Source organism: Catharus ustulatus, chromosome 25, assembly GCF_009819885.2.
Source record: "Catharus ustulatus isolate bCatUst1 chromosome 25, bCatUst1.pri.v2, whole genome shotgun sequence".
Classification (NCBI taxonomy): domain Eukaryota; kingdom Metazoa; phylum Chordata; class Aves; order Passeriformes; family Turdidae; genus Catharus; species Catharus ustulatus.
In genome coordinates this window covers 3,432,770-3,570,268 of record NC_046245.1, presented here as the reverse complement: position 1 = coordinate 3,570,268, position 137,499 = coordinate 3,432,770, and the positions used below count along the sequence as shown (strand labels likewise).

The 137,499-nt window shown below is 54.9% G+C and overlaps 6 protein-coding genes across 6 annotated transcripts; 4 read left to right on the top strand and 2 right to left on the bottom strand.

Annotated features, from left to right (window-relative positions):
- Positions 1-24,065: 24,065 nt before the first annotated feature.
- LOC117007356 (green-sensitive opsin) lies at positions 24,066-27,589 on the bottom strand. The gene is made up of 5 exons (XM_033080434.1): positions 26,989-27,589; positions 25,217-25,385; positions 24,816-24,981; positions 24,485-24,724; positions 24,066-24,335 (listed from the first exon to the last, which is right to left on the bottom strand). Exons 1-5 carry the CDS (start codon positions 27,347-27,349, stop codon positions 24,204-24,206), a joined length of 1,068 nt encoding a protein of 355 aa, XP_032936325.1. The 5' UTR covers positions 27,350-27,589; the 3' UTR covers positions 24,066-24,203.
- A 15,491-nt stretch (positions 27,590-43,080) lies between these two features.
- MLN (motilin) lies at positions 43,081-47,359 on the top strand. Its single transcript, XM_033079953.1, has 4 exons — positions 43,081-43,545; positions 45,169-45,285; positions 46,423-46,525; positions 47,283-47,359. The coding sequence occupies exons 1-4, from the start codon at positions 43,429-43,431 to the stop codon at positions 47,357-47,359; spliced, it is 414 nt and encodes a 137-aa protein (XP_032935844.1). The 5' UTR covers positions 43,081-43,428.
- A 4,753-nt stretch (positions 47,360-52,112) lies between these two features.
- On the top strand, positions 52,113-65,204 carry LEMD2 (LEM domain nuclear envelope protein 2). Its single transcript, XM_033080271.2, has 9 exons — positions 52,113-53,550; positions 54,730-54,770; positions 55,837-55,912; positions 57,113-57,189; positions 57,834-57,913; positions 60,763-60,908; positions 61,750-61,851; positions 61,934-62,036; positions 63,397-65,204. The coding sequence occupies exons 1-9, from the start codon at positions 52,152-52,154 to the stop codon at positions 63,545-63,547; spliced, it is 2,175 nt and encodes a 724-aa protein (XP_032936162.1). The 5' UTR covers positions 52,113-52,151; the 3' UTR covers positions 63,548-65,204.
- A 7,547-nt stretch (positions 65,205-72,751) lies between these two features.
- On the top strand, positions 72,752-83,281 carry IP6K3 (inositol hexakisphosphate kinase 3). The gene is made up of 5 exons (XM_033080226.1): positions 72,752-72,956; positions 76,537-76,699; positions 78,471-78,643; positions 79,256-79,431; positions 82,047-83,281. The coding sequence occupies exons 1-5, from the start codon at positions 72,770-72,772 to the stop codon at positions 82,464-82,466; spliced, it is 1,119 nt and encodes a 372-aa protein (XP_032936117.1). The 5' UTR covers positions 72,752-72,769; the 3' UTR covers positions 82,467-83,281.
- A 1,625-nt stretch (positions 83,282-84,906) lies between these two features.
- Positions 84,907-88,949, top strand: LOC117007204 (ubiquinol-cytochrome-c reductase complex assembly factor 2). Its single transcript, XM_033080186.2, has 4 exons — positions 84,907-85,075; positions 87,686-87,760; positions 88,015-88,084; positions 88,771-88,949. Exons 1-4 carry the CDS (start codon positions 84,938-84,940, stop codon positions 88,863-88,865), a joined length of 378 nt encoding a protein of 125 aa, XP_032936077.1. The 5' UTR covers positions 84,907-84,937; the 3' UTR covers positions 88,866-88,949.
- A 981-nt stretch (positions 88,950-89,930) lies between these two features.
- ITPR3 (inositol 1,4,5-trisphosphate receptor type 3) lies at positions 89,931-129,961 on the bottom strand. Its single transcript, XM_033080187.1, is given in 64 exon segments — positions 89,931-90,736; positions 90,986-91,147; positions 91,595-91,755; positions 92,590-92,755; positions 92,944-93,068; positions 93,407-93,502; positions 94,312-94,504; positions 94,984-95,148; positions 95,241-95,413; positions 95,841-95,966; positions 97,307-97,499; positions 97,849-97,959; positions 98,513-98,599; positions 98,791-98,892; positions 100,445-100,540; positions 101,277-101,387; positions 101,701-101,901; positions 102,163-102,347; positions 102,435-102,609; positions 103,029-103,198; positions 103,397-103,487; positions 103,630-103,738; positions 103,866-104,014; positions 104,120-104,304; positions 104,901-105,021; positions 105,117-105,242; positions 105,815-105,940; positions 106,026-106,277; positions 106,659-106,859; positions 107,010-107,132; positions 107,259-107,384; positions 107,729-107,797; positions 107,962-108,126; positions 108,263-108,428; positions 108,575-108,632; positions 108,905-109,034; positions 109,164-109,360; positions 109,737-109,884; positions 110,019-110,163; positions 110,394-110,645; positions 110,730-110,912; positions 111,301-111,420; positions 111,509-111,564; positions 111,567-111,602; positions 111,604-111,621; positions 111,623-111,685; positions 111,768-111,785; positions 111,787-111,930; positions 112,127-112,141; positions 112,143-112,241; positions 112,244-112,271; positions 112,944-113,104; positions 113,710-113,809; positions 113,903-114,064; positions 114,480-114,517; positions 115,470-115,565; positions 115,663-115,809; positions 116,845-116,928; positions 117,012-117,110; positions 117,228-117,386; positions 117,491-117,577; positions 121,155-121,276; positions 124,097-124,167; positions 129,514-129,961. Coding segments are annotated over 64 exon segments (8,001 nt in total). The 5' UTR covers positions 129,603-129,961; the 3' UTR covers positions 89,931-90,667.
- Positions 129,962-137,499: the final 7,538 nt, after the last annotated feature.

Below are 137,499 nucleotides of genomic sequence, written 5' to 3'. Positions count from 1 at the left end.
TTTATTTCATGCCAAGGGTGGTCAAGCAGGATTCTCTCAGAACAAAGAGCACACACCCATATTTATAGGTTCAGGGAGGATTCAAACTACAACCAATAAAAGTTTATACAAAGAACAGCATCCAATCTAAGTGAGAAGTTCTAAAGGTGAACGGACCAATTACACAGACTAATTTCTAACCAATTATCTTCCAAAGTGTTAGAGAGTGACCAAATTCTTCAGGAATTTGGCTCAACCTTGGTATTTAGGATACCTTATCTATTATAGCAAGTTCCAGGGGAAGATGGCTTTGGAGGAATTGTATCATCCACAGCTGGGCACAAACCTCCGGGGCAGGGTGTCCTCGGGCTGCTGAGACCATCCCGAGCTGGCAAACAACGGGATCGCTTCCCTTTGGAACCCAGACTCACCAGAGCAGCACATTCGGGGGGCTGGGGGGAAGAGAAGTGATTTACACTGATTTTATTTGCATTTTAAATCACACTCTCTGGCAAACGAACGGACCCCCTATTTATAGCTGACTCCAGCCTAAAGTGACTGCTAATTACTACAATTAATACAGCAGCGAGGCTTTGCAGCCGACTCCACTGCCAAGCAGTCGCCTACTCATTTTCAATTAAGGCGCATTGACAGCGAGAATACGCAGTCATTAACGGCACAGGCCCGGGGTGTAATTACTTTTTGCCAAGGTCATTAATCTCCTGCAACCACCTGGGTGTGCCCCCGGGGGCCGGAGCGGGACATTTCGGAGGGTCAATAAAGGTGTGGGGTTTTCCTGTTGTCCCCTGCCTTGCTGCACCCCTGGTTTAGGGTCAGCCACAGCAATCCGGGGTCTATGGAGCTCTTGGGGAGTTTTTCTGCCTTAATCAGATTTCCACGGCTCGTCCCCACGTGTGTGATTATTTCATGAGCTCTGTGCAGATTGAAAAGGGTTTTCCTCCTCTCTGAGCAGGGAGCAGGTCAGGTTTTACCCTGAGTATTTTGAGAGGTCAGAGGGAGAGCAGAGGAGCCGGGAGGATGAATCCCAGGCTGGGCCAGAGATTATGAGGAATGCTACAAGGTTGGATCATCCCAGAAGTGCTGAATGCCTCCCTGCCCTCCTCCCAGCCTGCCTCGTTTGATGCTTTTTGGCAGAAGGTCCGCGAGGGCACCACCAGCCACAGAGGGGAAACCACTCGGAGAAGCAGGAGAATAATTTCACCATTATAATCTGCACCATTTTGACTGAAATTTTGGTCCAAACCCGAAGTGCGGCTTATAATCAGGTGTGGCTTAAATATGGATAAAGAATGAAAAGTTGCTGTTTTAGTTTGGAGGACAGGTGTCTGCTGAGAAAGGCAGGAACTTCTCTTTGAAATGGAGAATGTAAACCCCCTCCCTCCAAATTATTATCATTTTGAAATCAAGGGGCTTTCAGCAAAGATATGGGAATTAGGAATAACAGTTCTTTATTAGGGAAATTAAAATAGAAATACAGCACTACAAAGAACAAACCCCAAACCCTGACACAGTCAGAGTACAGCCTGACACCCGTCAGGCAGGGTGTTGGCAGCAGTCCCATCCCATGGTGGCTGCATCCTCCTGCAGTGACAGATGTGGCTCAGCTGGAGCAGTGCTCCTGTACAAGGTGCAGTTTCCCTCCGGAGCTCCAGTGGTGATGTGGAGAAATCCGGTTTTCCTCTGGAGTCCAGTGGAGAAAGGGGCTCCCTTAGTGTCCCAAAACCTCTGTTTTTATCTTGGTAAGAAATGTTGGGCTCTTCCCCCTGGCTGGAGCAACTCCCAATGGGATGCAGTAATTTTATCAGTGCCACAGTGGGACTCAATGGCCATGAGCAGAAAATAACTCTCTGGAGGAAGGATGGGGTGTGAAAAGATAAAGAACACTGCCCCAGCTGGTTTCAATGGATGGCCCATTGGCAGAATATCTGCTGTTGAGATCAGGATCACTGCCCCACCCTCAACAGATGGTGATAGAACAGATACCTTTGATCACATCCTGTATTGTAACATGCGGCTTATAATTGTGAAATTACTGTAAATAAAGAAAAAATCAGTGTAAAAAGAGACTTTACCCCAAACAAGAGAGCGAACCCCTGGAGCAGCGGCTGCCGACACCTCCAGCAGGGGTTGGGGAAATCATCCGCGAAATGCTGGGAACCGGGTGGTGACAGGGGACAGTGCTGAGCTGGCAGGGGACAGTGCTGGGTTGGTGACAAGGGACAGTGCTGGGCTGGCAGGGGCGCACACACACGGCCCTTGAACGCTGCCAGGCTGATCCGGGATTGCGGCTGCAGCCGCGGGGCACCGGTGTTGGATGAGGGGAGAGGGGAAAGAGATGCTGGGGAGCAAGGAATGAGGGCTGGGAAACAGGTGTTATGGATAATAAACGAATTAAACCGAATTAAAGAGTAAAACAACAATTTTTATTTTTGCAACTGGAAATATGGTCCTGGGAAGCCACAAATGAGAAGGACAACACTGAGCCCCGATTTGGAGTTAGGTGAACACACCACGATGACCTGGCCTCTGTCACACCAGATCCCACTGTGTTCTCAAATGCCATCCTGGGCACTCCGTTTTTATACAGTTTTTCTGGCCTGGGGCAAAAGTCCTTTTGTTTCTGCCGTGGATTCTCATATTCATGCAGTTTTCTTTCCCCACAGTGGACTGGACAAAAACAGTTTTGGCACAGCGATGAATTTTGATGTGTGCAGATTTTGGTTTACTGGAACTGGGTATTGAAATGTAATTTTTTGTCCAGGGATGAGATTCTGGTTTATGGGGAACCTGTATTGAAATGTAGTTTTTCTCGAGGACTCTGGCTGTCCTGATGGTCGATGCTTATCGTGCACTTATCGCTGGGTGTTTCCTGGACTGTCTTCCCAAGGAGTCACCTCTGCTGGAACCAGGTCTATTAGCACGATTATCAGGGCTTTGTCTAGTGTTGTGGCACTGGAATTCTGTGAAGCAATCCTCCTTTCCTGGCTGTGGCTAACCAGTTCCTTTATTTCTTTATTTATGTGACCATTTTATATCACACAAATCCTAAGTTACTACATAACATATATCACATAGGGAAGAAGGACTGGGGAGCAGGGAATGAGGGCTGGGGATGGGGAATGAGGGCTGAGGAAGGGGAGGAGGGACTGAGGAGAGGGAATGAGGACTGAAGAAGGGGCCAGGAATCACATTGTGCTCCCCCCCACTCCTTCCCACCTCTGGGGGACACCTGGCTGCACCCTGTGAGCCTCAGGCTGTGACCCAGCTCCCACCCATCCCACGGCTGTCCCAGATCTCAGCCCCTGCCACCGAGCCCTGGCTTTGCAGGGGTTGCTGTTTCAGGGCTGTTTTTCTGGGAGCTGCTTCTCCAAGCTCTGTCTCCCCACTTTGCTCTGTGCTTTGGGCTCGGCTCTGGACACTCCGGGGTTCTGGATCTCCCTGGAGCCAGAACTCTGCTCAGTGTTCCTGCATTCCCCCATCCCCACAGTGCCAGGTTTGAACATGCACTGAGCAGGGAAAATCTCCGGGTCCGGGTTTGTCCCTGGCTTTAGGGAGCAGCCAGGGCTGGGAATGTCAGAGGAGCTGGTGCGGAGGGACAGGAGCAGCACCCGCCGCGTGTGACACTTGGGGACAGCGTCCTGCTGTCCTGGGAGGGGGTGGCTCTCTCAGAGCTGCAGGAATCCCATCCGGGCAGGGTCAGGGTGCTCCATCCACCCCGTCCCTCCTGCTCCTGTCCCCTCTCTGGCTTCACTCGGATTTTTGGCACTTCTCGAAGGCAGCGCTGCCTTTTTCCTGCTGAGTTCCCAACATCTCTCTGCTCTCCCCAGGGCTCAGCTCCATGGCTTGACTGACACCAAAGCGTTCCAGCATCACACACTGAGAGAGACAAACGAGCAATTTGCCGGGAAATTATCCTTTGGGATCCCTCCTCTCTCCAGTCATTTAATTGGGTGAGCTCAGGGTGGCTTTAATTGCTGCGCTCCCAGCACAGGCTCACCCCCTCCTCGCTTTTGTGTCTCCCATCTCCTTTCTGGGACCATTTATCTTCCTCCTCCTCCTCGTTTTTTCCCCCCCAATATCTCCTGGAAATGGTGACAAGCTGAAATGTTCGAGTCCCTCACGGCTGACAGGTTCTTGAAGACTTTGGTGCTTCTCGGAGGGTGATGAAGGGCTGGGGGATCCCTTGGGTTCCCGGGGGATTTGGGATGGCTGTGGCAGGGAGCACAGCTGGCTGCCTTCCAGAGGGATCTCCCATGGGATGAGGGCTCTGTGTTCACCTCCTTGCCCTCGTGTTTGTGCCCAGCTCGTCCCAACGTGTCCCAGGGCAGGCTGAGGGGGCAGCTGGCACAGCCCAGGGTGCCTGGAGGATGCTCCTGCTTCCCAAATTGCTCATCTGAGCTTCCTTGGCACCTCTGGGACACAAATTGCACCCTCTTGATGTGTCCTTTTTTTGTGTGGTCTCATCCCAGAGTTACATTCAGGGCACTTTATGGGCTCCATTTCCATGAAACTGGGAGTGTTGGGAGTGTCCAGGGTGCTCCCAGATGAGAGGAATGTTGGATTTGTGTTTATAACCAAACTGTGGATCTGCTGGTAGATAAAACCAGCACTGAGAGATAAAAGAAACAATGGGAAGGATTCTACTGATGAACGGAATAAGATATTTGCCTTTACAAACTGTAGGGTTTGCTGATAAATGAAATTGGATATTGAAAGATGAAAGAAGCAATGGGGAAAAACCATGAATTCTATAAGAATTAACAATTAAAAGGGAGGGTTGGACATTAGAGGGGAATCTCAGGTATCAGGTGTTTGGGAAGTCTGTGCCTCTCAAGTACCTCAGCAATGGGGAAAGAGAGAGGGAAATGCAGATGGGAAATTGGGATAAAAAGGAGGCTGAGTCCTCCAAAAATCTGATAGACCCCAGGGGATGCCCCATGGCCTCTCCCTTTATTGGAATAAATCAAAAGGATTCCTCTGTCTCCTTTTTGGACATGAACCTCTGGTGTTTGTGGATTCATTTTCCTGACACAGAGAAGCAAAGGATTTGCCTGAAGGGCTGGAGGGAGCAGGGAAGATGGAGAGAGACAACCAGAGTCCATCTCCACTCCTTGCCAAGAGGCCTGGACCCCTGTCCCAAACATCCCCTCCTCCCTCCCACCTTTCCCAGGAGATTCCCCCCTCTCCCAGCCCAGCCTGGCTGCTGCCCATGGAGGCAAAACTCATTTTTGGGGAGTTCACAGCGTGTTCCAGCTCAGTGCCTGGAATTTATGCAGTGCATGGAAAAGAGAGAATAAACAAGGCCAGTCCCTGGCCAGGAAACAGCAGATTTGTGGCTCTCTCATGGTCCCCCAGGACCCAGCACAGGTATCCAAGCAGCACAGTGATGAATGAGGGATAATTCCAAACGGCAGCTGAAGTCCAAATTCTGGCGGTAATGAACACATAAACTAGTTAAAAATAAATTGATTAGCCAAGGATATCCTCTTAGCACTCTTTAAACTCGAACATCTGCTTGTAATAAATAATTCAGCTGTGGATATGAATGAGGGGAGGCTGGGCTGGGTGGGGAGGCTGCTCAGAGCTCTGTGGGGACACGAGGTGTCCATGTGCTCCCCTGGGGACATTTTGGGATTTCAGGTGTGTCCATGTGCTTTTTTTGGGGATTTCAGGTGTGTCCATGTGCTTTTTTGGGGACTTTTTGAGATTTCAGGTGTGTCCATGTGCTTCCCTGGGGACTTTTTGGGATTTCAGGTGTATCCATGTGCTCCCTTGGGGATTTCAGGTGTGTCCATGTGCTTCCCTGGGGACTTTTTGGGATTTCAGGTGTGTCCATGTGCTTTTTGTGGGATCTGGTGGAAGTGACACTCGTGTCCTGGTGTGTCCCAGCTGACAGAGACACGAGTGCAGGTGGGGAGGGGCTGAGAGCCAGGCACACACAGGGTGACACTCAGCGTGTCCCTGCTCCTGCCCTGTGGCACAGCCAGATCCTCCCACACAGAGCCCCCGTGGTGCTGGATCCCTGTGGGGCTGGACATCCCCAAACCTGGATCCCTGTGGGGTTAAACATCCTCATCCCTGGATCCCTGTGGGGTCAGGCATCCCCATCCCTGAATCCCTGTGGATTTGGGCATCCTTGGATCCTTGAGGGGTTGGACATCCCCAAACCTGAATCCCTGTGGGGTTAAACATCCTCATTCCTGGATCCCTGTGGGGCTGGACGTCCCTAAATCCCTGTGGAGTTGGACATCCCCAAACCTGGATCCCTGAGGGGTTAAGCATCCTCATCCCTGGATCCCTGAGGGGTTGAACATCCCCATCCCTAAATCCCTGTGGAGTTGGACATCCTCAAACCTGGATCCTTGTGGAGTGGGACATCCCTAAATCCCTCTGGGGTTGGACATCTCCAAATCTGGATCCCTGTGGGGTTGGACATCCCTAAATCCCTGTGGGGTTGGACATCCCCATCCCTGGATCCCTGTGGGGTTGGACATCCCTAAATCCCTGTGGGGTTGGACATCCCCATCCCTAAATCCCTGTGGGGTTGGACATCCCTAAATCCCTGTGGGGTTGGACATCCCCATCCCTAAATCCCTGTGGGGTTGGACATCCCTAAATCCCTGTGGGGTTGGACATCCCCATCCCTGGATCGCTGTGGGGTTGGACATCCCTAAATCCCTGTGGGGTTGGACATCTCCAAATCTGGATCCCTGTGGGGTTGGACATCCCTGGATCCCTGTGGGGCTGGGCATCCCCAAACCTGGATCCCTGTGGGGTTAAACATCCTCATCCCTGGATCCCTGTGGGTTAGGCATCCCCATCCCTGAATCCCTGTGGATTTGGGCATCCTTGGATCCTTGAGGGGTTGGACATCCCCATCTCTGGATCCCTGTGGGGTTAAACATCCTCATTCCTGGATCCCTGTGGGGTTGAACATCCCCATCCCTAAATCCCTGTGGAGTTGGACATCCTCAAACCTGGATCCTTGTGGAGTGGGACATCCCTAAATCCCTCTGGGGTTGGACATCTCCAAATCTGGATCCCTGTGGGGTTGGACATCCCTAAATCCCTGTGGGGTTGGACATCCCCATCCCTGTGGGGTTGGACATCCCTAAATCCCTTTGGGGTTGGACATCCCCCTCCCATTCCCTTTGGGATGTGCCCCCTATGGTCACCATTGCTGTGGGATGTGCACATTTGCATTTTCTGCATCGTCCCTGAGGGATCCAAGGAGGAATTGTGGATCCAGCCCTGCCCCTGCCCTGTCCCCAGCAGCAGCAGGGGCTGTCACAGCCTGGTCATTGTTGGGTTTCTCTGCTTTTAATCAGCACCAGCAGCTGCTGTGCCCAATGCTCCAGGGGCTGCTCCTGGCACAGGCCTGGCAGCCCAGGAGCCAGCTGGAGCCAGAGCAGGGCTGGCACCCAGAAACACTCGGGGGGAGGGCAGGGAGCACCAGCAGCTCCAGACAGGGCAGAGGAGAGGGCTGGAGCCAAGGTCCCAGGCAGGCTGAGGTGCTCCTTGTGCTCTCTGCCTCTGGGAATGCAGATCCTTCCCAGAGGAGTCCAGCTCCAGTTTAACCAGTTCCACGCTGATCCTGCAGGGAGGGAAGGGCCAGTGCTGGCACATCAGCTCGGGGAAGGAGCCCTGTGATGCATCCCTGGAGCACCAGGCGTGCCAGGCTCTGTGTTTGATGGGATAAGAGGGAGAGAAGAGGACAGGAGAAATGATGGAAGGATTTTAATCCTGCCCGTGAACCTCTGGGAAGGACCCAGAGCTGGGAGATGGTCAGAGGGACGGTGTGGGCAGGAGGGAGAGGGACTTGGTGAGTGTTTGTCACCTCTTGTCTGCTCTCAGTTCCCAGCCTGCCCCCTCCACCCTCCCGTCCCTGCTGCTCCACCCTCTGCCAAAATATCTCCATGAGCTCCTGAGGCCACCAAGAGGTGCTGGGCTCATTAATCACCCCCTCCCATCGGTGTCTGCCCAGGAATTAAACTCATTTGTCACTGCTGCCCTGTTCCCAGCCGCCCCTCGCCTGCTCTGGTGGCTGCCCCGGGGCCGATGTGTCCCCACGTCCTCGGGCACCGCTGCCCTTGCTCTGCCTCCAGCTGCTCAGAAACGTCCTGGGCCATGCACAGAGCTGTTTTCTGTCCCTGCAGTGTGGGACTCCAGACCTGGCTGTGCTCAGAGGCAGCCCCAGGCATTGGTGTGCCAGGGCTGTACAAAGGGTCACTCCTTTGCTCCACCAAACCTTGCTGGCAGTCACCACCAAACCACTTCCAGCGTCCTTTTCAAGCCTCTTCCACCCTTCTTTTCCCAGGTTTTGGGTGGCCAAAACCCCAAACAGTCCCCAGTCCAGCCCATCCTCGTGTCCCCTTCCCTGTCCCAGGTCCTGGCAGAGCTGAGTGTCCATTCCCAGCCCCTCCATCCCCCCCTGTGCTGTGCTGCTGCCTCCGTGCTCTCCCTGAGCCCTGCTCTGCTCCAGCTTCCAGCATGGCCTAGGAATGTCTGGGAATGTCTGGGAATGCTCTGGGAATGTCTGGGAGTGTCTGGGAATATTCTGGGAATGTTCTGGGAATGCTGCTGGAATGTCTGGGAATGCTCTGGGAGTGTTTGGGAATGTGGGAATGCTGCTGGAGTGTCTGGGAATTCTCTGGGAATGTCTGGAAACGTCTGGGAATGCTGCTGGAATGCTCTGGGAATGCTCTGGGAATGTCTGGGACTGTCTGGGAATATCTGGAAATGCTCTGGGAATGCTGCTGGAATGCTCTGGGAATGTCTGGAAACGTCTGGGAATATTCTGGGAATGTTCTGGGAATGCTGCTGGAATGTCTGGGAATGCTCTGGGAATGTCTGGAAACGTCTGGGAATTCTCTGGGAATGTCTGGGAATGTCTTGGATGCTGCTGGGAATGCTGCTGGGAATGTCTGGGAGTGTCTGGGAATGTCTGAGAATGCTGCTGGGAATGCTGCTGGGAATGCTCTGGGAATCTCTGGAAACGTCTGGGAATGTCTGGGAGTGTCTGGGAATTCTCTGGGAATGTCTGGAAACGACTGGGAATGCTCTGGGAATGTCTGGGAGTGTCTGGGAATTCTCTGGGAATGTCTGGAAACGTCTGGGAATGCTCTGGGAATGTCTGGGAATGCTGCTGGAATGTCTGAGAATGTCTGAGAATGCTCTGGGAATGTCTGGAAACATCTGGGAATGTCTGGGAATGCTGCTGGAATGTTTTGGGAATGTCTGGAAATGTCTGGGAATGCTGTGGAATGTTCTGGGAATGTCTGGGAATGTCTGGGAATGTTCTGGGAATGCTGCTGGAATGTCTGGGAGTGTCTGGGAACATCTGGGAATGTCTGGGAGTGTCTGGGAATGCTGCTGGAATATTTTGGGAGTGTCTGGGAGTGTCTGGCAGCTGCTGCTAATGAGCTCCGGTCCCTGCCGAGCACCCGGCACTAACACAGCCCTGCCTTTACCTGCGAGCGATGGCTGGGGCTGCAGTAGAACGGGACGGAACAGCCCCTGGCCGCGCTGTCAGCGATCATTGTCCTGGCTGTTAACCTCTCCCTGGTTTCCTGGCTGTTAACCTGCTCCCTGTTGTCCTGGCTGTTAACCTCTCCCTGCTCTCATCCCCCCAGTGCGGTGGGGAGGGACCAGCCCAGCGCAGCTCCACATCCAGCGGCTCCTGGGGGCACAGGAGGTTTATTTAAAGGTTTATTTATTTATCCACGTGGGGCTGTGCAAGAGACCCATCCCACACCGAGGAGCTGAGCGCAGATTGGTGTGAAATCGCTGGGAAATGGGAATTGCTGCAATCGGGGTTTTCTGTTCGCCCTAAAAATCCCATCTGGGCCTGGGGAACGCAGCCCCTGCCTGAATGACTGCACAGCTCGGGGAATCACGGTGCTGTCTGCTGGCTCTTCCCAGGAGATTCCTGTTTTCCTGTACATCCCAACACGCCGAAAAATCCTCTCGCTGACGGGAGCCTGAGCCCCGCGCAAAGCCCCGAGGCTCTGCGGCTTAGCGTGGCGAATGTAATGTTCTTAGTCAGCCTCATCGCGGCAAATCTCCATATTCACAGGGATAAACACTCACCTCTCCTCCCCAGCTCCTGCTTTAGGGCTCAATTCCCCTCTGCAGGGGGGTGAAGAGGTCCTGGCCACCGTCCCCCCTCTCTCATGGGGGTTCCACACCCCAGTGAGCTTTGTAAAGTGATTTTTCCTTGAAAGGAGGAGGTTTTGCAAATAAAAGGAGCTGTGGAAACCCTGAGCACCTCCTGGGAATGGAGGATCCATCCATGGACAGGGGAATGCTGAGCTGTGGGAGCTCTCTGTGGGGATAAAACCCGTGTGGGGTGGTTTGGAGGGCTGCCCTGGGCACTGGGGTCTCCTCAGGTCAGCCCCGGGGTTTGGGATATCCAGAGCTGCCTCAGGCAGGGCTGCACCCTTTGGTGTCACCTCACCTGCACTGAGCTGCTCCTTTTGGATTTCAGGTGTCAATGGGGCTGAAATCCCCACCCTGCCCCACATCTGAGCTGTGCTGGTGGAAAAACCAACCAGGACCCCAAACCATCCCCAGCCAGGGCTGCACCAGGGCAGCACCAGCACCTCTGGGGTGAGCTCAGCACCTTTAGGGTGAGCTCAGCACCTTTGGGGTGAGCTCAGCACCTTTGGGGTGAGTTCAACACTTTGGGGTGAGCCCAGAGCTCTGCCCATCTCAGGGACTCCTGGAGCTGTGCCCATGTGTGAGGAGCTGGGATGTTCAGGGCTGTCCCAGCCACCAGGGAGGTCTGAGGGAGCTGCTGGGCTGGTTCAGCACTGCCAGGAGCTGGAGGTGACCCCACTGCTGCCAGGGCTGTGGGGCAGAGCTGTGGCACTCACCAGGATGGGCAGTGTCACCTCTGAGCTGCACCCAAACCTGTGGGTGGACAAGGGGAAGGAGAGATGCAGGTGGAAGGAGAGAGACTGGGGAGCTGAAGGGAGGAGGAGAGAGACAGGCAGGGATTGTTCCTAAAGCACTGGGGGGGATGAGGATGTAGATCACCAGAATTGGCGGGGGACAGGCCATAAAGCAAAAATAAAAAGGTATTATAATTTATGATGCACAGTAAAAATATCCTGGGAACTGGCTTATGAAGAAGAATTCATTCTCTCTCGCCAACTCTGCGTATCTTTAAAGATGATAAACGACGTTATGATTCTTCCTTGTATCTGAGAGCTGGAAAATTCTCTCTGCCTTGGAGCTCCTGTCACATCCCCTCAGTGCTGCTCCTGCTCCCCAAACACGAGGGGGGCTCTGGCCAGGTGCTCCTGGGGACACAGGAGGGTCCCCTGTCCCTGCACTGAGCTGTGTGGGGGGCAGGCCTGCAGCCAGCAGCTCTGCCAGCACTTTTGGGGTGATTTTTGTCCCCCCATCCCCAGGCACAGCCCCTCCTGCCCATTGTGAGTGGCTGCTGCTGTCCCTTCGCTCTGAGTGTCCCCAGATGTCACAGCAGAGCTGCTGGGTCACATCTCGTGCACAGGGTGGTGTTTGGGGTGAGTGGGGAGGGAAATTCCCTTTATCCGTGGATCCATGGGATCTCTGAGCAGGATCCTGAGCCAGGGCAGAGCTGAGGGTGAGGGAATGGAGCTGCTGGCTCGGGAGGGCTCCCTGCCCAGCTGAGCCCTGCAGACACACGGCTGAACGTGGATTAGATCTTCACAGGCTGGATTCAAAGAGCTGAGAGAGGAGGGTGAAGCCCAAACTTCCTCGCAGGCAGCTCTGGCATCTCTCCCTCCCCTCTGCACAGAGCCGGCCCCGCTGGGTTCGTGCTTTGATAGGAGCCCTTGATGCTTTCGCGCCTCCAGGCACCGAATAAAAGGTTTAATTACCCACTGCCAGCTCCGCAGAGCTGCTGACAGCCGGGAGGGGCCTCCTGCCCACACCTAGGGGGGGGAAAAAACTTCCCCCAGCAAGAGCCATTCCCAAATTCCCGTTGCATGGGCAGAGCCCTGCTGGTCCCTGTGCTCCTGCAGAGCCAGGGAGGTGAGCTCACATCACTCAATTCCACCTCCCGAGGGCTTTCTGGCCCTTCCCAAAGGACGTGGCTGTGGCCCAGAGGCTCTGCAGGGATCTCAGTGTGGGTGGCTCCTCATGGGGGATCCCTGTAAAGCCGTGGGGATCCCACCAGCCCCAATGTCCTGGGCACGGTGACAGCCACAGGAGCTCTCCAGCAGCTCTCTGTGGCACTGCAGCCAAGCCTCTGGCTCCTGTGGCATTCCCAGAAAAGGGATTTTGGCAGGAGGAGGGGGTGAGATGGAGCCTGAACCCCGTGGCTGCATCACCCCAAACTCCCCAGCTCAGGGCTCTCCTGTGCCCCACCAAAATCCCTTGATAGGGATGAGGAGAGTTTCTCATTCTGTGCATCCAGCTGAGCTGCCGGGGTCAGCCCTGCCCCTGGGGCTCCCTCACACCTGGAATTTCCAGCTTCCCAAGCTCCAGCTGTGTGAGGAGGTCTCTGTCCCACGGGGCTGGGTGAGGGCTGCACCTCGGGGAATCCTCCGAGCTCTGCTGCCTCCATCCCCCTGGGCTCTCCTGGCTCCTGCAAAGCCAATTAATCACGGAGGCAGCTCCAGCAATCCCCAGTGGAGCTGTTAACCGGGGCCTGCTGTCAGGTGCTGCTTTACAAGGCCTTGGGAAGCCTTTGGGAACAAGAGGAGCGGGATTGTTCCGCTCCAGCCGTGCTCAGGTTGATTTGCACAGTGGGATGGCCAAGTGCCACCTGCCATAAACCCCCCAATCCCACAGGAGCTGGGACCGTGTGCCCAGCCCGCTCTGCCAGCCCTGCCTGTCATTTCTTAATCGAGTTCTGGAATATTTTATCATTCCTGGCTCTAGCTGCTCCTTCCTCCCTCCTTCCCTCTCCTCTCTCAGTCAGTTCTGAGCTGCTCCACCCTCTGCTCTGCGGGCAGGGGAAGGGGCTGGGTGGGACCCTCCGGGGGATGCTCTGCCCTCAGGCACTGAAATCCAGGAGGGTCCTGGTGCTGTCCTGCAAGTTTGGCATTTTTAGGGTGAGTTCAGCACCCCCGCGGTTAGCTCAGCACCTTTGGGGTGAGTTCAGAACCTTTAGGGTGAGTTCAGCATTCCAGGAGTGAGTTCAGTGCCTTTGGGTGGGTTAAGCACCTTTAGGGTGAGTTCAGCAACTTTTGGGTGAGTTGAGCATTTTGGGGTGGGTTCAGCACCTTTGGGGTATGTTCAGCACCTTTGGGGTAAGTTCAGCATCCCCAGGGTTAGTTCAGCACCCTTAGGGTGAGCTCAGCACATTGGGGTGAGCTCAGCAGCCCCAGGGTTAGTTCAGCACCTTTGGGGTGAGTTCAGCATTCCAGGAGTGAATTCAACACCTTTGGGTTGAGTTCAGCATCCCCAGGGTTAGTTCAGCACCCTTAGGGTGAGCTCAGCATCCCCAGGGTTAGTTCAGCATCCTTAGGGTGAGCTCAGCACCCTTAGGGTGTATTCAGCACTTTGGGGTGAGCTCAGCAGCCCCGGGATGGGTTCACCCCCCCAGGAGGAGCAGCCCGGACCATCTGCCGGCAGAATCGCTGTTTCCCGAGCTGTATCAGAGAATCTGCTCCTTTCCCCGAAGCTCTCCTCTTTAAAAAGTCTTTATTTCCAAGCAAGTGATGGATGTGACAGCCGGAATGTCCCCCCCTGCCTTCCCTGCCTCGAGCTTTTCCTGTGCCTTTGTCCATCTGCCACAACGAGGGGGCTGCGGCCGCTTTTCTGCCGAGAAAAGTTGATAATTCAGGGGGGTTCTGTGCCTTTTTACGAACGGGAATTGTGGCTGAAGACGCGGGGGGAGGGAAGGCAGGAGGAGCGAGCTCACACCCCCTTCCCACCTCCCAACAGCTTCTCAGCCACAGAGGTTTGAGGATGTGATTTAATTTGATTTTCACCAGTAAAACACACGTGGAGGGGGGATGGAGGGTGGGGGACAGCCCCATCCGTAACTAAAGAGGGAGTGAGCAATAAACTGGGGTGGGGATGTTTGCCAAGATAAATGGCCCTCAGAAAAATCTGCTCCTCGCAAACTTCGTGCGGATAAAAGTGATTTAGGGAGACGCTGTCAAGATAAAAATCATATCTATTCAAGAACAACTCCTTACAAGTGTTATTAATAGCGCTGGGGATGGTTAGGCTGGGAAGGACTTTAAAATATTGTGTTTGCTTTGGGCTGCCGGCGCTGCCTGGTGTAATTCCCGCAGGGTGTAATTCCGGCTGGACAGCGCTGGGAGTGAGAAAAAACGAGAGACAGCGGGGCCAGGAGAGCCCTGGGCTCCCTGAATCTGCCTCCTCAGTTCCTCAGGGGTGTGGGTTTGGGGTGCTGAATCTGCCTCCTCGGTATCCTCAGGGATGTGGGTTTGGGGTGCTGAATCTGGCTCCTCAGCATCCTCAGGGATGTGAGTTTGGGGTGTGGGTTTGGGGTGAGGGAATCTGCCTCCCTGAATCTGCCTCCTCGGCTCCTTGGGGATATGGGTTTGGGGTGCTGAATGTGGGTCCTCAACATCCTCAGGGATGTGAGTTTGGGGTGCTGAATCTGGCTCCTCAGCATCCTCAGGGATTTGGGTCTGGGGTGCTGAATCTGCTTCCTCAGCATCCTCAGGGATCTGGGTTTGGGGTGCTGAATGTGGGTCCTTGGCATCCTCAGGGGTGTGGGTTTGGGGTGCTGAATCTGCCTCCTGAGCTCCTGGGGATGTGGGTTTGGGATGCTGAATCTGCCTCCTCATCTCCTCAGGGATGTGGGTTTGGGGTGCTGAATCTGCCTCCCTGAATCTGCCTCCTCAGCATCCTCAGGGATGTGGGTTTGGAGTGCTGAATCTGGCTCCTCAGCCCCTCAGGGATGTGGGTTTGGGGTGCAGGGCATTTCCCTGCCCCGTGTTCCCAAACACCAAACTGGGGATGTTGGGGCTGTGTTGATCCCGATGCTGATGCTGCCAAATCCTCTCCCCTCTGCAGCCCAAAAGCAGCGCCAGGCTGGGGTGAGACGTCTCCAAATCCACCAGGTTCTGGAGCCTTCCCTGGGCTGTGGCAGAGGGATGAAAAGCTCCTCAGGCATCAGAGGTGTTTAATTCCCGAGCCACTCAGGAGGCTTTGCTCACCGGGCTCGGGGATCCCGCACGCCGGGGCCTCCCTGCGGGGCAGGAATTGGGGAGAGGAGAGAATTGGGGAGTAGAGAGGGGGATTGGGGAGTGGAGCAGGGAATTGGGGAGTGGAGGGAATTGGGGAGCAAAGGGAATTGGGAGGAAGGAGCAGGGAATTGGGGATCAGGGCAGGGAACTGGGGAGCAGAACAGGGAATTGAGGGGCAGAGAAGGGAGTTGGGGAGTGAAGGAAATTGGGGAGCAGGGCAGGGAATTGGAGAGTGCAGAAGGGAATTGGGGAGTGGAGAGAATTGGGGAGTGAAGGAAATTGGGGAGCAGAGTGGGGGAATTGGGGAGTGGAGAAGGAAATTGGGGGAAGTAGCTGAAAATTCGGGGGTGGAGAAGAAAATTGGGGAGCGGGGCAGGGAACTGGGGGGAAGAGCTGCCCCAGCCCCGCTTGGACACGTTGTGCTCTGCCCTGGGGCCAGCTCAGGGACAGACAGACGGACGGACGGACGGACAGACGGACCACAGGAGAGGAGGGATCTCCCTGCTGCCCCTCCGAAGAGCAGATTTTTGTGGAAGCTCGGGAACGGGGAGCAGCGGGCAGTCCCCAGCCCCTCCTGCTCCCGGCTGCTGGGAAGGGTTGATGAGCTCAGCGCTCGGACAGGGGGACACGAGTCGGGACAGCAGCTCGGACAGGGACACGAAGCCTTTCCCAGCAGTTGTGGGGTCCGGAGGGGTGAGGGATGCCATGAGGCTGAGCTTTCCCTGCTCCTGAACCTTCACTGAGCTTCCCTTCCCAAGCCAGCCCAAATCTCCATCCCTGACCCCAAGGGACAAATTCCTCTCCTCTTTCCCTCCAATCTCCCCCGACCCCCTCTCTTTGCAGCCCCCCATCATTCCTGCCGCTCTCCCCGGGCTCATTCCCGGCACTTGACACCTCTCAGCTGGATGAAAATTCATTTTCCCCGCTGGGATGTCTGGAAAGGGAAGGGAGGTCACTGCTGTGAAGCTGGGAGAGCAGAGAGGATTTAATGGCACCTTAAATATACGGCTGATTGTTGGGTCCAATTCTGATTTGAAAGCAAATGCAGGCCAGGGAATTAAGGAGGAAGATGAGTTTCACTAGAAGGTAAATAAAAATTAACTGGTGGTGATATAAACATACCTGGGTACAAATGCAGGCATGTGGGTTTTGAAATACACTCAATTAGAGAAATGAGAGTTTGGGGTTATTTTTAATAAAAGCTTCATGGCAAAATCTCAAGGACTTACAAACAATAAAAACACCCCCAGCTCCAACATCCAGCTCGGGATGTTTATGGCTGTTTAGTGCTCTGAGCATAAAATAAAAGCACCACCACAAATTAGCCGGTTGTTTGTGCCTCCTCCTGTCCCTGATCTCTGCAGGTGCCTCCAGACCCTGGCTGGGGGTGAGGAGGGGACCAGGACACCCCGGGATGTCCCTGGAGATGTCCCCAAGCTGGGAAATGGAGGGAAATGGGGTAATTAGAGGAATTAATTGTGCACGGGGCCCTTTGGGTGGCATTCTTGGGGTATGGAGTAATTAAACATCACCCTGATGATGCTCTCACAGGGTCTGTTCATTCCCGAGGGTGTTGGGGCTGCTGGAGCACAAATGTGGGGCGTGATAAAACCGGGCTGGAGCAGCTTTTGAGCAGCTAAACTCGCATTTTGTGTGGGCAGCACTGCTGGGAACCTGCTCTGGTTTGGGAACCGAGCTGGGCTCGATGAATCCCAGGGCTGGGGGGGCTCATCCTGCAGCTCCCTCCAAAAAAAATGAGGCAGGAGGAGAGAGAAAAGAGAAACAGAGAAGGAAAAAGCTCCTGCTGGACGCCTGTGGTTGTTCCCAAACTTCTCGCAAACAGGGAACAACAAAGAAGTGAAACGCGGAGATAATTAAGGACGTAATTGTACACACACAACTGCTTAATTAAGCTTTTCCTCTTTAAACCTGGCAGAATCTGCTTACAAGGTGCGAGCACGAGGGGAGGCTGCCCATATGCTGGGCCATCTGCACCGCAGCCCGGAGAGGGAGGAGGAGGAGAACGAGGGAAAAAAAAGAAAAAAGAGGAAAAGGAGGCGGTGGCTGCTGCCCTCAAATAAATAAATTAAAAAAAAAAAAGAGCATTCAGGCCATGTGCTGTAGTAGTCCTTTGGTCCCTCCCTGTGCCCATGGATTTCATGGATTTATCCAGCCCCCACTGCCCAGTGCTGGGAGCTGCCCCTGCTTGGGCTTGAGGAACCCCAGGACTCCCCAGAGCTCAGGGCAGGGGCAGGATGAGACCCCTCCCTCACTTCTCTGCAAGTTCTTGGGATGGGAAATAGGAAAAAACATCTTTTTTTTTGTTCCTTTAGACAAGCAGGACTTAGTAAGGCTCAGGATTTTTGTCCCAGCTCGGCCCTTAAGGGTTTCTCTCCTCTCTGACCCTTGGGTATAAATCCAAATAAACCCTGGGGAGTGTAACAGGCTCTAATCAGGTCCTAAATCCCTAAATCCAGGTGCCAGCCCCTCCTCACCACAGCCCTCAGCGAGGGCTCAGTCCCTGGGTCTGGGGTCCCTCCTGGCTGCAATCCCAGCTCCTCTTCCCACGTTTCAGGACACATTATTAATGTTATTAATTAATCTTATTAATGCTCCTCCCTGCCTCCTTTTGGAGGCTGGACAGCAGGGCCCCCTCTGGCAGGGGTTTGGGGGGAAAACTGTTCCCTAAAGCATTTCTAAATTTGTTAATCACGTGCTGAGCCTCACCAGGCACATGGAAAACACCAGAAGGGGCTGAGATCGGGTTTGGAATTGTGAGGGAGGGGTGGATGAGCAGGACAAGTTGTGACAAAATCAGTGTGTTCCTTGAAAGGACCAGCAGAGAAAACCGAATTAAACCCCAAAAACTGAGCTTAGAGTGATGGCTGGGCTGGTGTGGGGGTGTCCATGGATGCAGAACCGAGTTAAACCTCCAAAGCTGAGCTTGGCTGCTGTGGGAGTGTCCAGGATGCAGCACAGAACTGAGTTAAACCCTCAAAGCTGAGCTCAGGGTGACAGCTGGACTGCTGTGGGGATGTCCAGGATGCAGAACCAAAGGAATTAAACCCCCAAAGCTGAACTGGGCTGGTGTGGGGATGTCCAGGATGCAGCACAGAGCTGAATTAAATCCCCAAAGCTGAGCTCAGGGTGACAGCTGGGCTGCTGTGGGGGTGTCCAGGGATGCAGAACCGAGTTAAACCCCAAAAACTGAGCTTAGAGTGATGGCTGGGCTGCTGTGGGGGTGTCCAGGATGCAGCACAGAACTGAATTAAACCCCCAAAGCTGAGCTGGCTGCTGTGGGAGTGTCCAGGGATGCAGAACCGAATTAAACCCCCAAAGCCGAGCTTGGCTGCTGTGGGGGTGTCCAGGGATGCAGCCCAGAGCCCAACACGGGGCATGGAGGAGTTTGAGCCACCCCTGACACATCCCAGCCATGCAGAAATGCAGCTCAGCGCTGAGCTCCGGGCTGCACATCAGGAGAGGAGCCCGGGGAAAAGGAGCAGGGGGTGAAGCTGCTGGAGCAAACCCTGCTGGGGTGGAGCAGGATCGGGGGCTGTGTCACATCCCGGCTGCCGCAAGGAGCAGGCTCTGCTGCCATCTACCTCTGCCACATCCGCGGGGCTTGGGGCTGCCCCCAAAACATCCCGAGCCGAGCTGAGAGGTGCTGGGAGCTCTCAGCAGGAGCACCTGCACTCTCCTGTCCCACCTCTGCTCCTGCTCTCCCTCCAGCATCAGCCCAGGGGCTCCTCGCTGGGAATGCTGCCCTGATCCCAGAGGAGGAGGAAAGGAGGTGGAAACATCCCCTGGGCACCGAATTTAATCAAGGTTCTGCTGCCCTCGAGGGCAGCAGGCAGTGCCAGCCTGGGGCATCAGCATCCTCTGACACCAGCTCTGCAAGGCCAGGCAACCTCCCTGCTGGACCTTCCTCCCTTCCCTCCCTGCTCCCGGCTTCATCCTTTCCTTTGGAGGGGCAAAACAGCATGGCACAGCTGGCAGGGCACATCTGGATGGGATATTCCCCCAAAAGCTGAGGCTGTGTTGATCCTGGTCCCTCTTTCCCTGGCATGTCCTGGTCCCTCCTTTCCCTGGCATGTCCCGATCCTTCCTTCCCTGGCATGTCCCGATCCTTCCCGTCCCTGCTCCAGGCCATCCCCTCCCCCTTTTCGTGCTCAATTTGTCGTTTTTGTGTCACTCCCCCTCCGAAATCCCCGCTCCCGCTGATGTTCTCTAGACCTTAAAGAATATTTAACCATCTGGTAAATTATTTATCCCTCGGAGGTTCGGTGCGCTCGGGGCAGCTCGGGGCCCTCCTGGAGAATTAACGAGAGCCATAAATCAAAGAGACATTGGAGAAATTTCCCATTCCCGGGCTGAGCCCCCAAATGCCACTCGCAGGGTGGGAGCCGGGCGCTGCCACTTGCTGCTGCTACTTGTTTAGGAGCTTGTTAAATGTAGGAGTTAAATAGACTCCAGGAAGGGGATGAGACACAGCAATCGCTGGCTGAGGGGGGAATTGGGTGGCTGTCACCTCCTAATGCTCCTTTTGAAGGTGGTTTTTATTTTTTTCCCCCGGTTTTGCGAAGCTCTGGGGGAGGAGGAGCCGAGGCTGCGGCGCTGTGCCCGGGGGATGGGGACAGTGGCTGTGGCAGAGGGGACAGCGGTGGCCCGGGGGCTCCTGGCAGCGCTGGGGGTGTAAAAGCTCGGTGGATTTTTTCCTGTTGTCCTTCTGCATCCCGCTGGGATGTTCCTGCACTGCTCAGGTGCCTCCTGGCCAAGGGACAGTGACACATCCTGGGTGTGCTCAGAGCCCCCGGGAAGGATTTGGATCAGAGGAGAAATCCAGCTGGATCTCAGCTGTGACAGCTTTTCCTCCATCACCAAACCCTCCTGCTCCCCCTGCATCCTCTGAGTGAGGCTTTAGCAGGGTTTGTCCTCATTCCCACCCTTCAGGACACCCCAGGCTCACCCCGAGGGGCTCTGGGAACAGTGGGACCCCTCCTCCCCCTGGCACCAGCACAGGGCTCCAGACAAACTCCAGCCCCGCTTCAGCAATAAATAAATTAATTTATACCCCCGTGGGATGATGTGAAGCCACAGCCAGACCCCCGAGGTGGGAGCTTCACCCCTCCCATGCTGCTGCCAGGCTGCCTGAGCCCTGCTGCTGATTCCCCACAGAAATGCGAATTTTGGTTCAGCACGTCTGCCTGGCGGGCAGCAGGAGCTGCACAGTGAGCTGGGGGAAAGCACTAGGTAATAGAGGTATTTATTAAAGCAGGGAGGAAATTTATATGCTATTCCTGCTTTTTCAGCTCTCACTCATTGCCGAGGGGAGAGGAGGAGTGGGCAGCCTGCGCAGGAAATCGCCAGGAGTCTGTTTTCTGCCCATTTGTCAGTCTGATGAACAAGAAAAATACGGGCAGGCTGGGTGAAGGAGAAATGGGGAGGCTGGAGGAGGCTGGAGAATGTTTCTCCATGTCCAGGAGCGGCCCCAGGGGCACGGGGAAACCTCCCCAGTCCCTCTGGAGATGGGGACATTGTGCCACCAAGGGGTTGGGGACCCTGAGGCTCCCGGGGTGGTGGCAGCGAGCTGAGAATGGGAGGTGGGGAGGGGGAGATGGGAGAGGGAGTGTGGGGAGGGGAAAAGGGCTGGGATGGGATGGAGGAGAAAAGGGATTTGGGATGGGATGGGATGGGATGGGATGGGATGGGATGGGATGGGATGGGATGGGATGGGACAGGATGGGATTGGATGGGATGGGATGAAGGAGAAAAGGGGTTCTGGAAGGGAAAGTCTGGAAGACAATAAGGGGTTCTGGAGAGGATGAGATGGAGGAAAAAGGGGGTTCTGGAAAGGATAAGAAAGAGAAGGAAAGAGAAAAGGGGCTCAGGATGGGATGGGATCCATGGGATGGGATGGAGGAGAAAAGGGCTCTGGGAGGGAAAGTCTGGAGGATGAAAGGGGTTCTGGAGAGGATGGATCAGAGGAGAAAGGACAGTCTGGAGGAGAAAAGGGGGTTTTGAGGGGATAGGCTGAAGGTAAAAGGGCTCTGGAAAGGACAGGCTGGAGCAGACACGGGGTTTTAGCAGGGTGGGCTGGGCAGGGCCCTGCAGGGGGATGAGATCAATCCCAGTGTCCAAATCCATCACCCCAATCCCTGCAGCCCCCCTTGGCAGGGCCCTCCCAGCTGCTGGAGCACTGGAGCGTTTGGCACCTCCCAGAGAGGAGCACTGGGGAGTGCAAACCCCGAGTATTAAGTGCTAATAATTCCTCCCTTTCATTTGCAGTTATCCACCTCCGTGTGAGCGGCCAGGATTTTGCTGACACTTTCTGGCTGGGAATTGAATGCTGCCTGAATCATCCAGCCAGGGCTATTTGTTCATAAAAGTAAGGAATTGCTGTTTGAATCCTTTTATTGCTGCTAACGTGCCACAGGCAGCCGTGATGGATTTGGGTTGGGGATGTGACACAAAGGTGGCTGTGCTGGGAAGTGACACAAACGTGGGGGCTCCTGGGTGGGAGGCAAACACTGCCTGAGTCTCCCTGGGCTGCTGGGGCAGTGCAAGATCCCCCTGGCACTGTCAGGGGCAATCCTGGCTTCTCCCAAGCTGTGATCTCAGCAGTTTTTGCCTTAAGGAGCAGCTTTTCCCTGTGGTATCAGAGTCTGGGCACCCCAGGGAGGGATTTGGCCCCCCCAGCTCTGATGGCACAGAGGGAAGGGGGGAGTGTTGGGGGGGTTTAATCTTCTTGTTCCCAGAGCTGCTGGAGTGGCTGGACAAGGAGATGTTTTTCCTTTGGCAGAGACAAATGGGCAGAGCCAGACCCTCTGGCACGGAGCTGCTCCTTCTGCACTGATGGGATAAAAAAGAAATCCAGGCAGTGCCACTGCAGCCTGGAGAGATCAGCCCTGGGCAGGATGAGGATCGTGGGGACAGGCCAGGATTCTGGTTTGGCCCTTTTTTGGGGGTTCTATCTGTGCCCAGGGCTGTGGGGCAGAGACCAAGAGCACCTCAGTGAGATTTGCCCCTCATCCCTGCGGATGCTCCAAATCAGGATGTGATTAACTCCGAGCTGCTTTTCCCTGAGTGCTGCTTGCACAAACGAGAACTGATTTAAAATGAATTGAGCCAATTACTGCAGTTTTCCCAAACCAGCTGACAGCATGGGATGAGGAGGAACAGTCCCAGCTGCAGAAGGATGGGAGTCAGGCACTGAAATGCCCTTTGGGCCCGAGATTCCAGCTGTCTCTGTTCCCTGGATCAGTCTGGCTGCTTTCCTCAGTTTGCATCTGAATTTAGGTGGCAGCAGTGCCAGGCCAGTGGTGCTGGAGCAGCTGGTGGTGCCTGCTCTCAGTGGGTGATGCCAGTGTCTGGATATATCCATGTGTTATGCAAAAGTGGAAAGATAAAACTCCTGGGTGGTTTTTCAAGAGGAACCTTTGGATGAGATGATTTCTGCCATGGAAAGGTTGGGTGTGTTGGGCTGGGTGAGGTTTGGGGTTTTGGTTGTCTGGTGGCTGCTCCTCCCCTGTCCACCATGGTTTGAAGAAATCAGTTCTGAGCTTGGATATTTTGTGGTTTTTTTAGGGATTTGGTCAAGGAGAAGGAGTTCCATCATCATCCTCAGTGGCTGCTGAGGGGAGCTGAAGGCGGAGGAGAGAGGTCTCCCTTTTAGAACAGGTTTGTCTTTCTGTTCCCATCCACAACTTCCAGCCAAAGCACCGTGGATGGTGGCTTTGGACCCAAAAAGGAGGAAAACCACTGGAGAGGGCAGGTGTGAGCTGAGCAGGGAGGGGAGGAGGGCGAGGTTCTGGCAGTGATGGCACCGGGGTCGCTCTCCAGAATGAATTCTCTGCCACAGGGAACAGTTTTTCCCTGACTCTGCCAATTCTGTCATGATCCCTCCTGGAAGGGGAACTTGAACTCTGAGAGAAGCTCTCAGCTGGAGCTTTATTTAAGGATACATGGGGAATCTTAAATATTAAAAAAAACAGTGACTGGGCAGTGAGGGCTGTGCCCTGTCTGTCTCTTTTTTTTCTCTGAACACCTTTGATGCCCAGCTAATGGGACTGTCACCTTGTGGGGATGGTGTCACCCACAGATCCCCCTTCCCATGGCTTTTGTGTCTCCAGGAGCAGCACCGTGTTCCCCCAGCTGGCCACCAGCATCTCATCCCCACAGCCCAAGAGAAAGGACAAGGACTGAGCATCTGTGTTTTTCTCTGTGCTGCTTCTGTTTATTGCTTAGTTTTTTTAAATCCCTACTCCTTGACTGCAGACATGAGATTATTTATTTATAAAATATGTACAGGAAAGCGCTCGGGTCCCAGCCCCACCTCCAAGGTTGGCCGTGCCTGTCCAGCCAGAGCAGAGGTGGAAGGGGAATTTCTCTGCTTTGGAGTTGGGAAGAGGAGAAGAAAGGAAAGGGCTGAGAGGGATGGAGACTTCAAAGGACGTGAGCAAATATTTACAGGTTCCAAGACAAAAAATATATCTACAGTGTTGTCTTGGGGCTGGGAGCAGAGCCCGCTTGTGGCTCTGTTTGTTCCATTGATTTATAGAGACTGAGGGAATCGATTCCTGCTGGGAATCCTGGTGGGAGCGCGGCTCCGGAGAGCCCCGGGCTCAGGCCCTGGTGAGGGGCAGGTGAGGCCACCCCAGCCACAGGTCCTGCTCCTGGGGCTTTGCCAGAATATTTAGATTTTTGCAAATGAAGCCTGGGTGCTCCTGTGACCCTCCCTGGAGCCCAAGGCAGGGCGATGCTGGCAGGGAGGGGGATTCAGGAAAAGGTTTGGGGTCCCCACTGTTTGAACTCAAAGGGGACAGGTAGGGACAGTCCCCCAGAGGTGAGGGCTCCCTGGGCTCGGAGTGGCAGAGCTCAGAGTGCCACACGTGGGAGTGTGGGGTGGGGTCTGTGCAGGGGACGCTATGGCAGGACAGGCACAGCTAAATTCTGCAGGGGAGGGGCTGGGGTGCGAGGGAGTGGCTGTGGGGCGTCTGTCTGGGTCCCCGAGCTCGGCAGGTCACCCCAGGTCCAACTGTCCATGCTCTATGCGGGTGATACTTGGCTGGAGGAGACGGAGGAGACCTCGGTCTTGCTCTGGGATACGGTGGAGGAGGTGTCTTCATCCCCAAAGGGGTTCTTGCCGCAGCAGATTGTGGTGATCATGCAGTTACGGAACTGGGGAGGGGAGACAAATGAGGATGGTGGCACTGGGGGGCCAGCAGGGACATGGAATCCCTGCAGGGACAGAGATCCAGCCCCTTCTGGGAAGGAGCAAAGTGCCCATGGAGCCCCCAGAGGTGCTGCCCAGCCCCAGGGTGCCTCACCTGTTTGTTCATGAGCACGTAGATGATGGGGTTGTAGAGGGAGGAGCTCTTGGAGAAGAAGGCAGGCACTGCCATCAGCGTGGCCGTGAAGTCGGCGCCCTTGTTGGTGAAGATCCAGAACGCCACCACGGCGTAGGGCGTCCAGGCCAGCATGAAGCCCAGCACCATGAGGATCACCATCCGCGTCACCTCCTTCTCCGCCTTCTGCGTCGTGGCCGATTCCTGCTGCTGGGCGGCTGCCTGTGGGCACGGAGGGTGGTGAGGGGCAGCTCTCCACCCCCAACCCATGTCCCTGTTCTCCCTGTCCCCATGAGTCCCCTCCGGCCGTTACCTCCCGGACTTTGCAGACGAGGCGCCCGTAGGAGAAGAAGATGATGACGACGGGGATGATGAAGTGGATGACGAACATGTAGAGCACGTAGGACTCGTTGTGGAAGTCGGGGTTGTGGGTGTAATAGTCGGGCCCGCAGGAGCACTGCATCCCCTCTGGGATGTACCTGGCAGGGAGAAAGGTCGGGATCTGCTCCTTGGGGGCAACAGGGACGGAATTCCCTGAGTTAGGGGGTGCTGCAAGGGTGGCACTCGTGGTTTGGGTGCACTCAGTGTCAGCTTGCTGTGACACCCCCTCCCTCCCACAGGAATGGGACATTCATTTCCCTCTGCCAGAGCCACCTGCTCTCCCTGCAAGGATGGAGGGATCAGGGAGCTGCTGCTGGGGATCCTCAGACTCACCTGGACCAGCCGAAGAGCGGCGGGGCGGCGCAGGAGATGGCCATGACCCAGGTGAAGGCGATGCCCATCATGGCGTGGCTGGCGGAGAAGCGGAAGTTGCCCATGGGCTTGCAGATGACGATGTAGCGCTCGATGGCCAGGACAACCAGGGACCACAGGGCGACCTGGCCTGAGGGGAGGAGAGGGAGAGCCCGTGGAGAGGTCAGAGCTCCTCTGGGCTCCACCTTGGTGCTTCCAGAGGGAGGGGATTAGTGTGGGATAAGCAGCTAAAAAACTGAGAATCCTCCACCCGTGACGTGCAGAAGCTCTGGGAGCTGAGGGGATGCTGGGGATGGAGAAGGAATCACCGTGGGAGTGAGTTTTAATAAATTAAAAATCAAGGGGGTGAATCCCACCCGGGTGTGGGGAAGCACAATTCCAGGCAATGCTGCCAGATGCTTCCAAACCTGTTGATTCCTTTAAATGTGCATTTCCTGAGCCTTCCACTGGTGCTGGAACGGGGGAGGTGTGGGGAGGGCTGCGTGGGTGGGCAAACGTGCTCCTGTATTTATGAGGGATAATTAAACTTCAGGGGATTTGGGAGCGTTGAGTCGGTGCTGTAAGCCTGCTAATGCCCCCAGCTGTGATAAGCTGCTGATAACGACACCCTGTGCTGGGATTCGCTGGGGACCTGCTGCTTCCCAGCCAACTTCCTTCCCTGGGAACAGGAGCCTCCTCCTCCTCCTCCTCCTTCTCTGAGAGGTACAAATATTGGAAAGGCAAAACAGCGCTGCCCAAGGCTCACTGAGCGGGGATGGGACAGATTTTGGGATCTTCTGACCCCACATCAAGCCTTTGCTTGCTCCTTGGCTTGGATGAGGACATTCAGCTGTGCCTTTGGCAGAATATCCATGTTTTTAAAATGGGTATTTTCAGTACAGCATCGTTGTGGGGAATGGCCTTGTTTAAAGGGCCTTGTTTAGAGGAACGAAAGCACAGTCCCTGTGGTGGCTCTGGGTCTCTCCATCAAGGACTGTTGGCTGTCAGATCCATCATGAGGTGTGGTGTGGGCAGGGCTGGCTGTGTGGGCTCTGGCTGCCGTGTGAATTCTCCCTGTTTTTCCACAGGGCAAAGTGTTGTTGTCCCTGAGAAATGCCTCAAGGAAAATCCCAAGGGCACCCAAATCTGGTGCAGCTGGGACAGAGCTGAGCCATCCTGGATCCTGGATCCTCCTCCCCTTCCTTTTGCCCCTGGATAAGCTCTGAGCCCTCTCATCTCTCCACACCTGTAGCTCTTTGGGGTTCCCTTCCTAGGGGATTTCTCTTCCTGTTCTAAACCCTGCATTTCCCCAAAAAGGGAAGCCTTTGGGCAAAGGAATAATAATGGAATCGTGAAGGTTGGGAGGAGACCTCTGAGGTGATCGAGTGCTTGGTCTGAGCCGCTTGGCGTTGATTCGGGAGCACGCTGTGGTCACCCCTGGCAGGTCTCTGTAACCACCTTGGTGTGACACCCCCAGTGACCAGCAGGGCCAGGTGACCCCAGGCCAGATCCTAAAAACGAGGATCTCTTCCCAGGCATCCTTTCCCTGCCACAATGCCATGGAGGTTTCTTTCTATCAACATCAAACACACAGAAATCCCTTTTCCTCCCCTTTCCTCCCCAGTTTTAAGCGCAGGGCGAGCCCCACACGAGGGAGAACGATGCTGCACACCCCAAGAGCGCCACGAAGGGATGGAACCCGACTCCCAAATCCCTGCAGAAGGAATCCCCAAGCCCCCACTCCCAGCCCTTACCTCCCAGCGTGGCGAAGAACCCCTCCACGGCGCAGCCGACGGGGCCGAACACGAAGTAGCCGTTCCAGGCGGTGTAGAAGGTGACGGTGAAGCCAAAGCAGGCCATGCACAGATCAGCCACCGCCAGGTTGACCAGGATGTAGTTGAGGGGCTGCCGCAGCTTCTTGTGCTTGAAGGTGACCAGGAGGGTGAGGAAGTTGATGGGGAAGCCGGTGGAGATGAGGAAGAAGATGTAGCAGCACACGATGCGGTATTTCCAGGGCTCGGCCAGGTAGTACTGCGGGTACTCGAAGGGGCTCCGCACCACCCCCGTCTTGTTGGACATTGGCACGTAAAAATTGATCCCCTCCGTCCCGTTCATGCTGCCCTGGCTACGGGAGCTGCTCTGCCAGAGGGGCTTTCTGCAATGAACCGCGTTCCCACCCCGATTAATCAAAAAAGGGAATCCCCACCCCTTCCCAAGGCAGAAAACGCGCAGTGAGAGGATCCCCCTCCGATCTAAAAAATGGAATTACGAGGAGCAGCAGAAGTTGAGGGGATGGAGGTGGTGCCCTGCCCGGCACCGTGCCGCCCCTGGGTGGTTTTATACCCTCCAGCCTCCTCCAGGGAGGGGGCAGGCTGACGAGGGGCTCGGCTAACTTTGTGTGACAAGGGCAACGGGATTGAGAGGGGCTGATGGTTTAAGCACCCTCTAAGCAGCCAGTTGGCCCCAAAACCTGCATTAAAGCGTATTAATTGCCATTAAGTGTTTAATGTTGTTTAAGGTGTTGGGGGCAGGAAGGGATGGGGTGGGGAGCGCTTGGGAAAAGGGGCAAAGGTGGGAGGAGCAGTGGGGAGTTTGGGAGTGGCTGATGTGGTTATGGGGCTGTGCTGGGGTCTACAGGTTTGGGGTGTCCCTGGGTGGCTGGAGGACCCTGTGAGACCTCTTGTGGACTGGGGAGTGGCCAGCTCTGCCCCACTGACCTTGGGGAGGTCATTGGGGGAAGACTGGACCGAGCTTTGTGGGTCTGAGCTGTTGGCTGGACTCTGTTTCGGGTGCCTGGTTCAGGCTGCTGGGGTCCCCATCCCAGAGATCCATCCCCCAGCTCCAGGCTCTGCTGCTACAGCCAAGGGCCTGGAGCTGGGCAAAGGTAGGAGGGGAAGCCACTTCCCATCCCAAAGGTAATGCAGTTGGTAATTTTTTGGTAAATGTAGGGTTTTGGGGTAGGACTCTTGGTTGTGTGACCCTGACCACAGCCCTGGCTGTGCCACGGGGCAAAGGACAGCAAAGGTGTCCTGAACTCCTGCAGAGAGTGCAGAGAGCCCAGCCCAGCCTGGGAGAGCCAGAGGGATGGAAGGGAGCTTTCCCCAGGCTCTGGCAGGAGTGTGGGATCCCCACCCCAGCACACACCAGCCTGGCAAACCCTTCCCAGCAGGGCCAGTGCCAAGGCTCCATCCCATCCAAGTCCTTCTTCCCCATTTCTTCCTTCTGGGTCATGGGTGCTCCTTCTCCAGGGGACCTGCCTAAGGCGCCTTAGGGAAGCTCTTCCATTAATCCTGGGGATGTGGGGCGTTAAGGGAGCTGATCGGATAACGAGGTAAGCTGGGTCTCCTCCTCCTCACCCTCCCCAAGGCACAGCCCATGGAAAAAGTCCCCATGGTCCCGTGGGATGAATGAGCTCTCCTGCACGGCTCCGAGCTGGAGGCCGTGAGCGGAAGGCTAAGGGGTGTTGGGATGGATGCTGTCCTAATCCCTGATCCTCCTGCAGCCAGCAGGAGCACAAGTAGGACGTGGTGCAGGGAAATGGGTCAGGCCAGCCTCAGGTGCCCCCCATGAGGGCTCCCCATGGGATGGATGCACCCTTTGGAATCACCAGGAAACCACCAGGCACCAAATTCCTGGTGCAGGTCTTCCTTGAGGGGATGGCTGGGAAGTGGAGAGTCCCACAGCCTTGCTTCTCACAGAGCTTTCCCTGGAGGAATTTCCTGCCTCTCCTGGCTCCAGATGTACAAAAATTGAGCACAGTGTTGCATCAAAGGAGAGATCCCTCAATCTGCGGCAAGGGAAAATCAGGTTGGATATTAGGAAAAAAGTCTTTTACAGAAAGAGTGATAAAATACTGGAATGTTCTGCCCAGGGAGGTGGTGGAGTCACCATCCCTGGATGTGTTTAATAAAAGATTGGATGTGGCACTGGGTGCCATGGTCTAGTTGAGGTGTTGGGCTGAGTTGGACTCGATGATTTTGAAGGTTTCTTCCAACCCAAAATTCTGTGAATTCTGTGTGAATTCTGAGATCCCAGAAATTCTAACCCACAAAACCAGCAGTGCATCCATCTCAATTCCAGTGTGCACCTCCCAGCTCCCATGGGAGACAGCACCTCTCCAGCTCCAGTATTTCACTGTGACCCACCTTCAAAAGAGAAAGCAAGTCCTCAGCTCCAATATTTCACTTCAAAAACACTTGGACCTCGCTGCCAGCACCAGCAGCATCCCAAAGCTCTAATGCTTCTCCAAGGTTTTGCATGTGGACACAGGTATTCCATGGGAAAGTTAATTGCCCTGCCCTCCCCTAAAATCAAGAGTGGTGCAGAGGAAGCTGTGGGGATGAGTCTGGATGCTGGGATGCATTTTTTGGGAGAGGGACCTTTCCTGGCTCAGCAGATCCTCTCCACTCACCCTTTGGAGGAGATTTGGTCCCCAGACACCTTTCAAAGGGACAACTGACCATGAACAACGACCAGGCCCTTCCCCATTTTGGGGAAGTGTGGATGATACAATTCCTCCAAAGCCATCTTCCCCTGGCCCCTGGAACTTGCTATAACAGATAAGGTACCCTAGATATCAAGGTTGAACCAAATTCCTTAAGAATTTGGTCACTCTCTGACACTTTGGAAGATAATTGGTTAGAAATCAGTTTGTGTAATTGGTCAGTTCACCTTTAGAACTTCTCACTTAGATTGGATGCTGTTCTTTGTATAAACTTTTACTGGTTGTAGTTTCAATCCCCCCTGAACCTATAAATATTGCTATCTGCTCTTTGCTCTGAGAGAATCCTACCTGACCTCCTTCACATGAAATAAAGATTCTTGTGGAACTCATCAAGTAAGGCCTCTGGTCTTTCTCTGCTGGCTAAATGTGAGCTTTCTGAGAGACAGCTAAATGATTTTAGCACTCTCTGCTCCTGGTAAATACCACCAGGGACCAAAAAGAAAAGCCACAGGGAAGCAGGTAAGGCTGAGCCACCTGAGCTGTCCCCTCCCTGCTGCCCTCAGGGCCGTGTCCTCCTGGGTCACCGCCGGTGGATTTAGAGCTCCCTGCAGCCGGAGCAATGGCCAAGGCCTCGGGTAAACCCAGAGCAGGGAAATGACACCAGGAGGGTGGCTGGTCCCTCCAGGACATGTCCTGAATGCACCCTTGAAAAGATAAGGCTTTCATTTGGTGTCTGTTAGCGGGGAAAGTTTGAGCTGCTCTCTGTCCTGGAGAGCTCCCGCTTGCTTTCTGTGCTCTGTGACAGCAGCAAATTCCTAATGAGGAGGAGAGCTTTGCTCTCTGTCTTTGTCCTCAAGAAAAGGCTTTTCCTGCTCCTTGCAGGTTTTCCTGCCCCTTGCAGGTTTTCCTGCCTTGCCAAGCGCTCTGAGCTGGGATTGTCTCGCGCTCGTTGTTTGTTCGCGCCATGACGGGCCCTGAGCTGCTCTGGGCTTTCATGTCCTGTGTAAAGCAAGGGGTGATAATTAAAATCAAATATCCAGCTTGCACAGAGCCTGGTTCACAGGGATCAGCCACAGGCAGAGCTCCCACGGGCACGGGGGTTCCCGGAGCCCTTTGTGGTGCCTGTCCTGGGCACAGGAGCCGCTGGAGCTGCTTGCCCAGGGGCACCCAGGGAACACCTGGCAGAGCAAGGTGGAGGGAAATGCAAAACCACAACAAATCAGTCATGAAGGGAACATCTGTGCTGAGCTGCTGGTGCTGGGCTGAGGCACAGCCCCGCGAACCCGGCCGTGAGCTGCACGGCAGGGCTCACTCCTGTGCTTGTGGCTGCTTTTATAACCAGTGCTGCCCCAAAACTCCCTCCTGTGGGGGCTCATTCCCTCCCAGGGGGCAGGAAAAGAGGCAGGAAGGTGCCTGTGGGTGCCCTGGGCAGACCCCATTTCCCGTATCACATAGCAGCCACCCATGGCCGCGCGGCTGAGCCGCTTAGGCCGGGCTTGGGAGCTCCCTCGCCAGGAAAGGGGTTAAGGCAAGATAAAACCAGAGCGTTCTAGAGACCATATGGAGGGGAAGCAAACCCTTTATCCTGTAATTGGATTCTCTCTGCGCTGGAGGTGAGGCTGAGTGGAGCTGACAGGCCGTGATGGGCGAGGCGCTGCCAGCCGCCCGTCCAAAGCAGGATGTGTGTGCACAAACTTGTAGATCAATCCATTAGAGTGGATCAAACAGATTTAAACGTGTGGCAGGGAGAAGGAGGACACTGATGTATTTACAATTGGGTTCACTGGGCTGCCCTCCCCCCCCAAGCAGGGATTACCTGGCCAAGGCTGCCCCACCCGGGGCAGAGGGTGCACGGGGAGCTGCTTCTGTCCCACAAAATAAAAGAGCACAGCACGCTGTCTTCTGGCTTGTGCACAAAATTTGAGCAGGAGGGACACCAGCTCCCATTTTCCATGCTGGTTTTCCATCTCCATCCTGCTCTAGGCTCTCCCCCCAAGCCATAAAGCAGCTGGTGTTGGGAAGGATGAGGATTTGACAGCAAGGTCTCACAGATATGTGTGTATAACAGAAAGATCTTTGAATGTAGAAGCTGAAGAAGGAATAGAAATAATAGCAAGTTTTAATATAGAAGAAAAGAATTGCTCAGCCAGTTTTACTGGGTAACTAAGAAGGCAAAGGGCAAGTGAGTTAGAAAGGGCTTTTATGACTCTGAACAAAGGATAAATCCACCTAAAAAAAAATATTTTTACCAAGCAAAAAAATTTTCATAAGCAAACAAGAAAACCAATGTTGCAAGTAGAGGACAGATCTCAGAATTTTCCACTGCAAGAAAACTAAAAAAAACAACTTCTAGCTTAATCTGTAGCATACTGACCTTTTGTGATTGGAAAATAGTAACATGAATATGGTAATGTCAGTAGTTAGGATAGGCTATAGATAATAGTAAAGTATTGATTGGTTGTTATGTAATAAGATGCACAGCAAAGAAAGAAACACAATGCTTATAATTATATTTATACAGTGCTTTGTAACTTGAATGGAACAGAGCTGCAGGACACATGGGAACTCAGGACATCTCTCTGGGTGCCCTGGGTGGTTTGAGACCCAGGCAGGAGGCTCAGGCATCTTTGCACAGTGCCCAGGACCCCTGTGCCTTTGATTTCTCTCCCTGGGAAAAATTACCACCCTTACATGAAGAATTGCAAGTCACAAAAAATAAGCAGAGTGTAGGTTAGATGATTACAAAGTGAAAAAGTAGGTTTTAAGATTATTTATAATAAGGGTCTGGGGTCAATATGGAGGAATCTGGGCATGTTCTGTCCTTCTTTCTCCTTCTTCCTGCATCCATCTTTTGGGTGATGTTGGCACTTTTAGATTGGTTTAGAGTAGAACCAGACTGTACAATATAAGTGATAGGTATTGGAAGATAATTGTAAATAATGTTTATGTAGTTTATAGTATAAAAAGATAATCCCACCCCAGGGGCAGAGAGTGTGCCTGGGGCTGACTAGCTGGAAGGACCTGGGCTGGGCAGGGAAAGAACTTTTAGATGAGATAAAATAAACAACTCTGGAAACAACAGAAGAGCCTCCTGACTCTTTCTCCGGCGCTCGGGCTGCAACACAGAGACTCTAAAACAACACAAAGACTCTAAAACAACACAGAGACTCTAAAACACACACAGGTGGTGGGCTCAGGTTCCAGAGACACCACAGACACACTGCTTCCCTGCAGCCATCAGCTATGGGCTCAGCCACGACCCACAACTGCTGTAACCTCGTCTGTGCAATAAACAGCATCTTAAAAACTGCCTGAAGTCTCCGTCTCTCCATCTGACTCTTACAAGCTGGGATATGGAGACATGGATGTGGAGATGGAGATATGGAGATATGGATATGGAGATGGAGATATGGAGATATGGATATGGAGATGGAGATATAGATATGGAGATGGATATGGAGATATGGATATGGAGATATGGACGTGGATATGGATATGGAGATATGGAGATATGGATATGGAGATATGGATGTGGATATGGAGATATGGATATGGAGATATGGATGTGGATATGGATATGGATATGGATATGGATATGGATATGGATATGGATATGTGTGGTTTTCTCTTTTGGTCCCTGGTGGTATTTATCAGGACCAGAGAGTGCTAACATGTAGCTATCTCTCAGAAAACCAACATTTTTCATCAGCCGAGAAAGATCGGAGGCCACGCTTGACGATTTCCACAAGAGTTTATTTCATGCCAAGGGTGGTCAGGCAGGATTCTCTCAGAGCAAAGGGCAGACACCCATATTTATAGGTTCAGGGGGGATTCAAACTACAACCAATAAAAGTTTATACAAAGAACAGCATCCAATCTAAGTGAGAAGTTCTAAAGATGAACTGACCAATTACACAAACTAATTTCTAACCAATTATCTTCCAAAGTGTTAGGAGAGTGACCAAATTCTTAAGGAATTTGGCTCAACCTTGGTATCTAGGATACCTTATCTATTATAGCAAGTTCCAGGGGCCAGGGGAAGATGGCTTTGGAGAAATTGTATCATCCACAGATATGGATATGGATATGGATATGGATATGGAGAAATGGAGATATGGATATGGAGCTATGGAGCTATGGATATGGATATGGATATGGAGATATGGATATGGAGGTATGGATATGGATATGGATATGGAGATATGGTATGGAGAGAGCTCCCCCTTGTCCACCCTCCTCTGGTGGCATTTGCAGGCTCTGCCAGCTCCCAGCCTTTTCCCCCGCTGCTGCAGCAGGAAATGTCTCCAAGCACTGCAGGATCTCCTTGCACACAGGCACTCTCTGTGCCCTGGCATTTCCCTGCCAAGGAGCTGAGCAATCCCGGCTCAGCTGCGAGCCGGCTCCGCTCCGTGTGGCGCTGTCAACACTTCCCCTGGGTGACAACCCGGGGCTGTGCAGAGTGGGCAGGTGTGCAAGACATTCCCCCAGCGAGGAGCAGGCGGCAAATCCTGCTCTGAGCTCCCTGGAGCTGATGGCAAAAACACCCTGAGCTCCCTGGAGCCGATGGCAAAAACACCCTGAGCTCCCTGCCGTGCAGCCAGCCTGGGTTTGGGTTTGGTTTCTGGGCTCTCTGAGGTGGTGGGAAGGAGTTACCAGGGGGAGATGGGGGTCAGGGATCAGCTGTACCAGTGGTGGGAGTTTGGCAGCACTCAATGAATGGTTTGTCTCGGTCTCTTCTGCCTTCACTCAGAGCCAGGGTTAAAAAATACACGAAGGAAACGGATTTTCTCATGTTTGGGCTTGGTTGTTTATTAAATCTTATCAAAAAGCACAGAGTGTTCAGCAGCACTTCCAGCTACCTGCTAGAAGTGAGGAAATGGGGGAAGATCCAGCTGCTACAAGGTCTCTTAAAGCTAAACAGTCCAATAAGAATTAACACCTATATTATTTATCCTTTTAATCTAATAACCAAATTCCCATGACCCTCAGTGTGACACTGACTGACCAAACACAAACACTGCCTGAAACCATGGAGAAGGAAGATGAGCACCCAAAGAGACAACACCCAAAATCCCCCATCTAGTCCCATATTTATTACTATACTATATAAACCTCAAATTTAAAACCCTTCACTATGTGAAAGCACACACTTTTATTTAACTACACACTTGTGATTTTAACTTCATCACTCAAATTTAGAAGCCTTCTCCAAGACCTCAGGTGAAAAGCAGTGTTCTCTGGGGGGTCAGAAAGCTCAGAAAGCTCAAAAATCCCAGATTTGTGGGATCCAACATCCAGCTCTCCTGACCAGGGGCAGGTGCTGGACTGCAAAGTCAGAGAGGCAAAGGAAAGGCTTTTCCCAAATTCCTCACCCTGCAGCATCCACTTGAGCCTGGCTGAGCAGCCAGGAAAGGGATTCAGGCACACGGAAACAACGCAGCCCTTTCATTTTTAATTTGTAAATCTCATTTGAAGTGGAATCCTGTTACTCCCAAGGGCCTTGTGGCTGCTCATGGGCTTCCACAGCCATGCCCTGAACGTGCTGCTTTGTTTTGTCATAACTGGGTCAATTTATTTTTTTCCCCCCCTCTTTCTAATACAAGCCCTTAGTTTTCTCAGTGGAAGTCTGGAGCCTGCTGTGACATGGGCAGCTGGGTTATAATCTTATGGGAATCATAGGGGAGGAAATTTGGGGGTTGCCTGCTTGTTTTCTCTTTCCAGCAGGGAGCAGCCCTGCCTGGGCTGGCTCCTCACTCCAGCATCCCCAGGAACAGCCAGACTGGTGTCCCAGTCCCCAGCTGCCACATCCTGGCAGTGTTTATCCCTCAGAGCCTCATTCCTGCCTCCTGCCTCCCCATTCCTGCCTCCTGCCTCCCCATTCCTGCCTCCTGCCTCCCCATTCCTGCCTCCTGCCTCCCCATTCCTGCCTCCTGCCTCCCCATTCCTGCCTCCTGCCTCCCCATTCCTGCCTCCTGCCTCCCCATTCCTGCCTCCTGCCTCCCCATTCCTGCCTCCCCATTCCTGCCTCCTGCCTCCCCATTCCTGCCTCCTGCCTCCCCATTCCTGCCTCCTGCCTCCCCATTCCTGCCTCCTGCCTCCCCATTCCTTCCTCCTGCCCAGTTCCAAGCCCCAGCTCCTCTCGGTGGCTGTGTGTCCTGCACTGCCATTCCTCTTCTTGCTGTCCCTGCTTTAAAGCCTTTTAGGGATTTGCTGCAGGCCAAATGTGTCCATCCTCTCTCTCCCTGTGCCCTTCATCCTGTAATTGGATTCATTTCCTCCATCCAGCCCAGGCTGGGCTGCTCCCCATCCCTTTATGTAACAGCTCTGGCTCTGTCTGCCTGCTCTGGGTTTGACCCAGCCACTGACACCGGGGTTTGCTGCACACTGAATCCTTTATTTGCTGTTTTTTTGGGCAGTCCCTGCTCCCTTTCCCCTCTCCTGTGGGATGTGGGCTCTCTCCAGGTCTGTGTGGCTCTTTCCATCCCAGTTCCATCCCAGTTCTCTCATTTCCATCCCAGTTCCATCCCAGTTCCATCCCAGTTCTCTCATTTCCATCCCAGTTCCATCCCAGTTCCATCCCTCCAGTCACGAGCAGCTCCTGCCCCACAGAGTCACAAACACACCAGAACAGAGGAGCACAGGCAGGATTGCCTGGAGAAATGATGGATTTTCCCACCCCTTTCATTAATATTTATTCTCCTTAACTCCCAATCTTTACTGTTTAGCCCTCTAATGCCTTTGTGGTTGAGAGGCTTTCGCTGAGGTTGCTATTCCTCTCCTAAGCAAAACATCCACGGATTAAAGGAGCATTTTATCAAAAGTGAGCCCTGTGCTGGGATCAGGCCTGGCTGCACAGGCCCCAGGGCTCTGCAGATCTTTCTGCTGCTGCCACAATTTTCCATTCTGTTTTTCCCATTTCCCAGCTGGGATGGCTGTGCTGCTGTTCCTTCTCCCGGTCCCTCCTGGGATCATTGACCTGCCACATGTGAGTTTGTTTTTCACCCTGGAACCATCCAGCTGTGCCTCCTTGCTCCTCCAGGGATGAATTGGTGCCTTGAGAGCCTGAACCCTTCTCCTGTGTGGCAGATAAATGGTCCCTGACTGCTGAGGGGTGCTGGGATGAACTCTGTGAGAGCACCAATAAATCCTGGGAACCCGGCATCATCCAGCCTTGGGACATCTGGCAGCTGAGCACAACCATGCCAGGACCCCTTCTGCCCCCCTCTTCTTTCTTTCCATCCTTTTATTCTCCTCCTGCTTGCTTTTCCCTGCTCTTCTTTGCCTCTCTTATTTTTCCCTCCTCTTCTTCCCCCTGATTGTTTTCCTGTTCTTCTTTCTCTCCTCTTTTCTTTCATTTCCTCCTCTTCTTCTTTCTGTTTGTTTTCCTGTTCTTCTTCCCCCCTTCTTTGTTTCTTGCCCTCCTTTTATCCTCCCCTGCTTTCCCTTCTTTCCTTCTCTTTTTCTTTTCCCTCCTCTTCTTCCACTCTCAATTGTTTCCCTGCCCTTCTTTCCCCCCTTCCTTCAATTGTTTCCTTCCTTCCTGGAATCCTTCCTTCCTGGAATCCTTCCTTCCTTCCTGGAATTTTTCTTTTTCCTTTTTCTCTTTTTCTCCCCCCAGTTGTTTTCCCCTCGATGGTCCCAGCAGTGTTTGCTGTCCATGCTGAGCAGGGGCAGATCCTGGGGTTTGGATCCTGCTCCCACCTGAGCCCTGCACGAGGCTGGACTTCACAGGGGAGCAAAGAAATATCATCCATCCTCCTCCTGCTGATGGGATGGTGTGAGCAGCACCCAAAAAAACATTTGGGTTTTTTTTCTGGTGCCTTTCTGGTGCTGTCTTGCAGTGCTCAACCTGATCCACTGGTGTTTGATACGGGAACAGGGCAGGGAGGGAAGGAGGCAGTGAAAGGTCAGAGGGTGCCTGGAGTGAGGAAAAGCTGAATTCCTCCTCATCAAAGTGAATAAATACCCCCTGTGAGCAGGGGCTGAAATGTGAGTGATTGCCCTGCCTCTGAGGTGCCCAGGGACATCACCCAGCCCCATGGCACCAACCAGTGCCAGCCCCTCCCTGGCTGTGAGCTGCATTTTGTTCCATTCCTAAAAATACTCCTGATCCCTCAAGTGAAAACCGGGTGGCTCAGATTTGAAAACCAAAATGGGAACAGCTGAGCTGCATCCCATCGTGTTTTCTCACCTCCTCTCCTTTCTCTCTTCACTTCTTCCAGATCGGGGAGAGGGTGGCAAAGGAGTGACCAAAAATGTAGAGAAATGAGGCAAGGAAACATTTTCCTCCTGTTTATTTCTTTCCTTATTTCAGAGAAGAGAAAGTTTTTATAAGCACAGACATTTATTTTATTAGAAAAATGGATTTTTAAAAATGTTTTGGTTTTTTTTTTTTTTAAATCCCAGTGAAAGAGGATTGTTATGGGATAGGACAATTCTCAGGGGCTGTCCCTTCCAGGCCTTGTCCAGAAAACCATTTTCCCTCTCTTTCATTCTTTAATGGAGAAACTGAGGCAACAGGCAGAATTTCCCCAGTTTTGGGGTGCCCAGGTCACCTCAGGGCTGGTTTGGTGTGAATGTTGGGCTGGAAATCCCAGTTCTGGAGCTGCTGCAATGGAGCTCTGGGAGCTGCAGGTGCAGAGGGGCCACAAGAAGAGACAAAAGTGAGATCAAAGTGAGATAAAAGTGAGATAAAAGTGAGATCAAAGTGAAATCATTGCCCCTGACAGGCTCCTGAGCTTCTGCTGCTTCCCCAAACCTTCCCCTCCTTCCCCACCTGCCCTCCAGAGTGGGAGAGGCAGAAACCCCATGAGATAAATTCCCCATTAATCTGAGACCACCTTTTTCTGTCAGAACCAGGAGCTGAACTGGGCTGGGGAGTCAGCAGGAGGTGAATCCTTCCTATTGCTCCTCACCCAGCCAGGAATTGCCAGGAATTACCTGGAATTACACTGGAGGTGGGATGGGAGCAGGAAGGGGCAAATCCAGACCTTTAAAATATTCCCACTGCAAATGAACTTGTGCTTTAAGCCTGTGATTCTGTAAATGAGTATTTGGCATTAATAATTGGAAAACTGCATTAAAATCTGCCTCAGGAGCCTGGGAAATCCATGGCACATCCATGCAGGGGCAGCCTGGGCTGGGAGAAGATTTCAGCTCCTGCTTCCTTCCCACACTGACCTCGCTGTGTGACTGCCCTTCAATCCCTGCCAGGTTTTGGACCCCAAGCAAAAATAATTCCATGGGAGTGGGGTGAGAATGGATTCCTGTGGGCTCCAGGAAGGGAACTGAGGTAGGGCTGGGATTTTTCCAAGCCTGTTGGTGGGTCTGGCAGGGCTGTGGTGCTGCACAGTCCTGACCCCATTCCCAGCTCCATGCAAACATTGTTGGATATGGGGGAAGGAGGATGTGGCCCCTGGTGATGCTCAGCTCCAAACTGGAAGCTTTGCTGGGAGCCCCCAGTCCCTGCCTGGGAGGGATTTTAGTGCTCCCCACTGCCCCATGTGCTTTTCCCAGGCTCAAATCCCACATCAGGCTCTGCTGCCCTGCCCTCCTGCATCCCTTTGCCAAACACCCCGAGCTTGGAGCAGCTTGGAGGGGGGAGCACAGAGAGAAAAGCTCTGAGCTGCTGGCACGGGCAGCTCGTTCTGCCCCTTGTTCCTTGACACTGCAGCTGCTCCCAGGCCCAATGGGCTGCACTGCCAGTGCCAATTTCCTGGGAAAACAGCTCCCAGCTCTGCCAAACGTTCAACTTTCAGAACAAGCAGAGCTGCACCCAAACCCATCCTGCATCCCCATCATGTTTCTGTTGAGCCTCTAACCTCTGCTGCCATTTGGAGTCCAAAGGGGGGGTTGGGGGCTGCAGGTTGCAAGCTGTGCCAGGGATGCAGCAGGATGGAATTTTGGAATTACAGTGCTGGCAGTGAGACCTCCAGCTGGGATTTTTTATTTTCATTGATCCTTGTTTTGCAGCCAGGATGTGCCAAGAGCTGAGTTTATGGACTGGGCCGAGCCAGAACCAGGAGGTTCCTGTTGCTCCCACCTGCCCTGGCACCTCCAGACCTGGAGTCAGATCCTTTATTTTCAGCTCCCCCATTCCTTCCTGTTGGAGCACTCTTGCATAATGAAGAGGTGAGACTGGCAGGCTGCATGCAGCTAATACAGATATGATTAATTTTCATGCCTCTGTTTGGTTTGGAAGGTTGTCCTTCCCAAGGCAGAAGCTCCATCCCAGATGGATGGAGAGCTGCCAGCCGGACACGGCTTGGAGGGACAGAGGGACAAGACACGGCAAAGTTGAGTGCTTTGGAAAAGTGACCTTTCTTGGGAACTCATTTGTCACTTCCCAGCACCATCTGCTGACTCCTCAGCTGCATCCATCATAACCAGGCGGAGAAAAGAACTGGAAAAGTCAATCCAGATGGGAATCTGATGGGGTTCGTGCAAATTGTTTGGGGAAGGGAGGAGAAAACGCCACATTGTGTGGGTGACATCCTTTCCATCACCCCCAGCCACTTTCCCTGTGAGGTTTCCAGGGAGCAAAGCTGTGCTGGAGCCTCTGGGAGCTCTCCCAGGGGTGATAAGCTGGGGAGGATGCCCAGGGATCCGGGAAGCACCTGAGCGTTGGACACGAGGGTTTTCAGAGGCTCTGTCCCAAATCGAGCGTTATTGACAGCAGGGACAGCAGCAGGGCCCTGGTGACACTGCTGTGGTTATTGATGGCTGGGACAGCAGCAGGGCCCTGGTGACACCTGTGTGCCGTGTCCTATCGACTGGCTGCGATGGGTCCAGGTGACAAACGCCATTCCCAGGTCACAAATGGCATTCCCAGGTGACAAACGCCATTCCCAGGTGACACTGCCATTCTCAAATGACAATGCCATTCCCAGGTCACAAATGGCATTCCAAAATGACAATGCCATTCCCAAGTGAATCTGCCATTCCCAAGTGACAAATGCCATTCCCAAGTGACACTGCCATTCCCAAATGACAATGCCATTCCCAGATGACAAATGCCATTCCCAGGTGACAATGCCACTCCCAAATGACAATGCCATTCCCAAGTGAATCTGCCATTCCCAGATGACAATGCCATTCCCAGAGGACAATGCCATTCCAAAGTGACAAATGCCATTCCCAGGTGACACTGCCATTCCCAAATGACAATGCCATTCCCAAGTGAATCTGCCATTCCCAGATGACAATGCCATTCCCAGAGGACAATGCCATTCCAAAGTGACAAATGCCATTCCCAGGTGACACTGCCATTCCTGGATGACAATGCCATTCCCAAGTGACACTGCCATTCCCAGGTGACAATGCCATGCCCAGATTCACAGATCCCGGTGGGTACAGGAGGATTTTGTGGTTTCCCAGCTCGTTTCCCCTCCTGCCCCTCCAGGAGCAGCCCGGGATGTGCCTGGCCTGATCCCAAAGCCCTGGCATCAGCTCCCGGCCGATGAGCACAGCTCAGTTCTTGCACAATTCCCTCCCTCTCAGCACCTCGTTTGTCTGGAGAGCGATGGCAGTGCAGGGTTTGTGTTCCCGAGGGCGATCAGCGTGCCAGGATCAGTGAGGATGGGAGAAGGGGCCACTTGAAGACTCCAAGTGGCAATTTTGATATCACTGTGGTTTGCAATTACAGTAGAAATATAATTGACACAGGTGTCACTTTAGTGACATCCTAAAAACCTCGTCCTGCAGGCTTAGGATGTAAAAACACAAACCAGGAGAGAGGAATTTCTCTCAGAGATGGGGAAACTGAGGCAGCAGCAGATCTGTGGGAGCACAGGGAGCAGAGGGGATCTGCCTGGAAACGAGAAACTCCGAACACTCCAGTGCAGATAACATTCCCTGCCTGGGAAAGCCGTTTCCACGCAGGCCAGGCAGCTGGACAGGGCCCCAGTGAGTGCTGCAGTGCCTGCATGGCTTTATAAAGGGAGGGGACCCAGCAGGAGCATCCAGGTGTGACAGGAGGGAGAAGAGCTCCGAGCTCCAGTGTCCTGTGGCTGCACTCCCAGGTAGGATTTGGCACCTCTTACCCACAGCAGAGCCAGCTCAGAGGAGGAAAAGGGAACAAAATCGATGCTGAAACAAGGGGGAAGGTGATTTTGGCTCATCCCCATCTCGGGAGCTCTGATTCCAGCAGCTCCTGCCCCTGTGGGCACCCAACAGAGCTGTGGGAGCCCTGGTGCCCTCTGTGCTCGGGGAGCTGCTCTGAGCAGGCAGAAAACCACACCCAGGCAGGTGCTAGAGCCAGGAATGGCTGGGTTTTTTGGGAGACAGCTCGGTGGGTGAATGTCATGTCCTGTCCTGTCCTGTCAACCCCTCCTGCCCCACCCTGGCACCTGGCTGGGTTTTGGGGGATGAGCAGAGCTGTCCCAGTGTGCCCACGGTGCTGATGCTGAACTTGGTCCTCCTGCTTTTTTCTTTTCCCTTTGGAGCTGGGAAGCAAACCCTAGCACCAAGTGCTGTCTGCCTGGAGAGGTGCTGAGCTGGAATACAGGTCCTGCCCAAGCAGGGCAGGGCTTTCAGCAGGGATATTTCTGTGTGGAGAAGCCTGTGTGGGTGTTTTTTTCTGGGAGAAGAGGGAGAGAATCAATTCCCAAAGGGATTAGCCAAGAAGAGATGAAGGAGGTGACTGGGTTTATTTTCTTTGTATTCAGCAGTATTTTATTTATTTATATATTTGCTGCAGTGATAGAACAAATGAAAAAGCACCAAAGATTGATGCTGCTGAGGTTGCATTGCAAGGGGAGAGCCTGAGAATTCCTGCCTGGATCCCTGCAGGAAACAGGGCTGGGACACCCTGGGATGTCCCAGGGCAGGAGGTGGCTCTGGTGGCCCAGTGTGGGCAGGGGGAGGTGGCAGCAGTGCCCAGGGAAGGGAGAGGAGAGATGTGACTGACAGGTGCTATGGAAAGGGAATATTTATTAACTTCCACTGGCCCTCAGTTCAATACCAGCTGATACTTATGGGAAATCTAATTCAGGAGTCAAATCTGACCTAACAATGTCTTCTCAATAAAGTCCAAAGCAAGAGGTTGCTGAAACTAATTAAGGATCAGGCTCCAATCAGGTGGAGAAGTTAAGCTGTAGGGCCAGACTTCATTAAGCCTGTCCAGAGAGAATATTTTAATATTTAAAGAGAACATTCAATGTTTACATAAGTCCATTCCTGACGTGAAGTCACAGTTAGATCACTTCAGAGGTGGTTTTTAAAGCCCTTTATTCCAGGCTGAAGACAGAGCCAGGCTGGAAAATGCCTTTCCCATCTCCCTCGGACTCAATGAAGCTTCTTAAAAGATCCAGTCCAGGAATGTTTCCAGTGGTGAGGAAATCAAAACAAAAAATTAACAAAACCTGTGCAGGTTTTTCTCTTTGCAGCATCTCTGTCTCTGTGCTGGTGCTGGCATTGAGGGGTTTGCCCTGGATGAGTTCAGGTCTTAAACCAACACAGCTGCAGGGCTGGGAGAACTCAGGGAGGCTCCAGCAGTCCTGAAGGGCTGGGCTTGAAATCTCTGGAGGTGTTGCTCAAGAACAAATCTGTTTACACAAACAGCTTTGAGAAGAGAATTGTCAGTCAAGGCACTTCTATTCTCAGCTCAGGAGCAACTGGAAGAGTAAATATCCCTGTGGTGGGTTGGGGCTGAGCTGGATTGCAGCTGGTGCAGAGCCAAAGGCGTTTTTGTCAAACCTCCCTCCCCACTCTTGCCCTGGTGTCTCCTTTCAGTGTTGTCCAGACTCTCAGGATGGTTTCGAGGAAGGTGGTGGCCACTTTGCTGCTGGTGTCCCTGCTGTCCGTGCTGGCTGAGCAGACCCAAGGCTTCATGCCCTTTTTCACCCAGAGTGACTTCCAGAAAATGCAGGTAACCCCTCTGGAATGAACAAACCAGCAAAGGTTCCCTCATCCTCATTCCCCAAAGTGCCAGTGCACATCAACAGGAGATGCTGTGACATCCTTCTCCCCAAATCCACTTTGGGGGGAAGCAGAGGGAATTTTTAAGGTGTGAGATAGAAAGGAAGAGCCTGGACCCCTCCACCAAGGGTCTGCCACACCTGTGGGGTGTCACTGCAGTCCCTGCGGGTCCTTTCCCTTTCCTCGGTGCTGGAATTTTTCCAGAGCAGCTGCAGCCTCCCATCAGCTCAGTGATGGCTCTTTTGTTGTAACAAATAATTAACCATCCCCCGGCTGGTTGTCACCTCTGGGACGTGCTGAGAGAACGTTTTTCCTTTTGAAGTGAAACAAATACCGCTGAAAGGTGTCAGGCAGGCTCAGAGACGGCAGCTTCAGAAACACAGCCCCGGTGAGCATCCCCCGCACTGCCGAGCCCCTGACGCCGGGAGAAATCCCATTTCCAGCACCATCCCTGGCTTTTTGTGGGGAGCACGGGCATCCTTCAAAGCTCTTGAGGAGGATGGGGACCCACACGGGCTGTGTTTGTACCCCACAGCCCTTGTAGCGCCGTGTCTGCCAGGGATTGGGGTTTTTTGGATGGACAAAGGGGGAATCTGTCCCCCAAAGCTGTCCCTGCTCCTCCTGTTCTCACTTGCTGGACACCGAGCATGGCCTGTGCCCTGTTTGATGTGTCCTGCTGCATCTGTCGCATTCCAAAACACCTCTGGCTTTTTCCAGAGGGTCCTGAAGGCAAATTTAGCCCCGTAAATGGGAACGGGCTGACATCACAGAGCTGCACAAAGGCTGGGAAAACGTGACCTCTGCACAGGGCTTTGTGTACGTGCAGGGCTCGGTTTTATTTCCTTGCAGTGTTCCAGAAGAGACCCAGACCAAGTTCTGTGGGACAGCTGGGGGAGGTGGCAGTGCTGTCACCTGCCATGTCCTGCTGACAGGGTTCAGACCCACACGTGGCTCTTGTTTGCTGCAGACCTTCACACCCTACCCTGTAACCTGACCTTGCCCCCAGCACTGCTGCATTTCAGTCCCCAAAAACCACCCAGGGCACAGCTGATGGGCCCTTACCAGGAGGATTTCCCCATCCCTCAGCCCCAAAAACCACCCAGGGCACAGCTGATGAGTCTTTCCTGGAAGGATTTCCCCATCCCTCAGCCCGAAAAGCCACCCAGGGCACAGTTAATGGACCTCTCCCAGGAGGATTTCCCCATCCCTCAGCCCCCAAATCCACCCAGGGCACAGCTGATGGACCTTTCCCAGAAGAATTCCCCCAAACCTCAGCCCCAAAGGCCACCCAGGGCACAGCTGATGAGCCCTTCCCAGAAGGATTTCCCCATCTCTGAGCCCCAAAGGCCACCCAGGGCACAGCTGATGGGCCCTTACCAAGAGGATTCCCCCATACCTCAGTCCCAAAAGCCACTCAGGGCACAGATGATGAGTCTTTCCCAGGAGGATTCCCCCCTCCCTGGTTCTGTGCCCAGCTCTGGGGGTTCCTGGCTGTAGGGACAGCACAGAGTGGGTTTGCTGCTGATCCCAGCATCACCAACTGCCCCCTCTGCTCTCTGCCCTGAAACTGCAGGAAAAGGAGAGGAACAAGGCAGGGCAGAAGAAATCCCTGAGCTCGCTGCAGCAGCTGGAGGAGGAAGGTTTCTCTGAGCAATCTGGGGTGCATGTCAACACAGCCAAGGCCCTTCAGGTATGTGGAGCCATTTGAGTCTGAGAAGCCCACGAGGACATGCAGGGGACAAGGAGTCCAGGAGATGTCCTCTGCCTGCTTACATCAGAGAGAGATTTTAGCTCCACCCCACAAATCATCTTGGTTGTTCAGCAGCCAGGTCGCCCCTGAGACCCAACTGCTTCTCCCTGAGGAGGATGGGAACAGCTCCAGGTGTCCTTGCCAGGCACTGAAGCCCAGCCAGGTGCAAAGCAAGAACTCCCAGTTCTGCTTCAGCTCCTGCTCAGTGTCACCTCTGACCCCACACTTCTCTGCACTGGCCTTATTTAAAAACCTGGGCCCAAAGTCTGTGTGCAGAGCAGAAAATGGGCAATTTTAGGGATTGAAGTGCCAGGCTAAGCCCTCAAAGGCAGACTTACCTGGCAAGCCAAGTCTGAAAACTGTGCTTTTCCACTTGAGCAGAGGGAAGTTTTCCCTGTGTGGGCAGCCACTCCTGCAGGGAGCTTGGCTGTTGTCTGCCAGCAAAAGGAGGGTGCAGGTCCCCCCAAACAGGGAGAAACTGGGTGGAACAGGCAGCAGGACCAACCAAGCTGGAATCTGACCAAGGCACAGCTTAATGTGCAACTCCTCCTGCACTTCTGATGCACCAACACTCAGTTTAAACAGGATTTAAACAGCAAAAAAGCCCAGTTCCAAGTGTGAAATAGCCAGCACATCCCCACAGCTGACCAGCACCAGAACAGAGCTCTTTGCTTCAGGCACAGCTGGCTCCAAGCCCAGCAGGCTGGAGCAGGACCACAGCTCATCCTCAGCTGCTGCTGGGGCAGGAGCTCTGCAGGCTCAGGCTGGAAGGGTTGATGTGCCACACAGTGGAGGATTAGAAGGTTCAGAAATTATTTTCTTCGCAGTCCCTGCTGCCAGGAGGTGCCTTTATCTGGATTTCTGAGCCAGCCCACGCGTTATGCAACAGCACTCTGAACAACTCAAGAGTGTGCTGCTTTCAAAATGTTGCTTTTCCCTATATGAGGTTCATCCTCTTCCCTCCAAATCCACACTAAACCCTCCACCAGCTCGATCCAAGTGGGATCAGAGCACCCCAACCTCCCTCCCTCTGCTCCCCTCACCTTTTCATTCTGACTTCTCTGGCTTCCTCCACAGCAGGCCCTTCCTGTCAGAGCTTGGCTCACCCCAAGGCAGCTGGAAAAATACCAAGATGTCCTGGAGAAACTGCTGGCAGAGCTGTTACAGGACACCCCAGACGGTACTGTCAGAGGGTTGATTTCTGCCTTGGGAATTCTGCCTTTCCTTCTTCTCACCAGCTCATCAGCACAGAGATATTTATATTCCCCAGAAGGGTTTTTGTGTCATACTTGCTCACTTTGTGGAGCCCTCAGATCCCAGGCTCTCTGTGTGCACCCTTCTGGGGAGGTTTTTCCCTCCTAAGGTGCTGTGCCCCAGAGCTGATAGTGAGTGGCAGCAGCAGCACAACCCTTCCCAGCAGCTCTGTTTGCCACTTCCCTCCTCCTCCTCCCAAAAAGTCCTCAGTCTCCAGGGAACAATTTCCAGCAGAGCTTACAGCAGCAGCTGTACCTGTGAGGCAGCTCAGCACGTGCAGCCAGCTTGGAACCCCTCTCTGCCTGCACAGGGGCTTAACACTGACACTTAATTACACTCCAATTTGCTGCAAATCCTCCTTTTCCTTTGGGAAATCGTGCGTGGGAATTGCAGCAGCAAATATCCAGGGGCAGGATGTTGTGCAGCTCTTCCTGCCTGCAGGTTGAGGGATGGTGGGGTGGGGCTGTCCCTGCACCTTTGCCTTTTCTGGGGTGTTTAAGGCCAGGAAAGGGGGTCCCACTCTCCCTGTGGGATTGCTCTGCCAATCCCAGTTTGCCTCTGAGCTTTCAGCTGGGGAGCTGAGGAGGAGGAAGCAACACATAAAGCTCTGGAAAGACTGAATGCCACATTTAAGGACACTTGTGCTTTTTTCTCTTTTCTATTTAGCTGACTGATATCTGCAGGATCAGAAGAGAAAGCGCTGGAGCTGCTTGAGCTGAAAGACTCCACTTATGTAAACGAAATCTGTGAGAGAGATTAACAAAATTTGAGGTGAGATAATAAATGTGCAGTGTAATTAAAAGGAGGATTTGTGTCTTCTGTCCCGAGAGCCTCTCAAACAGATGGGGAGTGGCCAATGTGGGAAAGGAAAGAGAGGGAAAGCCCCAGGTTTGGGAGAACATCCCTGTTTTCCTGAGCACTGCTCTGGGGAGTCCTGTGAGGAGCTGAGGGAGCTGGGGAAGGGCTCAGGCTGCAGCAAAGGAGGCTCAGGGGGAATTTCTGCTCTGCACAACTCCCTGACAGGAGGGGGCAGCCGGGGGGGATTTGGGATCTCATCCCAGGGGACAGGGACAGGAGGAGAGGGAACGGCCTCAGGCTGGGCCAGGGGAGCTCAGGGTGGATTTTAGCAGGAATTTCCTCATGGAAAGGGTGGGCAGGGATTGGCAGGGGCTGCCCAGGGAGGTTTGGAGTGCCCATCCCTGGAGGTGTCACCTGGACATGGCACTCGGTGCTCTGGGCTGGGGACAAGGTGGGGATTTGGCACAGCTTGGAGTCAATGATCCTGAAGGGCTTTTCCAGCCTCAAGGATTCTGGGATTCTGTGAAAATGTGTGGCAAAGCTGAGGAATCAATTCTTGAGGAGTATTAAGTCTTAGCCCTCCCTTTTGGCAATAAGGGAAACTGAGACAAACCTTTACCAGATCTCCTGGTGACACGAGGGGGGACCTGGCTGTCCCTAACCCAGCTACCTGCTCCAGGAGGGTGCTCTGGCACATTCCCACACTGCTGGAGAGCACAGGGGCTCTGATGGGCAGCCCCTCTGTGTGTCCAAACCCTTCTGTCAGCCTGGTGCCATGAATCCACCAGCACAGTGAGGAACAGCTGTGCCAGGCACAGTGTGAGGGAACAGCACTCTGCCCTTTCTCCTGCCTCTCAAACACACCCCGAGGTGAAATCCTAATTCCACTTGAACATCCTGCTCTCCATTTCCATACCTTTGGCTTATCTGAGAGCTACTCCTCTCTGCTGGCAGCAGGAAATCCAACATATGTAAAGTACGGATGGATGAGATCAATGGCATGTACGTGAATATATCCAATTCCAATCCAATTTTATCCTCCCAAGCTAACAGGAGTTCTGTTCTCACTGAGCTCATTCCAAGAGCTCTGTTTGTGCTGGAACAACACCCCTCAGAGCACTCTGCCGTGAGCAGCCCTCGGGAGAGGAGAGAGCTCCCAATGGATAATGGAACAGGCAGCGTGCAGTGGATTACAGCTCTAATGTTTGATCCAAAGCCACACTCCTTGTCCAGGGACTGATCAGCTCCAGGAAGCTCTCCCAGCATTGCTGAGGCAGTGTGAGCTGTGGAAGCTCTGTAATGACTCTGAGTGGGAGGGAGATGGGAAATTGCACATTCCATTAGGCTGGGAGTGAGAGCAGGCTGGGCTGCAGGAGCTCCATCTGCAGAGGGTGATAGCCATGGAAGAGCTGTGCCACATTCACACCAGTGTGCAGCAAGGTCGGAGTCTCATTCCCTTCAGAGGGCACCTCTTGCCTTGTTACTTCAGAGACACCCAAGCCTTTACTCCAGATGTGATTTTGCCACATGAAAACAAAGAAATTCCCCTCAAGGGGCAAACTGCTCCCAAACCCCCTCCCTAAGCTCCACTGTGGGTCAGAGCTGTCCCTCCCTGTGCCCCTTTCCCAGCTCCTTCACTCCGGTTGTTTTCCAGGCAGGAAAGTGAACATGAGCCTCTTGGATTTGCTTCCTGGAGCATTTCCCACTGGGGTGATGGTGGGGCTGACACTGTGGAAAATTCCAGAGGGAGATCCACCAGCAGGACTCTGCTCTCACCCTTGGACCCAGACAAGCTGCATCAGCAAGGTCCAGCTTTGATCCCAGCCTTGGGTTCTGCCAGTGGCTCTTCCCAGTTGTCCCAGTTATAAATGAGATCATGATGTAATGCCTGATTGTGACAGAGACCACAGGAACCCTGTCCTGTCCTGCAGCACCAACCATGGTGTCCAAACAGGCACCAAAGTGCACCTTCAACTTTTGGGAGAAAATTCCTTCTACCCTCAGGGGTCTGAGCAGGAGAAGCAGAAACATTTCCACTGGAAAGAGATGGAGGCAGCCCAAGCAGCCCCCTCCAGGCTGTCAGGGCTCTGGGTAAGAGGGATGTGGTCTCCAGCTTTCAGGACAGATCCATTTTCCCCCTGCCCTGGAAGGTGCTTTGGCAGCCAGCAGCACCCAGGTCACACCTGCAGGCAAGAATCTGCTGCTCCAGAAACCAACCAAGAATTCCATGGTGGGATGAGCAGCCAATAGTTGGGGGAATGAGGCAGGGAAAGGGGAGGGAAGGGAATGGAGTCACCTCTGACTTCCCAAGGTACTGAGCAGGCTCAGGACGGGCAGGGTGAGGGCTCCTGGGTCACAGCTGTGCCATGGCCATGAGTGACAGGGTGACAAATGGGCACAGTTGGTTGACACTTCCCTGGGTGCCATGTGCAGGGCTGTCACCCAAAAGCCACGGATAAGGAGGTGGGTGGGGATGTGGGGTTTCATCAGCCCATCAGTCAGCACTGGAAAGGCTCAGCTGTGGGGTTGGGGTGCAGCCATTCCCTGCTCCAGCACAGATCCATTCCCAGGGCTCTGCTCCCAGCACAGATCCATTCCCAGGGCTCTGCTCCCAGCACAGATCCATTCCCAGGGCTCTGCTCACACCAGCCCTGTCCCCAGGCTGCCAGAACTGGAGCAGCCGGCGCGGCGCGTCTGCTCCTCTGGCATCGGAGCCGCTGCCAGCAGCTCTGAGGCAGCTTCTGGGCTCGCAGGGAAGGTGGAGGCTGTCCCTCCACGCTGTCCCAGCTTCCCACAGGCAGCTCCAGCTCTTTCCAGCCAAGAAACGCTTTTTGCCGGGCCCATCTGCAGCCTCGGCACCGCTCGGTGCTCCCGGAGCTACGAGGATGATGAAGGGGCTGCAAAAATAGAAAATCCCCTGTCAAATTCAGCACTGGCACTGTGGGCAGGGGATGGGAACAAAGATTGCCCGTGGGGATGCAGGGTCTGACACCTCTGTTCCTGCTGTGGGGTCCAGATGCCTTCCAGGGAAGGCAGGGATTCTCCCGTGGGGAGGAAGGGAAAGGGGTCGTGGATTTATCCCCACAAAGAACAGAATAACCTGATCCTGCCAAGCTTTGGTGCTGCCAACCTCCTCCTGAGGAGGAATCACAGCTTTCCCCCCATCCTCCAGTTGTGCAGCATCAATCCCATGTCCTCCCCTACAAAGATTGTGCAATGAGGCTGCTGGGCTTGGGATAATTCCCCTGATGGACAGAATCACAAGTTGAAAGGATGGGTTTGGACTTTTTTTGCTGTTTTCTCCAGAACAAGGTGAGCTCATATAATTCCCAGGCTTGCATCAGCTCAGCCAGCACGCATCTGCATGTCCAGGCAGAGCTTCTGCAAAGTGAGAGCTGTGAGCTCACAGGATCCGTGTGAGAGGAGCAAATTGGAATTTTTTATTTACATTAGACCCCTCTCCACATCATGAGCTGGCAGTGGAGCACAGAGGAGGCTCAGCTTAGCGCGTTCACACTTCCCAGCACAGCTGAGTTTGCTCTTTTAATGGGCTCCCTGGCCTCTGCTGAGGATGTATTTGCTGCTGCCAACCTGACAAACAAATCTCAGCATCTTGTTGCTGCTTCCTTGGATAAATTGGGAAAAGTGAGGTGAGCCTTGGGAGCTTGCTAAAGAAGAGGGTTCCTGAAAGAAGGATTAGAGACAGGACAAGAGGATATATCAGATTAGACATAAGGAGGAATTTCTCCATGGAAAAGGTTGTTAAACATTGGAAGGGGCTGCTCAGGGAGGTTTGGAGTCCCCATCCCTGAGGTGTCCAAGGAAGTCTGGACATGGCTCTCAGGTGGGGATCGGTCACAGGCTGGACTCGATGGTGTTGGAGGGATTTTCCATCCTCTTTGACTCTGGGATTTGGTGATTTATGTCAGGAAGGCACAGCTCAGCTCTTGCAGCCTCCCTCTCCCCACAGGTGCCATTCCCGAGGGACCACGGCGTGTCCCCAGTGTCACACATCCATCACCGACCCCGCCAGCCCTCAGCACCTTCAGCACCGCTGTTCCATTACCTTTAATTAAATTCCAACATTACACCACCGTATTTCAGCCGCTTTCATCGCTTTCTTTAGCGGCAGCGGCAGGGAAAAGCAATTACTGTTCATCACAGCTGTGCCAAAATAAATTTACAAGTCACTGCTTGGGTTTGCTCTTTTAGGTGTGGGTGTGGAGGGACCCCCCTTCTCGGGAAATATTTCATGGATCTGGATCCTGGTCCTGCCTGAGGTTCTGGCAGAGCTCAGCAACTGAGCAGCGATGACGGAAATGGTGTGGGGGTGGCAGGTGGCTGGAAAAGGGACTTTTTTTGGGAGAATGGCCTTAAAAATGTCAGAACATCGGGGTGAGTGAGGCAGGAGCTGTTTCAGGAGCATCCCCACACGATGGGGGCAACCCATCACCGCTATGGGCTCATCCTGCAGATGAGGCAGCTTTCACCGTTTGCTTTCCCCATTTCTGCCCCTTTTCCCCACCCTGAGGGAGCAGCGCGGAGCGGGAGCCACCGTTCCCTCAGGACACGGCGGGACCGGGAGCCCACACCGTCCTTGACCTTCTCAACATGGCGCCCACACCTCCGCGCCCTTTCCCCACACACCCCGTGCCCTCCCCAACATGGCGGCGCCAGGGGCGCGCGGGGCCCCTCCCAAGATGGCGGCGTCGCTTCCCGCCCGCGGGGCGCTTCCGGCGGGGCCTGGCGCGGCCATGGCGGAGCTGACGGACGCGGAGCTCCGCAAGGAGCTGCTGGCGCTGGGCTACCGCCCGGGGCCCATCACCGCCACCACCCGCAAGGTCTACATCAAGAAGCTAGGTTGCCTGCGGGCCGAGGTGGCGGCGGCCCGGCGCAGCGGCCGCACCGCGCCGCCCAGCCCGGGCCGCTCCTCCGCAGGGCCGCCGCAGGCCTCGCCCTCGCGGCAGCGCTCCGGCTTCACCGGCGGGGCCGCCCGTGAGAGTGAGGAGGAGGACGAGGAGGAGGAAGAGGAGGAGGAAGTGGGGCGGCCGCCCGCGTCCCGCTGGGGGACGTCGGGAGAGAGCGGCGGGCAGGCCTGGGGGGACCCCCGGGGGTCCCCGCCGGGCCGGGGCGGAGGCATCAGGGCTGAGGGCGGCCTGTCCCGGGACAGCCTCGGGAGGCTGAGCCCTTCGGAGCAGTGGGGGACGACTGTGGAGAGAGGTGGCGGTGGGCTGGGGACATCCGTGGCTGGGCACGGGGGGTTCGGTTCCCCCTCGCAGTGGGACACGTCCATAGAGAGGAGCGGGGGCCTGGGGGTGGACAGGGCCGGGGAGCTGAGCTCTGCGTCCCATTGGGACACATCCAGAGATGCCGCAGAGCACGGCCGGGGGCTCAGCCAGGGGCTGGGGGCCACCCTGGATGGCTTTCGGGGCTCCTCGCTGCAGTGGGGCGCCTCAGAGAGGAGCGGGGGGCTCAGCAGTGGCCTGAGACCCACCCTGGACAGGTTTCGGGGATCAAACTCCACATCCCAGTGGAGCCCCTCAGCAGAGAGGAGCGGGGGGCTCGGCAGCCGGCCTGGCTTGGATGGGCTGGGGGGGCTGAGCTCCACACCCTACTGGGGCTCCTCGGCAGGCTCCAAACCCCTTCCCAGCGAGGAGAAGCCCAAGAGCCATTGGGGGACATCGGGAGGGGAAATCGGGGCGCAGAGCTCCCGGGCTGCCTGGGACCCAGCGGGGGACAGGAAAGGGCTCTCCTCCAACACCTGGTGGAGACGGGAGAGCGAGGTGACCCCCAGCACCCAGTGGGGCTCCTCGGCGGCCCCCATGAGGTTGAGCAGCTTGTTCAGGAGAGGGAAGGACGACCTGGCTTCCAGCGTTGGGAAGGAAGCAGAGAGGGATGCTGGCAGCCGGGCTGGGGGGCTGATCCGGCGCTTCCCGTGGCGAGCAGCCAGCGATGGGGGGCACGGAGTGACCCCGCGCACGGCCCTGCTGCGCTCGGCGCCCCGGCAGCAGCCGGAGGGCAAGGGCAAAGGGCTGGAGTATTACCTGTCCCAGTTCCTGTGCCTCGCCAGCCTGGTGCTGCTCCTGATTTTTCTGGGAATCCTCGTGGTGAAGATGGTTGGGTCAGGCTGGCTGGACGGGACAGAGGAGAGATGTACGTGCACTGGTTTAATTCTCGTTTCAGCTTTATTCTTCACCTGTTTTCCTCTTTTCCCTTTATTGCTTCCATCCCCATCACATTTATCATCCTCATTGCCATTACCTGACATCTCTGTTTCTGTCCCTCTTCCCATCTCTCTCCCCTTTCCTATGGGAAACCTTGTTAATCATGGGAGGCAAATCAAAAGTTTGCTTTTTCCAAACGAGTTTGGCCTTCAGTCTCTCAGTACCGTGGGGTTTATGTGGAATGCCATTCCTGCTGGGCCAAGGATAGATTTTATGGATACCTGCTGGGCCAAGGATGGGTTTTATGAATACCTGCTGGGCCAAGGATGGATTTTATGGTGTGGCACAATGTCTGTGTAGCACCTGGGCTGTGTTTTTGATGTTCCCTCTGCCAGCACGGCCCTTCCCAGCTTTTATTCTGTCTGAGGGGGAAGTGCAGCACATCAGTTCAGCACTTCAGGTGTGGCAGTTTCTTTTTCAGTGAGAAATGAAAAAGGGTTTCCCCCAGCAGCTGGTTTTTAAAGCAGAGTTCCCCAGCTGAAACAGTTGGAAATGGGGATATTTCAGGCTTTGAGCTGAACAAAGAAAAGTTTGGGGGCTGTTTTGGGAAGGTGCTGCTCCTCAGCCTGGGCACACTTGGTGTGGAAAGCTGCTGCATTCCCAAAGCCAGGACAAAACTGCCCATTGTCCCTGGATTGTCCTGTTCCAGCTGTGACAGTTCTGGAGGCAGGAGTGTTGCCCAGGTTAGAATTGTGCCAGCCCTGGGGCAGCACAGGGCAGTGAGAGCTGTCCCAGCCCTGCAGAGCCCAGAGCTGCATTCCCACTCCAGGAGGGCTCATTTCCCTCCCTGGCTGTGCTGGGATAGTTCAGCTGACCCTGGTGGGCAGCAAGAGGCAGCACTGGGGTGTAAAGATCAGCCTGAAGCTTCTCCTCAAACAGGAGCTGCTAAAACAGTTTTCACTCCCCATCTGAAGAAGTTCTCAGCTCCATCATTGGTGTGTTTTTCCTCAGGGCTGCTCCCAAAGCAGCTCCCGGAGGGGCTGTTTTTATATTGTTTGAACAATAGCACAACCAGGCTTTAAGTTGAGCCTACTTTTCAAAAGATAATTATTTTCTTGATCAAAGCTCTTGTTTGCAGGCAGCTAACTCACCCTCTTCTCTTTCCTAGTTAATCTCTTGCCTGTGGATTGTGACAAGAGCACGGATGATGTAAGCATTTATTTATTTATCCTCAATCTTGTGAGCTCTCACAGAACAGTGATTATTCCAGGTATTCAATTCCACCCATAACAGTATCACTGTAAAATGATTAGTTCTGTCGTTTTACAGAAAAATTGGGACTTGATGAGTTGGAATTAATGGGCCAGATTAAGTTAGGAGTGTGTATGAGACTCTGAAAGATAAAAATTTAAATTCCCAATTATGTGAATCAATTTCTTTTTAACAGTTGTACCAGCAGTGGTATTGGTTTGCAATAAAGCTGTTTTCAGCTTTAACAGTGCAAGATGTAATCCAGCTAATTCCCTGAGCTCCACTGTGGAGTGCCTGCACAGCCCTGCTCCCTGTCAGGATGGATTTTTGGGAAAGTTGGGGCTTCCCCATCCCTGGAAGTTCCCAAAGCTGGGTTGGATGTGGATAAAATGCAGCCTGGGCTAGTGGGAGGTGTCCCTGCCCTTGGGATTGGATGATCCAACCCAAACCATTCCAGGATTCCCTGTGCTGGTTTGGATGGGATATTTGGAATAATTCCTTCCCTGGGACGGTGGGGAGGGGCTGGCATGGAATTCCCAGAGGAGCTGTGGCTGCTCCATCCCTGAAAGTGCCCAAGGCCAGGTTGGACAGGGCTTGGAGCAGCCTGGGATAGGGGGAGGAGCTGGGTGAGCTTTAAAGGTTCCTTCCAACCCAAACATTCCATGAGGAGGAGGGAGAAGGTTTCTTTTCCTGTTGGATTCTGAGTTCTGCTGGGCTGGGAAGTTCTGGAGCTGATGCATCAATATATGGTGGGTCCCAGGCTGGTGCTGCAGCCTGGGCTGTGAGTTGGTGGCACTTCATAGAATCCCAGAATCCCAGACTGGTTTGGGCTGGAACCTTAAAACTCACCCAGTCCCTCTGGGCAGGGACCTCCAGAAGATGCTCGGGGTCACTTGTGCCTGGGATGTTCCTCTGCTCAGGAGATTGGGTTGGAGCTGGTGGTGCTGTGGGTGTCTGGAGCTGCACTCCCACTGTCCCTGTGCCACCTTTGATGTGTGTCCTTGTCCCTGTCTGTGCCCTGCAGTTCTGCCAGGCCAAGCAAAAGGATGTGACCATGGCTGTGCTGCAGGAGCTCTACAATTACCTGTCTGTGCAGGCAGGTGAGTGCCAGCATCCCCCAGCCCTGCTGAGCCTGCAGGAGCTGCCTCCCCCAGCTCCTGCTCCCTCCTGTCCCACTCTGGAGGGGTTTGTGGAACAAGCAGTTCCCTTTGAGGAGTTCTGAGGCATCAGGGAATAGGAAAACAAGGAAAGGTGGGTTTATTTTTATTCTGAGTGGTGCTTGGCTAATGCAGTCCTGTCACCCTGCCTGGGTGAGTGGGCCTTGTTTGTGCTTGAAGTTGGGAGTTTCAGGTAGGATTGGTTGGGTTTGTTATTCTTTTCTACCAACAGCTTGAAATTGTCTTCAAGATAGAGCCAGGAGTGTAAACTGATGTGTTCTTACACATGAAGTGACCTAAGAAATTGTAATTTCTGCTGAAATGTGGTAGCAGATGTGTGAGTGCCTCTCCTTTTCCTCACCACAGAGTGGGACAGGCTCTCTGAGATGAGGAGCTGACCCAGCACAGTCCCTACTCCAGGAATAAATCCAGCCAGTACTGGTATTTTGGGTGCAGTATGCTGCTAGAAATCCACTGTCTGAGCAGGGACTTGTTCAGGAAGATTCACAGCAGTGGTGATCAGTAAAGGGGTTTCAGTTCCATTTTCTGCATTTCAGACCTCAAGGCTGAAGCCTTTGGATATTGAAGCTGCACAGAATTCGTAAATCTTTTCAAATCTGACTTCGGATTTCCACCAGATTTACTTAGCACATTTGTTTAGTCAACTTGGTGAGGCAAGATTTAGAGGATTTAGTGCCTTGCCAGCATTTCTCTGCCTGGGTTAGAGGCAGAGCTGGGATTTCAGCTCCTTGGAGGCATTTTGAACACTGATCATTAGCTGCACACCTGGTACCTGGTGGCAGCTGTGGTTCTGTGCTCTGCAAGGGGCAGGAGCAATACTTTTCCCCCTCATTGTGTGTTCAGCAGCTCTGAAGTGTCAGCTTTGATTGCCCTTATCCAGCAGCAGCTCTGAAGTGAGAGGTTTGATTGCCTTTATCCAACCTCCATGCAGTGGCTGAGCATTTTATTAATAGTCATAATCTGATCTGCCTGCAATATAAATCTCACCCTGGAATCATTTTGCTCAGGGCTGGGGCTGATTGGAAAGGAGAGCATTTCTTGGTGTACATTCAGAGCCTGGTTCTGAGCTGTTCAAGGGCTTTTTTTACAAATATAATTTTTCTATTTGACTTTTCTTACCAGGTAATTTTGAATGTGGAAACCCTGAGAACCTAAAAAGCAAATGCATTTGGGTTAGTGAGGCGCAGGATCATGTGCTGGTGAGTGGGCTCTGAGCAGCTTTGTTATAACCCAGTGCTTAGTCTCTTATAAAGCAATAAATAATAGACACTAAAACAATTCACCATCCATTTTGCTTCCTCATCCTGCTTTGATTCCCTCCCCTGTCTCTCACTTCCCCGTTGGCCAGTCCTGTTCTCAGCAGTTCTTCTGAAAATCATTTTCTCCTCCATCTCTGATTCACCCCCTGTAAATCTTAATGGTTTGTTGTTTCACTGGAGCCATCAGTCTTGTGCAACCAGAAATTTCTCTGCATTGAGGGCTGGGCAGAAGAAGGATTTTTCTCTGCTGCAGAGTGTCAGGAGACAGACTGCTCTGATCCAGCATTCCATTTCTTTCCTGGTAACCTGTCAGTAAGATTATGTTGTATTTAGTGGTTAGCCCTAACAGTCTGGGATGGTGTTATTTCACAGAGTTCTTCATGCATCATCTCCCCAGTCAGAAGACTTTAGGCCAGGCAGACCTTCAGGCTTAGTTCTCCTCCCTCCAGTTTGCAGAATCCTGATAAGAATTAACCTGAGGACAGCCCCTGTGGAGTGAATTCTCCCACTGCTGTAATGAAATCATGTTGGTCAGTATTTGAAATGAATGGAGGGCTAATCTTCTTATGGCTTCCTTTGCACAGAATGTAACTGGCACTTCCACAAGGAAGTTTAAAGCTGCCCTGGACTGGATACTGAACAGCAACAAGGATTTGGGAATTCGGTGAGCAGAAACTTCTGTGTCAAAATTGGGGATGTGCTGGTACTGCAGCAACAGGGATTTGGGAATTTGATGAGCAGAAACCCCCTATGTCAAAGTTAGGGATGTGCTGGTAGTCAGCACCACAAGGATTTGGGAATTGGGTGAGCAGAAACCTTCTGTGTCAAAGTTAGGGATGTGCTGGTACTGAGCAGCAACAGGGATTTGGGAATTTGGTGAGCCTCTGTCAAAGTTAGGGATGTGCTGATACTGCAGCAACAGGGATTTGGGAATTGGGTGAGCAGAAACCCCCTGTGTCAAAGTTAGGGATGTGCTGATACTGAGCAACAACAGGGATTTAGGAATTGGGTGAGCAGAAATGCCATGTGTCAAAGTCAGGGATGTGCTGGTACTCAGCACCACAAGGATTTGGGAATTGGGTGGGCAGGAGCCCACTGTGTCAAAGTTGGGGATCTGGGTGTGGGCTGGGGTGGAATTTCACAGGGTCAGTGGTGCCCTTTAGCTCCCAGAGCTCGTTAGGCTTCAGCAGATAGGCTGGGCTTGGCTGTGGCAGAGCTTGCTGGGCAAAGTTCCAAAGGAGAAGCTCAGCCCTGCAGCAGGGTGGGAGCTGAGCTCCCTCCAGGAGCCTCATGCCCAGCCCAGGCTGTGGCACTGTGTCCAGGGATGTGCTGCAGGTGAGATGAGTGGGAGCTCAGGGCTGCTTGTGGCCATCAGTGGTTGTGCTGTGGCTCTGGAGTGATCCTGGTGTCCTGTGCCTGCAGCTCTTCCTTAACTTGCCCACATGGTCACTTTTTCCAGGATAAACTCTCTCCAGAATATTTGTGCATGTGTGGGGCTGTATCTTTGGACCAGAGGGTTCACTGGCCAGCAGAGCCCTGTGTGCAGTGGGGGCTGTCACCCACACTTTGGGGTCTGGAACAAGTCCCAAGGAGCAGGAGAGGGAAGGGGATGTTGAGTGATACCTGCAGTGCCACTTGTGTTTGGCAGAGCTGTGAATCCCAGAATTACTGAGGCTGGAAAATCCTTCTGGGATCACCAACCTGTGACTGATCCCCACCTGGACAACCCCACCAGAGCACTGAGTGTCACATCCAAGGGATGGCAATTCCACTACTTCCCTGGGCAGCCCCTGGCAGTGCTGCCCACCCTTTCCATGGAGTAATTCCTCCTGAATGGATGGTCTGACTGCTGTGGGTGCTGCTGGGTCACTGAGGGGGCATTTCTCAGGCTCCACCCATGAGAAAGAACAGCAGTACTGAGTTTTCAGGTTAAAAGTACAATATCCAGTCCATAACCTATGGAAAGAGTGTTATCCAGAGTCAGCAGCCATCATCACCTTCCTCTGGGAAGCGTGGGCTGCCTCCAGTCTGCTCGAACTCCAAAGCCTTAACAGTTGTTTGCATTTTCACGTTGCTAAATGTGTCTCTGATTAAGTGAATTGCAGCACTCGTGGTGCTGGGGTTGGTGGGCAAGGCTTGTAGGAATTCCCACTGCTCCATTTGCTCTTAAATATTTCTGCAGCTGCTGCTGTGATCCACAGATCAGACAGCATCTGCTGCTTTGATTCCTGGGGTGTGCAAATTCCCAGGACAGGGCACAGCTTCCTTAGGGGCAGGGCTGGATTTGTAGGTGGGCTGGGATGCAGAGTTTTCAAATCTTGTATTTTTATACTCCAGCACATTTCCAGCCAGAAGCCGTGGGATACAATATCCTCCCACTTTTTATTTTGTTAATTAGCAGCTCTGCTGGCTGGTCCCCAAACAGCTCTGCTTCCCCAGAGCTGGTGTGGCAGCATCCCCAAAACCCTGCCCTTGGCATTTTTAGCTACATGAGATTTTTTTTTAGCTGCTAGTCTGAGAGGCAGGGCTGAAAATGAGCTTTGCACGGGGTGATTCTGCTGCATGGTTTAAATATTTCTGTGGAATTTGGGTTGTAAATAAGACAAGGGGGTGGGAAACTCCTGCAGAACCCAGGACCTGGCCCAGCTCTCTGAGAAAACCCCTTTGTTTAATGGGCTGTTCATAATTAGGAGCTTAAAAAATACAGTCCCCTTTGGTCCAGCTCCCCTGGATCTGCTGGATCCCCTGATGTCTGTGAGCTCTGGGAATGGCTCTGTGGAGTGAGCCTGGCTTTGGGAGCAGCAGGAGGGGCTGAGAGCTCTGCAGGGCTCTGTGCTGGTGCTCTGGCACTCTGAGCTGCTCCTGCTCCCAACCTGGATCCCCCATTTCCCACTGCTGGGGCTGAGCAGGGCTCTGACTGAAGGAACATTTCCATGGGGCTGAGCAGGGCTCTGACTTAGGGAACATTTCCATGGGGCTGAGCAGGGCTCTGATTTAGGGAACATTTCCATGGGGCTGAGCAGTGGCTCTCTCTAACTCAGGGAACATTTCCATGGGGCTGAGCAGGGCTCTGATTTAGGGAATATTTCCATGGGGTTGAGCAGTGACTCTGACTCAAGGAACATTTCCATGGGGCTGAGCAGGGCTCTGACTCAGGGAACATTTCCATGGGGCTGAGCTGTGGCTCTGACTCAGGGAACATTTCCATCTCCGTGCTGGGAGGTGGGAATCCAATTCTGAGTTTAATCTTGGGCACGCTGAGAGGGGCTGTCACAGAGGCAGGGCAGGGATGCTCAGTGTGCCAGTGGGAACTGCAGCCCTGCTCCTTCCTGAAGCCACAGCCATCCCTGGCTGAGCCAATCCCCAAAAGTTGTGACAGGAGGCTGTGCCTGGGTGTGGGGACATTTCCTGCGAGCTGCTGCATCCGCAGTCTGCTTGTTCTCCCGGCCTTGATTAAACACTGCAGTTGCAGCCTGCTCTCTTCAGTGAGATTTTTGTGCCTCTTCCCTTCAGGTTGAAAGGCAGGGACATGTCAGAGCCGGTTTCCAGCGTGGAGGAAGTGTTCTGCCTGGAATCTGTCCACCCCCAGATGGGGCTGGGCTGCCGCTTCCGCCGCGCCGTGGTCACGGCCATCATGAACCTGTTCCTGTTCTTCTGGAGTAAGTGGCTCTTGGGGCTCACTGCAGGGATGAAACCCTGTGATCACACATTCCTCAGCCATAGGAAATGCCTGAGTGAGGTGAAATAAATCTGCTGATGAGTTAATGTCTAATTAACCTTTGTTCTGGCAGCACAGGAGACCCAGAGCCCCCCTCTTGTGCTGTGAGTGCTTAAAAGTTGCTTTAAATCAGGCAGCTGATGAGCTCTCTGGGTATTCCTCAAGTGCCCATTATTATGGGCTGCAGAATAAGTGTGTTAACTTACCTTGAGGAGTCAGTTTTTCTTTTTTTCTTGCTCTAAGCTCCCAAGTCCTGCAGCCTCTTTAATGATGACTTGTAGCATTTCAGGGTTGGAGGTTTTATGGGAGTAGTCTGTCACGCCTCAGCTGAGACAGGGGCTTTACCCAGCAAGGTGATAACGAGAGCTGTGTGCCTGCAGGAGTTTCTAATCCAGCCTGACAGGGAGGGGGTGACAAGGGACACTTTTGTTTATTGCAGACACTGAAGTCCTACCGGGGGCACTGGAACTGCTACACCTTCCATACACATCTCCTGCATTTTGGGCTGCCACTGGAGCTTTATTTCCCTGTCCAGCAGCTCTCCATGAAGCAGTGAAACCTGACAGTTTTTGAGTGATCCTTGTGGGGGAGGCCTCTGGGATTTGCAGAACTGGGGCCCTGTGGTTGTGCTGAGGCTTTCCCACCTCATCCCACTCCTACACCTGCAGGGGGGCAGCACTGAGGGATTTTGGGGAGCAAGCAGGCCAGTGTCAGAACTAAAACTGCATCCAGCAAGCAGGCAGCTGTCAGTTCCTGAATTGTCTGTTTTTATTCTGATTTAGGTCTGATAACCCTGTGGGGGATCCTGCTCTACCTCCGGTACCGCTGGCGGAAGATGGAGGAGGAGGAACAAGCCATGTATGAAATGGTGAAGAAGATCATAGGTAGGAGCAGTGGGAGCACAGGGAGCCCTGCTCTGCTCCCTGCAGGCTCCAGCCCTCACTGCTGTGTCCTCCTGTCCCCCAGCTGTTGTGCAGGACCACTACAAGGAATGGGAGCGGAACTTGGAGCGTTACCCCTACGTCGGCATCTTCCACGTCAGGGACAGCCTGATCCCTCCCCAGAGCAGGTGAGCTGGTTCTGGGCACTCAGCAGGGCTGGAAGCTGCAGGATGGGATTCAGCACAGCTCCAAAATGCATCCCTGGAGCTGCTCTGCAGGGTGAGGCTGGAGCCTTTGGGCTGGGAAAGGCTTGGACACAGCTCAGGCTCAGCAGGTCAGTGAGCCAGCCCTGGGGCTGGGGCTGTGAGTGCCACAGGTGTGATGTCACCTGTGCAGTGCCACAGGTGTGATGTCACTTCAGATGTGTTGTCTTTGTGCAGCAGTGCCTGGTTTGGCTTGGCTTGGTTTGCTTTGCTTTGCTTGGAGCTGGAGCCTCAGGTGTTCTCTGCTCCATCTGCTGGGTGTCCCCTTTCCCAGCCATCCTGGCTGGCTCCAAACCAGACCAGAACAATTCCAGAACATACTGGGGATACTGGGGCTCTTCTGCAGTGATTGTGGGCCTGGGAAGGGGCCAGGTTGAGTTGTACAGCTGGAGTGAGATGGTTTGGTGTTTTCCTCAGGTTGGGTTTGGTGTTCCCTCAGGCTGGGTTCGGTGTTTTCCTCAGGTTGGGTTTGGTGTCTCCTCAGGTTGGTTTTGGTGTTTTCCTCAAGCTGGGTTTGGTGTTTTCCTCAGGTTGGGTTTGGTGTTTTCCTCAGGTTGGGTTTGGTGTTTCCTCAGACTGGGTTTGGTGTCTCCTCAGGCTGGGTTTGGGTTTGGTGTTTCCTCAGGCTGGGTTTGGTTTTTCCTCAGGTTACATTTGGTGTCTCCTCAGGTTGGTTTTGGTGTTTCCTCAGGTTGGGTTTGGTGTTTCCTCAGGTTGGTTTTGGTGTCTCCTCAGGCTGGTTTTGGTTCCTTCTCAGACAGGAGTTGTGCTTGAGGTCATTGCTCTGTGGGTGGTGGGGCTGAAGGGCTGCAGGGCTGGATCCTGGTGCTTTGCTCCATTTCTGCAGGGTTCTTTCTTGTGTTTTGATTAAATGGAGCTGCTTTGTCCTCCTGTGAAGTGTTAAACATCCTCCCTGTGTATCAGGCACAGGATTCCTTTTCCTACAAGGGATGCCTGCAGCTCTTTGAGCCATCCCTGGGTGTGAGATAAAGCTGGGGTGAACATCAGGGTGCCCCCTGGCTGAGATCTGTGTGCAGGGCAATTTGCTCATCGAGTCCCTTTGCAGCAGAAACTGAAGCAGAAATTCAGGGCACTGAGTGAGGCTCTCATCCTCCCCCCAGGCAGGATTTGTGTGGCCATGCCCTGGTCTGAAATCTCGAAACCAGCTTTTGTTTGATGCCTGCACAGGGAGCAGGAAGCAGCCAGATCCACAGGCACACTTGCTGTAGGCAAGGAAGCACAAGCAGCTTGGGGTGCTCATTTCTTTTCTTGCTGTTGCTTGCAGAAAGAAGATGAAGAGGGTGTGGGAGCGAGCCGTGGATTTCCTGGCCTCCAACGAGTCGCGCATCCAGACGGAATCGCACAGGGTGGCAGGGGAGGACATGCTGGTGTGGAGATGGACTCAGCCCTCCTACCTGTCAGACTCAGAGCACTGAGAGCAGCAGGAGGAGCAGCCCTGGGGCAGGGAGGGGCTGTGGAGCCTGTGCAGGGCTCAGGGCCTCGCAGGGCCTGGCCCGAGGCTTGGGATTTGCACGGCTCTGTTCGCTCTCACTGCTGAAACTCTCCAAACACAAACGTTCAGGGCAATACTGGCTTGGAAAGAAGATGGGCTTGAGCTGGTGGGAAGCTGGAATTGCACCAAAGTGAGCCTTCCACAGAGACCTGGCTCCTGTGGCAAGCAAACAACAACCTGCAAAGAATAACTGCACACCCCTGTCGAGGGCTGGGGGGCTCTGCCACAGCCTGGGGGTGCAAAATTTGACCTCAGTTCTGCCAAGGCCAACTGGTGGCAGAGCCCATCTGAAAAACACATTTCCCATGGAAACACTAGGGTGGCAGTGCAGGAGTGTCTTTGTTTGTGTTTATTTTTATCAGTGCAAAGACAGTGAGGAAGCACTTGCTGCTTCCCAGGGAAGGAAAAATGTTTTGTGTTGGCTTCATCCATCCAAAACTGGGGAGAGGGGGAATTGGGGGAAGCTGGGCCTGGAGAGAGGGGGGAGCCTGACGTGCCTTGGTGGTTTGGGCTGGGCTGGGGGTGGTGGAGGAGAGTTTGTGACCCTGTTACACTTTTAAGTCTGCAGTCTGTGTGCTTTATTATTTTCTAGGGGCGTGGGGGTGGGGAATTTGAGTGGAAAATAAAGGATGTAGGAAGCTTCTAAAGGTGCTTTCCTGTGGCTGCAGCCCAGGACTGCTCCATGGCTGTTGCAGTGCAGCTGTGGGAGGGCTCTGCTCATGTTTGAGCTGGGCAGCTGCAGTGTCTGTGTTTGTGTCAGAGCAGGGATGTGCCAGCTCTGGGACTGCTGCTGTTCCTGCAGCCCCCTGAGGGTCCCCAGGAGCAGCCTGGCTCTGTCCCAGCCCTGCTGAATCGTATCTCGTGTCTGTAATCACTTGGTTACTTCAGCTTCTCTTTCTGTCCAGCAAAGGAATGTTTGTTTCCCAGGAAATGGCACCAGTGTGTGGCAGCTCTGCTCTTCCCAGGGCTCTGCAGCAGCTCCTGGGGCTGCAGGACCCAAATCCTTCTCTGGCCTCGGGCAGCAGCAGTTGCAGAGTGAAGCCAGCAGTGATTTGAGCCCTGCAGCCCCTGGGTGTTCTCCTTGAGGAGCTGAGTGCTCAGATTGCTCCTGGGCAGTGATGCACTCCAGGTGTGTTCTTGTGCCTGCTCACCTGGCAGAGCCTGCAGCTCTCCCCATGTGGGAATATCCTGCATGGAGTGGCTCTGGCCCCAAATTTTGGGGTGTGGGTGTTTGGGCAGAAGACTCAATAGCTCCTTGAGGCAAGGACCAGCCCCTTGCACTGCAATAAATAAAGAATAAAGGCAACCTTGATTCTTCTTAAATGTATCAACATAGATCATCACTGCTGCCAGAGAAATTCTCTCAAACACCGGTGCCTCTGTTCTTAAATCTTTTTAAACTCTTGCTGGGGTTTGGGTGAGCTTTTTTAACCGTCCAGAAGTGCAGAGTCAGGCATTGCTGTCATCCTTTTGTATTAAACCTGGTTTTGTAGAACAAACTTCAATGGCTTGGTGCTGTTTCTATGTTCCATTTAGCTCTGTAAAGAAATCAATATCAAAAATAAATTTATTACCAATAATTTGCTACTTTTATTTGTGCTCAGACATCACAGACTGTTGAGTTCCAGCTTCTCCCAGGTTCTGGGGTGTGGCAGGAGTAGTTTCCCCACTGCTGTGGAAAGGGGTGACTCACATTTGATTCATTCACCCCTTCCTGTGGCTCTGGGTGGCAAAGGGGATTTCCAGTGGCACAGGAAGGGGGTGGCTCTGTGGCCAGCAGGAGCTGCCTCCTGTCTGGCTGCAGTTGCTGAGGTTTGGGAGCAGAAGGGAAGCAGGGCAAGGCTGATTGTGCTCAGATCCCCCGTTCTGGGGGGATGCTTTTCCCCAGGTGAGGTTGCTAAGTTACAGCTGGAATCCATTCCAGGTGAGGCAGTGGTGCTGCTGGGAGCCATTCCATGTGCCAGGGGTGCTGCTGCCTGGCTGGTGGTGGCTGGGACTGTCACCCCCATGGTGTCCCCTGTCCCCTCTCCTCCCCCCAGGGCAGAGCAGCCCCTTCCATGCCAGACTGGACTGGGAGTTCCAGCAGTGCCAGCAGTTTTCCTGGGAAAAGGAGGTTCTGCCCCCCTGCCCTGCTCCCCTCCCAGCCCCCACTGCCAGCCAGAGCTGCTCTTTCCCAATTTCCTGCAAAGTAAATATCTATAATTAACCACATTTCTATAAATAACTTCTGTTGCATGCCCTGCCTGTCAGGGAGGCAAATGTGGCCAAGGAGGGCTCTGAAATGAAAGCAGCTCTTTATCTTTTCCTCTCCTGCTTCCATTTAAAGCCCTTCCCACGGGATGCTTTTGCTGCTGCTGACATGACAGCTGATGCTGCACCTTACTGATGGGCACAGAGTCAGGGCATGGGGCCAGTCCTGGAGAGAGCCAGGGGAGCTGGGGAGGGAACAGGGACAGGGAGAGAGTCCTGCCTGGGGCTGCTCCCTGAGCACAGCTTCATCCATCATCCATCCATTAATCCATCCATCCATCCATGGAACCATCCATGGAACCATCCATAGAACCAAACATGGAACCATCCATGGAATCATCCATCCATGGAACCATCCATCCATCCATGGAACCATCCATGGAACCAAACATGGAACCATCCATCCATCATCCATCCATCCATGGAACCATCCATCATTGATCCATTCATCAATCCATCCATGGAACCATCCATGGAACCATCCATCATCCATTCATCATCAATCCATCCATGGAACCATCCATGGAACCATCCATCATCCATTCATCATCAATCCATCCATCATCCACCCATGGAACCATCCATGGAACCATCCATGGAACCAAACATGGAACCATCCATCCATCGTCCATGGATCCATCCATCCATCATCCATCCATCCATCCATCGTCCATCCATGGAACCATCCATCCATGGAACCATCCATGGAACCATCCATGGAATCATCCATCCATCCATCATCCATCCATGGAACCATTCATCAATCCATCCATGGAACCATCCATGGAACCATCCATGGAACCAAACATGGAACCAAACGTGGAACCATCCATCATCCATCCATCATTGATCCATCCATCCATCCATCTGTGGAACCATCCATCATCCATCCATCCATCATCCATCCATCCATCATCCATCCATCCATCCATCATCCATCCATCCATCCATCCATCATCCATCCATCCATCCATCATCCATCCATCCATCCATCCATCCATCATCCATCCATCATCCATCCATCCATCATCCATCCATCATCCATCCATCCATCCATCCATCCATCATCCATCCATCATCCATCCATCATCCATCCATCCATCCATCCATCCATCATCCATCCATCCATCCATCCATCCATCCATCCATCATCCATCCATCATCCATCATCCATCCATCCACCCATCGTCCATCCATCCATCCATCCATCCATCCATCCATCATCCATCCATCATCCATGGATCCATCCAAGCAGGAAGGTGAGCACTGCCAGGATGGAATGTGGGCTGTGCCAGGGGGGCTGTGTTGGGCTCCCCAGTGCCCCAGGCCACACCTGGGTGCCCAGTCCTGCCTCTCACTGAGCCCCAGGGACCCCCAGCAGGAGCCTGGCCCCTCCCCAGCAGCTCTGGGTGGTTGGATTGAAAGCCTGGCGCGTTTGGAGCCTGGCTGCTCTTTGGGGGCTTTTGGAGCCGGGGCTGCAGAGGGTGGCAGAACAAGCACAGGGATGTTGGGACCTGCTGGGCACGGGGACAGGAGCTGGTCTGGAGCCTGCCCTGCCCTGGAGGAGGAGGAGGAGGAGGAAGAAACTCAGCTGGACTCAGGGGACAGGAGAAGAGGAAGCAGAAACCTGAGTCTGGCTGTGCAGAGTGCTCAGATCAGCTTTTTCTCCTTCAGAAACCAGCCCAATAAAAAAAACAAAACAAAAAACCAAACAACAACAACAACAAACAAATAAAGAGGTGCCTTCCTGAGCTCAGATTGCAGCATGAAGCAGAGTGAAGTCAGGCCTTGGGAATCTGGGTCTTTCTTTCATCCTTGTCTTGAATTTCAGCCTCTGCCCCCACCTCTGCTTGATCCCTCTGCTCCTCCTGAGCCTGGTTTCTCCCCTCCAGTTAGTGGGAATTTCCACATCCACCACTCCTGTTCCCAGCTGGGAGGTTTTCTTCCCTGGCATTTCCCCCCTGGCATCCCTGGAGAGCCCCAGCCTGGGCATGGCTGTGCTGAAATCCTCAAGCTCCTGCTGGGGAGTGAGGAGCAGGCACCGTCCCCTCCTTGTCCTGGGTGCTGCCCAGGCTGCCTGTTCCTTGTCATTCCCTGAAAAACACATGCATCCCATTTTTTGGGGTGCAGGAGGCTGGCAGGAGCCCTTGGCACACAGGACAGTGAGGCCCGGGGGGGCACACGCTGTCCCCGAGTGCTGCAGGGGACAGGGTGGCCCTGGCAGGAGCTCCCTGGGACTTTTCCATTCCCCACACGGCTCCCGAGCCCTGACGTGGCTCTTTTCCCTTGGCAGGGCCTGAGCTCTGGATCCTCTCATCTCCTGCCCAGCTTTGGGCAAAGCCCAGCATCTCCCCCCTGTGCCCAGCACCTTTTCTTTGTCACAAAGGCAGATTTGGTGTCCCCAGCCCCTGCCCGGGCTGTTTTTTCCGCTGGTTTGGCAGCTCTGGGAAGCTCCATCCCTCTCCGTGTCAGCCCAGGGAGGTGACAAACCCTGCGGGGGCCGAGCTGAGGGGGAATTCCTCGGAAAAACAGATGGACAAACACCCAGTTGTTTTCCTGGAGAGCCGATTTCCCAAGCCCACGGCCGGCTCCTCTCGTCCTGTCCCGCTCTCCCTGTCCCTCCCTGGCTGTTTCTCCCAGCACAGCCCCGCTGGAATGTCAGCTGGACATTCCGGGCTCCTGCCAGCGCCGACGCACTCCGGCCATGCCCCAGGGTTCCCTCATTCCTCCCTCCGGAGCCGCAGCGAGAAGCAGCGAGAAGAGAGGCAGAGACTCAGGTGCAGCTCCCGGAGCGACCCCGCAGCCACAGGTGAGGCTGGGCTGGGCTGGGCTGGGCTGGGCTGGGCTGGGCTGGGCTCAGGGCTGGGCTCAGGGCACGGTTTGGGGTGAGGGGGTCAGGAAGGCTCTGCAGGGAAGGGACAGGTGGCACCTGGGGCTGGTGGCAGTCTCTGGAGTGGCCCTGGTGGCTCTTGGTTCTCCGTGGTGCTCGTGGAATGGCTGGGAATGGTGGGGAGGGGAGGGGGGTGGAGAAAGTGGGCAGGGGGTGAGGGAAGCTGTGACCTTTTCTGCAGTGGGGTGGCACTGGGTCCTTGGTGGCACTGGGTTTGTGGTGGCACTGGGTGCATGGTGGCACTGGGTTTGTGGTGGCACTGGGTGCATGGTGGCACTGGGTTCACAGTAGCACTGGGTGCATGGTGGCACTGGGTTTGTGGTGGCAGTGGGTCCCTGGTGGCACTATTACCATGGTGGCACTGGGTTAATAGTGGCACTGGGTTCTGTGGTGGTACCATGTCCATGGTGGCACTGTGTCCGTGGTGGCACTGGTTCCACGGTGGCACTGTGTCCATGGTGGCACTGGTTCCACGGTGGCACTGTGTCCATGGTGGCACTGTGTCCGTGGTGGCACTGTTTCCATGGTGGCACTGTGTTTGTTGGTGGCACTAGGTTCTCTGGTGGCACTGTGTGCATGGTGGCACTGGGTTCATGATGGCACTGGGTGCATGGTGGCACTGTGTTCGTGGTGGCACTGGGTCTGTGGTAGCACTGTATTCTGTGATGGTACCAGGTCCATGGTGGCCCTGGGTCCGTGGTGGCACTGGGTTCTGTGGTGGTACCATGTCCATGGTGGCAGTGGGTCCCTGGTGGCACTGTTTCCATGGTGGCACTGGGTTCGTAGTGGCACTGGGTTCTGTGGTGGTACCAGGTCCATAGTGGCACTGTTTCCATAGTGGCACTGTTTCCATGGTGGCACTGTGTCCGTGGTGGCACAGGTTCCATGGTGGCACTGTGTTCGTTGGTGGCACCAAGTGCCAGCTCTGGGTTCCATGCAGGGCTGGCTGTGGCTCCAGGTGAGCTCCAGCACCGGGAGCTGAGCACACACCCATCTCAGCCACCTCCTTCTCCTGCTTTTTAACGAAGGAAAGAACCTGCAGCTCCTGCAGTGCTCAGAACTCACCCCTGGAGCTCTGGGAGGCTCTGGGAGCAGGGAGGTGGCCAGGAGGGGTGGCACTGAGGAGTGACACCTCACCTGTGGGAGGTGGCCAGGAGGGGTGGCACTGACAGCACAGTGCAGAGCTCTTGTTTTTAAAGGCATTTTGAATTTTTATATTCTTGGGTGTTTCTGCCCTAGGACCCAGCTCAGCCTGGCTCTGCATTTCCCTCGAGTCCTGTCTGGGATGGGATGGGATGGGATGGGATGGGATGGGATGGGGCAGGTGCCACTCAAAGATCACAGAACTGAATCTGCTTCCTTTTGGCTCGGTTTGGAGCTGGGACTGCTTTGACATTTGGCCCTGCCTGGGAGCAGGGTGGGAGGTGACAGCAGCAGGGGAGCAGCGCTGTTCCCAGCTCTGGGCAGAGCTCATCCAGCTCCAGGGACACCTCCACAGCCTCATCCGTTTCCTGCAGAATGGAATATTTCCCTTCTGTGCAGAGGAAAATTCTCCACATCCTCCTTCCGTGGCTCACTTCCACCTGCAGCACCTGAGCTGCTTTTCCTTTAGCTGGGGGAAAAACGGATCCTGGTTCTGCTTGGAGGGTCTGGATTTATCTGTAATTCCGTGTATTTTTAGTGACGTAAATATCTCCTCGCATTTGCGATACCTTGAGCCAGTGGAAGTGATTTATTTCCAGTGTCTTGTTTCAGGGGAGCTCAGTGTTCTCAGGAACATTTATCTGCTCCGAATGGATGAGCTGCTTCCCGGCAGAAACTCCCAGAAAAGAACCTCCTCCTCCTGCTGCAAATCCTGCCCCGAGTTCTGCTCGGGAGAAAACATTCGGGAGCTTTATCAAATTGTGGATGTTTTTTTTTCCCCGATTCCCTATGCAATGCTAAGGTTGCCAGAGCTGTCAGGGGGTTGTGGCAGCTGAGTCTGAGCCTTGGACGGTCTCAGAAGCAAGAAAGGATTTAAGTTGTGTTGTTCCCTGCTCCTAAGAGGTGTTATGACAAATCCGCTTGCTTTTGGCTTTTCTCCTTCTTTTTAAGGATGGGAGGAAGGGAGGGGGAAAAGCCGCACAAAACAAACCTGCGGCTCCCGAGGCAGAAAATCCTCTTTAAAAATTGCCACAACTTAACAAAATGCTTTTATTAACGCTCCGAGGAGCTGCTTTCTTCCCGGCTGGAAAACGCTCGGCTCGGGGGCCTGGCTTTGTTCCTCCAGGACAGGTAATTGCAGAGCAGGAATTAATTCCTGTCCGAAGAGGAATGATGAGAGGGGGAAAACCCCACCCTGGGGGAGATGAAGGAGGTGGGAGCGGCTCTTCCCTGCCTCCAGCCCGCTCCATCCCACTGCTCCAGGTGGGAAACACAGCCGGACCTGAGCCAGGAGCTGCTCCCCTGGGGGCTCATCCCAGCAGGGAAGGGGAGATCTGAGCATCACAGAATATCCCGAGCTGGGAGGGACCCCGAGGCATCATCGAGTGCAGCTCCTGAGCTCTGGATCCTTCCTGCAGGGTGGGGAATTTGCTCCGAGGCAGTGCTGGCTCAGTTCCTGCTCACCTGTGAAGCTCCGGGTGCCTCCAGGAGGTGCCACCACCCCTGTGCGGTGTCCTGGCCCCAGGGGTGGAGTTCTCACATCCTGGAGGCTTTTCTGGCAGAACTGGATCTTGCAAAGGCATCACTGACCCCTGCACTGGGGTTCTGCTGGGGCAAATCTGGGTGCAAAGCTCCCCAGGTTGTGCTGGAGAATCAGGAGAAAGGGCCTGTGCTGCCATGGACCCATCCTCAAATGATGATTTTAATAATTTTGTTCCATCCCTATGAGTCTGGGATGTGGAGTGTCCATCTCCAGCACCAACATCAGCTCCTTTTTGTTGTCCTGGTGCCCGTGGGATTCAGTCCCTGATGTCCCAGAGCCATCCATGGGTTTCCTGTGAGGAATGGGGGAAGGAGCAGGTGCTGGTGGGTGCTGCTGCTGGGGATGCTCCGTGATGTGCTCTGTGATTTTCCTGCATTGCTGCTGGCAGAGTCAAGGAGGAATTCCTGAAATCAGGAGTGGATCCATTGCTGGGAGTGAACCCAGCTGTGACACATCCACATCCACATCCCCCTGGGTGTGCCCGTCACCCTGGGGAGGAAATGTTCCTGCTGCTGTCCCGGTGTTAAATGACAGGGAATGTCCCAAACCGAGGTTTTTTGTAAGGTGCAGAAATTGTTGTTTGTGTTAAATGACAGGGAATGTCCCAAACTGAGGTTTTGTAGACGGTGCAGAAATTGTTGCTCCTGTTAAATGACAAGGAATGTCCAAACTGAGCTTTTTTGTAAGGTGCAGAAATTGTGGTTTGTGTTAAATAGCAGGGAATGTCCAAACTGAGGTTTTTTAGAAGGTGCAGAAATTGTTGCTTGTGTTAAATGACAGGGAATGTCCAAACTGAGGCTTTTTAGAAGGTGCAGAAGTTGTTGCTCACCCCACCCGCAGGGCAAGGGAGTGCCTGGGGGCTTGTAGGGGATTTATAACAGCGCAGGGGATTTATAGCAGCGCAGGGAATGTCCCAGGGAAGGCCTGGGACCATCCTGACACGGGTGTGGGACAAACACAGCATCAGTGCAGTGTGCTAATAACCTGTCCGAGGAATCCCCGATCCTTGACATCACTGAGTGAACTCCCAGCTCCTCTGATCTCCATCTCTCGTCCCCACCCAAGGGAATTGGGGCTGCCCTGGGCTCTGTGTCAGCCTGGGGCTCCCTGCCAGCCCTGGGCACTGCCAGCTCTCACCCCACCCAGCTGCTGGGCGTCCCTTCTCCTTTAACTCCTTAATTCCCTCTATTTTCCAGATTCCACCGGTGAAAACCCAGCGTGGGGCAAACAGCAGAGTGGGTGAGCAGTGTGCTGGCACTGCCCCTCCCAGCCGGAGGTGCCCAGCTGCTGCAGGAGCCCCCAGGGTTGTTTGGGGCACCATGGTGGGGCAGAGCCCTGGCGAGGGCAGGGCTGTGCTGCTGCAGCCCTTCGTGCACCAGGTGGGCGGCCACACCAGCATGCTGACCTACGACGAGCACACCATCTGCAAGCCGCTGGTGTCGCAGGAGCTGAGCTTCTACGAGTCGCTGCCGCTGGCCATGAGGCAGTTCACACCTCAGTACAAAGGTAAGGGCAGCTCTGGACCTCTCACCTTCCTAAAAATCATCCCCACCTCTCCAGGCACAGATTTTCTACATTGCCAACCCCTGGAAAGCAGCGCTGGTGTTTTTTTTAAGACATCCTCCCTCCCTTCTCTTTCTTATTCTTTCGGTATTTTGTGCTTTTACTGCCAGACTTGTGCTGCTCATAAAGCTCCTGACCCTGGTTTTTGGGGGAGGCGAGAAGCTTGGTTGTCACGTAAAAACTTAAAATATCTCCTGGTCCTTCAGCGTTGCAGCAAAGAGCTCAGTCAGCCACGGCTCCAACGCTCTTCCAGCCCAATTCTCCCTTTCCCAGGAAGTCAGGGGCCTCTGCAGATTTATGGGACAATATTAAAAAGATGCTTAAGGGAGAAAAGTTTCCTCTGGCAGGAGCTGGGTGCTGCAGTGCAGCTGATAAAGCTGTTAAACAATCCCAGTTTAACCAGTCCAGGGCTGCCCTGGTTATTCAAATCTCTTTGTCTTTCCCTCTCCTGTTTCCAATCCCAGAGAGTTTTATGATGAGGGGTAATTGAAAAGCAATTCTCCAGTCTGGCACTGGGCTCACGGGTTTATTCCTGTCCTGGCAGTGCCAGCCCTGCTGCCAGGCAATTCAAGAGGTGGAACAATTTCCTGTGAGGGGATTGAGCGACCAGGGGGATGATCGTGGTGGCTCCATCCCCCATTCACACGTACCCATGTACCTAATCTCTATTTCTGGGCTGTGGGAACAGCCCTGGGACCATTATGTAATGGTGACATTGGTGACATTCTCCACAATGGGGATCAAATATCATTCAAGCCTCACCCCGAGCCCGTGGCTTTTCCTGCTTGCCTCACCCATATCAGGCAGTTTGGTGACCTTGGGACCAATTTTTATTTCCTTTTGAAGGCCCTGCCTTGTGTTGAGTTCACAAGGGGATGCTGGGTTTGTTTTCCAGCCCAGTCCTGCTCAGGTTCCCAGCGCCCTCGGTGGGAGATGAATGCGCTTGTAAACACAAAAATAAACCCACGAGGGCAGAGTTACAGAGTGAAACCTGCTGAGATGCCACCAGCATGGTGACAGCACCCAGAAATACCCCCTGGCTCCTCGCTGGTGCTGGCAGGAGGGGGATTGGGGTGTCAGTGACCCCAAAGGCAGCACAGACACCACCCCAAGGCTCTGGAGCTCTGGGGCTTGTCTGCCACACACAGGTCATGGCAGGACACCTGCAAACCCCCGTGGAATCCCCCCAGGAAACAAAAAGCACTTTTCAGGCTGAGCTGTAGCTTTTTTGAAGATTGAATTTCCAGCTGGGAGGAGGGAGAGGATCACATTCCCTTCCAATTTAACGCTCTGTTCTCGCCTTTGAAAATCTCCCCATTAATTTTCATATTAATGGCTGATATTTAACAACTCTTACTTCCACGCTATATATAAGTTTTTTGGGGCCAGCCCGTCAGCACTATGCAAATGAGCACAGCCCTGCTGATTGCAGGCAGGAACTGGGACAGTTTTTAAGGTTATGGTGTTTGCAGTCGAGGGCTCTGGTCGCCTCCCTGTGACTTTTTAAAATGAAAAAGGCTTTGATTTAGGCAAAGACTGGCTTTTTTTTTTCTTCTTTTTTTCCATGCCTACATCCCCTGAAAATGTGAAGCAGTCATCCAGGCTGAGAGGAGATTTGTTTGCTCTCAGAAATATGGATTTTTTAAGAATGGGTCTCAGGGAAAAGGCAATGCTGGAGCCTGAGGAAGGTGGAACTCCCTGAGCTCACAGCAGAGGGCTGGGAGGGCTAAAAATATTCCTTTTCCCCCCCTCAGCTCCCTTGGCAGAGCAGCCTGGGTAGATTTCCCCCCATTTCTGTGCAAAGTCAGCCCCTTTAACCCAGCCTGGTCACAGTAATGCTGATTGAACAGCAGGAGGGAGCAGCAACTTGTGGTGAGGGAAAAACGTCCAAACCCAAAGTTTTGGGGTGCAGGACCCAGGGAGGGATGGGTCCTGCAGTGGGGGTGGCTGCAGGGACACTTCAGGTGGGGAAACCCCCCTGAGGCAGCAGAACCCGGCAGGCACAGGAGGCAAAGGCTCTGCTCGGTGTTTGCTGCCTGGAACCGGCCTTGAAATGGAGAGAAGGGGCTTTGCACGTTTGTTTGCTTTGGCACCTCTGCTTGGGAGAGCAGAACTGTTTGTTGAGCTGCTGAGATCACCTCCCACATGCCCAGCAGATCTGGTGAGGGTGTCCTGGGCATGGATGGATCCAGCCCAGCTCCCCACATGCCCAGCAAACCCCTGGGCACAGCTGGATCCAACTCCCCACATGCCCAGCAAACCCCTGGGCACATCTGGATCCAGCCCAGCAGACCCCATGGCACATCTGGATCCAGCCCAGCTCCCTGTATCCCCAGCTGGGCTCTCTCCAGTGCTGCTCTGGCTGGTCCCCCTGCTCTGTCCCTGCCCCCTGTCCTCTCTGGTTGCTGGCAGCCCCCCTGAGCCCCAAATCACAGAATGAACCGGCTTGGAAAAAAACTTTTGAGATCACCAAGTCCAACCTCTGTCCTGACTCCTCCTCATCAGCTAAACCCTGGCACTGAGTGCCACGTCCTGGCTCTTTTCAAACCCCTCTGGGGACGGTGACTCCACCACCTCCCTGGATAAAAAATTTCAATGCCCATCACTCTTTCAGCAAATTTTTTTTTTTTCTGATGTTTAACCTAAACTTCCCGTGGTGCAGCTTCGAGCTGTGCTCGAGGAAGGAGCGTGGGGAGGCTCAGGCGGTGGGATGGCGTTATCAGCCTTTCCCAGAAAGGTCAGAGCCCGAGGCAGTGTCAGCCGTGGCATTCCTGCGCTGTCACTTGAGACGAGCACACAGCCAGCCCCGTGCCAGGGACGGGCTCGCCTTGGGCTAAATCCGTGCTAGACTGGCTGGCATTTGAGCCCTGTGATTCCTGTCAGAGACGGGGAAAATCGCGATGTTCAAATGCAGAACGGTGTTTTAAGCACTCAGGGTGGAAAAAAATAACCTCTGGTCTCTGTCATGCACAAACACGGGGTGTGTGACTGTCCAGCCCCCCGTGGGGTGTCTGGGTGCTGGTTCTTGGTGCTGGGGGAAGGACACGAGCAGGACAATGAGTGGCAGCAGTGCCACATCCCTGCCCTGCTCCCAAATCAAAGAAGCAGTTGGCACGCTGGGTGTCCTTGGAAAATGCCTTGTCCCCAACCCTCCCTTTGCTTCCTGCCAATGAAAAGTGTTTCCAGCCTCGTGCTGGCTTTAAAAAGCTCTTAAATCCCTTGTGATAAATAAGCTAGGAGCCCCTGATCTGGAGCAGGGGGCTTTTCTGGGTCACCCAGGGCACTGCAGAGCTCAGAGGGGTGGGGGACAGAGGAATGGGGGGTTCAGAGAGGGCAGGTTTCAAACTCCAGAGGGGGGACACTTGAAAATCCTGAGAGTATTTCCCAGGGCCTCACCTAATGATGTTTTATTGGGCCTGAAATCAGAGTGGGATCAGTAAAAGTAAAGAACACAAGGTGGTGGCCTGGCCTCTGTGATACCCCAGGGGCTCATCTCTGTCTCATTTGTTTTCCCCCTGTGCAGGCATTGTGTCTGTGCACCTCAAGAAGGACAGCCTGGGCAACCTGACCCTGATTGCCAGCCCCAGCCTGGGCCAGCCCGACAGCGCCGGGGGCGACCCCGCGGTCACCCTGTGGCACAAATGCAAGTGGAGCCACACCCAGGTCACCAAGAGCTTCAAGGACAGGTGAGGGACTGGCAGTCCTGCAATCCTCCCGGCTGCCATTGGCCACTTGGGTGGGGTGGGGGTGGGTTGGGATGGGTTGGGATGGTTTGGATGGGTTTGGGATGGTTTGGGATGGGTTTGGGATGGGTTAGGATGGATTTGGGATGGGTTGGGATGGGTTGGGATGGGCTTGGGATGGGTTTGGGATGGGTTGGGATGGGTTTGGGATGGGTTAGGATGGATTTGGGATGGGTTGGGATGGGTTTGGGATGGGTTTGGGATGGGCTTGGGATGGGTTTGGGATGGGTTGGGATGGGTTTGGGATGGGTTTGGGATGCGCTTGGGATGGTTTGGGATGGGTTTGGGATGGTTTGAGACAGGTTTGTATGGGTTTGAGATGGTTTGGGATGATTTGGGATGGTTTGGGATGGGTTGGGACAGGTTGGGACGGGTTTGGGATGGGTTGGGATGGTTTGGGATAGGTTTGGGATGGTTTAGAATGGGTTTTGGACTGGTTTGAATGGGCTTGGGATGATTTGGGATGGTTTAGGATGGTTTGGGATAGGTTTGGAATGGTTTGGGATGGGCTTGGGATGGTTTGAGACAGGTTTGGATGGGTTTGAGATGGTTTGGGATGGGTTGGGATGGTTTGGGATGGGTTTGGATGGGTTTGAGATGGTTTGGGATGGGTTTGGGATAGGTTTGGATGGGCTTGGGATGGTTTGGGATGGGCTTGGAATGGTTTGAGACAGGTTTGGATGGGTTTGAGATGGTTTGGGATGGGTTTGGGACAGGTTTGGGATGGTTTGGTGGCCCAACTGTGGGTTTAGGGCAAAAGCAGGGCCCAGCCAAGGTGAAGATCAGAACCAAGCCCTGTGTGTGTGGTTCAGAGCCAAGCCCTGTGTGTGTGGTTCTGCTCTTCCCTGGTGTAGGGATGGAGTGGGGTGGATCTGGGATGTTCTTGCTCAAATCTGTGCCTCAAATTCTGCTTTAAACCCCATTCCTTGGAGCACAGCATGCTCCAGGAGAGGAGAGGCCATGGGAGAACAGTCACTGAGCATGGAACATCCCTTTGCTGGCAACAGAGGGGCTTCAGTCCCATCCCAAATTATCCCATGCCATGCCATGCCATGCCATGCCATGCCATGCCATGCCATGCCATGCCATGCCATGCCATGCCATGCCATCCCATCCCATCCCATCCCATCCCATCCCATCCCAGGAAGGCTCCCAGTGCTCCCAGAGATTTTTTGCAGGACATCCTTCATCCCAAACTGGTTCAGAGCAGCCCTGGCACTGAAGCTGTTCTGTCCCTGCCTTTGCAGTGCTGGGAGTGCTGGATTGGGATGTGTGAGACCAAGGAATGACCCCCAAGGAGAACAGATCTCCTCATCACTCCTTCCCTCCCTCCTTCCTTGGAGCCAGCCCCTCCAAATTGGGAATCATTCCCATTGTTGGACCATTTGCCTGTGCTGTGCCCATTAGGTGGATAAATAGAGATCCCTGGCAGCTGGGGCTGTGAATGGCTTTTCAAGGGAGCCAGCACACTTTAAATTAGAATTTATAAAAGTATTGGCAGGCAGCAGTAGCTGGCTTTCTGAAAATTACTGTTATGGAGTAACAAAAGATCTCTGCAGGTTGGACATGATCAATATTGTTCCTTTGAGAGTCCCTGAAAATCCACCTTATCAAGTTTGAAGCTCTACAGAAAAAAAAAGAAATAAATGAGGGAAGGGAATATTCTCCTCTGGAGCTCAAAAACCCAATGTGTCCCTTTGTGTGCTTTGTCTAGCTGCCCTGGGAAGATGCTTTTGAGGACAGACCTTCAGTACCACACAGATTCCCTTTTGGAAGATGCAAATGGGAAGCAGGCAGAAAGGAAGAGCTACAACCCCTGGGGGCTGCACTGCCACCGGCAGCACCTGAACCGCATGTCCTCCAAGCACAACGAGAACAAACTCCATCGTATCCTTGCTGCTCTTCCCTCCAGCGCAGGCCTGGTAACAGCTGGAATTCAGTGCAGGGTTTATTGCAGGGGGATGCATCCCCTCCTCTGCACACACTCTAGGAAAAGAAGGAATATTTCTGTTATCTTCTCTCACTGTTAAAAAAAGGAAAAAAAACCAAAAACCATTTCCCATAAAGAGTTCTCAGCAGAAGTCAAAGATCCCCTTGGCATACATTTAAAAACACAACTATACAGGAATTAGCAGCTGCCTCGCCTTTTATTTTCCTATTACACTTCATTACCCACCAGTCATGTGAGTAATAGAGTTTAACAACTTCCCCCACCCACCGGAGCCAGCTTGGCACCGGGGAAGGTGTCGGAGTGACAGCCCCGGGCTGCGGTGCCACTGGAGAATGGAGCTGTTGGGGCTTTAATTGGTAGGGCTGTAGTACAGTAAATTAACTGGAATTGGCAGCGAGAGGCCCATAGCAATGACACGTTGGAGAAATTGGCTCAGAAAGTCTCGTTACAGTCGTGAGCTGTTCTGGAGAGTGTCAGCAGTTGCTTTGATTTAAGGCCTCTTTCAATTAGAATTTCAAAGTATTGGGTTTTCCTTAAGTCACGCTCAGAGTTTCTCCTGCTGGAGAATGTGGTGTCCAAGTGCAGCTATCCCTGCATCCTGGACCTGAAGATGGGCACTCGGCAGCACGGGGATGACGCCTCGGAGGAGAAGAAAGCTCGGCACATCAAGAAGTGTGAGCAGAGCACCTCGGCATCGCTGGGCGTGCGCATCTGCGGCATGCAGGTAACGCCTCCATCCCCCCTGTGCTGCTTCCCCCCTTGGATCCTCCCTTGTGTCAGGAAAATGAATCCACAAACACCACAGGTTCACGTCCAAAAAGGAGACAGAGGAGTCCTTTTGATTTATTCTGATAAAGGGAGAGGCCATGGGGCATCCCCTGGGGTCTCTCAGATTTTTGGAGCACTCAGCCTCCTTTTTATCCCAATTTCCCATCTGCATTTCCCTCTCTCTTTCCCCATTGCTGAGGTACTTGAGAGGCACAGACTTCCCAAACAACTGATACCTGAGATTCCCCTCTAATGTACAACCCTCCCTTTTAATTTTTAATTCTTACAGAATTCATGGTTTAGCCCCATTGCTTCTTTCATCTTTCAATATCCAATTTCATTTATCACCAAACCCTACAGTTTACCAATATTTTTTCCATTAATCAATCAGTGAAATCCTTCCCATTGTTTTATCTCTCAGTGCTGGTTTTATCTACCAGCAGACCCACAGCTTGTTTGGAAAGACAAATCCCTCATTCCTCTCACTTGGAACCAAGCTGGAATTCCCAGGGGTTCCTGGCTGGTGTGAATTGAAGGAGTTTTATTCCCTTCCCCCGCTCCAAACTGTAAAAAGTGGCCACTTGGCTCTGGGTGCTGTCAGAGAGGGGTCCCCTTTCTCTGTGCCACTGCCACAGTGTGAGCAGCTGGAACCCCTCACCCCATCTGAGACACTGCTTTTACACAAAGATTCCTGCTCAGCTCTTGGCTGCTGCACCAAAAACCCCAAAACCACCACATTACTTTCACTGAGCCACCCAATCTTGGAGCTGTGAGAGCCAGGCTTCATTTTGGACTAAATTTCTCCTGCTGGAAATCCCCATCCCTTCTCCTGGAAACCCAAGCGTTTCCCTCACTCACTAATCTCAAGCAGATTTCAAAACCCTGCCTGAAGGATAATTTGAGAGTTAGAATAGAATATAAAGCAATATATACAAAGTTAAAACCTATGTTGTTTTCTGATCTCTTCCTAAGGGCAGAGTTGAACTTTAGTGGTCACAGTGATGCCTTGGAGTGACTGCCTAGAACAGAGGCTAGACAGAGTTAAGAGAATAAAGTGAGGATTTATTAAAGGCCTTCAATAGATTCACCTTGAGCAGTGAAAGCTTCCCATGGTGCTGAGTTTTTCAGACAGATACAAGTTTGGTCTATTTGCATTTCAGGGGTTAATTCTCCAATTACAGCTCCAGGTAATGAAGTCACATTCCCCCAGTTTGCTCCTCCCCAATTCACTTCTGTTTATACTTTTCAGGGCCTGAGGCTGTAGGGTGTCCTTGGGTTCCAGGCCCAGAGGAATTGTGTGTGCCAGTGTCAAGTGTTAACTACCAAAGCTGTTAACACTTCATGTGAAGTTTAGAGTTATGCACTAATGCAGCGCAGCATTTGAAAAATATAAAGCCTGAAATCTTAAAGCACCATTCAAGAATCCCTTGCAGCCAAGGGATATTCTGATTTTATGGATTATTCCTCTGTCCTAGTCTGAAAGACAGGTGTCTGCTGAGAAAGGCAGGAGCCTCTCTTTGAAGTGGAGAATGTAAACCCCCTCCCTCCAAATTACAATTTTGAAATTAAGGGGCTCTCAGGAAAAGATATGGGAATAGGAATAACAGTTCTTTACTAGGAAAATTAAAATAGAAATACAGTACTACAAAGAACAAACCCAAAATGCTGACAGAGAATCCAACCTGACACCCGTCAGTCAGGCAGGGTGTTGGCAGCAGTCCCATTCCATGGTGGCTGCATCCTCCTGCAGTGACAGATGTGGTTCTGCTGGAGCAGTGCTCCTGTACAAGGTGCAGTTTTCCTCCAAAGGTCCAGTGGGGATGTGTAAAAGGCCCAGTTTTCCTTTGGAAACCAGTGGGTAAGGGCTGCCTTGGTGTTCCAAATCTCAGTTTTTATCTAGGTAGGAAAGGCTCCACTCCTCCCCCTGGCTGGAGCATCTCCAATAGGATGATGTAATTTTATCAGTCACACAGTGGGACTCAATGTCCATTAGCAGGAGATTTCTCCTGGAGAAAGGATAGGTTGTGGAAAAGATAAAGAACACTGCCTCACTTGGTTTTAACAGCTGGCCCATTAACAGAAGATATCTCCCAGGGAGATAAGGATCACTGCCCTGCCTGGTTTAACAGCTAGCCCATTAACAGAAGATCTCTCCCAGGGAGATAAGGATCACTGCCCCACCTGGTTTAACAGCTGGCCCATTAACAGAAGATATCTCCCAATGAGCTAAGGATCACTGCCCCGCCTGGTTTAACAGCTAGCCCATTAACAGGAGATATCTCACAGAGAGATCAGGATCACTGCCCTGCCTGGTTTAACAGCTGGCCCATTAACAGGAGATCTCTCCCAGGGAGATAAGGATCACTGCCCTGCCTGGTTTAACAGCTGGCCCATTAACAGGAGATATCTCACAGAGAGATCAGGATCACTGCCCTGCCTGGTTTAACAGCTGGCCCATTAACAGGAGATATCTCCCAGGGATATTCTCCCTGGTTTCAGCAGTGGTGATAGAATACATCCTCTTGGTCACATCCTGGATTGCAACCTGAGCCATCCTCTCTTCCCTTGCAGGTTTACCAGGCAGACACCGGGCATTTCCTGTGCAGAGACAAATACTTTGGGAGGAAGCTGTCCCCAGAGGGGTTCCGGCAGACCCTGCGGCAGTTCCTGTGCACCGGGAACCAGCTGCGCACGGAGCTGCTGGAGCCCATCATCCTGCGCCTCAAGGCCCTGCTGGCTGTGATCAGGAAGCAAAGCTCCTACAGGTTCTACTCCAGCTCCCTCCTCATCATTTACGACGGGCAGGAGCACAAAACTCACGGCACGAACCCCTTCAGGGTGGATGTGAGGATGATAGACTTTGCCCACACCACCTTCAAAGGCTCCAAGAGCAACCCCAGCTCCACCCTGTATGACGGGCCTGACCACGGCTACATTTTCGGCATGGAGAACCTGATTAAAATCCTTCAGAGCCTGTCAGAAGGGAAGTGAGAATTTCTGTGAAACGGCCTGGATTTCCTAGTACTGATAGCCCTGAAAATCCCGCCTGGGGTCAGCTGTGTGGGACCCTCTGGCTGCTGGATGCGGCGTGGAATTAGCGCGGATAAATCGGGAAGTGCTGAAAATCTTCCGTGTGCCGTCACTGAACTGAAGCGTGGAAAGCAGAGAGCTGGAAGAATCTGCTCTCTCTGCCATCCATCAGAAGATTTATTTTTCCTTTCTGGTTTTACTGCTGTCCTTGATTTATTTGTGAGCCAAAGAAAGCATTACTTGGGAAGAGTCTTAATGATAAACCAGGAGCTGCTCGCCCCGCAGCCGAGCGGGTTTGGGGCAGGAATGAACAGATGGAGCTTCCCTTTGGAGCTTCCCTTCCTGCTCAGGTGGGAGGGAAAAACACCCTCCAACATTCCCAGCGCCCTGGTTGGGATTCTCTGTGCATGTTTCAGACCAAGAGCTGCAACTCTTCAAGCTTTAACATCCCTCTGGGGTTATACCAGGGGATTTTCCACGGATTTTCTAGGAAAAAGGCTTCACTGGGGCTGGAAGCATGGGAATGCGATGACTCTGTCAGGTACCAGCCACAAAAAAACATTCACATCAAGGGATTTTTTGCTTAAAAAAAATACAAGAAGAAAAAGAAAAAAAAAATTTGTGAGACTGAGTCAAAGACTGGACGTCAAAGGTCACCCAGAAATTCTTTGATACAAATACTGTGTGTGTGTATGTGTGTGTGTCTGTGCGTGTGTGTTTGAAGGAGGCGGTAACAAAAGACTCTACAAATAATGTTTACAGCTTTTGTGGACTGATTTTATTATTATGATGGAACAAATATAATTCCTTCCTGCATGGTGTGGGAAATCTGAAGGAGAAGTCCTTGCACAAGGAATGGAGCTCCAGAACTCCACTACCGGGGAGTGGGGATATAAATAAAATTGTAGAAGTAACTCCCACTGCTGTCCATCTATTTTTCCCCTCCTGAGCATCCTTGAGGTACATTATCCTTTGTTTAAGCCTGTAATTTTTAAAACCTGTTATTGCCACAGGTTTAAACACCAGATCCCAAGGGAGACGCTTCACTTGGATTTACAGCAGAAAGCTGGGGAGTTTCTCCAATTTATAGCTGGAAAATTTAAGACATCTGGCCCAGCTGTGTATTTTGCTTGGCCCAGAGTCCACCTGGGAAGACTCTTGTTCTGTGTTGGGTTTTTGCTTGACCACAAATTGTAAAAAAAAAAGCCACAAACACACGATTTCAGTAGAGATTGAGCCAGGGGTTGTCCTGACTCACATCAGAAGTCTGTGATAAGATTTTGTGGCTTTGTGGGTGAGTTTGTGCAGAGCCTGAGCATCCTCAGGGTGCCCAGCAGGACAAGGTGGGACAAGGAGTGGTATGACAGCACAGCCAGAGCTCCTCGTTGGGCTTTTCATTGCTGCACAGAAAACAACTTGTTGGTTGAATAATTAGAAAAATTATTTTCTATATTTTTCCTCCCTTTTTACCCCTCATACACCTGCACAGTGTGGCTGCCGCATCCTTGGAAGTGTCCCAGGCCAGGTTGGACAGGGCTTGGAGCAACCTGGGATAGTGAGAGGTGTCCCTGACCATGGCAGGGGTGGGATGGGATGGGATTTAAGGTCCCTTCAACTCAAACCATCCTAAATCCTGTGAGGAGTGACTGGGGGAGCTGGGGAAGGGTCTGGAGCCCCAGGAGTGGCTGAGTGAGCTCAGAAAGGGGCTCAGCCTGGAGAAAAGCAGGCTCAGGGGGAATTTCTGGCTCTGCACAACTCCCTGACAGGAGGGGACAGCCAGCGGAGGTCGGGTTCTACTCCGAAGGGACATGACAAGAGAAAAAGACCCCAAGCTGAGCGAGGGGAGATTCAGGTTGGAATTTCCTCACGAAAAGGGAGGTGAGGCTTTGGAAGAGGCTGCCCAGGGCAATGTTGGAATCCCCATCCCCAGAGGTGCGGCACTCGTGCTGGAGATCGAGCGCAGTTCGGGACCCGCCGCCCCTGGCAGGGCTCTCTCCCCTCAGGCAATCCCATTATGGAGGGGATCGGGCACAGTTCGGAACCCGCCGCCCCCAGCAGAGCTCTCTCTCCCCTCAGGCATTCCCGCCCTGTGGGGGATCGGGCACAGTTCGGACCCGCCGCCCCCAGCAGGGCTCTCTCTCCCCTCAGGCGTTCCCATTCTGAGGGGATCGGGCACAGTTCGGGACCCGCTGCCCTTGGCAGTGCTTTGCCCCCTCAGGCATTCCCGCCCTGTGGGGATCGGGCACAGTTCGGACCCGCCGCCCCCAGCAGGGCTCTCTCTCCCCTCAGGCGTTCCCATTCTGGGGGGATCGGGCACAGTTCGGACCCGCCGCCCCCGGCAGAGCTCTCTCTCCCCTCAGGCGTTCCCGCCCCGCCGCGCCCCACGTGACCCGGCGGAGGCGCCACGTGAGCGGCGCACGTGACCCGGCGCCATGGCCGCCAGCCGCTACCGGCGCTTCCTGCGGCTCTGCGAGGAGTGGCCGGTGGAGAACAGCAAATGGCAGCGGGACCTGGGCCCGGTCCTGCGGCAGCGGGTGGCGCAGGCCTTCCGTGAGGGCGAGAACACCCCGGTGAGGGGCGGGAAGGCGGAATCCCGGCGGTGCCGGCCTGGGAGGGCGCGGGGAGCGGCCCGGCGGTGGCTTTGAGGGGGCTCTGAGGGCATCCGAGGGGGCTCTGAGGTGGCCCTGAGGTGATTCTGAGATGGCTGTAAGGTGAATCTGAGGGGGCTCGAAGGTGGCCCTGAGGGGGCTCTGAGGGGTCGGGGTCGGAGCACGGGGTTGGGGCTCACACGCGGCTCTGCCTCAGATCTCCCTGGGCATTCATGGAATTTTAGGACATCCTGAGCTGGGAGGGAACGGGAACCCCAGGGGTGATGGAGTCCTGCTGTCCCCGGCTCCTCCTGAGGAGTGTGCGAGCGCTCGGCAGCCTTTGGAGCACAGATCCTGGGAAGCCCGGGATAAAACCCGGGACACCTGGGACAAATGGTTGGTACCCAGGACACCGGGTTTGTACCCAGGATAATTTATGCTCAGGACACTGGGTTTTGTGCCCAGGACACCTGGTTGGTCCTCAGGATAACTTGTATACCCAGGACACCTGTTTTGTGCCCAGGACACTGGGTTTTATGCCCAGGATAATTTGTACCCAGGACACCTATTTTGTGCCCAGGACATTGGGTTTTGTGCCCAGGACACCTGGTTTATGCCCAGGACACTGGGTTTTATGCCCAGGATAATTTGTGCCCAGGACACCTGGTTGGTGCCCAGGATAATTTGTACCCAGGACATTGGGTTTTGTGCCCAGGACACCTGGTTTATGCCCAGGACACTGGGTTTTATGCCCAGGATAATTTGTGCCCAGGACACCTGGTTGGTGCCCAGGATAATTTGTACCCAGGACATTGGGTTTTGTGCCCAGGACACCTGGTTTATGCCCAGGACACTGGGTTTTATGCCCAGGATAATTTGTGCCCAGGACACCTGGTTGGTGCCCAGGATAATTTGTACCCAGGACATTGGGTTTTGTGCCCAGGACACCTGGTTTATGCCCAGGATAATTTGTGCTCAGGACACCTGGTTGATGCCCTGAACAAATGGTTTATACTCAGCACACCTGGTTTGTACCCAGGACAGCTGTTTTATCCTGGTTCACACCCAGTTCCTGCACTCTTTACACGATGTATTTTGGGCACCCCCATTCCTGTGGTTATGGGAGTGGGGTGTGGAGGTTTGGGAATTCCAGCTGTGCTGCAATCCAGGTAGTTCCTGTGATCTCCTCAGCTCCAGGGTGGGATGCTGGGATGCTGCAGCACTGCCTGACACTGATGGAATGCAGCGGTTGTACAATTGAATTCCGCCTCCAGCTGTAATTCTGTTGGAGTTTAGGCTTTGCTGCTGAAATAAATTAGGGAATCTGATGGCTGACTTGGCTGCAGACCTTCCCAGGCACGGAGGTGTTGCTGCAGAATGCAAATGTGCCCTTTCTTAGCATAAAAACATTGTTCCAGAGATGCGTTTTCCACCTCAAGGGGCCATTATAGGCTCCTAATCCTGTACTGGTGACCAGAATAGTCTGCAGCAGGCATTTTGGGAAGGGTTTTATTGCTTTTCCATATGCTCAGGACAGCTTAATGTCTTGCACCACTTGGCTCCAAGATCCCAAAGCTGCCACTGATCCTGGAAATCTGAATTGATGCCTGCAGCAGTGGTGGCAGTTTCTGTGTGGAGAGGCTGAATGTGCTGGCAGGAGACAGGAGGAGCTTCTGAGAGGGGAGCCAGAGGCACCAGGCCTCTTTAGCCATCTGATGGGATGAGATTTGCTGGATTTCCAGGGAAGGGATGATGTTTGTGCTACCCTTTTAATGGCTGGACCTGCTGGAGCCTTGGCAGGGGGTGTTGGGCATCACCTGCAGGGAGATGTGGCTGTCCCTGTGTCCTCTCTCCTGCAGCCCTGCTGAACAAAGAGAGCTTTGCCTTACTCTTCCTGCTTCATCCTGACCCCTTTCTGTTGATGTTATTTTTACTCTTGACCTGTTTTAGCCATTCATGGAGCAGCAACATTGAGTTCTGGGGTGAGCTGGGCTCAGTGCACCACAAAAAAAAAGCAGGGAAAACATTGTGGGCTGGAAAAGCAGCTGAGCAGGGGCTGTGCCAGCAGAGACACCTGGCACAGGTTGGGGATGAGCCGGATCTTCCAACTGAAATAGAAATAGAAATAGAAATAGAAATCCAGTTACCCTTCAAGCTGTTCCCTGTCATTTGTGTTGATTTCCCTCATCAATGACAGGATATTTTTAGACTCCTGCAGGGAGTTTCTAAGGTCCAGCCTGGCCCCTTGTCCTGTGTGATTCCCTACAATGAGGCAGGTGACAGAAGTGGCCTCACAGCAGGGTTTCAGAGCACCAGCCAGTGATGCTCTCTGTGGCTGTGTATTCACTGTCACATCTCACTGCTGCAGAGTTTCAGATCCATCTTGGAAATCCCAGTGTTGTTATTCCTGCAGGCCAAGCTGCAGGGATATGGAGCAGGACAGCAGATGGACAGAATCCAGCAGTGCACTGGGAATTCTGAGCTGCTCTTCCATGGCCATTGCCCCTTGGAACAAGGAGGGGTTTTGCTGTGGAGGTGTAAAACCAGACTTGTGTCCCCTGGAGGTGTAAACCAGACTTGTGTCCCCTGCAGATCTCTGACCCTGAGGCCTGTGACCAAATGTACGAGAGCTTACATAGGATCCACACCAACTTCTACAAGAACAAGGTGAGAGCTGTGGCACTGATCACTGCCCCTCTCTTTGGGGGGAGCCACCAATCCTGCTGCAGCATTCCTGGGGGTGGCAGCATTCCTGGGACAGCTCAGGGGTGGATGCAGCAGTGCCTGTGCTCACCCAGCTCCACACCTGGTTCTTGGTGTGGAGGAACAGAATGCCAGCTGGAAACACAGGCTGTGCCAGCTGGTGACACTACAAGTGACTTTTTTGTCTTTCTCTCTCCTTTTCCTACTCTCCTGGGAAGTACCCACGCCTGAAGGACACCACCTTCACTGGGGTGACATTGGAGGATTGCAGGATGATCCTGGCCACAGGTACTGCTGGGTCTGAGAGGGCAGGGCAGGGGGAAAGGGAATTCTGATCTTTGGGGTGCTCCCTTGCATCCCTCAGCCCCTGAGGCTGGAGAGCACTGAAATTCTGTGAAGGTGTTGGGTGAGGAGTGAGCTCAGGAATAATTCAGCTGAGGGGTAACTCAGTATATTGGGGTGAAGAATCAGTTGGATTTTGTAGTGTCAGGAGCAACAGAGGGTTTGCAAAGGCTGTAGGGTCTCAGCAGGATCTGTGTGGAAGGAACATGTTTGCTACATCACCCCAACACTGAGCTCAGCTGCTCCTCCACCATTTCCAATTCCATTTCCAATTCCCTTCATGTTCCTGGTGTGTCAGACCTTGGGAAGAGCCGGTGCCCCAACCAGAAATGTCTCAGCACATCCTTCATGAAGGGCAGAGCTGGGAGCCAGAGCAGTTTTGTTCTGCTCCAGTTCCTAACTTTGATTGCAGTGTGTGGAAACTGGGTATCAGTTGTTGGTGATAAGAGACTCCCTGCATTGATTGGAAGGGAAACCAACCTCGCCTCGGGCCTGGAATGAAAATTCATTAAGATGAAAAGTCAGGAAAGGAAATTAGATGGAAGGCAGAGCTGTTTTAAGAGGGTTTCATTCCTCTGCTTTCCTGCTTATCTTCCTCTGGCCTCCTCTCTGTCTCCCTTCTCCTTTTGCAGACATTCTGAAACAGATGGAAGACATGAAAAAAGGGACGTGGAAAAGACTGCGGGAAAAGTTCTCTGCCAAGAAACCCGAGGAGGACTCAAAGTGAGGGCCCAGCTCTCAGCTTCTCCACTGTACATATCCCTGAAGCTCTGTGTGTTGCCATGATGAATAAAACCACTTATTCCTCTTAGCAACAGCATTTTTGTTCAGCTCTACACTGTACATTCTTCATTTTTAGTGCCTCCTTTTTTTCTGCAGAGAATCTGGGGCAGAGCTTAACACATCCATGCTGGAGCAATGGAGGGAAGGGAACTTTGTGGTGTCAGACCTGGCCTTTTGTATCTCAAAAAATGGAACAAGCAGGAGCTGCCCAGAGGGAGGAGGTGCAGCTTTAAATGTTCTTGTGAAGAGAACAGAGAGGATGTGAAAAAACCTCTCTGTGCTTGTGTTTGTGTGTTAGCCCAGGGAGCAGGGCAGTGCAGGGAGGGAGAACTTTAATCATCACATTTATTTTCCTTCAGAGGAGACAGAGGACGGAGGGTGACTTTGCCATGGTGACAGTGGAGCACTGCACGAGTTTAATTGAGATTTTAATCAGCTGCTGCTGGAGGAGCCAGCTCTGTGCAGATCCCCCAGCCTGAGGAGAGGGATGTGTGGGTTAGTGCAGAGCTGAGGGTGAAGGCAGCATCAAATGACATGCTGCTAGATGAGGCCATAAACACATTTCAAGTGCTCTGCAACTTCACTGTTATGGGCTTTTTTACTCCTTTTTAGAGCTTTACTGCTTTCAGCAGTGTCTGTTCTGGAGCTTGGAGCTGGGGCTGGCTTGGGAAGGATGAGTGTCTGCAGCAGAGCTGTGCCAGGGCTGCACAGCACCAACAGCTGCTCCTCTTTATGGCTTTCAGCAGTGATTTCCTGGCAGGCAGTGAAAGAATTTCAAACTGCAGCAGGCTCTGGTCCAGAGCTCCAGGAACCAAGGCTGGTGCTGCTGGTGGCTCTTCATGGCAGGGGATGTTCAACACCTGGGGCTGGGGAGTACCTTGGGTGCAGCCCTGCTTTGAGTTCTGCTCCTGGGTTTGGTCTGTGCTTCTGTTCCACAGCCCCACCACACACCAGAGGGCACAGGACTTTCTTTACCACGTTGAAGTTTTTATTATAACATGATTCTGTATTTAATTTAGTTAAGGCAATTTACACTTCAGTTCTTAAGTAACAACGGTAACAACTAAAAAAAAAAAATTAAAAAAAAAAAAGTAAAACATGACACCAGAGATGAAACTAAAACACAGGACACCCCTTCACAGTGAACTCCTGTAAACCTGCAGGCTCCTACTACTGCTGCCCAAAGATCCTTGGTCCACAGAAGGCAAAAGACTTTTAGTTCCCACTAGGACAAGCTCAGCTCCTCATCTGGTGAGTTAATTAAATTAAATCCACCTCCTTGAGTTCAGCTGCTCTTTACTGCACCACGGGATGAAGAGAATTGTGTAAATGGAGAGGGGTCAGCGTGGAGCAGGCACAGCAGATAACGAGGGCTGCTTGGCAACACCCACAGGGACAAGTGGCACTCGGAATAAGTTAAATAGTGCGGCCCTACAGCTACTCACCCCACAGCTGAGGGGCTGGAGCACATGGAGATAGAGATACAACCCTCCACAGTTGCAAAATAAAGAGTTATTGCAATGAGGAATGAAAGTCCTGCATGGTTTATCTTCCTACGAGGGCGTTAGAAAAGCACCTGGGCCCAGGTGTGGGGAGGACTCGGGCCAGTCCCTGCTCCTGGAATTGCTCTAAGGGAGCCCTTTCCATGTGCTCCACTGTCCCCAGGCAGTGACAATCCATGCCTGGAGCCCAGGGAGGAGCAGCCTCAGCTGGCACAGGTGCAGTCCCTCGCTGGCTGGAGCTGTCTCAGTGGTTCATGGTGTTCTGGACATCCACAAACCCCATCCTCTGCCTGCGCTTCCGCTGCTCCGTCATCTGCAATTCCAACAAGGACACGCTGAGGCAATTCCAGGCCCTCCTGCTCTTGGATGTGCTTCCCAAGTGTCTGACTGAGCTGCTTTGAGCCTCTGCCAGCAAACTCAGAGCTCATGAGGCACTACCCAAACCCACGTGTCGCGAGTGTCCCCAATTCCCCCAAAAAAGAGCTGCAGGAGCCCTGTGCTTGTATTGTGCTGCCTCCCACTCCCTGCCCTCAGTGGCTATTTTGGGAAGGATTTCCCATACCTGTTCCTTCAGCTCATTCAGCTGGGAGGTGAGGTGGGACACGAGCTTCATGGTGGTGTTGAGTTTGTCCTGCAGATTGCGGATCTCGTTCTGCTCCCCTTCCCCTTCATTGCTGACCAGAGACATGGCTCGCATCCGGGGGAACCAGTCCAGGTTCTTGTTCTGGGAATGTGGGCAGGACAAGGGGAATTGGGGTGAGGGGTCAGAGAGGAGGAGAAAAGATGGGGTTTAACAGGCAGCCTCCCTGTGCTTAGGGATTAAAGAAATTCTGTTTGCAAAAATCTGCAAGTTTTCCACGTGTGGTCCATTTCTAGGTTGGGCTCGGGTGCAGAAATTTTTCTTTCCTTGCTTTCCTTTCCCTCCCTTGCCTCAAAACCCCCTTGGAAGCTGCACTCCCTGCTTGTTACAACCTTTCAACTCACAGAACAAACCCTCAAACAGACCAGCAAAGGACCAACTCAGGCAATATTTTCCAAAAGGACTTCCCAGAGCTGTTTTTCCTTGCCCAGCCCCTTGTTCCTTGATCCCAGGCAGGCTGGGAGAGCCAAGGAGCTGCCCTGAGGGCACCTGTACCCCCTGAGGGCACCTGTGCCTTGATCATCTGTGTACCTTGATCATCTGTGCCACGTAGCTCTCGGGGCCCGTGTAGTCAGTCTTGTTCTTCACCCTCACCAGCACGATGAAGTACAGGTAGTTCCACATGTTGTGCTCATATTTGATGTGCTCCTCAAAGGACACGGTCTTGTTGTCAAATTTGTCCCTTTCCAGCCCTGGGAAAAACAGGGGAGGGTGGAGGAGGAGGTGAGTGAGCAGCAAACACATGGAAGGAAACTCAGTGCATCCCCTCCCAAAGGTGACATTCAAATGATTTTAATAATTAGTTGGCATTTAGCACATAAACATCCAAACCAGGGGACAACAACCCAGCAGGAGACTTCTGTTTAAAATCACAGAATCATGGAATGGGTTGGAAGGGATCTTCCACCCCCTGCCATGGGCAAGGACACTTTCCCCTGTCCCAGATTGCTCCAAGCCCTGTCCAGCCTGGCCTTGGACATTTCCAGGGATCCAGGAGCAGCCACAGCTTCTCTGAGCACCTGTGCCAGGGCCTCACCTCCCTCACAGGGAACAATTCCTTCCCATTTCCTGCTGGCTCTGCCTCTGCCCAGCAAAACAAACCCAGAGGATCTTTAAGGGAAGAAGCACAGACATTTTCTGGGGTTTTCTATTTTTTTTTTTTTTGTAATGCCTACTGCTGACTGAAAGGGTTTCAGAGCATTTTCTCTATTATATTTCTCCAGTGATATGCTGCTTTTTTTCCCCACTGGCCAAGGGAAGGTCTTGGCAGTGAGATGCACAATGACAAGGACCCCACAATGTGGTTTTAGTTTAACACCTCATTAGCAGGGTGAGGAACAACACCGAGAATTTCCCTCCAGCTGTGTCCTTGTTTAAACCCCTCCCAGTGCAGTGACCCCTCGCTGAACAGATTCAAGTTTTGCAGTAATAAATAAAAACCAGAATCCAGCTGAAATTCTTTGCCTTCCCCCAACCTGTGAAGGGAGGAAGAGCTTTGGGACAATTCCTGTATTCCCAGTGCTCACCACAAATAAAACAGGTGGTCTTCAGGATCTCTTCCTTCTTCTGTTTCTCACTCCTCAGATCAGCAAAGGTGTCAATAATGACCCCAAAGATGAGGTTGAGGACGATGATAATGACAATGAAGAAGAAGAGGAGGTCGTAGACAACTCGAGCAGGGAACAGGGACTCCTGTCATGGATGAGAGGGAGGATTGAGTGTCTGGCACAGCTCTGCCCCCGCCACCCCAGCCCTGTGGCACAGCTGAGGCACCAGGGCAGGAGGAGAACGTGAGGGATGGAGCTGGATGTGTCACAGCTCCCAGCAGTGATTGCAGCAGGGTTTGGCAGAAGAAAGGTGCCAGGTGTGTCCCCACTCACATCCTTGGAGGGTTTCCTCAGGATGTCCCCCACGCCGCCACCGTTGCGCAGGCCGTGGTTGAGGACGGTGACAATGCACATGAGCAGAGTGTCACAGGCACGTTCCCACTGCTCTGGGTCAGCTTCTGGGGAGGAGAGCAGAGCCAGGGCTCAGAGCACAGGCAGAGCCTGGCTGTGGGATGGCTCCAGCTGCAGTGACAGTGACACAGGAGCAGCTGCCTGTTGTGATGTCCCAGCCAGCAACATCCCAGCAGCTCCTCCAGCAGCCAAACGCTGCTCCCACCTCCTTTCTGATTAAATGAATCCACCCCAATATTTTTTAATGGCAGGGTCAGTGCAAAATTCTCAGGCCTCTTGCCCAATACATCTCAGGAAGTGGATTTAGTTTCTACCTTGGAAAAGCTGGATTCTCCTCAAATCCACCCTGCCACACAGAGCTGGCATTTCCGTGGGGCTCTCTTACCTTCCAAGGCAGTGGGTGCAGCAGAGCAGCTGATTTTGTCACTGCTGCACGACTCCATGAAGGTCTCCACGTTCCTCTGCATCCCCAAGGGATCATCTGCAAGGAGGAGGGCCCAGCCCTGTGAGAGCAGCACCTCTCCCCAGCAAACCACTGCCATGGGCTCCCAGGAAGGTGCCAAACTTCTTTGGGAACAAGTTTCCTCCTATTCTAGTTTTTCCAGGCCCTGAAGCTTTTTCTCAGAGTTGAGACCCCACAGTGCTGACCCTTCATTTGTAGCTCTGTGCTCCCTTCTCTGCCACCACTAACCCCAAACCCTGCTGCGTGCTGTCCCCTCTGTGGCCCCAAACCCAGTGCTCCCATCTCCCTGAGATGTGTGGGAGGGTCCCTGAAAGGTGTGGGGTCCCCTCTGTGGCCCCAAACCCAGTGCTCCCATCTCCCTGAGATGTGTGGGAGGGTCCCTGAGATGTGTGGGGTCCCCTCTGTGACCCCAAACCCAGTGCTCCCATCTCCCTGAAATGTGTGGGAGGGTCCCTGAGATGTGTGGGGTCCCCTTGTGACCCCAAACCCAGTGCTCCCATCTCCTTGAGATGTGTGGGAGGGTCCCTGAGATGTGTGGGGTCCCCTTGTGACCCCAAACCCAGTGCTCCCATCTCCCTGAGATGTGTGGGGTCCCCTTGTGACCCCAAACCCAGTGCTCCCATCTCCCTGAGATGTGTGGGGTCCCCTCTGTGACCCCAAACCCAGTGCTCCCATCTCCCTGAGATGTGTGGGAGTGTCCCTGAGATGTGTGGGAGGGTCCCTGAAAGGTGTACTGTCCCCTCTGTGACCCCAAACCCAGTGCTCCCATCTCCCTGAAACGTTTTGGAGGCTCCCCCAGTGCCCCAGCACCCCGAGCACTGCCCAACCTTTGGCTTTGCTGTCCGGCAGCCGGTCCACCTCGAGGATGAAGTCATCCTTCAGGAAGAGGAAGCCCACGATGGAGAAGAGGTAGACGAGGATGAGGGCCAGCAGGGCTGTCAGCAGGATGGAGCGCCCGTTCCGCGTCACGCTTTTGATGACATTAAACAAGGTCTCCTCACGGTAGATCAAGTCAAACAGCTGAAAGGACCCAGGAGCAGAGAAATGCTGCAGGGTGCTTCTCTTGATAATGCCTGGCCTATCTATATCCCCTTTTATCCTGAGATCTTGGATCGCTCAGCAGACCTTGACTAACTTTTCTCACAAAGCCTTTAAGTTTCCCAGCTCGCTGAAGGGAAGCAGAGAAGAATGGAGTGACTTATGCACAGCAGGGGAGCCAAGAATAGGCCACACGTACCCTGGCTCTGCCCTCGCCAGCTCACGTTGCCTCCCAGCTGACCCAGATAAAGCACACATAAAGCAGATTAGAAGGAGAGATACAGCCCAGGACCAGCAGAGAGACAGCAATAGATACTGTCAGGAGGCAGAAAGCTGAGCCCATGCAAAGATTAGAGCACAGGGAATTGTTCTCTGCGCTATCAATCAGCCCCTGGAAGGTGTCACAGCTCCTAAAGCAGCAGCCAGGCTGCCTGTGCCACAACCACCTGAATTTCTCCTACCAGGATGCTGTAGAAGAGCTCGTGCACAAAGAGCCCCAGGACACTGGTGACGATGTAGCCGACGTGGTACAGGAACTCCACATCCATGATCATGGCCTTGTAGCCACGGATGAAGGTGCCTCGGTTGCCCACGAAGCTCACCACGAACACGATCTTGTTAGTCAGCTGGGGACGGCCAGAAAGGGGAGGGAGTGGGGTTTGATGTGCTCTGGGGAGGTGGGACAGCTTCCTGATCCCCCAGCACGTGGCAAACTCACATTGAGAGCTCCCAGGATGTTGAGGGTGAGCCCGATGCCCAGGTAGTAGATGGAGCGCAGGATCAGCGCCACCAGCAGCGGCCTCACCCCGTAGCGCTTGGTGAACAGGGCCATGATGGAGAAGCAGATCAGGATCCAGAAGAGCAGGGAGATCAGGGGGGAATCCAGCACTCCTGGAAGGGGAACACATGGGTGTTAAAGCACTGCTGCTGCCAGGCTGCCCACACTAATGAGCTCTATCAGAAGTGATGGTGCTGCACTGGGAAGGTTTGTGTTGGTTCCGGTGCTTTTCACTGATACATTTTCTAACATCTTTTATCCAAGAGCTTAGAACCACTGGAGGTGATGGAGGCTTTGTATCCATCTCATCACTCTTCCCACATTGTACAAACAGGGGAAGGGCAGCCCAGGAGAAGAGAGGTTTTCCAGGGAAGGAAGGGGTGGCAGGGCTGGAAACTGAAATCCTGATTTATCCTTCATCCAGCAGAAAGGGCTGTAGGAACCCAAAAGAGCCCAAGGATGAGGGCAGTGCCAGTTTTCCTGCATGTGAAAATCCCTTTCCCTTCCACCCCGAGGAGCAGCAGGTGCTGGGGCACTTACCCATGGAAGTGGCTTCCACATAGGGGTAGAAGAAAGCAATGATGATGTTGATGAAGACGGCCAGGTTGAAGGAAATGCTTCCCCAGAGCGTCATTCTGCGGGAGAACCAGTACATCAGCGGCATGCCTGGGGGGAGAGGAGGCAACACACAAACCTCAGCCAGCCTCGTGCCAACCAGGTCCTCCTGGAGCCCCTGTGTCATCCCAGATCCCCTGTGACATCCCTGTGTCCTTCCAGACCCCCTGTGTCATCCCTGTGTCCTCTCTGAACCTCCTCTGTCAGCCCAGACCCTCTGTGATCTCCTGAACACCCTGTGACATCCCAGACCCCCTGTGACATCCCTGTGTCCTTCCAGACTCCCTGTGTCATCCCAGACCCTCTGTGTCATCCCTGTGTCATTCCAGACCCCCTGTGTCATCCTGAACTCCCTGTGTTATCCCAGACACCCTGTGCCCTCCTGGAGCTCCTGTGTCATCCCAGATCCTCTGTGTCATCTCAGAGCCTCTGTGTCATCCCTCTGTCCTCTCTGACCCCCTGTTTCAGCCCAGGCCCTCTGTGATCTCCTGAACCCCCTGTGACATCCCTGTGTCCTCTGTGTCATCCCTGTGTCCTTCCTGACCCCCTGTGTGAGCCTGTTGTAATCCACTATCCAAGATGCATTTAGATGGTATGTCCCTTGACTCTTGACCCCTGCCTTGTGCCCTCTGTGTCATCCCTGTGCCCTTCCTGACCCCCTGTGTGAGGCCAGACCCTCTGTGATCTCCTGAACCCCCTGTGTCATCCCTGTGTCCCCCTGGACCCCCCTGTGTCACCTCCCAGACCCCCGTAGGTTCTGCAGCTGCTGGCCCCACACTGACCCAGCCTCCCAGCTCCTTCAAACCCTTCAGGAAGTGTTTTGAAAACATTCCTGCTCATCTCCTGGAAGAGGAGTGCACTTTCTAAGTGGCTCAGCTCACATTCCTTGGCTTCCCAGCCCTCTGGAAACCTGGAATCTGGGTCTCTGACACCCAGGAATGGTTTGTTCTGTCCTCCCTCACAGCTCCTACACTGCTCCTGAGCTGCATCCCAGTATCCATAGTGTGACTCTGTACTCAGCTCCTGGCATTTCCAGCCAGGATTTCCACCCTGGAAACCCCTGAGCAGATCTGCAGTGGGGCAGAGAAACAGGTTTCATTTCCCATCTGTAGCTACAAGACCCTGGCTTATGGAAGGGGCTTTCCAGGGAAAACATCTCCTCTGGAATTCCAGGGAATGTGAGCAAGGTGCACCTCGGGCTGTGGAGAAACTGCCCTGACAGCAGGGCTGGGATTTCAGCCCTCACTCCCTGCCCTGTGCCGGGTGTGTGCTGCTCTGCAGAGCAGGGCCAGCTCAGCCATGCCATTCCCAGGTGTGCAGCAGCAACTTTCCCATTTTCCCAGCAGGAATGTCCCCCAGTTTGGCCCAGTTGGGCTCTGCCTTGCTCTTACTGCGCAGCTTCTTCTGCCACTCCATCTCGTTGTGCAGGAAGGAGGACTGGTCAAAGAAGTCGCTGACTTTGCTGCCCTGCTCGTCCTGCTCCGTGGTGGTGAAGAGCCTGTACTTGGTCTCCTTGGTGAGGAACTCACAGATCCCAGGCACGGGGAAGATGATCTGCTCCATGCTCCGGTCCAGCCGCACGATCTGCGGGAAGCAGAGCCCTCAGCTCCTGCCCTGCTGGGCTTTCCTCCTCCTTCCCACATCCAGCTGTGACTTCCCCTCCTCTCTCCCACTCCACAGCATCCAAATATTGTCAGGCACTGGTTTAAAAGCTTCCAAAGTGCCCTGAGCAGAGGCAGCCCAGGCTGGGGTAAGTGGGAATGGGGGATCCATGAGGGAGAAAAGGGAATGGTCCAGGGGGCTGCTCATCCCTCAGTCCCAGCATGGGGATGGGAAGGGGGACAGCTCCTGGTGCAAAATAATCAGGCATGAGGCATCTGGAGCCAGGTGGGATTTATGGGCTGTGGGCTGTTGGGAAGCCAAGAGGTCTTGCCTCAATTTGGGAAGTGTGTTTCTCATAATAAGCCAGCGGATCCTCCTCTTCCTCCTGCACCGGGGCCGTGGATTTCAGCATCTGCGACAGCTGCTTGTTGTTGAGGCTGAGCTGGATGGGGAGAGGGAAAGGGAAAGGATGAGGATCTGGCTGTTCCCACAACGTGCCTCAACATCTCCCACAGCTGATGAGGTTTTCAGGGAAGAGCAAATGAATTAAAGCTTCCATAAGGGGTGCGAGTGCTCCCCGCAGTGACAGACAATCGATTCCCTGCAATAATTACATCCAAGTGCTGCTAATCCACAAATTACAAACCAGCGCTCACAGAAGCCCAGGGGAAATCACATTCCTGCTGAATCTTGTCAGGATCTGAGGTACTCGGGCAAGGAACAGCAGCAAAGGACTCGGCCCTTCCTTTCTGAAGGGAAGGGGGGACCCCCAGGGCCACCAGCCCGTGTCACCCCACCACGGGGCTGGCACACACAGCTTTGGGCTTCCACCTCTGGCTAGAAGGGCATTTCATCCTCTTTCATCCCCTGGGGAACACCAGAATCCATCAAATCCTGAGCAGCAAAGCCCAGGTGGGCTCTGCAAGGGCTCTTTGCAGCCTCGGATCAGGGCAGTTGGTGGGGGCTGTGCCTCCATCCCCAAGGCCTCTCCATACCATGGATGAGATTCCCTCCTCCTCCTCCTCCTGGATTCGCTTCACCGGCTTCAGGAGCTGCTGCAGAGACTTGTTGTGTCGGGAGAGCTGCCAGGGGGACAGGGATGGTGACAGTGAGCACAGCAGACCCGACAGGGGACACAGGGGTGCAGGATGGCCAGGAAACCACGGCTGCTCCCCATAGCCAAAGGCTCCCCAGGGAGCCCAAATTCATAAATACGGAGAAAAAAGTGCAATGTGTGAGCACAGCCCGGCAGGATGCTCTTACAGCTCCATACCTGCAGTGCCAGGATATAAATGTTGTGTCCAACTTCCCGGGGGGAAACCTCGGCGTTCTCACACTCCTCCTCCTGCAGATAGGCTTTCTTAATCACATCCACCTGCAAGGCAGCACAGGGCACCGAGCTGAGTCCTCCTCCAGCCACGATTTGGGCAGCAGGGTGTTATAAATAAAAATATAACATATAATGTTATTGGCTTTTCACAAATATTAAAATGAATGCTATATGTATAATGCTGGAAAATGTTGCTGTATGAATATAGTTTCTTTTAGTTCTATTTATATTCTATTTATTCTATCTATTTATTATTCTATTATTTTTATTAACAAAACTTAGAAATAATATATATTATAAATATGTTATATATTATATAATAAATATATAACAATGTGTAATAAATATATATTGTGTAATAAATATATTTTTTTTCTTGGAGTATAACATGCTGATGTAAAAAGCTTTTGTTCATAAACCTAACTCAGGGAATGGTAAAAAGATCATCAAAAAATTTTTCACTTTCTTGGATTATCCTATCTGCATGAAGACAGGGGTGATGATCACCAGAACCCCGAAAGAGCAATTTATAGATCTGCTTTATCAGGGAGTGAGCCAACAAGAAGGAGCCACAAGGAAAACAAAACATAAAAAAAGAATAAAAAATGTTGATTTACAGGTTGGTGGGGGTGATTTTGAAAAAATGCATAAAAGTTTATGAATATGCAACAAGTTGATGCATTTAACAAAGCGTTTTCTGAGCCAAGGTGAGCTCTTAGCTAAATGCCAAGCACCCAGCTGTTGTAACCTTTTGCTTTATTGTCTTTTATTGTCTTTTTTTCAACTTTTTAAAATCTACCAATAAAGAGAACCTCATTTTTCACAAGGAGCAGCAGTGAGGCAGGGGAGGCAAAGCAGAAACGTCAGCATGAGTGTCCTAGGCTAGAATGCAAAGATATGCCCAAAAAATAAAAATGTTTGCATTCTATCACCATCTGCTGAAACCAGGTGGGGCAGTGGTTCTTATCTCCCTGGGAGAGATCTCCTGTTAATGGGCCAGCTGTTAAACCAGCTGGGGCAGTGTTCTTTATATTTTCCATGATCCATCCTTCCTCCAGGAGGTATCTCCTGTTAATGGCCATATTTTATAAACCAGGTGGGGCAGTGTTCTTTATCTTTTCACAACCCATCCTTCCTCCAGGAGATCTCTTCTGTTAATGGCCCATTGAGTCCCACTGTGGGACTGATAAAATTACTGCATCCCATTGGGAAATACTCCAGCCAAGGGGAGGAGCCAAACCTTTCCTAACCAGATAAAATCTGGGATTTGGAGCACCAAGGCAGCCCTTACCCACTGGTTTGAGGACAAGAGCTACCAGACCTTTCTACAGGATCACCACTTCAACAAGAGCACTTCACCTGGACTGTTACCACCACCCTAACAATGGGGTTCAGGTTGGATTCTGATTCTGATTCTTTCTTTTTTACTATTTCATGTATTTTATTTTTCTCTTTTTTCCCCTATTAAATTGTATTTCTGACTTGGAGTCTCTCACTGGTTTTGCTACCAAAACCATTACAACAAGCCAGGGCAGGGGATGTTCAGCCATGGGCTGGGGGTTCAGTGGGACATTCCCAGTATTCCCAGTCCCCTCACCAGTTCCTGGGGACGGAGGCTGATGAGGATCCTCTCGGCGTTCTCGCTGTCGTGCCTGCTCTCCATGAGGGCCAGCAGGAGCTTGGAGGCGTTGTCCTGGTGAGGAGAAACCCTTGGTGAGGGGAGCTGTGCCCTGCCAGCACCCAGGGCTTTGGGGTGGGCAGAATTCCCCTGTGCCCCTGCCAGCTGGAGATGCCCCAGCTGTAGCAAGAGCAGCAGCCAAACTACATTTAACTGTTTTTCTACATTTCTTAGTTTAACCCATTGTTTCCAGCAAGTACACTGAATGAGCCGTTTTTAAATGTTTTTCTGCAGTCTATCAAATTGTCTAAAACTCTTCAAAGTTATTAAAATATAAATTGTGCTAAATTAAAGGAGAAAAAGCTAAAAAAAGAATATAAAAATTAAAAAATTCTTAATAAAAGTAAACAATAATGCTTTGAAATACAACCAATCATTTTACCCACAAAACTCATACAAAGCAAGTGAACAAAATAAAAGCACCAATTAAAAAAATACATAATCACGTAAACAAATATACATAAGCACGTAGTTTTAAAATGTATAAATAAAATTAAAAGTAAACAATAAATCAACTTCTACATAATCATATTAATTTGCTGTCCAAAAGTCCTTCATTCCTGCACTCAGCCCTGCCCCACCAAGCCATGTGAGCCCTCTACAGTGACCAAACACCCCGTGACCCTGCAGTGACACACACACAGTGACCCTGCAGTGACACACACAGTGACCGTGCAGTGACACACACAGTGACACACACACAGTGACACACAGACACGTCCCCACCACCCCAGCCCAGGCCCCTGTGCACCTTGAGCTGCAGGACCAGGTCCATGCGGTACTTGCAGAGGGGGCTGATGTCGTTCAGGATCAGGGCTGTGATGATGTCGATCCCGTTGGACTCGTGGGTCACGATGCAGCTCTGGGGGAGTCAGGCCAAGTGTTATCCCACAGATCCTGCCAGTCCTCTCAGCACAGCCCTGAAAAGCTGCCCTGCCTCCAGCCCTGGGCCCCCAAACCTCCCCTCTCCCTGCAAAAATTCACACCACTGAATTATTTACCCCACATCTGCATCACCACATTTTGCAGCCAAGCAGCAGCTGGTGACCTGTGCAGGAGCCCTGTGACCTCTGCTGCCCACATTGTGCTCCTGTTCACACCCTGAACCCAAAACATGAACCCAAAACCTCAGAGCCTCTCCTGGTCTGTGATGAGGTTTGGGGATGAGCCCAGACCTGGTTCTCGTGGCAGGGCCCCTGGCAGTACTCGGTCAGGGTCTCCAGGGTCTGGGTGATGAGAGCCACGTTGTACTCATTGATGTAGAGCCCCAGCAGCCCCAGCCCGCCCGTGGTGCTGCCACACATGATGTCCAGGAACTGCAGCGTCTCACACACCAGGTTGTAGTTGGTTTTGTTGTTCTGGCACCGCAGGAAGTTCTGTGGAGCAGAGCCCAGGAATGGGGTCCTGATCCCTCTCTCCCCACACCCCTCCAGCTGCAGCCTGAGGGGGATTTGGGCTGGGGCTGGCTCTGGAACCTCAGTCCCACAGCCAGTCCTGCCATGAACTCCTCCCATAAATTATCCACAAGGGATGGTGCACTGCACATGGAGAAACAGAGCTGGTGCCACAGCATTTTGGGGCCAAACTGGGGCAGATCCCAGCCCTTCCCCCAGCCCAGCCCCAGAGCTGACACCCACCTGCAGGTCACGGTTGTGGTTCTCGCAGAGCAGCTGCAGGAAGCGCAGGATGGGCTCCATGATCAGCACTGTCACCCCCATCTCGTTGTTCTGGCCCTGCTCCCCGGGGTCGTGGCCCTTCCGGAACCCCACGGCCATCGGGTACCGCGTGGGGGTGCCGGGCAGCAGGAAGGTGTCCCCTCGTCCTGCAGGGAATTGTCCCCTCGTCACCTCAGGCTGTCACCCAGCCAGTGCTGGCCCTGCTGAGGGGACAAAGGGACACGGCCCCGTACCTTTGGTGCCAGGGTCTGGCTCGTCCTTGTCCTCGTGGGGCTTGTTCCCGATGTCGCTCATGTTCACCGACACCGTGGACTTGGTCTCCTGCTGCGCCTTCTTCATCCGGTCGTGCAGGACCTTGAAGAACTTCTCGGACTTCTTGTCGCTCGTCATGAGGTTGTAAAAGGATTTCTGGTGAAAAAACGCTCGTTCAGGTCCCCACCACAGGGTCCAAAATGTCCCTGCCTGTCCCTCTGAGCAGCAGCCTTGACACTCCAGACATTGCCCAGGATAATCTGGCTTTTGCACGCACCATTTCTCAGCTTCCCCATGACAAAGGGTTTGGGATGGAGGTTCCCCCACAAGAGCTGCAGCCCTGAGCCATTTTAGGAATTCCCGGCAGAGGGCATCAGCAGAACTCCAGAAACAACCTGGAACCACCTGCCCCTCCCGCAACCTCCAGCCCTTCCTCCAGCCATGGGGCTGGGAAACTCAAATCATCAGATTTCAGCACAAACAAGAGGTATTGTGGCCAAACCCACTGCCCAGGGCTGAGCACTGAACCCTCACACTGCCCACACCAACCCCTGGCTGCCCAATCCCCCTCAGACCTGGATCTCGGTGTTGCCCCCGTCCAGCAGGCGGATGGCCAGCAGGATGCTCTCCTGGAAGATCTTCTCATTCTTGGTGTTCATGATGAGGTCAGCCACCAACTTGGTGGCCCCTTCACGGTCCAGCCGGCACTGGACAGCTGCAATGGCTGACCAGTCCTGGTCCTGGCCTGTGTGAGGACACCAGGGCTGTGATGCTGTGGTAGCACAGAGCCAGCACAGCTCCACCACAGCCAGGGCCATCCCTTCACCTCCCCAAACCCTCTGCTCCCGTGGAGGTGGGGACATGGCAACCAGCCACAGACCTGCTCCCATCACTGCTTGGGAGGTGGGAATTTGAGGGGAAGGGGCAGGAGAGGGGCACTCACCTCCCCCAGCAGCATCCCCCATCTCCCCCTTGGAGCTGGACCTCTTGTTCTGCAGGTAATTGTTCATGAGCATTTTCCGCAGCAGGTTGCCCTGCCAAGGCAAACAAACGTCACCAGTGTCCCCGTGCCAAGGCCAGGGCCAGGGCAGAACAGACTGAGCACCCCTGGGTGCCCAGGGTGGGCTCTGCCAGCCTGGGAGTGGGGCCCACATGGGCACAGATCACAGTGCTCACCCTCTCTCCATACTTGTTCCTCTTCACCAGCATCTGCTGCAGCGTCCTCAGCACCTTGATGCAGAGCTTCTCCTCGGTCTCCATCAGGTCCTTGGTGTGCTGCACCAGCCTGGCACAGCAAAGCCATTGTCACACCCCAAAGGGATCCCTGAGGGAACCACCCCAGCGCCCCTTCAGGCTGCAGGCACACAGGGTGAGGATCCCAAGCCCTTCCCAGCACCCCAAACCAGCCTCACTTGGACAGGAAGCCCCCGCTCTCGCAGCGCTGGAACGCCTCCGTCCCCTCCATGAAAAGCAGCTCTGGCCGGTGCAGGACATCCACCAGCACGGACAGCTCCGCCTCCACCAGCGGCTTCAGGCGATCCTCCAGAGCATTGATGATGTCCTGCAAGCCACAACCCCCCTTCAGAGCCAGGGGACACACAGCAGAGGGACCCTGCCACGCCAGCACCCTCCTGCCACCTGAGCCCCGCCACGCCCTGCCCTGCACCTGCAGCTTCTCGATGATGTTCTTGTAGTCCCACTGGTTGGGGGTGGTGGACACGCGGGGGAAGGTGCGTGTGGCAGCCTTGTAGCTCGAGGTGTTCCTCTGCACCGTGCTGGTGGAGCTGCTGTTGAGCAGGGAGCTCACGTGGGCATCCAGGTCCATGGGCAGCGCAATGGAGCGGCTCTTGGCTGCGGGACACGGGCGTGGGGTTGGCACAGCCAGCACCCAGCTGGGTCTCACCACCCAGCCTGGGCACTCAGGGTTCACATCTTGTACAGCAGAGCTTTGGGGTAAATGCAGGAGTAAACTCCTGGAGTGTCCTCACACATCCCAACAGCCATAGCCCCACAGCCCCGGGTTTTGGTTGGGGAGGCTGCAAGCACCCTGCCTGGAATTCCAAAGGGAAATCCCCACCCAGAGCCCAGCCACCAGCAATCCTTTCCACGGTGACTCAGTGCTAACAGCCTGAGCCAGGCAGCTGCACACCGAGGGCAAAGTCCTGCCCAGGGAAAACCACAGTCAGTGTTGGCTTCGTGTCTGGGCAGGGACACACCAGGGAGCTCCCAGCCAAGCCCAGGCTCTGGTTATCCCCACGTTGTCCTGGGTGAGCTGAGATGAAGCTCACAAAGAAGCACATCCCGGAGCTGAATGTCCCCATCCCCAGCTGGCAGCCCCTCACTGTGGTGTCCCCACAGGAGGGACAGGGTGTCCTGCTCGCTACTGGGCAGGGACAGCCCAGGGTGGCTCTGTCCCCTGTCCCCTGTCCCCAGCAGTGGCTCCTTACCGACCATGGCCAGCGTGCGGATGCAGGACTCCACCGAGCTCTTGTGCTGCTGCTGCAGCCAGGGGCACTCCAGCAGCCTCATGGTGGACTGGAGAAGCTGCACCACGATGGTCTGGTGGGTCTGCAGGAGACAGGAGTGTCAGCACACACACCCACACCGTGTTTTGGGGGGCTGGCTGAGCTGATGTCCTCTCCCTGCCTCCCAGCCCTGGTGACCTGCAGCGAGGTGCTGTTCTCTGAGAAGGGCGAGCTGAAGAAGGCGTTGATGGTGTCCAGCACCACTGTCAGCACGTATTTCTCCAGTGTGGCATCCGGCAGGCGCTTCTCCCGCTTCTTGCACATCTGTGAGGGCAGGGAGGACGCTGATGGCACCAGGGAGAGCTCAGAGGCTGCTGGGACCACACTGAGCTGAGGGACGTGGCTGGTGACACAGCTCCTGTGGTCACACCAGAGAGCCCTGACCCTCCCCAGCCCCAAGTGTGGCAGCTATGTGAGGTCCCACGTGTATCCATGCCCTGCAGAAGGCTTCAAGGGTGACACCACCCTGTCCCCATCCAAGCCACTGATAAATCACCCAAAGCTAGTCCTGCACTCTCATAACTCTGCAGAGCTGGCCTGAGGTGATATCATGTAGAACAGGATAAGATATACAGAGGCGCTTTTCCCAGGGTTTTCCTCGGTTTATTTCTTCATGGCTTCCAAGGCGACAAAGAGAAAGTTTCCCAAAGTCCAGGGTCTTTTCTAGGGTCAGGAAAGGGGAGGGGGAACCTTTGGCTTCTTGCCAATCCCATTGCAGAGGGTCAGTTCATAGGTTTTACAGGGTTACAGGGACATACCATTCTTAAAGCATCTGGGTACAGGGTTACAACATCCCACCACTGCTGTGTCCCTCCCACCCAACCCTCCCCACACACCTGGGCCATGTCCAGGGTGAAGTTCTCAAAGAGGGTCCAGATGTGGTTGCTGGTGTAGATCTCCTTCATCTCCACCTCAGTGTCCACATAGCAGTGGTTGACAAAGTTCACATAGGCCATCTTCACCTGCCAGGGAGGGGGGAAGGAGCAGGGACACCATCAGGGGACGATCCCTGCAGAGCCCCAGTGCCCTCCTGCTGCCACCCCGTACCTCTGTGATGCAGTCCTCGTGTGTCACCACGCGCACCACGTCCTCCAGGGGCAGCAGGGACGTGCACTTGATCTCGGTGTAGACATTCTTGCCCTCGGCACAGGCGGCCAGCAGGTCCACCAGGGAGATGTGGTACATCAGGGGGCTGTTCTCCTCCACCCCATCCCTGGCTGCTGTCATCATCTCCAGCAGGGTGGCCAGCGAAGCCTTGTCGTTGTAGAAAACCACCACGTCGTCCCCGGCGTTGGTGAGCTGCAGGGAAGGGTCAGTGCTCAGTGGTCACCACTCTGAAAAAGGAAGGTCAGAACCTCCAAGGCCAATGGTGTCCCCTCTGCAGTGAAGGATGAGCAGCAGTGGCCAGGAAGGGGGGACAGGGATTTGTGTTTACAGGGAAAACAAGGCATCTGCAACACAATCAAAAATTGTGGGACTCCCAAACTGGCTCTTGAACTTGCATTGAGCCCCTGGAGATCGTTGATGGTCACTCAAGATGGCCACCAGCGCTGGGGCTGGCTGGTCCCAAGGAGGATCCAGCATGGCTGGAAGGCTCTTCTCAAGGAAGAAGACAACAGTGCAGTTCTGAGAGCCTTGTCCTGCTTCCCCCCAATCCTGCCCCACAGGAGAGGTCCTCACCTCAGTCATGATCATGTCCTGGCACTTCTTGACGTACTTGCCCTCGGCCTTGATGATGGTGTGCAGGAAGTCGAGGTACTGGACGTGGCGGCCGTGGGTGGCCACGCAGTGGATGAAGTGCTGCGGCACCGCCTCGTTGATCTCCGAGCACAGCTGGTAGTTGTTGAGGAAGATGTGCTGCATGGTCTCTGCCTCCAGCAGCTGGGGACAAAGGGCACAGTGAGGTCAGCGGGCTGCAGGAACTGTCCCCAACTCCTGCCCTGCCTGTGTCTCCTCCTGGATTTTCCATCCTGTGCTCTCAGCCCCAGGAGCGGTGCCAAATTCCCTCCCTGTGCTGCTGCCCCTCCTCACCCCCGGGGTCAGGAACAGGTTGAGGTGTTTGTGCAGCAGGGCCTGGTTCTCCTGGTTGCCAGCACAAAACTTCTGCAGGAACTGGTGGGTGAACTTGAGGATCTCCATCATCTTGGCATCCCCCTGAGGAGGGACAGAGGAGAAATGTGCAGAGCTGAGAGGGATGGTAGCAGCAGGAGCCCACTCAGGGGGTCCCCGGTGCCCCCTTTGCCCTGGGTGCTCAGGATCAGTTGGTTTCTGTCCACCCACCTTCTCATAGGGGATCTGCAGCAGGTCCAGCATCACTTTGTGAGCATCCATGTTCTTCAGCAGGCGCTGCTGCTTCTTGCGCACCTGCTCCCCCACCCCGCACATCTTGTTGAGCCGCTCCAGGATCTGGGGACAGAGGGACCAGGGTGGGCAGGGGCTGAGCCTGGAGCCACTCAGGATGGTCACCAGCACTGGGGCTGGTTTGCATTCCAGATGTTCTCTCCATAATCCTGGGTGTTCCCTGCTTTGCTCACAAATCTCGGCACCCCTCAGGGATCAACCCTGCCATGCAGAGCCCTCGTAGCTGTCACCCCCCAGTGCAAGGATGTGACAGCTTTTCCCTGTGCTGAGCTGGCAGGAGCAAGCCAGGCTTGGACTTGTTTCTTCTGAAGCACAGAAGAAGTTGGAAATCCCCCCAGGATTTCACCCCTTTCCTTCCTGCCGGAGCACTGGGGTTTGGTCTCACTCACCCCCTTCACTATCTGGTAGTTCTCGCTGCTCTTCTCTCCTGGAGCAATGACCTCCTCATCAGCACCGTGCTGCAGGGGACACAACAGCACTGGGGTCACACTGTGCCACTCCAGCCACACCCTCCTGGAGCCTCCCCATCGACAGGCATCAGGTGCTGGATTAAAGTGAGCAGCCTCCCTGCCTCCCACTCCTTTCCCACCCTGGATTCCAGCTCCTTGCTCAGGGCTCTCACCTCCTTCTTCTCCTTCTTGTTCCCGTCCCCTGTGCTGTCCCCTTTGGTGCTGCCCTTCTTGTCCACCCAGAGCTCTGATTTCTCCACCATCATGCGGAGTTTGTCCAGCTCTGACTTGATCACCTTGTAGTTCTCCACATCCTGGGCTGAGATCAGGAGCTGCACCTGCGGTGACATTCCCAGGGGTTTCCAGTTCGGGTTACAAATCCCACTCCCAGATCTCCCTTCCCAAGGAAAGGGCCAGGATCCACCCCACATCCCCCGCCCACAGCCAGGTGTGGGGTGCTCCAGGTGTCCTCACCTGTTTGAAGGTGTGCAGGACCTCCTGCCTCTGGCTGAAGTGCTTGAAGAGGAGCTGCAGGGAGCCGGAGATGAGCGGGGGGTAGTCGTGCATGGTCAGGTGGATCAGCACTCTCAGGAACATCCTCCCTCCCTCGTCATCCACCTCCAGCATGCTGCTCGACTTCCTGGAGGGATGGAGGCACTGTGCATTAATAGGAGCTCAGGGGTGATGGGGGCAGCTTTAGAGCCTCATCCTCCTCATCACCTGCAGCTCCCAGCCTGGGCAGGATGGACAGGAGGGCAAGGGGAGCTGTGGGGGGCAGGGACTCACCCCACACCGAACATGGCCTCGGCGTGTTCCCCGATCCGGTCCAGGTTCATGGCTGCAGCTGCAGGGAGAGGAAGGGAGTGACAAGGGTGGACAATGCCAGCACTTTGTCTTGGCAGGAACCCACAGGAACCAACCCAGCTCCCTGATCCTGTTCCTACCAAAACACAAACTCCATCCCTCCCTGCCCCACAGCCAGCAGCAGCTGCTGGAGATGTCACTCCTGCTGGAGATGTCACTCCTGCTGGAGATGTCACCTCTGCCACCTGTGTCCCCCTGGCCCCTGGGGTTTGCTGAGCTGGGGGTGTACCAGGAGCAAAGTGGGAGAGTTACTTGAGGAGTCAAAGGCTGGAGCTGTCCCGTCAGCAGCGCTGTCCTGCATGGGGTAAACCTCCACAAACTCCTTCTTGAAGACAGACAGCAGGTAGGAGATCCTGTAGTCCAGCCGCACGTTCAGGATGAACTGGGAGCAGCAGGGAAGGAGAAGCCAGAAGTGACTGAGTGCCCTTTTCACACCAACTGTGCCCCAACTTGAGAAAAATCACATTACACACCCCCATCCCACAGATCCCACCACTCCATTGGCTCCAACCTGCAAGATCTTCAGGATCTTCAGCTTGGTCTCCATCACCACAATGTTCTCGTTCTCAATGCTCCTCCCTCTGTCCACTTGCTCCGGGGCAGAGCCAGCACTGAGGCTGGGGGAGCTGAAGATGGACTGCTTCCTGCTCAGCACCATGGTGGTCATCATGTGCCCCACGCCCTGGATCGACCTCCGCACGTTCTTCCCTGTGGATTCAGCCACAGTCAGTGTGGGCGGAGAGGGAGGTGGCAGAGAATGAAGGAAGGACCCACTTGGACAGGAACGTGCTCTAGACTTAATCAGAGAATGAGCAGAAGGCACCAAGTATTTCTTCTGGCATGGCCAAGGGCTCACCACCCTATGTCCCACAGCACACCCAGCCACAGCAGCAAGACATGATCTGGTTCTTGCCACCAGAACTGGAAAGCTCTGGCCAGACCATGGAAAACACCGGGTAGACCATGGAAAACACTGGGTAGACCATGGAAAACACTGGGCAGGCCATGGAAAACACTGGGCAGGCCATGGAAAACACTGGGCAGGCCATGGAAAGCACCTTCCTGGCCATGAACAGGGACTCACCTGTCACCTCATCATTGTAGACCGCCTGCATCATCAGCTGAGGGTTCTGGACGCAGTCGATGATGCCCAGCAGGGTCCGTGTCAGGCGCAGCAGCTCGCTGAAGCTGTAGAAGCCGAAGTAGATGAGGTTGTGGGCAAGGCTGACGACCTGGGGAAGGACAAGGCAGCTCCAGACCTCGCTGTGTGGGGGCTGAGCAGAGTCCATGGTGGGGGACAGTGACATTGCAGGGACAGCAGCACCCAGACCGTGTCACACCCCGCAGGGTGCCGGTGACACCGCACCTCAAAGGTGAGCTTGTTCTTCTCCTCGTTGGCGAAGGGCACGGCCTCGCTCACCACGTTGTTGAGATAGTCCTCCACAAACTCCATGGTGCTGGCAAACTTGTTCTTCTTGTCATCACGCGAGACGTTGAGGTTGGAGTCGTAGCTGCAGGGGGACACGTGGGGGTGAGCTGGGGACAGAGGGTGTCCTCACACCCCGCTGGCAGGAGCGCTGTCCAGGCAGCTCCTGAGCCACCATGACCAGCAGTGATGCTGTGACAGATGGAACCCACATCCTTCTGAGGGCTCAGAAGATCCAGGTCACTCCACAATCACTCCCCTGCCGCAGCATCTTCCACCCCCTGTCCCCCAAACCCGAGCCCTGGCGTGTCTCACTCTTTGATGGTGATGGCTGTGGGGATCTCCGTCCAGAGCCGTGCGAACTTCACGGGCATCACCAGCTCCTGGGGGTCCCTGTCCACGTGCACGTGCAGCATGAGGTGGCAGAAGGAGGCGCGCAGGTCGAAGGGCAGCATCTCATCTGCCATGCACAGGAAGATCAGGTCCACCCCCAGCTGCTGGGAGATCTCCTTGATGGCCAAGTACTGGCGGTCCAGGCACATGCGGGCAAAGAGCTTCAGCTGGTACCTGCCCGGGGGTGAGGGGGAGAGGGAGTGAGGCTGTGCAACCCTCACAGCCTCAGCTGGAGGGGAGGTGCCACAGGAGCATCACCTGTAGTAGCTGAGGACATTCTCGTCATGGGCGTTGCCAGCCCGGGCCTCCTGTGCCAGCTGCCGGATGCTTTTCTCGTGGTGGTCGTTGTTCTTGTCCGTCCAGGTGAGCCAGACCTCCTCCTCCGAGTACTCGATGCTCAGGTACTCGTGGGTCTGGGACATCTCCTTCACTGGCCTCAGCCTGTGACAGGAAAGGGCAAATCTGGAGATGCTCCCATGGATGGAGGGGCTGCACCTCGAGGGGTGACAGAGCTTCAGTGGGACCAGGCCACCCTGTAGTGGGTTTCTTGTAGGGTAGGCAGAAGGTGTTTTTAAGGGTTTTATTTAACTTCTCATTATCCTGCTCTAATTTAGTTAAGAATAAACTTAATTCATATCCCTAACTAGAGCCCATTTAATCTGTGATTGGATTTGATAACCAATTTCTCCTGGCTCTCATCCCAACCCATAAACCCTTCAATAAATTTTCTCTCATCTGTCCAGCTGCAGAGTGAGCAGCTTTGCTAGGTACCTGACATCCCACCCACAACAAACCCTGGATGTAGAAAACCTCTCCCTCAGCCACTCACTCAGTTTTGATGAGGATGTCGCTGTTTTTAGAGTCCAGCACGCACTTGCAGATCAGCTCCTGGGTGACGGGGATGGCGATGTGGTTGGACACGCAGAGATCCGAGAGATAATCCAGAAACCTGCCGGGGAGGGGCAGCTCTGCCATCAGAGGGGAGGTCCCCAGGGCTCCCCCCTTCCCCTCCCACCCCACAGAGCCCCCAGTCTCACCGTGGCTCGCGGTTCTTGCGCACCAGGCTGACGAAGGTCTCCACCTCGGTCCTTGGTGGATGTGCTTCTCCAGCAGCTTGCGGTTGTTGTGCAGGCAGGGCCGTGATGGTGTCCCTCATCCAGGATGTCGTAGCCGATCTGGGACTGCATCATTCCGAACTGCTTGGCAATGTGCTCCTGCAGCGGGCACAGAGGGGCTGTGAGCCATGTCCCCTGTCCCCCCCGAGGCTCCACGGGGATGGGGAGTCACCCCTGGCACCTGGTTCTTGCGGTAATCCCTCCTGGGAGTGCCGGAGCACGCGGTAGCACAGGCGGAACATTTACTGGTAGGGAGCGTTCTTCTGGTCCGACAGCTCTTCCAGCCTCACCAGGGGCCCTCCCGCCCTTGTCCTTGAAAGGGGGCCTTCAGGGATCCCAAAGATCTGCCCAAAAGCAGAGGTCAGGGCTGTGTCCTGCTCCACATCAGCCCCTGTGCGTGGCTGGACATCCTGACATGACCTGGAGGCCAGACCCTCCTCCATGGAGTTTTCCATCCCTCTGCCCCCAGAGTGAGCAGGACAGGACATCTCCACAGGACATGGTCCCAGCTGGGATGCAGGGCCCCAGCATCTCACCCACCTGCTTCAGGATGTTTCTGCTCGCGCATCAGCTTCTGCCGCTCCCGGTTGGGTTTGGTCACCACGATGTCCAGCACGTTCTGGCCATTGTTGGGGACATCACTGACAAAAAAAACACCAAGTCCTCCAGCAGCTGGATCACGAACCTGCGAAGGGACATGGGGTGAGTGGGCTGGGGGCTGCTCACTGCCCAAACTCAGGTCCCTGCAGTGATGCTGGTGGGTTTTGGGGACCAAAGAACCTCAGAAACCTGCCAGGGGAGCTGCTGGCCAATCCTGCACTCCCTGCTGGGAGGTCAATGCCTGGATCTGCAGCCCCCTACGGTTCCTGTACATGCCAGGGTGAATTTCTGGGGGGCTTTGCTTGTGCCTTACACCAGGGATTGTACATTTAACACCTCTGCCCCCATGGTCACCCCCATGGGACCTGCGTGGGCCAGGCTGGCAGGGCGGAAGCCGCTCGCTCTGTCCCACGGGGATCTGTGTTTGCTCAGGAAGCACCAAGTAACCCACCACCTAAAAATAATACAGTGACTAAGGCGCTGCCCCTATCGTGAGGCCATCTCCCAGCCCCTCAGATATTTTTCTAGGATATTTTTCTAGGATATTTTTCTGGGATATTTTCTGGGATATTTTTCTAGGAGGGGCCAGAGCCGTTATCTGGTTTCCTCGCCAGGCTCCTGGGAGCAGCAGGCGTGGATTGGGGCTGTGGGCAGGGAAGCGGGGGCAGCGCTGGCACCAGCACCAGGCAGGGGCCTCGTCCTGCTGGGGAGCCCTTGGAGGAGCCCAGCACAGCCCCATCTCCCAGGGACCTTTTACCTCCGGTCGTTCTGGCTGAGGAAACCCTCGTTCATCTTCTCCACCACGTTGGCCAACATGGAGCTGGCGTCATTGGCAAAGTCCAGGTCCCGGATCTCGGACACGGGCACGGAGACGATGGCAAAAGCTTCTTTGTCCTCTTTGGTGGGGCATGTGCCCAGCTGGGAACCAACAGAGAGGCAGCATCAACCAGACAGGGCCATGCCAGGTGTGTCCCCACCATCTGCCACCACCCCTGGTGACATCAGCGACCCAATTTGTCCCTGTCAGAGGGGCTGGGGTGCGCTCTGGGTGACTGGGGTAGGCTCTGGGTGAGTGAGATGGGCTCTGGGTGACTGGGATGGGATCTGAGTGAGTGGGATGGGCTCTGGCTGACTGGGGTGGGTTCTGGGTGACTGGGGTAGGCTCTGTCTGACTGGGATTGCCTCTGGCTGACTGGGATAGGCTCTGGGTGACTGGGATGGGCTCTGGGTGACTGGGATGGGATCTGCCTAACTAGGATGGGATCTACCTGACTGGGATGGGATCTGCCTGACTGGGACGGGCTCTGCCTGACTGGGGTGGGCTCTGGCTGACTGGGATGGGATCTGCCTAACTGGGATGGTCTCCATACCGGCGTCCACCCACCCCTTTGGATCATCCAGGGTGTTTCAGTCCCTGAACCACCAGGGTTCCAGTCACCATCCAGGGTGCTGGGAGGGAAGGAGCACCCAAAGAGCTCTTGGGGGACAGAGAATCAGCCCAGGGAGGGAGGAGGGAGCTGTACCATGAGGCGGATGGGGCGCTCCTCATCGATGTCGATGGGCACGTTGGTGCTCTGGATCCAGGTGTTGGTGCAGAGGTGGCGCAGCCTCACGTAGGAGTTCCTGCCAACAGCACGGTGTCCAGGCCATGACCCCCATGGGGACACACCAGCACTGCCCTCCCCCAGCACTCAGCCTCCCCTGCACCCCCAGTACCGTGGCACAAAGGAATCTGTCTTCTGCAGCGTGGTGGGGTCCAGCTCGAAGAGGGAGGCGATGTCGTTGCCGTGGGGCACGGCCACCAGCCGGTACTTGATCTTCTCCCCGGTGTTCCTGCGGCTGGCACGGCTGCTGCCCCCCTGCACGGTGGGGAGGGGTCTCTGAGCCCGGCTCGGGGGTCCCCTGCGCCCACAGCAGCAAAGCTTTGCCGGGGCTGAGCCTCGCACGAGCAGAGCACAAGCGGCGTGGATGCAGCTGAGCTACCCCCGATCCAAACCTCACCAAGAGCACTGAAAATCCCCCCCTGAACATCCAACTCTCTCATCTCAGCATTTCCCCGTGGCCTGGGGAGCCAACATGCACTGGGACCCTCTGAGAGTTTTGGCAGGGTCCTCTCACAGGTGGGGCAACTGCTCTAAGTGCGGGGCAGGGGATGCTGTGCTGGCACTGAGGGACAAATCCTGCTGCAGTCCCCTTCAGTTTTGGGGACATTTCCCTGCTTTCAGGCCCTGGCTGAGAGCTGGCGTGGTTGGGTGCAGCGGCAGCAGCGGTTGCTGCTCACCGTGGGCGCTGCTTTGGGCTCGCCACGTCTCCTTTATAACTTGGGTTTTCCTGAAAAGTTAAAGAGGGATGATGAAAAGCAGCTGTCAGTCCTCCCGCTCGGTCCCTCCAAACCCCTGGGGATGGATGGATGGATGATGGATGGTGTGTGATCCCTGTTCCTGCCTTCCCTGAACGCAGCACAGAGAGGAAAACTGCCCAGCTGGGGCTGGAGGGTGTGAGCTGCACCCAGAGCACGGTGTCCCAGCCCTGGGAGTGGGGCTGAGCAGAGCTGGGCTCTGTGTGGCAGCAAGAGCTCCCTGGAGGCTCCAGGCTGAGCTCCCAGTGAGCAGCACCAGCCCAGGATGGGCTCACTCCGAGATCTTCTTTCCTGTTCAGGTGTCTTTGGGTTTAAAGCACCCATTTCAGAGCCCCAGTGTTTGCTGTTTTCCATCCTGCAGTGATGGAAGGGCCCTGGGGTTTGCCCCTGGGTATCTCCAGCTGGGGAGCATCCTGGCAGCCAAGTACAAGCCCTCGGTCCTGGCAGTGCCAAACACACCCCAGCACCCAAGAGCAGCAACTCTATCACAAGGCCTTGAGCTGGCCTTAAAAGGGAATAGAAAAAACCTGGCAGATGCTGCTTCCAGACCCAGGTTTGCCCCCACCCTCTGCCAGTGAGGACAGCAGGATGAGTCACGTCCCGCTCCCAGCGCACCAGGCTGTGCCAGTCAGTCCCTTGGCATGGGGTGAGCTCAGAAACTTCCCCAGCCACCCCTCCCGTCCCCCATGGACCAGAAAAAGCCAAACCCAGCCAGCTGAGCAAGTGAACCCCTTCACTGGGGGATTTCAGGGTGAAAGTTTGGTCCTAAACCAGGGAAATGAAGGTGGTCAGGTGTCCTGTGAGCAAGGAGGATTCACAGGGGTTCCCAGAGCAGACTGGTGGAAATACTGGGCATCACTCCCTCCTTTGCAAGGGGTGCCACAGCCCCAGGGCACGTTCCTGCACCCTCTGCCACCCCCTCACCTCGGCTGCCAGGTAGTTGCCCGTGGCGAGGTGCTTGAAGCGGTACAAGCCATTCCAGTGGCCGGCTCCCCCTCGGCACGGGTCGTGGTGAACCACCTGGGAGAGGCAGGGGACAGAGAGCTCAGCCACGGCACAGGAGGGGTTGGGACACCTCCAAACACCCCCTCCACCCCTCCACCCCCTCCCTGCTCACCTCCACCTCCCACAGGGCGTTGGAGCTGGTGGCCGAGGTGGCCGACTGGCGCAGGGTGGTGCGGAGGAACACGTGCAGCTTGCCCTTGTACTCGTCACAGGTGAGGAACTTCTCCTGCTCGGCGTGGAACAGCCTCACCACGTCCCCCTGCACCACAGGGACACGGGGGTGAGGGGCAGGGTCAAGGAATCCTGGAGTCTTTCAGGTTGGAAAAGACCTCCAAGATTGTTAAATTCAATCTTTCACCACCATGCCCACTAAGGCATGTCCTGAAGTCTGTCTAGTTGTTTTTGAACACTTCCAGGGATGGTGATTGTCCTGGGGAGTCTGCTCCTCTGTTTAACCACTCAGCCACTGGAGAAATTTCTCCATGGCTCTCCTGCAATGCATCCATCTCCTCTTGTGACCCCCCCCATGCTGCAAAGGGGACAGGATTCCTCCTGGACACAGCTCCCAACTGCAAGGCAGGGCTGTGGGACCCTGAGCACTACAGAGCACTGTCACCTCTTCCCATCCAACCTCCCTGAGCTCTGCCAACACCTGCCCCAGGCAGCACAAACGCTGCTCTGAGCCCAGGGGAAGGGCACAGGCACCCTGCACTGCCATTATCCATGCAGTGACCCCTCTGCTTCCACCCCAGGGCATAAAAGGATGTGAATCCATCACTTTCCACCCTGGAGCAGGCAGAGGCTCCACTCCCTGATGTGTTTAAGGCATTAACACCCTGGGAAGGAGGATGTGGGAGCTGGGATAAGCACAGAGCCTGGGGATGAAGGGCTGTAAGATCCTAACAATCCACATCCATCCAGCTGCTTCCTGGAGCACCTCAGCCCAAACAATAGCTCAGCAGGGAAAGTTCCTTTCCCAGGCAGCAGCCACCCTGCAGCAGGGCTGAGCAGCTGGAACTGTCCCCAAACAAGGAGCCACTGCTGGCACTGTGTGAGCCTGGGGTTGTCCCCAAAAGTTAATTTAACACACTGAGGTCAGTAATTTGTGCCAGCAGATCCTAAAATATCCCGCCCTGCCTCAGTGTGCTGTGCTCCAGGTGATGAATTCTCCCAGGAATTGTGGCCCTCAAGGCAGGATCTCCTCTCTGCCCTTGTCACAGAGCCAGGGGGCTGCTCACACGTCCTGTCCCCCCCGAGCCTGTCAGCTCCTGCACAGCCAAACCTCCTCCCTTACCCCCTTCAGCACTTCCTCCATGTGGTCGCAGAACTGCATGAACAGGTTGATTTTCCAGCTGGTGTTACAATTGACCGAGTTCACCTACAGAGCAAGAGAGCGCGGTCACGACCCCAGAACAAAGGGAAAAATGGAAAAAGAAGGAAGAAAGCCAGGCCCTCCTGTACCTCCTTGCAGCCAGCATTGTCAGCCAGCTCGTAGTTGCTGGCATGCAGTGGCTGCCCGGCGTTCACAGGGTTCAGGATCACTTTGTCTCCCACAACTACCTGGGGAGCAAAATGGGAACAGGGGAGCGAGGGTGAGACCCAGCGCCCGATGTGGAGCCAAGCCCAGGCATGGAGCTCTTTGCCCACCCCTCCAGGTGGGCTGGGCTCCACACTCACGTTATCCCCATTGCTCCTGAGCTTCCAGAAGGGCTGGATGAAGAGCCAGGAGCCCTCGTTGCCGGTGGCATCCAGGGTGACCCTCATGGCGTTTTTCTCCAGCAGCGCCGGGAGCCGCTTGTTCACCGTCAGGTACTTGTTGCTCTTCATGTGCAGCAGCTGGAGGAGCCAAGGGTGGGAGAGCTGAGAAGTGCAGCCCTCAAGGCTCCCCCAGAGCCCAGCAGCCCCTTCCCTGATGTGCTGGATCCGTGCTGGGTCCGTACCTGGATGACGCTCCCGTACTTCACCACGTCCCCGTGCACTTTCTTGTTCTCCGTCTCGTTCTGCTTCTGCTCCATCTGGGCTGCATGCTGCTCCAAAAGGAGAAGAGCTGAGTGTGGAGAGCACCCTCCTCACTCCCCAGGAGCAAATCCCAGCAGGGTCACTCACAGCCTCGGCTTTGGGAGGGTTGGGAAGGGCTGGGGTCAGGGCCAGCATCCCTCTGTCCCCAGGGCCACAACAGGGAGCACCCAAGGGCTCAGCTCCAGGAAGTCCATGAGGGCTTTAAATTAAAGACTTCAAAAATTAGGACAGGGACAAAACCACACCAAAATTCCCCCAGGACAACAGGTTTTGGGGTAACACCAAACAAGGGCTGGGCTCAGGCTGGACTCAGACTGGGGGTGGGGTAAAACACCCAAAACACCCAAAATAAGGGCTGTGGGGACTGAGGGCTCTCAGCAGCACCAAAAGGAGCCAAAGGCAGAGTGCCAGCAGTGCCATGCCCAGAGCTGGAGCAGGCAGGGACCTGCTGCTGCAGGCTGTGTCCCCAGGAGTGGAGCTCAGCAGCCCATCTCCAAAACCACAGAGATTTTCCATGTGCTGGCTCTGGCAGGCAGAGCAGGGATGGGATGTTAGCAGGTGTGAGCCAGGCAGGAGCTCATTCCCACAGCACATCTGGGAATGGTGAGCGAGTGCCGACAGCCCCAGCGCCAGGCTGGGCACAGCTCCAGCCCAGGGCTCCCCCAAAATTGTGATGGGAAGCAGCGAGGGATGGAGCTGGGAGAGCCTCTGCCCTTTCCCATCCTGCTCTCACCTCTTTCACATGAGGGCAGAGGAATTGGGAAACACCTGGAGGACATGGCTTGGCACTGGGAGGGAGGATGGGGCAGCAGGTCCTGAGCACCTGAGCAGTGCTTGGTACCTGTCCCTAAGAGCTATGTGTGCCACCCAGAGTGACCCCTCCAATCCCCACAGAGCTCTGGGTGTCACCTGGGCTGACCTTTCCATGCCTACAGAGCTCTGGGTGTCCCTGGAGTCACCTTCAATGCCCACAGAGCTCTGGGTGCCACTAGGGTGACCCTTCCATGCTCAAATACCTCTGTGTGCCACCCCAGGATGATCCTTCCAATCCCACACAGCTCTGGTGTCCCTGGGGCCACCCTCACCACCCTGCAGTGGTGGCTGCTGCCATCACAACAAACTCACTGCCAGGAAATCCCACACCGATGCTGCCCTGGGAATTTAACAACAACCCCAGGGAGCAAACACAGCTCTGATGGGAGCTCCAGCACCTTGGGGTGTCCTAAATTTCCCTCCAGGTGTGAGCACCCCCCTCACCACCAGGGCTGGCAGTGGGAGCTGGGTGCTCCCAGCCCCAGTCCTGGGGCTGATGTTCCCACACTGTCCCTGTCCCCAAACCCAGGGATGAGGTGCCAGGGATGCCCACAGGGGATCAGGAAGGACTGGGGGACATCAGCAGAAAGGCTGCAAAGCCCTCACAGCCTGTCTGAGCTGCTTTGGGCCAAGAAAACACCGAGGTTCAACCCACTGGACACAGCAGAGAGGGGCAGGAGTTCCAAAAGGCAACTGAGAGGAATGTTGGATTTGTCTTTACAAACGACTTGTGGGTCTGCTGGTAGATAAAACCAGCACTGAGAGATAAAAGAAACAATGGGAAGGATTCTACTGATGAATGGAATAAGATATTTGCCTTTACAAACAAACTGCAGGTTTGCTGATAAATGAAATTGGATATTGAAAGATGAAAGAAGCAATGGGGAAAAACATGAATTCCATAAGGATTAAAAATTAAAAGGGAGGGTCGTACATTAGAGAGGAATCTCAGGTATCAGGTGTTTGGGAAGTCTGTGCCTCTCAAGTGCCTCAGCAATGGGGAAAGAGAGAGGGAAATGCAGATGGGAAATTGGGATAAAAAGGAGGCTGAGTCCTCCAAAAATTGGAGAGACACCAGGAGATACCCCATGGCCTCTCCTTTTATTGGAATAAATCAAAAGGACTCCTCTGTCTCCTTTTTGGACATGAACCTGTGGTGTTTGTGGATTAATTTTCCTGACACAACCACGGGAATCATGGTCAGGGCTTCTCCCCTGCAGCCCTGACTGCTCCTGCCCCAGGAGATCATCCCATGGGCTGGGAGATGTTCTCAGCCTTTCTCAGCCTCCCTGGGCCCTGGCAGGACCCTGAAGGGAAACACCAGGAGCAGCAGAAAGGAGAGAGGAAATGGCAGAACCTCTTTAAGACAAAACAAGGTGCGATCAATCAGGCTCAGAAATGAGCTCTGGGCCCACTCAGGGCCAGCACGGCTGTGACATTACAGCCCGGGCTGAGGGGGGAAAAATGGGAAATAGAAAATGGGAAATGGGGAATGGGAGATGGGAGATGGGAGATGGGGCTCTGTGTGGCAGTGACAAGGCAGGACAAGCTGGCACCTCAGGGCAGGACAGCCCGGCCCGGCCCGGCCCGGCCCCAGGCAGGGATGCTGGTTTGGGGCCGGGCTCCAGGCCCGAGGAGATGATTTAGTGAAATCTCTCCCCAGCCTCGCTTTTATGAATCATCGGCGGGGCCTCGCCAGCTGCCTGAGGCCGTTGTGCAATGTTTGATGTGGGCCCTGGCCAAGGCTGGGGGGAAGCCACGGGAGCCTTTCCCTTCCCCAGCCCTCTGGAGCGCGGCCTGCGAGCAGGGCTCCCTCCTGCAGGGTGTCCGGGGGTGCTGAGGGGGGTGCTGGGGTGTCCTGAGGTGTTCTGGGGTGTTCTGGGGTGTTCTGAGGTGCTGAAAGGTGTTCTGGGGTGCTGAGGGATATTCTGAGGTGTTCTGGGGTGCTGAGGGCTGTCCTGAGGTAATGAAGGTTGTCTTGGGGTGTCCTGAGGTGCTGAAAGGTGTTCTGGGGTGTCCTGAGGTGTTCTGGGGTGTCTGAGGTGCTGAAGGATGTTTTGGGGTGCTGAGGGGTGTTTCTGGGGTGTTTCTGAGGTGCTGAAAGGTGCTCTAGGTTGCCCCTGGGGTGTCCTGAAATGCTGGAACATGCTCTGGAGTGCTGAGGGCTGTCCTGGGGTGCTGAAGGGTGCCTTGGGGTGTCCTGGGGTGCTGAAAGGTATTCTGGGGTGTCCTGAAGTGCTGAGGGGTGTCTTGGAGTGTCATGGGGTGCTGAAAGGTCCTCTGGGGTGTCCTGGCATGTCCTGAAGTGCTGAAAAATGTCCTGAGGGATCTCTTGGGGTATCCTGAGGGCTGTCTTGGCATGTACTGAGGTGCTGAAAGGTGCTCTGGGATGTCCTGAAGTGCTGAAGGATGCCCTGGAATACCCTGGGGAGTCCTGAAATGCTGAAGGGTGTTTTGGGGTGCTGAAGGCTATCCTGGGGTGCCCTGGGTGCTGAAGGGTGTTCTGGGGTGCCCTGGGGAGTCCTGAAATGCTGAAGGGTGTCCTGGGGCATTTTAGGGTGCCCTGGGGTGCAGGGCTGCACTCCCAGGGCTGCCACAGCCCCTCTGCACAGGAAGCATCAGCAGGGTGACACAGCAATGGCTGGGCAGGGGACAAAGGGGAGAACTCAGCTGGAAATCCCTGCTGATCCCAAACCAGCCCTGGCAGAGAGCTGGATGCCATCACCCAGCCAGCCGTGGGCACTGCCAGCTCTGGGGCTCTCTGCTCCTCACCTGGAGCTTCTGCAGCAGCACCACGTCCGCGATCTTGTCCTTGTCCTGCTTGGTCTGCTTGGCCTTCCAGTACTGCTTCTGGGCAGAGTAGCGGTTCATGGGACACACCTTGAAGAGGCAATCTGGGAACAGAGCACAGCAGGGCCTGGAGAGGCTGCAGCAGCCACCAGGGTGTCCCCAATGTCACCACAGGGAATGGAGCAGGTCCCCCCATCTGTGAGGGACACTGGTGGGGGTCACATCACTGCGTGCTGGCTGCTGGGGCGGCTTTAAATCAGGATAAATAATGAGTCCAGGAATGACTGCACTTCTTGGACTCGCGGTTAGAAGCGTTCCCATCGGAAATGGCTGTGCTGCTCGGGAAGGGAAGCTTCAGGGGGGAGAAGAGCTCTGATGGAGCCCAGCTGCACCAAAGAGGAGAGGATCCCTGCAGGAGGGAGGCTGGGACACCATCAGCCACCTCCACATCCCTTGTGACACCCCGAGCCTGCAGAAGGTGTGGCAGGAGCCTTGGGGACACACACACCCCCATCCCTCCGTGACCTGCACCACCAGCCCTGCATGCTCTCTCCCGAAATCTCCGTGTCAGCAGCTCTATTCCAAGCTCCTAGAAGGATGCACAAGCTGCATCCCGGCTCCTGCGAGCTCCCCCTGCGCTGCAGATCGCCCTGCTTCGCCTCTTTTTCCCCAGGATGGTGGGCGGGAGGCGCAGACATCCTCGGCCAGGCTCGGGGAGCTGAAGCAGGGGAGCAGATGTCTGGAGACAACGAAGCTCTCACATCTCCCAACCCCCTCCCCGGGCTGGAAGCTGCACAGGGCGAGGGCAGGAAGGGCTCTGCAGCCTGAATCGCCCTAATTATGCCTGAAATAGCAGCCGAGAAAGTTCAGACACAAAAAATAAAATTTAAAAAAAAGTCCCTTCCCTGGCTGGCCGCGGGCCCGAGGCGCTGGCGAGCTCGTATTTATTTACCTGGGAGTGCCGCTGGGGCAGCGCCGAGCGCGGTTCTCACCGGCCGGGCTGCTGGGGCACAGCCAGGTTTCACATTTCGTTTCACATTTTCACAGCCCCGCTTTGCCACCGGCACATCCCGTGCCAGGCAGCCGGAGCAGCCCGCGGGGCTCCAGCAGCTGGAGCGCTCCCCATTAAATTGTTAATTAACGGGAAACGCTGCAAAAGGTGCTGGTGGGAAGGAGAAATCAGGGAGAGGTAAAAAAAAATCCACACAACGACTGCAAAGCCTGGGTTTGAGCGTGGCTTAATTGTGGGCTCAGTGCTGAGCCTGGTTTTGCAAAAAGGGAAACTGAGGCACGGCAGGGTTTGAGGGCAGAAAATCCGCAGCACAGCTTGGGTTGGGAGCCCGAGATTTTGGCATTTGGGCCGAAGAATTGTCAGAATTCTGAAAAATAGATCGGGGTGGAAAAGAGGGAAGGTGAAGGAAGCTCCTGCACCAGCACTGCCCAGAGGGAGCAGCTCGGAGGGTGATGTGGGGCTGACCTGCCAGGACCCAGAGTGGCTCTGGGGCAAAAATTCTCATCCAGAGAGGCCTTGGGGACAAAACTTCTCATCCAGAGAGGCCTGGGGGCAAAACTTCCTATCCAGAGAGGCTTTAGGGGCAAAAATTCCCATCCAGAGAGGCCTGGGGGGCAAAATCTCCAGGTGACTCCTTCGGGGACAGCAGTGGCACAGCTGCAGGTCCCGCTGCCCCCTTGCCTGACAGGGTGGAAACTTTTCCTGACGTGCCTGAACTGGGCTGGGAAGAGCCTCGGAGAGGAGAGAAACCGCAAAAAAATATTTAAAAAGCAAATAACTGCGAGGTGTCTCTGCAGGAGAGGAGCCGCGGGCAGGAACAGCTCCCAGGTGGGTTCTGGCATTTCCAAAGAACCTTTCGGGGCTGACCTCGGCAGGAGGGTCCTGTTTTCCCAGCGGGAAGCCCCGGCACGACCCGCGTGAGGCTCAGGATAGGGCAGGGTCCGGCCACAGGATGTGGGGACGGCGACAGCGCATGAAAATCCCCCGCAGCCTCTGGCCGGGAGCAGCCCCAGCCCTTGTTTCCACCTCGCTGCAGGCGATGCTATCGAGCGGGGAGAGCTCTACCTTTCCGGCCATTAAAACAAACGCCTGGATATCCTGATAGCGAGTGCAGCGAGCAGGGCTGAGCCCAAAAACCTGCGCCTGGAAAAGAGATTGAAGCCACACGCACACGGCGGGGCAGGGGACGCGGCGGCTGCTGAGCATCCAGCACCAGGTGGAAAGCTGGGAATGGCCTGAACAGGGCTGGGGGATGCTGGAGGTGCTGGATAGGGTGTTAATTAGACTCGTGAATAAATTAATGGCAGTAATTCCCATGGAGAGAGTGTTAATGCTTGGTGGGATCCTGAGAGAGAGTGGGGAAATGGACGTTCTGAGATATTTTGGGGTGTTGGGGGAAAGGAGGAATGGGTGCTGTTGAAACCACCCTGAGAAAAAGGGGGAGGAGGCACAAGGCAGAGTGGGGAAGTGATATTTTAAAAATCTCATCTAAAAGAAAACATAAAACAACAACAGGGGAGATAAAGGAGCATCTGCCCTAAACCAACCCCAAATCCAACACCACAGGCACAGGTTTGGGATTTGAGATTTCCCAGCTCTCTGAACCCTGGCTGTGTGATCCAGGCACTGAATCCTACCAGGACAGAGCCCTTCCCTGAGTGTGGAGCGTCCTGGAGCAGTCAGGAACAATCCAGCACTTCCCAGGTGGGTGCAGGGCAGAGCTGTGCCCCTGTCCCATCCCCGTGTCCCATCCCAGCTGTGCCCCTGTGCCATCCCTGCTGTGCCCCTGTCCCATCCCAGCTGTGCCCCTGTGCCATCCCGGCTGTGCCCCTGTCCCATCCCTGCTGTGCATGCCCAGGGCCAGGACTGGCCCCAGAGCTGCTCCCAGAGGGTTGGAGCTGCCCCATCTCACCTCGGAATTTCTTGGGGGGGTTGTCCAGGTCTCCAGCTGCAGGCTCCACCACACACCGGTCATCCACCAGCCTGGGGGGGACAAAAAGCAGGAGCAGGGTCAGGAACTGCGGGGTGGCAGTGGGGCTGAGTGAGCTGAGCTGGCCCAGAGTGACAAATCCAAAGCTGCACCTCCTGTTTCTCACCTGTAAATATTTTTTAGGAGCTGAGCACCCCCTCCCTCGGTTCTCACTGCTTCCCTGGGTGTTTTCCATGCTGCTCCCTCGGGCACACAGAGCTGCTACAGCAGTGGAGGACCAGGGAAGGTTCGTGGTCGTCACTCTGGGCCCTTTTCTCTGTGATTTGTGCCAACCCAACTCCCTCCTGGCACACAGAGCTCTGTTATTGCACCCTCAATCCAGCAAAAACAGGAGGAGTTGAGCTTCCATTCCCCAGCTCTCCTTCTCTGGCTGGGAACTCTTCCCACCGGGACATGGATGGTGCAGGAGCTGGGCATGGAGGTGGCAGGGCCCCCCAAACCCAGTCATTAATTATTATCTGATCAGAGCTGCCGGCTCTGCCCATCAGATCAAGGCTCTGTGTCTCCTCCCTGCCCACCTCTGCTTTCCCAGCGTTGAGCAAAATCCCTCGGGCTTGGCCTTGGCTGCTGGGGGTGATTTTGGGATGGACTTTTCAGAGTCACCGAGGACAACAAAGCAGAGCCCGGCAGGGGGATGTGCCCAGCGCACAGAGGGGCGAGCACGGCCCGAGGGGCTCGGTGCGATGGGAGCTCCATGCCAGGCTCCCGGGGGAACTGGCTGCTCCAGCAGGACAGGCTGTACCCGCTCGGCCGCTTTCCCCAGCCCCGGGAAGCCGGAGCGGCAGGAGGAGCTCTGGATGAGAGGGAAGCGTGTCCCCATCTGGGAGCGTGTCTGCAGGAGCACCGAGGTGTGACAAAGGCAAAGCGGACCCGGCACCCCCGAGGGACTCTCGGTGTCCCCAACAAACCAAACGACCCGAAAATCCCTGGAGATGGACGGGCTCTAAAGGGCTAAAACCCAGGCAGATCCAACCCACTCGCAGATCAACCTCCTTCGCTCAGCCCAGCCGCTCTGGAGGAGGGGAGAATTCCTTTCGCTCGGCAGAGAGGAATTTGGCCTCGGTGCTGATGGATGGGGACCCCGGGGCTGTTGTGTCCTTGGTGAGGAGGCATGGGCTGGCACCGGGCTCTGACACCCCTGTGCTCCTCACAGAACAGCCTCAGATTTCACACCAAGACAGAAAAGCAATTTGCCTGGTGGCAGCAGAAGTTTCATAACAATTAGCAAAGACCTGGAAGGTTGGGAAAACCCCAAAGCCACGAGCTGCGGCTGCACTGGCTTTGGAAATGCCCGTGGGCAGCAGAGTAGGGGGTTTGGGGCTGTCCAAACACCTTTTCCTTGGGTCATGACAGCAGGAAAATAGCCTGGGACATTCCCAGATCCCTGCAGGGCACGGAGCCTTTGGAGGGCAAGGAAAGAGGGAAAAGGGAAAAACCAGAGCGGCTGCAGCACCACAAGGGACGTGCAAAGCCCCAGACCAGCCCTGGTGTCACTCGGGGGCAGTTTTGGTTTCTGTTCTGTATTTTAATGGGGTCAGGGCAGAACAAACCCTTGGGATGTGCCTGGGAGCAAAAACCACCGAGGGTTGAGGACACCAAGCCACGAGGGTGGTGCTCAGCGAGTGAAACCCTGACCCTCAGCACACCCCCAGCTCCAGAAGGGCTCCATCCATCCATTCATTCATTGATTCATCTGGGCACTTTAAACCCCAAAATTCTCCACTCTCATTGCTGGAGGTCTCTGAGGAAGCGCCTGACCTGCCGAGTTCGTTTTTAGCACTGAAGGAAACAGCACGGGAGCCTCTCTGTGCCTCTCCGTGCCCACATCCCCGCTGCACCGGCAGGACCTGTCACAGACAGCGACCTGCCAGCCTGGAAGTGTTAATTAGTTAATGATCTCAAGGCACTTTCAGCATCTTTAATCCCAGGATTATGCGCTCGGCAGGAACGCGAAGCGTTCTTTTTATTAAACTGATACTCTGAGCGAACTTTCCTCAGTTAAAAATTGCTGAAAATAATAAAAAAAAAAGGATTCTGACAGAGTGGACATGAGTCACCTGGGAGGCTGCTGAGGCCAGGACACGCTCCCGCTAAAATCCGGCATTCCCGCAGTGGGATGGGCCGGGGGAGCTCCCTAAAGAGCAGCGGGGATGTGTGAGGACACCTTTTAATGGGAAAACGGTGTCCGAGCACCGGGAGGAGGATCCTGAGCGAAGCAGGAGGAGGCATGCACCCATGGAATGTCATTTTGCCATCCCAGATTCCCCCTCCGGGAGCAGGAGGGGCGGGATCCAGCACTGATGAGCCCCTCAAGGCGCGGGCGAGCATCTGGCTGGCTCTTAGCCCCGGAGTCCTCTCCGAGCTTCCAGCGGGGCTTCCTGGGGCTTCCAAATACCGAGCACAAAGTGATTCCCTGGCCCGGGGCCAGCGTGCTTGGCGTCGTGCGAGGCAGAGCCTTCCCCGAGGTCAGGGCAGGAGGAGCTCGGCCAGCGCTGCAGAATCCGGGGCAGTCGGACCCTCCCGACCCCTCCCCGGGGATGAGCCCCAGCTGGACCCCGCTGGGCCGGGCAAAAACCTTCCCCAGATGTGGCACAGACGATGCCAAGGGGAGCTGGGCACGCCAGGGAGGGCTCTGGGAGAAGGGAAACCCCAACAGAGCCAGGAGAACCCCAATGCAGAGCCCAGCAATCGCTGAGGTGAGGAAAAGGAGGAGGAGGAAGAGGAAGAGGAGGGTGATGAGAGCTCCTTGTGGAGCCAGGTCAGCCCATCTGGCACCCGCAGGGTGGGCGCTGCCTCAGGGAGGAGAGGAAAGCGAGCGGGCAGCCACAAAAATCCAGCTTTTTGGTGCTGTCCCGGTGCCAGGAGGGCTCGGACTCCTCCTCCTCCTCTTCTTCCTCCTCCTCCCCCCGGCAGGGACGGGTTCATCCTGACCCGGCGGAGCTGGAGTTACCCTTTAACCAACTGCATCTCCCCGAGCTGCTCCACCCCGAAATCCACCTGCAGCCACAGGTACAGGTGTTATTTCAGCTGAAACCAGCTGGGTTTGTCACCGAGCCTTCCCCTCTGCGAGTGCCCGTTCTGAGCCCCTGGAGGAGCCTGGCAGGGATGGGGCAGCACAAAATCCTCCTGGGCAACTCCCCGTGTCCCCAAAACCACTTCTGGCCACTCCAATCTGCCCATCCCGTGCCCCAGCCCCCCAGGGGTCACTCCCAGGCTGCTGTGACCAGCCCTGAGCCCTGTTCTCCTTTCCCAGGGCACAGCTTTGGGCTGACTCGAGCATTTCTGCAGCTTTGGGTATCTTGGCTCGGCGTTCCCTCCGAGCTGAGCTCCACGCCCGGCCCGGGATGTTTTTCCTGCTCACGAGCAAACGCCCGCTGCAGAGAGGGGGTGAACGGGAGGGTTCGTGCCCTGAGGCCCCGACAGAGAGATTTGGGGAGCAGGGGAGCCTCGGGTGGGGGCTGCAGGGCTCCCCCCACCTCTGCCCCACACCCCAGACACCCCGGGGATGCTCCACAGGGATTTCCAAGCACTCTTAATGTGACACTGGCGATCAACACCTGGGGACTCGGTGTCACCCCAAAAAGAGAGGATCCCATGCAGGGCCCAGGCGATCCCACAGCCCCTCCACAAGGAAAGATGTCAGGAACTCTTCCGCAGGGCGCCCGCGTGGGCCGGCAGAGCTGTTTGCCTTGCAAATGAGCTGAGGAAGGTCCCTGTGGCAGGAGAGCGCTCTCGGTGAGTCACCTGGTCCCTTATCACAGGAGTGATTTAAGGTGTGGTTGGGTCTCCCAGGTCGCAAGGCACCAAGGAAAACAATTTTAGGAGGAGGGGTGAGGGGGGGAAGAACCTGCAGGGAGCAGAAGCCTGGGAAAGTGGGGCTGCCCAGCAGAGGATGTGCTGGGCCGGGAGAGGAGGCTCCTGCTCTTCAGGTGCTTCTGAGCAAGTCTGGAAAAACACCTGGCAAAAAGGGGGATGCAAGGGCCAGAGCTGCAAAAGGATCAGAGCTCTGAAAAATCCACACGTTTCTAATTGAGCTACTGGGGCGTGTTGTGGGGACAGCAAGCAGCGCTGGGTCCCTGCCGAGCCTCCTGCAGACCCCATTCCCGAGAGCGCTCAGCATCCCCTGCACTGGGACAGCGGCCAGGACACCTCTCCAAACCCACCCGCGGGGATGCAGGAAGGGCTGGCACTGCCAGGCTGCGGGACCTGCTGTGCACACGGGGATTTTGGGCACCCGTGCTCCCCTCTGCAGCCCTTCCCGGGGAGGGGGAGCCCCGGTGAGCAGCAGCCCAGCGGCCGCGAGTGCCCGGCGGTGCTGAGGGAACGCGTGTGGGCGCAGGTATGTGCGGCTCGGCTCGGGCACAGGCATGTGGGAGCAAGTGCATTCAGCAGAGATTATAGAGCCGGCAGCTCCTGCCCCAGGAATCCCATCCAAGTCAGCATTCCTGCCTGAGCTCAGCCTCTCCTACACGCAGCAGCGTGGGGCAGGAGCGCTGGCACGGCCCCACATCCCCCCTGCCCGGGGCTGCGGGCACGCTTTGGGGTCCTGAGGCAGGGGAAGGAAAAACCCACCCGTGCCCCAGGGCGGCCCTGTCACCTCCCTGTCCCCCACCCTGGGGACATTCCCGGTGGATGCAGAAGGGCAGAGCTGGCCTGGCAGTGCCACCGTTGGCTTGCACGGACACAGGAGTGACACGGGACAGGTCCCCAAGGTCTCCGCTCCTGTCCCCAGGTTGGGCAGAGAATCCCCGGCCCAGGGAGCTGGCATTGCGCTGTCCCCCAGCCCCAGGTAGCCACGGACAGCCCGGCTCGGTGACCCTGCAGCGATTCCCGCTGTCCCACCGGGTGTGTGGGACACTGGGGGGGACAGCGGGTGCCACCACTGCGTGTGCAGGGCCGGCCGCCTGCAGCCACCCTGCACAGGGCTGGCAGCACTGAATGACCCCGTGCCCGGGGGTGTCCCCGCTGCCCGAGCTGTCACCCTCGCATGTCCCCGTCCTCATCCCACCGAACCTTCACGCTGCTCTCATTTCTCCTCCCAGCTTCTCACTGGGGGAAGCAGCTTCTGGGCAGGGTAAGGAGAGCTGGGGGTCCCTCCAGGGCAACGTCCTGCTCCTGACAGCGGCTGGAGCCGGGAGCGAGCCCGGGGACACGCCTGGGGACACGTCTGGGGACACGCCTGGGGACACCCCGTCCCCCTGTCCAGCCCCTCTCCCCGTCCCCGCTGCAGCACCCGGAGCTCCCCGGCTCCTTTTCCCACCGCGCTCCGGCTCAGCACCCCCGTCCCGTCCCGTCCATCCCGAATCCCCGTCGGGCGGCCCCGGGAGCCCCCGGCTCACCCCAAGGTGCTGATGAAGCCATTGACGGAGCCCTCGGCGTACAGGGAGACGATGTCCCCGATGTGCAGGAAACTCGACATCTCATTCATGGTTACCCTGACCCGGCGCGGCGCCGCTTCCTCCTGCAATCACCTTCCCGGGCCGAAATCCAGCATGGGCGAGCGGAGCCGGGGGGTCCCTGCTCCGGGGGGCCGGAGGGGTCTCTGCTCCGCGGGGGGACGATCCCAGCCCGGCTCCTGCCGCCAGCAGCACCGGCAGCGGGACGGGAGCGGAGCCCCGCGCACAAGTTTTACATGTGCCGGGCAGGAAGGGAGCCGGGCAGGGAGGGAGGAGGAAGAAGAGGAGGAGGAGGGGGCGGGGGATGAAGCTCAGCTAAGGGTCCGCATGGGCTCTGTCCGTCCGTCTGTCCGTGCCCCGTCCCGCACAGCTGCGCTACCTGCGGCCAATGCAGCGGGATCAGGAAGTCGCGCCGGCAGCAGCGAGCGGGGAGGGGACCCGGGGCCGCCCGGGACGGGGGGGGGCGGCGAGAGAGGCCCCACCCCTGCACCCGCCTCCCGTCGGGGGGGGCCGGGGGTGCGGGGGCTGCGCTGCCCGGTACCCGCGGGCAGCCCCGGCTCCTCTGCCCTGACCCTGCTGCGAGACCCCTGCCCCCCGGCACGGAGCCCCCCAGTCCCCTCGGGCTGCTCAGCCCAGCACGAAGCCCCCCAGCCCCCCTCGGGCTGCTCAGCCCATCACGGAGCCCCCCCACCCCCCCTCGGGCACTACAGCCCAGCACGAAGCCCCCCAGCCCCCCTCGGGCCGCTCAGCCCATCACGGAGCCCCCAGCCCCTTTCGGGCACCACAGCCCAGCACGGAGCCCCCCAGCCCCCCTCGGGCAGCTCAGCCCAGCACGGAGCCCCCCAGCCCCTCTCGGGCACCACAGCCCAGCACGGAGCCCCCCAGCCCCCCTCGGGCCGCTCAGCCCAGCACGGAGCCCCCAGCCCGGGGGTCCCGCCCCGCTTGGAGCCGCCCCGGGCGCTCGGGGGGTCGTGGGGAGCCCCCCACGCCATCGGCAAAGCGAGCGGGCACTGCCGGGACTCCTTCCCTGTCCCGCCCGTCCCCGTGGCTGCAGCCCTCTCCCCAGGTGACAGCCCGAGGTCCCTGTCGCTGTCGCTGTCCCTGCCCGTGTCCCTTCAGCCCGCACGTTCCGGGCTCCCGCACCGCCCGCAGCACCGAGAGCCCCAGGTGAGGCCGAGGCGGCTCTCGGTGGATTTTTCTGCCCCAGGCGAGCACTTGCGGCTTCCTGAAGCCCAGGTGGCTCCTGCCGCTCCCTGCAGGGCCAGCTCGCACCTGCTTTGCCTCTCAGCAGCGCCGTCCCCTGCTGTCCCCGCGGTGCCAAACCCTGCCCGTCCCCTGCATCCCCGGCCCTGAGAGTGGCACAAAATGTCACATCCAGCCCCTCCAGCAGCTGCGGGCATGAAGGAGAGACCCCATCCCCTCCTCCAGAGCCCACCCTGTCCCTGCACTCCTTTGGGGAGCCTTCCCAACACCTCCAGGCTGGGCCAGCTGCTCTGGGCTCCCAAATGAGCACTGGTGGGAAAGGACCACGTCCTCAGAGCATCTTCTGGACAGCACAAGTGACCCAGTTCTTCACTTTAATTAAAACTTGCCTGCTGTAAAAACAATATCGGGAGGGGAAAAAAAAAAAAAAGCAGCATGATGCTTTTCTCATTTATTTCCCTCCTGTCCTCTTTTCTCGCAAACAAACACAGGTTTTGGGAATATAAACCTTGCCCTAAATAGTGATTTTTTTTTTTCTTTCCACTAGGAAACGGACAGGTCCCCTGGCAGAACAAAGGGAAAAAAAATTAGTGCAATTCCTCTGGGGGGGAGATGCGAATCCAGGTCCATCAGGATTAGCTGCGTTTTCAGCACAGGACAAATTTAGAAGCCTTTATCTCAGGGCAGCAGAGGGGGAAAAGAGAAGATCATGAGAAAAAAAAAAAAAACCAAACTAAAAACAACTCTCTGCTTTTAGAAGCAAATGAAGGTTTCACAACAGGAGCTCAAGGAAAGCCCCAAGGAACCAAAGACCAAAACTTCACGCCCAGATCTGGTGCTCTGAGCGCAGACACGAGCGGTGCCTCAGCTCAGGGGCTGTGCCACGCCAGTGCCACCAACCTCACCGGGCATGGCTGGGCAAGGAAAACCCTCTGGGGGGTGCAAAAAACCCCTGGCACTGAACAAACAGGCACCTGGCCTGGCTTCTGCCACCCTGGAGGGTGGACAACAGGGGATGGAGCTTCTGGAAGCTTCCACCCCACCCATGGCACCACGGGGTGGTGACAGCGCCCAGGGCTGAATGTCCCAGATCAGCTGAGGGTGAGGAACCCAAAATATTGCAGAGGTGTCACCCTGAGCACTGTGAACCCTGGGAACGGTGACACAGCTTCCCCAAATCTGAGCTGGATGGAGCTGGGAGGGGTGAAACCCTCCCCATCCTCCAGCCAGGAATGGTGACAGCTCTGTCCTTGTGGGGGACACAGACAGGGACCCTGGGAATGGTGACAGCTCTGTCCCTGTGGGGGCACAAACAGGGACCCCTGGGAATTGTGACAGCTCTGTCCTTGTGTGGGGCACGAACAGGGACCCCCAGCACCCTGGGAATGGTGACACAGCATCCCCAAAGCTGAGCTGGATGGAGCTGGGAGGGATGAAACCCTCCCCATCCTCCAGCTCTGTTCTTGTGGGAACACAAACAGGGACCCCTGGGATTGGTGACAGCTCTGTCCTCGTGTGGGGCACAAACAGGGACCCCTGGGAATGGTGACAGCTCTGTCCTTGTGGGGGACACAAACAGGGACCCCCAGCACCCCACAAATGGTGACAGCTCTATCCCTGTAGTGGGCACAAAGAGGGACCCCTGGAAATGGTGACAGCTCTGTCCCTATGTGGGGCATGAACAGGGACCCCCATCAAGGTTTGTCCCCACACCAGCAGCAGCACGGGCAGGTGGCATCAAGGCAAGAAAAATGGATTTTCCCTGGGGCTCCGTGGCTCTCAGGTGCCCTCGGTGTGGCTGTGCCCACACTGAGCCATCCCCTGCCCACCCTGCGTGTCCCCACCCTGCACGGGGTCCCTGGGGTGCTCCCACCTGCGGGGACACTCCGTGGGTGGCTCTGAGCTGCAGGGCTCAGGTGAGGGGGAGCCCTGGCCACGAGGATGCTCCTGGTGGCCACCTCGCCGTGCCAGCGCTGCCCCAGGCCCCGGGGAGACAGAGGAGTTTAAAATAAGAACATTTCCTTCCTTCGCCCCTACTTTAAGCCGTGTGATAAATAAAAACTGGGAGTTTCTGCCTCCCGGAGAGGAAGCGGCTGCGAGGAGCAGCCAGTGAGTCAGGCCAGCAGAAATCATCGCTGCTCCTGAGGCACAGCCTCCGTCCCATCGCTGGCAGCGCCGGCAGCCGCATTCCTTTCTCATGCTGAAATTGCTGCTCTGAAGGAGCTGCAGGGTCCCCTCCCTGCCCCAGCCCCCGCCCTGCCCGCGGGGCGCTCCCCTGGCACAGCTCCCCTTACCTGCCCACCCCTGGCACAGGAGCCTGGCAGGGCCGTTCCCTGCACTGGGATGGGGTTGGATCCCTGAACTCATCACCCAGCCTTGAATCTTCACCCCCAGAGCTCCCTCAGGTTTGTGCAGAAGCTCTGGGAGCAAACCCGTGTGGATGGAGGGGATGGAGCAGGGGAGGGCAGGTGGGTGCTGCTGCCCACAGAACTTCCCAGCACCCTGCCAGGGCCACCCCCGGCTTCTGGTCCCCCCAGGAATCCCAAAACAAGGCTGGCAACTCAAGGGTGAAACCACTGCGAAGAAGGAGCAGAAAAATAACTGTGGCTGCCTTTGTTCGAGGAGGAGGGAGCGAGACACTCGGTCCCTTGTGCCGGGCAGAGCAGGGAGAGGGGGCTCAGCTGAGGGTCAGGCTGAGCAGGGGGGTTCTGGGGCCAGCAGGGGAATTTGTCCCCTCGTCCCGCTGGCTCTGGGTGCTCCCTGACCCCGCTGCTGCCCCCAGACCCAGCACAAAGCCCGAGTGGAGCCTCTCTCACTGCACTCCCAACCCAGAGAGAAGCAGTGTCAGAGCTGGGATGGATGAAAGCAGGACTGTCCCCAGGCCAAAAAAAAATTTAAATTATGGTTTCAATCCCTTTTCTCCTTCTGAGGGAGGATTTCAGACCCCAGAGTAGCTACCACGGAACAAAAATCACCCCACAGGGACGAGGCTGAGCCCCCAAAGCTGCAAACCCAAACCTCCCCCTGCAGCAGCCGCTTGAAAGGCGCCCCAAGGTCTGCGGGGGGAGGGCTGAGCCCCTGGGTTGATTCCATCGGGCTGAGCCCCTGGGGTGATTCCATCGGGCTGAGCCCCTGGGGTGATTCCATCGGGCTGAGCCCCTGGGGTGATTTCATTAACGGAGGAGACGGGAGCAGCTCCCTCCTGGCCGTCCCATCTGTGCCCGGGCGGCTCCGGCGGCGGCTGTGCCACAGCTCCCCCGAAATAGCTCAGGCTGGATGACTTTGGCCCACATCCTCAAAGGTGTTGAGGCTCGGGGTTACCTCGGGGCACCTGAGCTCCCCCACACACCCACACGGAGATTTAGGAAGGAGGCGACCTCGTGGGTGTAGAAGAGGGAAAAACAAAATAATTGCTGGAGGAATTGAGGGGAAATTCCTCAAATCCACACTTCTTGCTGCCCATGTATCCAAACCCATCCTGCTCCAAGAGAAAAAGAGAAGAATTTTCCCCCCAACACACACTCCTTTCCTCCCACTCTCCCTCCTGGGAAGGGTTAAACGATGCTGGCGTGGAAGACACTTTGTACTTGGATTTAAAAATACAGCCAAAGCCCCGGTGGCCCAGCGCCATGCAAGGCACAGGTATATTTCCACACTCGAGCCAATAACCTTCCCCGAGGGAAATTTAGGCTTTTTATGATTAAAAGGGGAAAAAATAATAGTGGGGAATTAAATATAGTACAGAGAGCGAGAACAATTAGCAGTTGCTGTTAGCGACACCGGGCCAAGCTGGGGACAAACGGCGCGGGGTTGGGGACAGCCAGCGGGTGACAGCCACCGCCTGTGACAGCGAGGGATGCTCGGGCTTTGGCAGGTGGCCCTCGGGAGCCCCCTGGGAGGAGCCTGCGGGGCTCGGCCACACCTCACGGGCAGAGGTTTTTTTTTTTTGCTTTATCGAAAGCAAATGGAAGTTGTTTGCACAGGCTTGTGACTTCCCTAATAAGCAAACACGGGTTAATTGGGGGGTGGAGCAGGGATGGGGCTGCCAGCTGTACCCTCAGGCCAGGCAGGGCAGGATGGGTGAGGGAAGAGCCCTGCTCCTCATTGCCCATCCTTCCCTCAGCTGCCCCAGAGGTTTTTGCATTCCTGGCTTGCTCAGGTGTCACCTGTGTGCAGCCACCTCCAAAACCCCCAAATCCTTCACAGCTGTGCCCCAAAGCCCATTTTTGCATTTTTGCACTGGTGGCTGCTCAGCCCCCCACAATTTCTATCCCAGGAAAAACCTCCTGGATCACCCAGGGCCTTCTCCTGAACATCAGGGCAGGACCCAGACTGGTCCATCAGTGCTGGAGCAGCCTGGAAGAGTGGAAGGTGTCCCATGGAATGGGATGAGCTTCAAGGTCCCTCCCAACCCAAACCAGGCTGGCATTCCATGACAAATGGGCAGGCTCCAGGGCTGGAATCTGATCCCAGAGATTCCCAAAGAGCTCCAGCCCAGCCCTGCTCCAGCAGCCAGACACAGCCTCTCCTCCAGGAGCTCCTTGCAGATGGATTGCCAGGCCAAGCCACGTTTCCTCCTCCCAAGTGGGCCACGCCGGCCCTCTCATGTGGCCTGTGGTCAGCACACAGCCGTGAATGAAAGCACATCTTATCAGAGCCTGGCAGGAAATGTGCTCCAGCTCCAGCCTGGGCACGCAGCCCACGCCACCCTGCCAGCACCAGGGCAGGCTCAGCTCCATCCCAGCCTGGGCTGGGCTTTGGGATGCTGTGGCAGGCAGATTTGAAGCAGGGGGTACAGTAGTGATGCTCATTTGGGGGTGGTAAGCTCTGAAAGGGCTCACAGGAATGTCACTGAGAGAAGGGACAGAGCCAGCCCTGCCCTGGCTCCATTTCTGCCAGTGAAATCCCACAGAAAATGGCTGAGCTGCAGTTTTTTCCCCTCCTCCCTGGTGTTTTGAGGCAAGTTAGTGCCAATCAGCCTAATTACAGCCCTCGCTAAGCAAACCACACGCCTTCCTTCCTGCTGAGTGACAGCCTGGGAAGCGAGTGGCCCAGGGCCTGCTGGGCCAGGCCACTGCCTCTGTCACACTGGGGTGTCCCCAAGGCTTGGGGGACAGGCAGAGGCTGCTCCCCTTGAGCTCCTCCAGGTCAGGAAAGGGGGTGCCAGGCTGGAGCACGGCTGTTCCTGCTGGGATGGCAGCTCAGGGCAGGGCTGAAGGGACCCCTGCCCTGATGGACCCCTGTCCTGCTGGGCCCCTGTCCTGCTGGGCTCCTGTCCTGCTGGACCCCTGCCCAGCACAGCCAGGAGCGCCCTGGGCACCCTGCACATCCTGCTGCTGCAGGATCAGGGCTGGGCTGGGAGGATCTCAAAGCCCATCCCAGTCCACACCCTGCCATGCAGGGACACCTTCCACTGTCCCAGGCTGCTCCAAAGCCCGTTCAGCCTTTCCTTGGAATCAAGGAGCAGCCAGAGCTCCTCTGGGCACCTGTGCCAGGTCCTGCCCACCCTCAGAGGCAGGAATTCCTTCCGTGCTATTCCTTCTGTGAACATATTCCATCACCTCCAACTGGGCACTGGGTGTGGGGGAACAAACTCTCATCAGACACTTTCCACCCTCAGGGGGGTTCCTGTCCCTCCCAGGTGAGGGGAATCCTTATTCCCAAACCCAGGTGAGGGGAATGTTCACTCCCAAACCCAGGTGAGAGGAAATCCTGGGGGGGTGGCTGTCCCTCCCAGGTGAGAAGAATCCTGTCCTAAGCCCAGGTAAGAGAAATCCTCACTCCCAAACCCAGGTGAGGGAAATCCTGGGGGGGGTGGGGGGGGTGGCTGTCCCCCCCAGGTGAGGGGAATCCTGACTCCCAAACTCAGGTGAGGGGAATCCTCACTCCCAAACCCACGTGAGGGTTATCCCCACTCCCAAGCACACCCCATCGTTCTGGAGGGTGAGGACAGGCTGGATGCAAACCCCAGTAAAGACCAACAAACCCTCTCATCCCATCCAAACCCTCTCGGGAGGAAACAACCTAATCAGCCCCGTGAGGACGGGCATGGCCAGCCCGGGATGTGCCCCACGCACCCTGTCCCGAGCCGAGCCGAGCCGAGCCGGGACACGGCCATCACCTCGGGGTGAGTCACGCCGTGCCAGGGCGGATCTTGGGCAGCTGAACAAAGCCCGGGATCCCTGCTCGCTGGAGAGGGAAGAGTTAGTCATGTCTGTGAGTCACTGCGGAGGGACAAGGGACCGAGGGACAGCGCGGGGTGGGAGCCACGCTCTGGTGACACCGCCTGTAAATCAATCGAGGGCTTGTGGCGATGCCATAAACCGGGACAGGCACAGGGGGAGGGGGAGGGGGAAGAGCCAGAGCCGGGCAGAATTTACAGCTGGGAAAGAAAAAAGGGAACCGCACAAGAGCTTTATTTTGCGGGGCTTTAGGAATTATAGGTGATGTTACAGCGTATTTTATATCGCACCAGCAGAGCCCGGAGCTGTTCGCTGTGCTGAGCAGCGCTGGATGCGCGGCTGCAGCAGCTGGGGATGGCCATGCCTGGAAAAATTCCAGGACAGGTTGGACAGACCTTAAAGATCCCCAATTCCATCCTCTGCCATGAGCAGGGACACCTCCCACCAATCCAGGAAAAATTCCAGGACAGGTTGGACAGACCTTAAAGATCCCAAATTCCATCCCCTGCCATGGGTCAGGACACCTCCCACCAGCCCAGTTTGC

Excerpts from the sequence above, each read along its gene's own strand:
- LOC117007356 (XM_033080434.1), bottom strand. The coding sequence starts at position 27,349 with ATGAACGGGACGGAGGGGATCAATTTTTACGTGCCAATGTCCAACAAG. Across the intron at positions 24,725-24,815 it reads TCGTCTGCAAAGTCCGGGAG|GCAGCCGCCCAGCAGCAGGA; the intron begins GTAACGGCCGGA and ends CCGTGCCCACAG. Across the intron at positions 24,336-24,484 it reads ACGTGCTCATGAACAAACAG|TTCCGTAACTGCATGATCAC; the intron begins GTGAGGCACCCT and ends TCCCCTCCCCAG.
- MLN (XM_033079953.1), top strand. The coding sequence starts at position 43,429 with ATGGTTTCGAGGAAGGTGGTGGCCACTTTGCTGCTGGTGTCCCTGCTG. Across the intron at positions 43,546-45,168 it reads GTGACTTCCAGAAAATGCAG|GAAAAGGAGAGGAACAAGGC; the intron begins GTAACCCCTCTG and ends CTGAAACTGCAG. Across the intron at positions 46,526-47,282 it reads GTTACAGGACACCCCAGACG|GATCAGAAGAGAAAGCGCTG; the intron begins GTACTGTCAGAG and ends TGATATCTGCAG.
- LEMD2 (XM_033080271.2), top strand. The coding sequence starts at position 52,152 with ATGGCGGAGCTGACGGACGCGGAGCTCCGCAAGGAGCTGCTGGCGCTG. Across the intron at positions 53,551-54,729 it reads GGACGGGACAGAGGAGAGAT|TTAATCTCTTGCCTGTGGAT; the intron begins GTACGTGCACTG and ends TCTCTTTCCTAG. Across the intron at positions 60,909-61,749 it reads CCTGTTCCTGTTCTTCTGGA|GTCTGATAACCCTGTGGGGG; the intron begins GTAAGTGGCTCT and ends ATTCTGATTTAG.
- IP6K3 (XM_033080226.1), top strand. The coding sequence starts at position 72,770 with ATGGTGGGGCAGAGCCCTGGCGAGGGCAGGGCTGTGCTGCTGCAGCCC. Across the intron at positions 76,700-78,470 it reads ACCAAGAGCTTCAAGGACAG|CTGCCCTGGGAAGATGCTTT; the intron begins GTGAGGGACTGG and ends TGCTTTGTCTAG. Across the intron at positions 78,644-79,255 it reads CAACGAGAACAAACTCCATC|AGTTTCTCCTGCTGGAGAAT; the intron begins GTATCCTTGCTG and ends AGTCACGCTCAG.
- LOC117007204 (XM_033080186.2), top strand. The coding sequence starts at position 84,938 with ATGGCCGCCAGCCGCTACCGGCGCTTCCTGCGGCTCTGCGAGGAGTGG. Across the intron at positions 85,076-87,685 it reads GTGAGGGCGAGAACACCCCG|ATCTCTGACCCTGAGGCCTG; the intron begins GTGAGGGGCGGG and ends TGTCCCCTGCAG. Across the intron at positions 87,761-88,014 it reads CCAACTTCTACAAGAACAAG|TACCCACGCCTGAAGGACAC; the intron begins GTGAGAGCTGTG and ends TCTCCTGGGAAG.